General features: G+C 41.1%; 1 protein-coding gene across 1 annotated transcript; it reads right to left on the reverse strand.

Annotated features, from left to right (window-relative positions):
• Positions 1–17,082: 17,082 nt before the first annotated feature.
• Positions 17,083–83,905, reverse strand: SNX19 (sorting nexin 19). The gene is made up of 11 exons (XM_036743480.1): positions 81,613–83,905; positions 78,559–78,697; positions 76,714–76,814; positions 76,472–76,591; positions 72,551–72,678; positions 71,100–71,196; positions 70,363–70,549; positions 65,612–65,741; positions 24,259–24,443; positions 23,522–23,609; positions 17,083–21,401 (listed from the first exon to the last, which is right to left on the reverse strand). The coding sequence occupies exons 1-11, from the start codon at positions 83,284–83,286 to the stop codon at positions 21,269–21,271; spliced, it is 2,982 nt and encodes a 993-aa protein (XP_036599375.1). The 5' UTR covers positions 83,287–83,905; the 3' UTR covers positions 17,083–21,268.
• Positions 83,906–136,004: the final 52,099 nt, after the last annotated feature.

The following is a 136,004-nucleotide window of genomic DNA, read 5'->3' on the forward strand; positions in this document are numbered from 1 at the left end:
AGAATACTGGACCTCAAGTCAAGATGCATGGGATCAAAACCTGCTTCTATTTATTTGCTACATAACTTAATTCTCTGACTCTCAGCTTCCTCATCTCCTAGCTGGAGATCATAACACTTGTGCTATCTACTTGATAGCATTTTTTGGGAGGGAAGCAGTTTACTGTATAGAAATTCAAGTTACTCTTAGGCCTGGGGAAAACTATAGGTGAAGTTTGTCTTTTGGTCCTTCCACTTCCCAAATACTTTATGGTCAATTACCATATGACAGTGATGACTATTCACATCATTAAATATATGCTAGATTGACTTTGTTGTAAGTTTAATTTGATTCCAACACAAGACTGTTTATATCTGTGCTTATAGTTTACTGATTATGTCACATAACTGGTTGCTTAAACTGCTTGGTCATCTGCTTACAAATTTAAAAAAAAAGAGAAGGAATGTTGCAATTTTTTTCATACCAAGAAATGAGTTATGGGATTTGGGGCATTAGGGGCAGGCTGGTGTGGGAAATATTTATAAGCCCCACATGGGCAATCACTTCCTTGTAAGGTTGGCCCTGGTGAAGGATTGGAACAGGAAAGAGTAAGTTGTATATTTTCAGGAATTGCAAAAAACTTTAAGAGTTCTTGTCCAGTGTAACAGATGTTAATTTAGAGTTGGGCCTGAGATGGAGCTTGGACACTGAACAAACACACCCATGTCTCCAAGATTTTTGTAGCACTAGAAAAGTTGCTCCCTTCCTCTTGGGTTTTCTGTGGCTCTTTCGTGTGCCCTGGCTCTAGAACTTGGAATAAGGGGCTGAGACAGGCCAGGTGGGGATAGTGTTTGGGGCAGAATTCATAAAAGGAAGCCTGAGGCTATCAAGAAAAAGAAACACAATTGATGGTGATGGAATGGAGAAATAGTTATTAACAAGGAAGCTGCACAGGTTTATGTATTTAACTGCATTTTGCTTAGTAGAAGAGGTTATTACTGCTACTTACTGAGAGGGACATTTATAGCACCGTGGCTAGAGCACCAAACTGGGAGTTGGGAGATTTGGGTCCTAGTTCTGGGTCTCCTATCACAGCTCATATTCATCTACTACTTTAAGCTACCATGTTTCCTATCATATCCTACCACTGACTTGGGCCGTATTGCTATATGCCCTGCTACTGTGCACATAAGGCCCTCTCCAGACTCCACTCTTCCCATTACACATTTTGTTCTGGGAACAGTAATCAAATCAACTCTGCTATTGGTTCTGGAAAGAGCATGCCAATTAACTCTCCTATGGATTGATTCAACATCCCTGTAACCCTCAAGACGAAGACTCCTTTTCTTAGCCACTATGCTGTGATGTATTTAATCCCCTACTAGAATTTAAGCTCCTTGGGGATGGTGACTGCCTTATTTTAGCATTTGCAGTCCTAGTGTATAGCATGGTTCCTGGCCCATAGTAAGTGCTTAATAAGTACATTTAAATTAATTAACTAGTTAAATAATTGAAACTTTCCATTTTTGTCAAAGGTACCATCTTTCTCCCAGTTTTCCATTTTCATAAGGGTGATGTTATCCTCAACTTCTTACTCTCTCTAACCCCACATATCCAACTAGTTATCAGATCTTGATATCTCTACCCCTACAACACCTCTCTACTCACACAGCTGCCACCTTCATTCAGATTCTCTCACCTCTTGCCTTGATTATTTCAAAGACCTCCCAATAGTTCTCCTTGCCTCAAGTCTCTCCCCACTTCAGTCCATCTTCTAATCTTTTCTTAGTTGAAGATCTGACCATGCCCTACCCTTACTCAATAAATTCTAGTAGCTCCTTAATAGGACAGCTAAGTGGTGCAGTGGTTAGACAGCCAGATCGGGAATCAGGAAAGCTCTTTTTCCTGAGTTCCAGTCCAGCCTCTGACACTTACGAGCTATGTGACCATGGACAAGTCACTTAACCCTGTTTGCCTCAGTTTCCTCATCTGTAAAATGAGCTGGAGAAGGAAATGGCAAATCACTCCAGTATCTTTGCTAAGAAAACCCCAAAAGGGGTCACAAAGAGTTGGCTACAACTGAAAATGATTAAACAACAACAAACTCCCTATTGCCTCTAGGATCAAATATAATCCTTTGGGAATTTGAACATTTGGCATTGAGTAATTAGTTTAGGTAGTATTGTCATTTTTATTAGATTGGCTCCTTTATTTTTTAAAGCCCTTCACAGTCTCCAATTTATCACTCCAGCCTCATCGTACATTAGCCCTCTCGTACTCTGTGATCTAAACAGACTAACTTTCTCTCTTTTGCTCATGTAAGAGCCTCCACTTCCTGTCTCCAGGCTTTTGCACTGGCCATCCTCCAAGCCTGGAATGTACTCTTTCCTTGTCTCTCCTTCCTATAACCCTTCCTCCTTCATAACGAAGTTTAAATGCTACCTTCTACATGAAGGCCTTCTTGATCTCCTCCACTGCTAGGACTCTCCCTCTCAAATGACCTGGCATTGAACTACTTCATATTTATAGACTTATATACAATTTTGTTGTTTCCTCTGTTAGAATGTAATATTGAGAAAAGGGTTTGTTTCATTCATTGTATTTATATTCCCAATGCTTGTGACTTAGCAGGCACTTAATAAATACTTGTTTATTGGTCCATTCAAAATACAACTAAAAACAACTGTTTATAGTAAGATGAATAAAAAGTTTGAGAGATATAATTTCTGAGTAGTTAACAATTAAAAATTATGGATAGAGAACAATTAATAAAAGGATGGTCATTTGTCCATCTCTCATCAATCAAAGATGAATCTTGGGGGCCTCTTGATGCTTACGTGCCCTTGGAAGAGTGGGTGTTCTCAACAGAAGGCAATTGACTCTGACTGGCTAATAACTAATGAGAGAAAGAATAATATAATGAGAGGTGGGCTTATTCTAATAAGGGACTGGGGGACCTGACTCTGATTACTTATACAAAGAGACTTATCTCTACCCAGATCACCCCCACCTAAGGCAGTCTAGACAAAGAGGCTCCACCTCCACTCATACCTATCTGACTAGAACACTATGGGCCAGAATCCACTTAGACTAAAATTTCTTTAATTTTTTTTTTTGGTGGGAGGAAGGGAGGGCAATTGGGGTTAAGTGACTTGCCCAAGGTCACATAGCTAGTAAGTGTCTGAAGGCTGGATTTGAACTCAGATCCTGCCGATTCCAGGGCCAGTGCTCTACTCACTGAGCCACCTAGATGCCCCAATCTCTTTACTTTTTGATCAGATCTAAACTTTCCCAGTTAGGTAAGTCTCTCCCAAGATTTCATCTCATTATTAGCCCTGCCTTTCAAAGGCTGGCTGAATATCCTACAGGGCTTGATTTCTAAATGAGGAAACAGAAAGGGGGAAAACCTTAGTTCTAGTTCAATAATTGGTTATTAAGATGAGAGATATAATTATTTCTATTGAGAGAAATGACCTAATAATTGGAAAAAAGTTAATTGCTTATGGATAGAATGAACCAATATAATAAAAATGGAAATAGTACCTAAATTTATTTACTTATTCAATGCCAAACCAATCAAATTACCAAAGAATTTCTTTACAAAATGAGAAAAACAATAACATAACTCCCTGGGAATGGGGAAAAGTCAAGAACTCAAGAGAAATAGTGAAAAGAAATGGGAATGAAGGGGCCCAGTAGTGCCAGATCTCAAACTATACACAAAGCCAAAATTATTAAAATAATTTGGTAATGGTTAGAAACATGGAGAGATCTATCAGTGGAACAGATTAGCTATACAAGCAAATGTATCTAGCACTCTAGTGGTAGACAAACACAAAGAAACCAATTACTGGCATAAGGACTCAATCTCTGACAAAAATTGCTGGAGAAATTGGACAGCAATATAAAGAAATTAGATTGAGACCAACATCTCATTCTCTTATACAAAGACAAGCTTCAAATGGATATATTCAAAGCACTTGCTTTAAAATAACCCCTTCAGCTCAGGCATCACAATTTTATTATTTCCATTTCACAGATGAGAAAACAAAACAAAATGAAACTAAGGCTCAGAGAATTCCATGATTGACCTCCAGTTCTTCAGTGAGAAAATGCCAGAGCCTGGGTTTGAACCCAAGGCTTCTGCCTCTGAGTCTAATACTTTTTTCACTGTGCTACCATCCTAAAGGGCAACTAAGTGAGGCAGTGAATAGAGCTCTGGGGCCAGGAGTCAGGAAGACTCATCTTCTTGAGTTCAAATTTGACCTGGGACATGTACTAGCTGTGTGACCCTGGGCAAGTCACTTAACCCTGTTTGGCTTAGTTCCCTCATCTGTAAATGAGCTGGGGAGGACATGGCAAACCACTCCAATATTCTTACCAAGAAAACTCCAAATGGGGTCATGAAGAGTTGGACACGATTGAAACAACTGAACAACAACCATCATAAGCCCCCAGGAGAAGGAAAAGTTAAAACGCACTACAATAAAGAGAAAGGAAGGAAGACATAAGGAAGGACAATTGTTAACAACCCAAAGATAGAGCAGTAGGCTTGCCAGAACTTGATTTTAGTTTTAACAAACTCTACATACACAATGAAAGTAGTTTTTTTTTCTTTAGCAAGGGACTTTCCACACTAAACGCACACACTTGAACCGTACTTAGAAAGCAGGGTTTGAAGAGGAAAACGAGAAAGATAGAGAGATGGCATTTAATCAGCCTGTTTCATCTGGGGCTCACTCAGCCTTGAATGAAATCTTTGATCACAGCCCAGTTCTCTTCCCCAAGATGGTGGGAGTTAGTTACAGTGAGTTCTGGGCTTTGAGGACAGTGGCGGTTAGCTATGGTCCTGAGGGCAGGAACAGCACATGGAATTCTCAGGAAAGTCAATCAAGTGGCCCTTGACTAATCTTTTGACTAATCTAAAGAGAGAAGAAGAAAATATAAGAGGGAAACAAATCAAATAAGGCAGAGTTGGAAATTAAAAAAAAAACCCACAAAACCAAAAACCAAGGTTATTCAAAACATGAAAGGGATTTGGATTTGAAATTCTACCTATCTCACCAGCATCATGCTCGGTTCCTTCATTTTGCAGATAAGGAAACTGAGGGTAAGAGATGCCAAGTGACCTATTCAAGGTCACTACTAAGTTTCAATGCTGGAATCTGAAATAAATCCTCTGATTCCAGGTTGCGTGAGTTCCCTCTCACCGGATATCTTTAAGTAACAGTTGGATGATGTATTGGCAACCAAAAATGGGCTCCTTAGCACTTAGTCAACAAGTGCCCTTGATTAGTTTGGCTTTTTCCCCTGAACTGAATGCTGTTTGTATCTTGGACTGGAGTAAGCTTGTCGGCCCCTTCACCTTGCTTCCCTTGCTTAAGCTGATGGAAAGAACCTGTGCTTTCCTGGTCAACCCCTTCACCTTGCTTAAGCAGATTGAAAGAACCTGTGCTTTCCCCGGCGTACCTTACACCCCCGCAGAAGCTGGATGGTTAAAAGCAGCTCCTGTTGGAGCCAGAGGTTGCCACAGCCACAGCCACAGCTGAAGCAGGAGCTGCCAGTAGCAGAGCTGACCTACGGGAGGAAGCTGAACAAAGACTTCAGGCCAGTGGGTAATCTTTTTACCATAGAGGGGGAAGCATGATTTTGCTTTACGCAATCATGCTTCTCTGTAGCCTCCTGGTTACTCTTTCAAGGCGTACTTATTGGGCCTGGAAGCTTTTGATCAATATATCAAAATGGGGTTGCTGGTTCATGGGTTGGTTACTGTGGAGCCTAAATATATGTTTTGATTCTTCTACCTTCTACTTTGAGAGTTTCTTATATCCGGCGGTTCCGAACCTTTCAGACATGTTTATGATCCTCTTTGAGATTATAAACTCTGCCCTCCTATTACAGATGACCACTCATCAGGGATCTTGTATAGAGAGGTTATTAAGGTATGTTACACCAGGTAGCCTCCAAGCAATCTTCCAGCTCTTTGTGGTTTTTTTTTTTTTGAGGCAATTGGGGATTAAGTGACTTGCCCAGGGTCACACAGCTAGCAAGTGTCTGAGGCAGGGTTTGAACTCAGGTCCTCCTGACTTCAGGACCAGTGCTCTGTCCACTGTGCCACCTAGCTGCCACTAAATTTTCTGTGAAGGAAATTTATAAGCCATTTGTAAATCATGCAGCCTTTACTCCGGCCATCTTTCTCATCCTCTTCATTTTCTTGCCACCAGAACTCTGGGCTCTGCTTCTGCGTTGCTGGGCTCTTAGAGATGCACTTTTACCTGATTTCACCTCAACTTTATTTCCTGGACATTTTCAAATCATGCTACTGGGCATGTAGTGCATCCTTTGCTAGCTTCCATTTCTGAGTCTTCTCCCATTAGAGTGTAAGTTTCTTGAGGGCAGAAACTTTCTGGCTTGTATTTATATGCCCAGCACTTAGCACAGTGTTTGACACATAGTAGGAGCTTAATAAATGCTTTATCATGCATCATCATAATTAATAGCTATATCCATGTGTATCCATATATTCATGTCTATAAATATAGTCATATATGTACAGATGTATGCACACATACATAGATAAATATAGGTGGGCATAGGAGATAGAGTGCTGGACTTGAGATCAGGAAGACTTGAGTTCAGATCCAGTCTCCAGACAGTTGATAGTTGTGTGACCACGGGTAAGTCACTTAACCTCTTGACCTCAATTTCATTATCTATAGTATGGGGATAATAGTAGCACCTACCTTACAGAGGTATTTTGAGGATCCAACAAGGTAACACATAAAAAGTGCTTTTCAAACCTTAAATGCTATATAAATACTTTTATTATTATAAGTAGTAATGGTAGTAGAAGTAGTAGCAGCAGCAGTAGTGGTAGAAATAATGATTTTGGTGATGGTGGTGGTAGTATATACATACTCCAAGAAGTTTTGGCTGGGGCAAGTAAGCTTAGTGAGACACTCGGTAGAGGGAGAAAATGTGAAATTCATCAATTTCTTCTTCTTTTGCCCTTGGAGAGACTTCTGGTCACAAGACTAGAATGCCAAAGAAAAAAGGAGAGAGCAAGGGGAGAGTGGTGTACCAGTTAGCCATCCTGGCCCTAGAGAGTATGCCCAGGCTGATACGTTGGGTGCTGTGGCTGGTGTAGCAGCTGCCAGATCATCTACCTTCAATGACCAGCCTGCATGGGGTTTGGGACCTAGATACTGGAGCATCTGGACCAACAGCTTTGGACGACTGAGCAACTGCTGAGAATAAAGAAATTCCCTTCCCACAATGATTCTTTGGACCCAGTTGACAGAGGCTCTTGCTCCCTGAAAAGGCACTGCAGACATAAAAGTCCTCCCTGCAATTCTTTCACCAACTGGGGAAAGTGGGATAGGCAGCAGGAAAAAGTTGGAACCTGTTTTCTTATCACATTTTTGTCCTAAAATAAGATATATACAACCACGGGATGTATTCCTTATCTGATGATAATAAATATAGAGGGTCATGACACCAAAAGTGGAGATGTGGGAGCTTGAGAGCAGTCATGAGTGATTTTTCTTTTTAAATGATGTTAGAACACATTTTATATCGTGCCTGAGATTTCAGAACCTTGGCCAGTGAGGGCTTCCTCTTGCCCAGCCCTTTCAAGTTTGGGGCTTGATGGGGTTTGAACCTTAAACAGGTTCTTGTCACTTATGTAGCAGCTCAGAAGTCACCTGGGAAAACCCACCAAGTGCATAACCTGCCTGCACTAGCCTCACCTGCACACATGAATCATTATTATTACCTGACTGCTAAGTGGGCATCATGGCAGCTGCTAGTAGGCTATAAGCAACAATAAAAATAGAGTCCTTCACTACTGCTTCCTCTCTCAATTGGTGTTTCAATAATGAATTAATTATTGTGTCCACAACAGAGAACTATGACCTGGGCTACAGTTTACCCTTTCCTCCTCATCCTCCCCATGTCCCCTCCCTTCCCTTACACACACTAACTACCCAGATTGCTGAAAAAGAGAAACAGCACAGTGCCCAGCTGGAGTCAGAAAGACTTTCAGTCCTACTTCTGACACATACTGAAAGACTGACCCTGGCCAAGTCACTTAAACTCTGAGTCTCTGGAGTAACTCTCTTAGACTATAAATTGCAGAGTGGTTGCTGGACTGCTTTGGTTGAGGGAGTTAGATTATAAGCTCCTGGAGGGCAGAGACTGTCATTTGCCTCTTTTTGTATCCGCAGTGTTTAGCGCAGCGCCTGGCACGTAGTAGGTGCTTCATAAATGTTTATAAATTGATTGAGTTTTCACATTGGCAGAGAACCCGGGTTCAAATCCTGCTTCTCTTACTACCTGCATAACTGTAGACAAGCAGACAAGTCGTTGCACATCTTTTGCCTCAGTTTCCTCATCTATCAAATGGGAGGGTTGGACTAAATGTGCTCTGCGGGCCCGATGATCTCTTTTCCCCACAGACAGGTAGGTATCTGTCCCCTCAAAAGACTGAGATTTTCCCTCCAGTCCAACTGAATTTGTCTTAAGTCTGAAGTCACTTTTTGTATTATTTTCACTTCATTCATTATAAAGTTAACAGAGCCCAGGAAAGGCCCTGCTGAGAGGATTGTGATTATGATTATGACCAGTAGGTGGGTAAGAAAGGAACCAGCCCACATGCGATGAATAGAGAAGATGCTTTTTAGAGAAATATGTATCAAATCATAGGAAAACCAAGAAAAAGAGAAGACCGAATCAGGAAGAGCAGAGATGTCTCCCCTGGGCGTTTGTCTTGGGCTGTATGTGGGAGAACAGAGGCAATAGGTCAAGGGAAAAAACATTTGTGGGTGGGGGTAGACTCCAGGGAAGTTCAGGCTGTGATTTTACACGCAACAACGGTTGAAACCGCTTATGAAAATTAACATTGGCCTAAAGAAGGCGTAAGTGGCACTTACTATTTGGGTGGGGTTTGATCTAGCTGACTTCTGAGGTCGCTTCCAACTCTATCAGGAGAAAATCAGGGGGCAGACTTTGATTACAAAAGTAACGTTCTCTTGGTGGCGCAGTGGTTAGAGTAGCGGGGGTTGGAGTTTGGAACAAGCGAGTTCAGATTCTGCCTTGGACATTTGCTGTCTGTGTGACTATAGCAAGTCACTTAATATATTTTAACCTGTTTTTTCATCTGTAAACTAGGGAGATTAGTCTCTAAGGGCCCTTCCAACTTTAAATCCATGATTTTGTGCTTTTTCTTCCCCTTGACTGAATTCCTTTCTCTATATCTGGGATGGGCTGGCTCTGAGTGTGTACGCAATAGGCAGATACCCTCACATTTGTCTTGGAGAAGTTACAGAACATCATTTGTTGTTCATTTCAATTAAATTACATCCTTACAATGGGCATTCTCCCATGTCCACAAACTCACTAGGCATAACTCTAAACCTGTTGAAGTGTATGTTCCTGCCTTGTTCCTCTCCAGAGACGGCTGAAGACCCTGGGTCTGCCAAGAGAGGTTACGCAGAGTATGCCTCTTCACAAGCTACACAGTCCCCCCTGAAATCTGTCCAGACCAGCTCTTATCTTGTAAATACCATGTATTCCAGAAATGTGTACATTTGTACAGAGCACACACCTGCAAATAGGGATTAGAACCTGTTTACAAACCTTGGATTGATTCATCCCCAAATGTTCACTCTCTGCCATCTGTAAAAGGAAGGAGTTGGATTAGGAGTGCCTTCTTGTTCTAATATTCTATGACTCTGCTCGCTCTGTGTTCACAAGTGGCTCAGTTGTGCCCTGGAGCTCTGGTCAACTGCCAGGCTGCCCTCTGTCTTCCATAGTTGTTTTGAAATGCATCCAGTTACGGTTTACCTACAAGCAAGGTGCACGTGACTCTTTGGAAGGCAGTCTCCAGTTGGATCTGGGATTCATTACCCAGCATTCTACACTGGAGTAAGTGGTTAATCCCAGTGAGGTTGATGCTGGAGAGGGACCAATCTGCCCTGGGGTGTATATGGAACGGATCTTGGCTCCAGTGGCTATTCCACCTCATGTGTTGTGCAAATGTTCACTGGCTCAAGAGTAATGGATTTCATACTGGAAACCCCACAGCAGATGGGAACCTTCTTGTGCAGACATTCTGGGGGGAAAATGACCCAAGCACTTAATTGTGTAAGGATTTCTTTTTCCTTCTCTTCTCTTCCCTTTCCTTCCTTCCTTCCTTCCTTCCTTCCTTCCTTCCTTCCTTCCTTCCTCCCTTCCTTCCTTCCTTCCTTCCTTCCTTCCTTCCTTCCTTCCTTCCTTCCTTCCTTCCTTCCTTCCTTCCTTCCTTCCTTCCTTCCTTCCTTCCTTCCTTTCTCCCTCCCTCCCGCCTCCTTCTCTCCTGGCTTAAACTCTATTCTGAATGTCTTTTCATCTTCAGACCCCTCTACTTGTCACCCCATCTCTGCCTTCCTTCTGCTTTCACCACAGAGCTACTGATGGACCCAGAAACAGGCGTATTCCCCTCTGGGTGGCAGTCACCCCCACTTGTAGCTTCTCAGGATCACTGAGGTTCCCTCAATTCCATTCTTATGGCAGGTGTTCTTACTTGCTCTGCTCCATTACAGCTGCTGTGACATCAGGGAAATTAGGGAATAATATAATTATCTTTTAAAGGAAGGAATATTCACTCCCTTTCCTCAAACTAAAAAAAAAAAAAAACTTCCTGGAAGCCCTTCAAAGGATTTTCTTTGTGGCATCTCAGCAAATGGCTCTTGGAAAAGTTATGAAAATAATCTTTGGCCTTCCTAAAGGATGTCAGGAATGGATCTAGGGTGAAATCTGGTAAGAGGCTTAAGAGAGAAACGGCATCATTTCCCTTTCCTATCTCTTAGCTTTGACTGTATTCCCTGGGAGTTGGCTCAGGCTGTGGGGTAGGAGGGTTCTGTGTACACAAAGTGTGTGAGGAGGAGTCTGGTCAAGGTTAACAAAGTTAAAAGATATGGCCTTTGTTCTGACACTGGCACCTCACTGAAGAGGTGAGAACTCTTTTTCTTTTTGTCCCAACAGTAGGTAGGAAATAAATGTGTATTGGATGAAATTGAAATGGTCATAAAGAGAGCTTTTCTAACTTCAGCAGACAAAACATGAGTACGTTGAATGAAAGAATATGTGCCGATTTCCCATCTACGGGGACTACTATATTTTTAATTAAACACTAATAAATGAAAAAAAAATTTAGTTCTCCTGTGTACTTGCCATCAAACTACACAATTATAAAACAAGATTATTTTAAGCACATAGGACTCCACAACTTCAGGATGAATTTTTAAAAAATCATGTAAACTGGTCTAACTAGCTGTGTGAGGAAGCTCCAATAACTTATCCAGACATAGAGCTCTCCAAAGTTCCTTGCCTTCTCAGTCTGCCTTACCAACTCCTCATTTCATGAGGCTCATGAGAAACACATGAATGTCCCCTTTATCGAACATACGTAAGACTATGCTCAGGAGGAACCTGGTCAAGGTGTTTAATGTTACAGGATAAGCCTTTATTCTGTCACTGATGGTGCCTTTTTAATAGGGTGTGGACTGTCCATTCCTGGGGTAATCTTTGGCCCAGTGATACCACAGTAAGGGTAATTGATTGACTCATAACCAGTTTCAGAATACTGGGATTAGCACTTTAAAAGGAAAAGGCAGAGGACCTCAACTGTGAGCTAACAGACAGGCAAGAGGCTGTCTTTGGTTGTCTAGAGGGGAAGCCTATACATCCAGGTTTCAGAAGTGGTAGAAACTGTGATGGCTGCAGAGATGAGAGCAGAGCAGTGGTGAAAAGGATCTCCCAGGGAAACCCATGAGCTGATGGAACTTAAGTCAGCAGGGATGGAGCTGCATTGAAAGGGTGGAGGAGTTCCTGAGCAAGCAGAATTCCAGGACCAGGCCTACTAGACACAATGAGGAATTCTTAGAGTATATTCAGGGCTTGGCCCTTGCAAGAAGTTCAGGCTCCAAACAAGCAACAAAGTCAACCTTCTAGAGCAGATGTGGCAAACATGTGGCTGCCATGTGGCTAACAGTTCTCCCAGTGCAAGAAATCCAGTTTTAACTGTAATTAGTGAATATTTAACAAATATGAAATATTGAACAAAATGAATAAAGATAATGTATTTTAATAACAAGGTGAATATGCAGCCCACAGGGATCCTTATGAACCTTTTAGCGGTCCCCACTGAACTAGAGGAATAAGCCTAGATTTTTGTCTTCCTCAAGCATCTAGTACTAAATCCCAAGGCTGCTATTTTCCTGCCTAATATTCCAGATGTGAAGTCCCTTGATCCCTCCTGCAGCTGCCATCTTGGCTGAAGAATTCCTCACTGTTCCACTGCTGCCATCTCTGGGGTCACGTTGTCCTCTGGAGGGGGGAATCAGAGAGATGCAGGCTTCCTCTCTAGGGAAAGAAGTCCACATGTCTTTCTGTAGCCTAGCTACATTACTCCCTCTGCCAGCCTGCTTTCTTTACAGGCCTAACCTTTGAAACTGGACAAAAACCAAACAATAATCCTTAATGTGGTGTCAGTGGGCCAAGGGAAAAAAGTTGAAGACTTAGTTTCTTCTCTGAAGGCGCTTACAATTTTGATGACATAAACAACTGGGTGGTAGTGATACTATGTGAGAAAAGAGGTCCAAGGAAGGAGAGATCAGTGTGAGCTGTAATAGTCAGCTAAGGATTCACAGAAGCTAGGTCTTGAAGGATAGGTAGGATTTAGGTAGAGGTAGAAACAGGAGTGCATTCACTGCAAGACCCTTACACAATGGTTAGAGTTTCGTGATGCTTTATATTCCTTCTCATTGTGTCTGGGGTCAGATCTGAACTCAGATCTTTCTGACTCCAAGCTTGGTGCTTTGTCCACTGTGCCACGAAGCTGCTTCTCTGGCTTTCCTTGTTAATGGGAAAGATTTGAATCTTAGCTCTTCTACCTACTTTCTAGGCAACTTTGGTCAACTCTCATAGCTCAACCAACTAACCAGCAAGTATTTATTAGGTGCCTGCTATGCGCCAGGCACTCTGCTTGGAGATGAAGATACAAGTACAAAGGATGAAACAAGCCTTACTCATAATGAGTTTATTTTCCAATGGGTGGCCCTCAGTTTCCCTATCTGAAAAATGAAGGGTTGGACTAGATCAGGGGTGTGGAACCTGTAGCCTCGAGGCTGTGTTTGCTCTGTGAAGTTTGATTCAGTTAAAGGGCCACACTCAAGGACCTAGAGGCCACAGGTTCCCCACCCTTGGACTTCATGGTATCTAAGGTCTCTCAGCTCCAAATCTACGATCCTATCATCATCTCTCATCCACAGCTACCACAGTACTCTCGACAATTACCCTGCATGACCCAAAATCTGTAATTCAAACTAACTGCTTTCACACAAAAACAAGCGGTCTTGGAATTGCTCTTCACCCAGGGTCCTCAAGTATACTGCATCTCCTTGATAACAATAACATTGCTAATAATAATACTTAAGAGTATCCACGATTTCCCTGATGTGAGATACAACCAGGAACTTACCGGGATCAGCTAGTCCCTGCTCTTGAGAGCTGATTGTTAAATTTTTAGTGGGAGCATTTACACCTTGGAAATTGATAAACACTATAAATAACAGGAAAAGCAGCTAGGTGGTGCAGCGGATAGAGTGCTGGACCCGTAGTCAGGAAGAATCATCTTTGTGAGTTCGAATCTGGCCTCCGATGCTTTTACTAGCTGTGTAACCCAGGCAAGTCACTTAACCCTGTTTGCCTCAGTTTCCTCGTTTGTGAAATCAGCTGGAGAAGGAAAGAGCAAACCACTCCAGGATCTTCACAAAGAAAAACCCAGACAGGGTCATGAAGAGTCAGACTTGACTGAACAATAACTGAACATATCAGGACTTCCTTTATTGTCATGATGATTGTCTAGACATAAAAACATGGAGAAAATGTTAATAATGCAGTTTAAACTTAAAGGTGTGTCATGAATACTTTTTTTTTTCCTGGAGAGCCAGTTGTTAAACATTTAGAAGTACATCCCAGAGACACCTGTCCATCACTGAAGATCCCAACCTTTCTATTGGTTGACATCCTTCATTAAATCCTAGCTCCAAAAAAATGTAACACCTGTTGGCCAGCCTGATTCATGGGCCTCTTAGAACTTCACTGAGCTCCTTCTTGCATGACAGCTGAAGAGACCCTCACCAAAACCCAGTCAAAGCTAGTGTTCTCTGTATATGTATTATCATCATTATTATATTATATATTATTAGTCAGAGCTAGGGTTCAGGTATATATATATTAAGTTCTATTTTCATTAGATTTTATTTTTGACTAGACCTGTGTAGAGAGATCCTTGGGGATTTCTCCCTCTACTGATGCAGATAAGTTCCTGTTGTTAGATGACTGCCTTGGACTCCCAGAAGTTAAGTGACTTGCCTAGGGTCACTCAGTCAGTACATTTCAGAGGCACCTGGAGTCAGGAAGAACTGAGTTCAAATTCAACCTTAGATATCAGTTACATGATCCAAGGCAAGTCATTAGCTTCTGCCTCAGTTTCCTTATCTGTAAAATAATTACACTTATGTCTCAAAGTTGTCGTGAGAGTTAAAAGAAATAATATTTGAAAAGCACTTTGCACATCTTAAAATATGATGTAAAAGGTAGCTATTGTTAATATAATAAAACATATCATTTCAATAGAATTGTATATTTCTTGCTTAGAAACAATTTATTTGCTGGTACTATTAGTAGATTCACTGCTAAAGTATTGTGTCAATGAATAGTAGAATTATATATTGAACTAATAATCCATGGGCTTGGATCTTTGACTTTTACTAGATTTGTATCTGTACTACTGCTTTGACATTTTCCAAAATAGTTCCATGTTCTTGGCAGTTATAATTAAATTTCTATTTCTTTTTTTAAAGAAAAATATATTTTACTCTCAAGCAAAGCTGTGTCTTTTATGGGATTCAGTTTTTCAGACTTTCTTGGCCTAAGGCCTAAAGATTCCCACACCCCTAGTAAGGTTGTCTTTGGAGTAGTACTGGCAACAGCTGACAAAAGTGGAGATTTCCCCCCTTTCTAGCTGCCTGGGCTAAGTGTATGGAGCCAGATGCCTAACTCGGTTCCATGGCTATCTACAGATACTATGCTTGAGATATGCCCCTCCCCAACCAAACATAGCCCTTTAGTTTGAAAGAGAGACTTTATCTTAAAACAAAGATCAGTGGTTTATTCGTGAGTCTCTTAGAGGGAGGTGAAGCCCAAGTCAAAGCAGCCCTGACTATTATTGAGTCATTTGGAATTATAGACAATAAAAGACAAACTTTCATCACAAACCACATGAAGCTGGATGGGAACTGGCACATTTTCAGCTTTAATTGGGACTCCAGATGGGCAGGATTTGTAAAGGATATAAACTCCAAAAGAATATTTATTTTCTTAAAAGGGTCTCTCTTTACTAATGGTGAGATACAGAATAGGGCCATCTTGCTCAGTCACAAATAATCTTCATGGCTACAGGGATGAGATGAAGCTTCAAGAACAGACAAAGCAAAATGGGTGATGTGACCGACAGCTTATCAGGAAGGAATGCGGGTGATTGATTCCAGATCACCAAATCCCAGTCAATCCAAGGTAAGCCGGCTTGGCCTCATGTAAAGGACATCAGTCTTCACAACATAGAATTACAAGAAGGTACTTTGTAGTTCTCCTTGCCCGGTCATTGCCTCTGCACTTAATTTTAGGCGGCTCTTAGTTATATATCATAACGGAGGAGAACATATAGAAACATCTCCATGCACAATGCAGATATACACACACATACACTTATATACACATTGTCCCAGAAATCTTAGTGCATAATGGAGAATACATAAATATATTTGTATGTACAACACACATAAATACACAAACCTATATACATCTTGTCCCAGAAATCTTAGTGCAAAATGGAGAAGCTTATATAACTATATTTGTATATTTGTATAACTATATACACATTTATATACATGCTGTGCCAGAAATCTTAGTGCATTATGGAGGAGAGTAATATATTTGTATGTATAACACAAATCTACACACACGCAAATATGTACATACGGTATCCTGAAAAGTCTTAGTGAAGTTTTAAACTCTAATAATTTCAGAAGTATAAGTGCTATTAAGTTAGCAAAAGTCATTTGAAACTATTTATTTAAATTTATTTTGCACTTATTTTGTTTAGTGACTTTCAAATAATAATGTTTTAAGAAGATGTACTAAGGGTGCGACAGTTTCTGGATGACACTTTCAGACTCATGGATCAGTAGGGGATATCCTCTTTACTGGCTGCCTTGGTCACATGATCTATCTCCATTAGACTTTTCTTGTGGGGTCACATCAAAATGGTCATGGATACATCAAAACCTCATTATTTGATTGATCTAAGTCCTTTCAATCACTGAGCAACAGAGGAAAGCTTTTGCAAAGCTAAAAAAAATCAACCAGAATGATCTATAGTACAAGAAAGTGTTTATGTTGAATTTTAATAAGAAACATATAAGTACTTAACAATTTACATAATTAACCTTTTCAAATGTTTTTTGTAAATTTGTAGCAATTAAAGATCTGAACTTATTAAAGTTTAAAGCTGCACTAAGATTTTTGGGACACCCTATTAAGGAGAAACAGAAAACAAATGCATTTTTAAAAATTCAATTGTAGATTTGCCTTGTTAATCATATTATAGTTTGGCTAGTGTCAAAGTTAGTTTTGTATTCCATGAACAAAAACTGACTGATGGAGAGCAGTAGAACTAGCTGGGGGCATGGGGTGGGGAAAAGGGCTTGTGCCTGTGCATCTAGGTGGTACAGTGGATAGAGCACTGGCCCTGGAGTAAGGAGGATCTGAGTTCAAATGTGACCTCAGACACTTACTAGTTATGTGACCCTATTTACTAGCTGTGTGACCCTGGGCAAGTTACTTAATCCTAATTGCCTAAAAAAAAATACCCAAACTATCTGGGGATTCAAAACTAGCAACCAGTGACCCTATATGGAAAAGTGAAAGCCTTCACCAAATATGTTTCTACATTGGGAGCGCTACTTGGTTTTAAGTCACCCCCAAACACAACAAAACAAATGAAGCATTCAGATGATTTATTAAACAGAATCTCAAGTGAGTGATGTTCGAATGAAGAAATGCAAGAGATCCAATCTGGATGTGCTGATAAGGGCATGTTGGTGCCTCCTTCCCTTTTCTGCAGCCTGCCTCATGCTCGTCACCATCCCATCCAGGAAAGAGATGGGTGAGTTGGCATCATGAACTGAGGACTGAAAAAGGAGTGTATTTCAAAGTGAGGCTGCCCCCTCAGATGTCAGGATCTGCCAGGCAAGAGCAATGAATACATTTTGAACTTTACTTTGACCCCGTCATTGGGATAGAGTCGTTCCAAACCATTCTCCTGGGCATGTGGGCACTTTCTAACTGACCAATGCAGAAGTCAGGCGTTAAGGAGGGAGCATGGGCTATGGGATAACAGATCAACTCCAATGCCGATGGAATCCCTGTCATTAGTATGAACATCAACGTCCCTGCAATCTTCCCACTGGGCTCTTTACCAATCCGAAGCAATGGTTGCCAGTTACTACCATGTCCTCTGGCACCTCAGATGTAAAGAAAGCTCAGGGAATGAGACACGGCTATGCTCACATAGATAGATCATGAGCTACAAACTTAGTCCCTATTCCTTCTCCAAATACCTCTCTTCCACTAGCTCCTGATTCCTCCTGCATCCAACAGGGTTAGCTACCATTCTTACCTTTGCTTGCATGACGAAAATACACCACACTCTTTTGCACAGCAGCCCTGGGGAAACAACACAGTTTCTGAGGGGGCTGCTGAATTTCAGAATGATCAGATGACAGATTAGATGAACTTTATTTCCCTAGGGTAACACCTCTCTTGCACCTCACTGACAAAGCAACGGATCATTGGAGGAGGACTTAGTGAGGCAGAGCTTAGGAAAAGGGCCAAGGACCATGGAGACTCGGTCTCCAAGAGGTCTGAGGAGATGAAAAAATGGAATCTGGTGAAGAAGAAACAATGAAACCAAGCCAATGGATGGGGCGGCTAGTTGAGATAAGGAGATAGAGCACTGAGCTCCTGAGTTCAAATCTGGCTTCAGACACTTACTAGCTGTGTGACCCTAGGCAAGTTACTTAACCCTGTTTGCCTCAGTTTCCTCATCTGTAAAGAATGCTGGAGAAGGAGATGGCAAACCACTCCAGTATCTTTGCTAAGAATACACCAAATGGGGTCAGAAGGAGTTGACCATGACTGAAAACGATTGAACAACAACGAAAAAGTCGTTGGGTCATAGATCTGGACTAGAAGGAAACTTATGAGTTATCTCGTCCATTGCCTTCTTCCTTTTATAGATGAGGCAACTGAGGCCCAGGGAGGTGAATGACTTGTCCAAGTAAGTCGCTGAGTTAGGATTTGAACTCGGCTCCGTGGCTCTGAATTCAATCACTCTTTCTACCGTACCCCACTCTCATTAATAGCTGTGATCCATTACTGCATTGCAAGGAGAACCAGGGGTGGGAGTAGGAATAGGAGATAAGTGGTGATGGTGGTGATCCTTGGCAGCTTCTTCATCTTTGCACTTCCCACAATGCTTTGCATATTTCTAGGCCCGAGAGGGCTTCATTGAGCACCTCAGGGGCTCAATTTTTTTTTTTGATGAATTAATGAGTGGGAAATGAGACCTTGGGTCACTTGATGTCCTTGGGTCTTAGTTCCTTCCTCTGTAAAATTGGAGGATTGGACTAGATGACTACTGACACCCCTACTAGTTCTAAATCCCCGTGGTCTAGGATCAGGGTAATTTCCCTAATTCCTGCTCTTCTGCAACATAGTTCCCAGCAGTGAACAATAAAAAATACAAGGCAAGAGTTGGACTGGTCTGCTCTGCATATTTGTGGCATCTCTCCCAGGTACAAGACTTCCCATGCTGCCTGAACTTGCTCCCTGAAACCTGGCGGGTTTGTTGGGTTTGTTTGAGAAGCCCCATGGACTTTTTCCTTTGTCATTATCATTCATTTGCCTCCTGGGCAGAGAGTGGGCCCAGGGACAGTTTGTCTATGGGGGCAGGTGGGGAGGAGGAAGGCCTTTCTTATATAAGATGGAACCCAAGGAAGCCCTCCCCAGAGCTGGAAGCCACTTAAGATTCTTAGGAATTTACAACCACAGGCAATTTATGGTCTGTCCAGTTATTTATTGATTTTGTGCCACGTGTAAGCTGGAACTAGTGATTTGACATGCACCCAGCCTGTGGCTGGCTGCCCAGAGAAGCATGGTAAGACAGGTGGCCAAGAGCATGTGTCAAAGGGAAAAGCAGAAGATGGGACATCTCCAACTTTCCAAAGCAGTAATACTGGCCTCAGGGTGAAAGAGCTGTAGGAGGATGAGTGCCCCGGCACATCCCATACCCCTAAAGACACTTACCAAGGAATCTGTCATAGCTGCCTCTTGAGGAGATAGCTTTGGGTAGGAGAGGTCTTGGGGAGACTGAGAAAGCCTAGTGGTCACAGTACACTTAAACTGGAAAGGACCTTAATTCAATGACACTCAACAAGCCTTTATTAAGTGTCCACTATGTGAAGGGCACTGAAGCTATCTCATCTAGCCTCCTAGACTTCAGGCATAATTTCATCTGCAAACAATGCCAGCCAGCTCAAAAATCCAAGGAGTGGTTTGAAACTTCCACCAGAAGAGATTCCATAGCCTCCCACCTCTCTGGGCAATGCATCCTACCTAATAACTTTGATATGCTTTCATGTGCTTTCATGTCCTTCTCAGTCTAAGCTCCCAAGACTTAACCAAGTTGGATGCCAGTGGGCACAGCCCCAGTTATAGGGGCAGAGCAATGTTTTCCCACTGCTTTTGCTTTATCTCTCACTCTTCCCTCCATTGTTTGCTTAATCTTTATTCTACCACTGCCTCTTCCTACCTGGGTGACCTTGGATAGATCACTTCCATTTCCTCATCTATATAATCAGGGGGTTGGGACAGATGACCGATGAATATCCTTCTAAATTCTAGAGCCATAATCCTTCCTTTGTGACTTTTCCCTTTGCCTCTTTTATCTTCTACATTTTTTCACTCATTTATTCTCTTTAACATATTGCAGCTTGTAATAGTGCCTTCTATTTAATCAAAGGAAATAGATCTTACCTCATATGTCAGATCTATTTACACATCTGTGAACAAGAAGCAAAAAAGTTTTTGTGGTGTAATAAAATAGATTCCTAATGCCTTGTGCCCTGAAACATAACCTTTAGAAGTGGGTGAAGATACAGCCCCATGGACTCTTGGTTCCATTCCTTAAATGTCTCAGGATAAGGAAGACCTACATTTCCTTGACTCTGTGCAAGACTTTTCTTTCTCCTTCCTAGGTGCTGGCCAAGGAAGTTGAAGCTGTAGATTCCTTTCTTCCCATGTCAGGAAAATGGAACTCGAGAGTCCTCCCAAATTTTGAGGAGGCAGAAATGAACAAAAATTCCCTAAAGGGTAGGTCTTACCAGGAAAGATGTGGGAGGAGAGGGAGGATTCCTCAGGGGATTCACCAGAAGTTGAGGACGGGAAGAATGTTGCTGTCCAAGGAGGCAATCTAGTGTCTTCTGTCATCAGGCTTTTGCATGAGGGCATGGTCAATTTGCCAATAGCAGTGAATCAAAAGACTTTCCCTCTCTCCTCTCCTTAGGTGAGAGAAGAAACCAAGTGGGACAGCTGAATTCACTTTCCCTGCTACTTGATGGCATTGCCTGGAATTTCATTTCCTTTCAGGAGGAGGGAAAGTCCCAGGGACAGGCAGTCTCTTTCCTAAGAGGGCCGGCAGTGGTTTTCTTCTGCTTTGCCCAGAACCCATGCAGCAAAGGAGTTGCATAGGGCCAAGTGATAGTCAAGTGTTGACGTCGCATGGTAGAGATTGGCAAAGAAAGGGATGGGATAGGATGTCTAACTCTACCACTTCTTCAGCTCCCAGTATTTTTTCAGGCCCCACCCACTACTAGTGACCCAACTGGGATTAAGAAACCATGGAAATGGATGGGCATGCAGAGGACACATTCGTCCCTAATTTGCAAACTTGGGTGATCATTTGCCAATAATAGAATTGGTTGCTGGGGACAGCAGCTATGGCACAAGGGAGCATAGGCTTCTCATCCTGCTTCCCGCATTGCTGAGATATCTTAAACGTTACCACTTGGAAATTCATTTTCTTTCTCTAGTCCTATCCAGAATATTTGTGAGGAATGCTCAGCAGTCAAGGGGAGATCCCCATCCTCCTGGGATTACTTGGTGTGTCTGGAGCAGGGGTGGTCGTGGCAGACTCCTCAGCAGAGGCACTGAGATCCAGGAACTCCAGGATGATATCCCAGAGGCAATAAATTAAGTGCCTGAAATGAACCAACAAATAGTAGGGTTTTAGTAGATTACAAGATAAGTGAGTCAGTGGTGCAATATGGTGGCCAACAACAACAAACTTGTGATCTTGAGTTGCATTAATAAAGGCGCAGTGTTCAGAATGAGAGTTGACAGTCCTGTTCTGTACTTCTCTGCTCAGTACACAAATGCAGTATTGTGTTTGCTTCTGGGAGCCAAAATTCTGGAAGGATATTGACAAACAAGAAAGAGTCCAGAGGATTGTGAGGGGATTTTAAGTCATACTATATGAAAATGAACTGGTTGAAGGTACTGTGGATATTTTACCTGAAGAAGAAACTTAGAAAGGGCCATTAGTGTTTAGCACAGAATAATGTTGGACTTAGGAGGCATAGGTTTGAATGCTGCTTTGGATACTTACTAGCTATAAGATCATCAGCAAGTAATTAATATTTTGGAACCTCAGTTTCCTCATCTGTAAATGGGGGTTATAATTACACTACTCATTTGACTGGGTTCATGGGAGTGAATAGCTCTACAAACTTTATAGTGCCATAAAAACTGGAGTTGTAAGTACTCAAAAGGCAGGTATATGGAGGAGAGATTAGACTTATTTTGATTGCCCTTAGCGGACAAAACTAGAAGCAGTGGATGGCAGTTGTAGAGAGGAAAGTTTCAATTCAATGTAAGGGGAAAAAGTTTCAATAATTAAAAATGTGATGGCCTGATTCATGGGCTACAATTTCTCATCACTCAAAGCCCTCAAGGTGAGATTGGATGAAGAATCTCCTCTTCAGTGAGAGAAATGATTATGAATAACCAGTTTTGGGAGATTCAGTTTTCTCCCTTTTTTATCCTCATTTCAAGGCTTCAGTCTCTGAAGGTTGAGCTAGCCTTCTCCTCTATCCAGACCCCACCCAAGTGGTGACACCATTGTGTTCTACTTAGTTTTAAAAGGCCGAGGTCTTCCATTGCTTCTAGGGCCGTCTCCAGTCTTCCTGATGTGTATCTGGTCATTAGACCCAGATGGCTGCAGAGGAGAAAGTGAGGCTGGTGACTTTGCACAGCCCTCCCTCACTTAAATCCAATTCACTTTCATGTCATGGCATCAACTTTGTGATGTCATGGTCTTCAAGAGCGAAGGATAAACAACAATCATTTTATAGATGAAGGAACTGAGGCCCAGAGAAGGAAAATTATTTATAGGATTATAGATTTAGCTCTTAGAGGTCATTGATTTCAGTCTCTTCATTTTATAGACGAGGAAACCAAGACCCTGAGTCATTAAGTGATTTTTGCTCAAGTCACTCTGCTAGTGAGTGTTGGAAGTGGGATATGAACCCAGGTGTTTCTGATTGCAAATATAACGCTCTTCCCACTTTATTAGTGGTTTTTAACCTTTTTGTGTCATGGACACTTTTGGCTGTCTGGTGAAACCTATGGAACCCTTTCTCAAAAAAAAATAATGGAAGGAAATGCTATATTTCAATTGGAGTTTAGTGAAAATAAAGATGTTATTTTTTCCCATCCAAGTTCACAGACCCCCTGAAATCTATCCATTTGTTCCTAAGGAATCTGTTGGCCCTAGGTTAAGAATGTTGTCCAAAGCTTACCTAAGTTTCCCTAGCTAGTAAGATGTAAATACATCTTCCCACCATTCTTCCCCAATAAGAATTTCTCTCCAGAGGGATCTTGTCACACCACTCATGCAGAAACATATTAAATATGAACTAATTAGCATCTCTTTCCATATCAGTATTCTCCCCGAATTCCCCTCTTCTCCCCCAAGAATAAGCAGAAGATGAGATATGCCTAGTACTCCAGGGCCAGATTGAACTCCCCCAGGCAGCAAGTGTCTGTTTGCCCAGTGGTCTGCAGGATAACATGCCTGAGGCTGGCCTAGGTGCAGATTGATCATGGTAGGATGTGGATAGCAACACTTTGTCCAGAAGTCTAAGATTTGGGGATTTTTCCCAGTTGACTTCTTGAAGACTGTCTGCTCTTGCTCTTAGGGGGCTAGAATCAGGAGGAAGTATCACTCAAACTCTTTGAACTAGACCTCTTGACCTCCCAAGTCTTGGGCAGTTGCTACCATTGGCTGAGTAGACATTCAGGATACACTTTTCATCTCTACCTGTTGATGAGGGGCTGCTGTAGAGACTCCAGGACCAAACTCCAGCTCAGGCGGCACTTGCTTGCTCCAAGGATTTCCACTACCAAGTCTAAGGAAAAAACAGAGAAATATTCGTGAACTTTCCCAACGGTGCTCAGCCCTGTACCCTGCAGCTTCTGCTCTGCACTTAGGACATCATCTTAGCTTAGTCTTGGTGAAAAAGACATGGAAACCTAGCCCTGATTCTCTCCCTTCCTAGTTAAAGGGAATGGAGGATCAGTAGGTCAATAGGTCATAGGATTTACTTATATAAAGAACTTTAGAATTTACCTAATCTGGCCCCCTCATTTTACACATGAGGAAACAGGCTCAGAGAATTTAAAAGTTATTTGTCCAAGGTCACACAGGTAGCAGAGTTGGATCTCTAAGCCAGATCACAGGTTTAGATCTAGAAGGGACCATAAGACCATCTAGTCCAATTCTTCTTTCCCCATCCTGCCCCAATTTTAGGTGAGGAAACAGACCCAGAGAGGCAGACTGGGTTTCCCAAGGTCACACAAGTAGTAACTCACAGAGCTGGAATTTGAATATAGGTCTTTTGACTAGGGCTCTTAATTACTCCATATCATTTTATTTTAGTCTGCAGTCAGAGCAACTTCGAGGGCTCTCAGAACTAGACTATAAAGAAGGGGTGTAGCCTGTGGGAGAGGGGTCAGTATTGTCTGTGTGGTTAGCTGATTGTATGATGGCTGGTTCACCTGGCAGGACTCCCATCAGACTTTGCAGAGCTTGCTCCTCAGTAGCCTCCTTCTGTTTCTGCGTTCTCAGTGGCTTCGGCAGCACTGGCAGAGTGCCCCCCGGCCAGATGGACTCCTGCAGGAGCCGGAGATACTGGACCCAGCGCTGAGGGCACGTCAGATTAGCTACCTGTACCTCGAGCCACCTGCCAGGGGAGGGGAGGAAAGGGAGGGAGACAAGAGTTGAGATGGATGACCCAGATGGGCTGAAAGTATTTCCCTGTAAAAATATTCATTTGAATGTGCAGACATTTCACATGACTGCCTCGATTATGCAAATTGCTGTTTTGTTTTGTTTTCCTTTTCTCAGGTTTTGTGAATGTAGAAGTTAATCAGTGCCGCTTTTCCCAACTAGTTCAGCCCATAGTGATCTCTCCCTCAGAACTCAACAGCGGTTAGTGTCTGCATCACTCCTCTTGGCACCTGGTTCTATGTCGTTTTATGCCTACTTGTTTCACATGGGTAGGTTAATCTCTTCAACCAGGTGGTAAGCTCCTTGAACACAAGGACCAGGTATTTACAGCCAGTCCTCAGCTTAGGTAAAGGGTTCCCAGCCCGGGCCACTCAGATCCCTAAAGGGTACAAGAAGCTTGTTAAGGGGATATGGGGAATATTTGATAAACAATGATAATTATTCCATTGCAACATTCCATTTATTATAGCTTATGTCTGTGAAATCACGATTCTCAACCTTGTGCATAATAAAATAGCTGACATTTATCACATGCTCACTATCTCGTTTGATCCTCACAACCCTGGAAGGTAGGTGCTATTATTATCCCCACTTTACATATGAGGAAATTGAGGCAAAGAGAGGTTAAGTGACTTGAGGCTGCATTTGAACTCAGGTCTTCCTTCCTCTTGACTCTATCCTCTGTGCTACCCAGAAACAAATTGAAGGCTGAACATGACCATATGGGTATTGCTTTCAAAAACTATGCCGAAAATAAACCTATTTGTGAGCAAGAAATGGAACCAAGGTTTCTCTGATTTATTTGGCTGTATTCTGATAAACACTGAATAACTTTGTGATGCTAAAATGTTTTGTACCAAATAGAGTTGTTGTCATGAAAAATTAGTCTATGTTATTTCTCGTGTGCATAAGCATGGCAAACTCTAGAATTGTATTTCCTTTCATGTTGAGTAAGGGGCACAGGAAGGTTTACTGAAGGCCGAGGGTTACAGGGACTGAAAAAGGTCAGGGAACCCTGGCTTATTCCAGTATTTAGCACACAAATAGTTATGCAGAGACCGAGTGGAAATGGGTCCTCAAAGTTGAACTCGGCAGAAAGAAAAATTTGCTCTCTAACCCTTAAGCTTGCTACAGAAACATTTATGAGGAGCAAAAGGGCAGCCAAGCAAACATCTCTGGTTCCTTGACTCAAAAAGTCACCAAGTGACCCTAAGTTTCCTCAAAAGCCTTCTTAAGAATGCTTGTTAAAATCTCCTTAGAGAAGCCTTCTTGAATTTTAATGAAGGCTTTGTTGTAGGAGATGAGGAAAGCATGTCAGCATGGCATGAAAAACCTCTGGTTTGTGGCTCTTTCTGAGCTGAGGGAGCTGATTCTTGCTATCATGGCGGGTAGCAGGAGGGCTGTGTAGTCAAGGGGGGCAGCATATAAATTAATCTAGGTATTTCAAGGATGAGGCATGGTGGTAATGGAAGTGAGGTTACTCTTAACAGAGATGTCCCTGGGCACAGGGTGAGGTACATCAGGGTAGGGATTATGTCTTATATTTCATTGAATATGTTACCTCCACCCAGCACAACATTATACACATATCGATTCTAAATAATCACCGATTTGATTGACAGGCCAAAGACTAGAGCAAGATACATGAGCTGAGTGATAGCTGAGGAACAAAGAAACTATATCTAAGCAAGGACAGACTAAAATGAAGTCAGCTTTCTTTCCTGGCTTAGAAATAAGCCAGTTCTTTAAAATGAGGTTATGGGGGAAGCTAGGTGGCACAGTGGATAGAGTGCCACCCTCCCTGGAATCAGGAGGACCCAAGTTCAAACCTAGCCTCAGACACTTACTAGCTATGTGACCCTGGGCAAGTCACTTAACCCCCCAATTACCTCCAATATAAAAATAAGACAAGGTTATCAAATTTTAGACCCAGCACCTTAAGATGACAGTTAATGTTATGCTCCTGCCTTTGGGCAATCTCCAAAAAAAGAGATTCATATCCTCTCTTGGTACTGTTTCATGAATTTACAAACCTTGAGTCAGAAGTTATTTGTAATATTTACCTAAATCCCTCTTCCTTGTACCCTTCTTCCTTCAGTCCAGTCATCAAATATTGTTGATTCTTTCTTCACTGCCCCTCTCAACTCCTTCCCTTTCCTTTGTCCCCATCTGCTACCTCAACAAACTCAGACTCTTAAGAGTTAGAAAGGACCTCAGAGGTTGTTGGGCCTAACTACTACCTAAAACACGACTCCTTCTTGTAACTTACTCAAGTGATCATTCATCCTTCTAGTCCCTATCACCATACAGAAGGCACTTGAGAAATGCTTGGTGGATTGAATCTTCCAATCAAAACCACCAGTGACTTTTGGAAAAGTTGAATTATTAGGAACCTTCTCATGGAATACTTCTATAATCCCTGCTATTGGGAAAGTGGAGGCTGGTGGATTGCTTGAGTCTGGGAATTCTAAACTGAAGTAGGGCTAAAGCTGATTGGCTCTCTGTCCTCCCATCAATATGGGAGCCTTTGGGAGTGGAGGGCCACCAAACTACTTAAGGAGGTCCAGATCGGAAAAATGGAGCAGGTTAAAGCTTCTGTGATGGTTAGTATTGGGATCAGGCCTGTGAATGGTCACTACACTTCCAGCTTAAACAAAATAGGGAGAGATCCAGTTTTTAAAAAAAGTTCCATGGTATAATGAGATGAAATCTATTGAACAAGGTAGTCAGATGATTTCCAACTTCTACCATGAAACTCTGAAAGCAAGACATTGGAAAATGCTTCCCTAAAAAGACACCTAGGAAACACCAATTACGATAGACTTTTAGTGGGGAGTTGAAATGAGGTCTGGGAAAGACCTTAGCTTAAAAAGGCCGAGGTCTTCCCCTGCATCCAGGGCCATCTCCAGTCATCCTGATCTATATCTTGCCACTGGACCCAGATGCTTCCAGAGGAGAAAGTGACTTTGGTGACTTCTGGTGACTTTGCACAGCCCTCCCTCCCTTAAATCCAATTCACTTGCATGTCATGGCATCACCTCCTTGATGTCATGGTCCTCTTCAAGAAAGAAGGACAAAGAACAAGAACCATTATGTAACTTTCATCCACCGGTTCTACTTCTGCACCAAGCAGAAGTCTAATCTTTCATTAAGCGCTTAATAAGTGCTTTTTCATTTCTTTCACATATTAATCAGAGGGGCTTTATTAGAAATATTTTCCCTGTGAAGACATATAATGTTTATTTCCTGTTGGGCCACCTTCCAGGAGGCAGTGTAGTGATGACCACTGCGAGTTTCTCCTTTAAAGTAGTATCGTATGAGTGATTTAGTTTTCCTGATGACTGGGACTTCATCCATGTTACACAGTCACAGAATTTTAGGGCTTGAAGGGATCTCACTGGATATCTAAATCAACCCATAAGGTAGCCAAACAATGGTCATCCAGCTTAAAGACCTTCAAGAAAGGAGAATTTGCCACCTACTGAGACAGGATTCCACTTTGGGATAGCTCCAATTGTTAGGAAGTTTTTCCTGATAGTTATCCTAAATTTACCTCTTTGCAATGTTGTAGTAGCAATTTAGATTTGAAGATCTTTCCCATCCATCAATAGACCATGTGACCTGCTTATATCACAGGGAGCCTAGGTCATGTGTGGTGGGAGGAGGTTTCTGACAGGTAAAGGAAGTTATGTCACAGGAAATGGGGGGAGAAGGGAGAGAGAGGGAGGGAGGGAGAGAAGGAGAGAGAAGGAGAGAGAAGGAGAGAGAAGGAGAGAGAAGGAGAGAGAAGGAGAGAGAAGGAGAGAGAAGGAGAAGAAGAAGAAGAAGAAGAAGAAGAAGAAGAAGAAGAAGAAGAAGAAGAAGAAGAAGAAGAAGAAGAAGAAGAAGAAGAAGAAGAAGAAGAAGAAGAAGAAGAAGAAGAGAGAAAGAGAGAGAGGGCGAGCAAGCGCAGTTATGGCTGCTAATGGCCACTGTCATGATAGAGCTGAACAGGCTGACTTAGCTGTACTGTGAATTTGTTTCCCAGCATGGGGTCAGAGAGGTTTTGGGATGGCGAAGCTCCATGTTTTGATATTGTGCATTGAATGTTTTACTGCTCTGATAGATTGGATAAGTGGCTTGTGGGATATGGTTCTCTGGTGTCTGAATGAATGGTTTGCCTTTTCTACCTTTCTACCTATACTTTGTGATACAGAACCACATAGGCACTTTCACAATTATCTACACTGTTATTATTACCTTACTGATACAAATGTCCACCGATTGTTCCTGAAAACCAGATCCCGTGGAATGAAACAGGACAACTATAAACCCATTTACACTTGATAGTCATTCAAATACTTGGAGATAATTGTCTCCCCTTTGAGTTTTCTCTTCTACAGCTCCAGTAACCCCAAATCTTTCAATCTGTCTTCATATGACATAGAATCAAGGCCATTGACTCCTGGTTGCTTTCTACATGTTACTCCCCCTCTCCCCCATATGCCCTCCTCCCAGTCCCATCCCTGCTCAATGAACATCAATACTTCCTCTTTTCTTTAGGATCAAACGTAGGCCACTCTTTTGGACATTTTAAGCTCTCCATTCTCTGGCCTCTTCCTACCTTTCCATTCTCCTTATGCTTTACTCCCCTCCATAAACTCTCTGGTCCAAGTGAACTGACCTACCTCGGTAATTTAAATTTTGTCCGCCAATAGAATCCAAGCTCCATGAAGCCAGGGGCTGTTTTTGCATTTCTTTGTATACCTAGTGCTTGGCACATAGTACATACTTAATAAATACCTGTTGATGACTAACAAAATAGTCTCTGACTGCAAAGAATTCATATTCTAACAACATGTAAATAATAACACATGTAAAAAGTAGATGGAAGGTAACCTGAAAGGAAAAGGCACTAGTAGCTGGAGGACCTGGAAAGGACCAGGGAAACCAGGAGGTGAATTGAGGGGGCGGAAAATTCTAAAAAATGGCAGACAGCCCTGCAAAGCATGACGATATGAGGTGGTGTGTCGTGTTTGAAGAACTACAAGTAGGTCAGTGTAGATGGATTAGAGGGTTTGTGGAGGGGGATGAGGAAAGGAAGGAAGGGACCAGGTTATAAAGAGTTTTAAATGCCAAAAATAGGAATTTAAATTTGAGCCTGAAGGAAATCAGAAGCCACTGGAACTCCCTGTGTGTGTGTGTGTGTGTGTGTGTGTGTGTGTGTGTGTGTGTGTGTGTGTGATGATCAGACCTATCCTTTAGAAAAATCACAACTTTGCACAGCTCTGCCTCACTTAATTCCAATTCACATGCAAGTCAAGACACCACCCTCTGGATGTCATTGGTCCTTTGAGAACAGAACAAAGGACAAACAATAAACAAACAAATGGAAAACGGGTTGGAGTGGGGAGACACTTGAAATAAGGAGACCGGTTTCTGTGACCTTTCTTATGTCATGAATAAAGATATGTTTGCTTCTCGCAATTTTGTAAGTACAAGTGCCATCCTTTGGGAAATGCAATGAAGGCACACTGCTTTCTGGAAATATATGCGTTCAAACATAGCTATATTAATAACAGGGGCTTTTCCCCCATGTTAAGCTCTTTGTGTATTTTCTATATATTTTCTATAGACTCTAAGTTAGCATGCATATATTGAATTCCAAGGGGAAGTGCCAGCCATCATTGTCTTCATTAGAGGGCCTCACTTGAAAGAATAACTCAAAGTCATTTGTTCTCTTGGCCCTGGCCAGATAATTTAGAAGAAGTCTCAGGAAGACTTATGAACATATAAACTTGTTACTGTTCTGTATGCTAATATAATTGTAATTGCTTTTCAATTTTCTCTTGCTTTCACCCATAAAAACAACCTAAACATTTTCGTCTTCACAGATAAGAGTGGCGATAATGGGAGTGTGCTGAACTTGGAATCAGAAAGACCTGTATTCAAATCTTGCCACAGACACTCAGCAGCTGTGTGACCTCGAGCAAGGTATGTAACATAGACCTCTCAGCCTCCATTTCCTCATTCATAAAATGAATGTGTTGATTTCAATGGCCTCTGAAATTTCTTCCATCTCCAAATCTATGATCCTCTAAGTCTGCTTGGGCTTAAAAAGCCCAATAGCACCTAGCAATCATAGAGGAGGTCATCTACCTCTCTCTCCTGTGTTAGCCAAACTCAAGTACGTTGGTCAACATTCCAATCCCATATTCTTGTAAAGCTCACAGAGTTGCTGTGCCTGAAGATCTCAAAGGTGGCTCAGTAGGTAGAGTGCTGCGCCTGGAGTCAGGAAGACCTGAGTTCAAATCCAGCCTCAGACACTTACTATCTGTGTGACCCTGGGCAAGTCACAACTCCTACTTGGTATGGGTTTGCCAGGAAATGCCATCCTCATAGGCTAACGCTCTCTAAACTTTATTTGGAGCAGCTAGGTGGCACAGGAGATAGAGTGCCAGGCTTGGAGTCAGCAAGACTCATCTCCCTGAGTCCAAATTCGGCCTCAGATACTAAATAGCTGCGTGACCCTGGGCAAGTCAGTTAACCCTGCTTGCCTCAGTTTCCTCATCTGTAAAGTGAGCTAGAGAAGGAAGTGGCAAACCACTTTAGTATCTCTGCCAGGAAAACCCCAAATAGGGGCACAAAGAGTCCAACATAACTGAACATGGCTCAACAACAACAACAAAGATTTCAAAGCTTAGATTTGTAATATAAAAATGATGTATAGCTTCTACCTATGGGGAAATCATAGAATTTGAGAATTAGAAGGGAATCAATCTTTGTTTATCTGGTCTACTTTAGCCTCCTATCTGTCCAATCTTCCCAGTATAAATTGAGGCAAAACCTGGCTCAGGGATCCATCATAGGGGAGCTATCTTGTTCCTTCTGCCCATGCCTAGGAGGGGGAAGGGGTTGTGATGAAGCATTTATATAGGGCCTACTATATGCCAGGCTAGAAGAGCCTCATAGGTGGTGACTTACAGGTCCATAGGCCCTGGTAGTTTATGCCATCACCCTTGTACCCGAGTGACTTGTCACCTGTCCAATAGCAGAGAGGAGTTGCCAAGGCAAACTTTATTTAACCTCCACCATGCCAGACAGTCTACATTCCTCTCAAGCAAGGCATTCCAGTCCTGAGGCTCCGTTCTCTCAAGCCCACAGCCCAAGAATAGTGCTCAGAATAGGAAGCCTGAAAGGTAATGGCAGGGCAAGAATGGCAAACATCAATGGAGATCAAGAGCGGCATCAAAGGCACAAAGCCATCCAGTCCCCGAAATAGCCACCACGATCCGATTTGTTATTCTTAGGGCTGCTCAGTCTTTTTATAGGGCTTTTCATTCAGCAAGTCTAAGATGCCTTACCAAAGGGATCTGGTAGCACAGATTGCTATCCCTGTTTATGAAGAAGGGTGGCTGAAGGGAGACAGCTTAAGTGACCTGCAAATCGCTCCAGAGATCTAAAGGGCCCATATGCAAGAAGAACCTAGGGACATAGGACCTCCCAACTTCTCCCCTCTAAAACAGGGGTTCTTGACCTTAAACGTGTTTTGTTTTTTAAACTTGATCATTGTATCTCAAAATAATCGGTTTCATTTTTAATCCTATGTGTTTTATTTTATGCATTTACAAAATTGCTCTGAGAAAGGGTCTGTGGACTTCATCAGACTGCCAATGGGGTCCATTATTTATTGTGAGAACAAATGAATTATTGGGAACTGATTTTAGTAATTACTGGAGGAAGGTGAGGTTTATCAGATCAAAGTCTGGGTCTTCAATAAAAATGAAACAAACTTAGAACAAAAGATACCGATTTTCTTTTTCACATACGTTCATGGGGCATGGGACAGGCCAATTTTTTTCTGTGTCCCTCTATTGCTATTTGGTGGAACTAATCATACTAATAACTTTCCCTCTTCAAAGGTGACCAAAAGGAAGACTTCTCAGATTATGCCCAAAGTAAGCATATATTTTAACTCAAGCCTGAAATGAACAATGAATGGTTTTCTCTTCAACATGATACTTTGTTCATGTTCTATACACATTTCTGTGCATTTATAAGAATCTTAATTGAATATTAAACTATCTCCCCAATCCAACAAAAAGGCAGAACGGGGTGTTAGAAAGAGTACATGCAGTACAAGAACTAGCTTTGTTACTTGTATACCATATGTCTGATTTTAGGTAACTCACTTGTTCTCTTTGGGCCTCAGGTATTTATTTATAAAGTGTGAAATATTACCAGATATCCTTATTTATAAAGTTTGCAATATTTCTAGATAACCTCATGTCAATTAATCGATCAACACGCATTTGCTAAGCACCAGGCCCATGAAGCACTTGAGATATGAAGACAAAATTACAACAGCCCTTGTCTTCAAGGAGCCTACTAAGGATTTATACAAGACCCTCTGAGTTTCTAAGGGACGCTCTCTCTAAAATTAATTTTTACAATAGCCCAATATTTGCTCAGTATTTTAGTATTAAAACTTGACCCTCATAACAACCCTGTCTGGAAGATGCCGTAGGTATAACTCAGTCACATTTCCTCCCTCACTGACTGGCAAAAACAGCTACTTAACAAATGCTTGTTAATGAATAGTAAGATTTTACAGAGAGGGAAACTGAAGGTCAGAGAAGAGGAACAAGTTCAATTAGATTCAACAGATATTTGTACACCTACTATGTGCAAGTCACTATGTTTGCTTCTGGGAATTTTTAAAAACTTGAACTTTGTGATTTCGTTGGAATAAGGAACTCCTAGCTGGGAAACATCCTCTCTCAATGCGGACCAACTCCTGCACTGCTAGTTAAAAGTATTAGAAAGTTGACTGGAGGTATTCAGGGATAAGTGACTTATCCAGGGTCGCATAGTCAGTCTGTCAGAGGCAGGACTTAAGCTCAGGTCTTCCCATCTCTGAAACTCGTTCTCTTTCCACTACGCCCTCCTACTACTTTTTACTGGGGATACACCACCACTCCCCCCTGCAATCTGTAAAACGGCTCCTCAAGGAGCTCAAACTCAACAGTCATAAGCTAGTAAGTGTTAGAAGTGGAATTTAACCTTGTCTTTCCTGACTGCAAAGTCATGATTTTTCTGACTACATCATATTGCCTTGAACACAAAATTGGAATATTGTATAGAAGAAAAATATATTTAAAGGTGACAGCAGCAACAATAATAAAGGCTAGCACTTACACAGTGCTTTAAGTTTTGCAAAGCACTTTACAGATATTATTTCACTGGATCCTCACAGCCCCGAGAAGAAGGTGCTACTACTATTCCCAATTTACAGATGAGGATACTGAGGCTGAGGGAGGTTAAGTGACTTGCCCAGGGTCGCACAGCTCATAAGCGTCTGAAGCTAAATTTGAACTCAGGTTTTCCTGACTCCAGGTCCAGCACTCTATGCTCTATCCACTGCATAGATTAGATGGATAAAACAAAAATGTTGAGAAACCAGTAACCAGAGGCCTAGAGAGGGCTAGACTCTCCCAGTCAAACACCAGCTGCTGACAAAGATAAGGCCTCGGTCATCCACTACAGACCCCTTGGCACAGAATTGGTCAACCAAGGGTTTCTGTAAGAGTCACTTCCAGGAACATCAGCAGACACATGCAAACTAGAAAAAAATGAAACATTCAAAGACTGAAAAGAAAAGAGTCTGGAGAGCAGACAAAATATTCTATGCTCCCATTTTTCATACCCTATTTCAAAGATGAGAAGCACCTGAGAAAGAAAAATAAAATCAATTTTTAAAGAATTTACCCCCTGGCCACCTCCTTCCTACTAACCCCACTCCCTCCCCGCTTTCCTTCCAGAATACACACTTTAAAAGGATTTCGCTGGGACATTTGGGATGGGTCAGTTTTTACTTCTTAGCCCCAGGAAACCTGGGGGGAACATGACAGGCTGCAAAGCTTTCCTGTTTACAGAGATCTGTGGTAGGGTATGTGGTCTTAAAAGATGAATGTTTGAGCTGCCCTGGGCAGTAACAGTCTGGAAGAGAAAAACAGCCCTCTGGGATTTGTGAGAGGTAATTTAGTTTCTAAAACAGGTTGCTCTCTCTCTCTGTCTTTGTCTCTGTCTGTCTTTTAGTCTCTCTATTTCTGAGTCTGTCTCCTGTGTCTCTGCTGTATCTCTTTGTCTCTTTCACAAACACATATCCAAGCACGTACGGCCATTCTCAGAATTCTAAAGGGCATCTTGAGTGGTTCCCCTTCCCCCAATTATGTGGACATATCTTCATCTGTAAAATGGGTTACCTCAGAGGTGGTTTTAAGAAAAACACTTAACGAGCCTTAAAGCACCCTACTAACGTGAGCTACCATTGTTTCTCCCCAATCAGAGAGTGTCTAATTTGCTTGGTACAGCATCTAACCCTATATTATATGCAGATAGTGTTTCCATGACAATGCCAGAGTTCTCTCAGAGTTATTTTCTCATTTTATTCAATCGTTTAACAATATTTATTAAGCACCTATTACATACAAAGCACCGTGCTAGGCACCAAGGGGCAAAAAGGCAAAGATGAAAACTGTCCCTGCTCTTAAGGAGCTCGCTGTTGCTCTATCGTGTCTGACTCTTCATGACCCCTTTGGAGGTCTTCTCGGCAAAGATACTAGAATGGTTTACCATTTCCTACTCCAGCTCATTTTACAGATGAGGAACTGGGGTAAACAGGGTTAAGTGACTTGCCCAGGATCACACAGCTTGACAGTGTCTGAGACCAGGTCTGAACTCAGGAAGAGGAGTCTTCCTGACTCCAGGCCCCCTATTCACCGTACCATCTAGCTGTCCCTAGTGGAAGAAGCTTATTTTCTCTATTTCTAAGCTGTACCAAAAAAGCCTCATAATTCATCCCTTTTTGACCTAGCTTTGCAGCTTCTTTAGCTGGCCCTGAAATGAAAATAAGGTAGGAAAGAAATAAGGGGGAAAATAGGAAAAAAACCCCAAACCAAACAAACCTGTCTCCTTGGTGTTTATTTTTTTTTTCATTACATATATGTGTGTTATCCTCCTCTATTTGCCAATAGAATATAAGCTCCTTGAGAGCAGGGACTATTTTATTTAGGTCTTTTTAGTCCCAACAGTGCCAGTTGCATAGCAGACACCGAAGAAATGCTTGTTGATTGATTTCTTGCATGATAGCTTTGTAACTGTGAGGGATATTAGACATCGCCTACTAAGCCCCTCATTTTAAAAATGGAAAAACCGAGTCTGAAGGAGGTTGAGTGACCTGGCCAAGGCCTCATAGTAAGCATAAGACTTGACATTTGAGACTAGGTCCTCTGGATATAGAGCCTATACTCTTCCCTTTATTTTACCTTAATCTAAAATGAAATGATGTACATAAAAAAGATTATAAACCCCAAAGTGCTATAGAAATACCGATTACTGTTGTTACTCATATCTAAGCCAAGAAGGAATATAAGGAGACGTGTTTTCTTGGGTTGAAGATAATAGAATTTACTTGTCTCAAAGTCTTTCCTCTCTCCGACTTCTGAAAATTCACTGTTGTTAGGATACCACCCAAGACAGACAAGGAAATGGAAAACTCCAAGGGAGCTATACCTGCATCTTGCAGTAATGCTGATTCTATCATTCCTTTACTAAAAGCAGCCATTATTATTTAGGTCACTCAAAACAGATACAAGGTAAATGGGCTAAAAAAAAAAGTTGGAAAAGAATTCCAAATGGAATTGGTTTTATTTTCTGATGACTGACAAGTTACTATTCTAATCTCGGCATTTGATACAAGGATAACCACCCCTCTCCCCACCTCCCTCCCCCAAAGAAAAGGGAAAAACAAACAAACCCTGCTCTGGAGGACCATCTCCGAATGATTTAGTACACATGACAGTCTTATTAGGGGGGCCACAAATAGCCAATAAAATGAGGAAAAGCAACAATGGATTAACACTCAGATACTTGAGAGCTCTGTGGCTGCCCGGCATGGAACGAGGCAGGGATTGAGAAGGGATTGGGGCTTGCCATTACACTAGGGGTACATACCTAGCCCATGCTGTAAGGGGCCCCTATTTGAAATAGCTGAAGATAGAGGAATGAAGTGGTGGCTAAAAAGGAGCTAATTTAATACCAGGGCTTAAGATGGCACTTCAAGGTCAGCCGAAGGTCAGCTTCCATCAAAATAGCAGAAACAAGAAAACTTAAGAGTAAGGAGAGAGGGCTTTAGGGACCATGCCTAATCCAATTAGCAAAATTCTGCCTCATCTCCCTTTTTTCCCAGATAGCCGTTGTGGCTGAGAGAGGGAAGGCTCAGAACCTACCCGGCTTGAGAGATTTGGGGGATGGGTACATGACTCTTCTTTGCCCTTCGAGTTCACTAACCTGTGGTCCAAGGACATTTATGGTCCTGGCAAAGGATTCTGGGTCCCCTCCTCCCCTTTCCTTTGGCTCTGTGCATCTCTCTCCTTGTCATTGCACTGTTATTATTGGAAATAAGGCTCATTGATGGGGAACCAAAGATGAGGGGATTGAGAGATGAAGCAGCAGCCTTCAGGGAAGCAGTAAAAACAATGTAACCTAAAAATTGCCTAGTAGGTCTATCAGGTTAGTCAATCAACCAATTAACAAGCATTTATGAAGTACCTCCTCTTGTAAGACATTACAAGTGTGGGAGAAAGAGGAATGAGAGGTGGTAGCAAAATCCCTGCACTAAAGAAGCTTACGTTCCATTCAAGATTCATTTTATGCAAATGCAGTTGTAATTTTCCTGTTTACATGTAAGAGGGCCCGGATCAACCAACAATTTAAGGACGGACAATTCAAAAAGTGGAAACAGTATGAAAAATTAACTTGTTACATTTCCTACTGACTCTGAACACTTTTTACTGGGGACAGGAGATGGCAAACTAGCATAATTTGGCTTTAGTGGAAAGATCAAAGATTCAATAGACCTGACTTTGAGGCCTGGCAACGTGTTCTTGGGCAAATTGCTTCACAGCTCTGAGCCTCAGTTTCCCTTATTTATAAAATGAATGTAGCAGACTGGGTCATCACTGAAGCACCTTCCATTGCTGACATTCTGCAGTTCTCTGAATTTAGATAGCAGAGATGGGCAAGATCTAGCTTCACAACATCACAACCATCTGCTTCTCCAGTACTAGGGGCTACTAAAGCAACCAAGTCATAAGCTTGAATCAGCGCAGATACCTATGGATACCCGCTCCCTGCCCTCATTCCATCCCTTCTCACAGGCCCCAGGAAGGAGACTCAAGACTAAATAATTGCATTTGGCACCTTTCAATCTCCCCTGCAAGAACTTGTGCTCTTACCAATTGACTTCCTTATATCATTCACCCACCCACCTACTCAGTGCCACCAAGTATCACCTTCTCTGAATCCACCAAACTCCCATACCAGCAGCCTTCTACTCCCTAGTATCCATCCATAATCACCTCGTGGGAAATGCTGCCATATATCAACTCCTCTCCTTCACCGCTTCCCTTGTAGCTGAAGATGAAAGTCTCTGCTGTTAGCATTTTCAGGTCCAACAGCACCCTCAATCTCAAAACTCTTGCATTCTGAATGTGACCCCAGTAGGATACAGGAAGTGACTTTTATTATTTCATTGGTAGTTAGGGCCTCTGGAATCCAATACACAAATATAGTCCCTGAATATGCAAATTAAATCACTTAGAGATTGACTAAAACAAAACCTGGTAGTCATCTAAGCATGAAGAATTGGGAGTCCTATCCAAGACTGGGGGAAAAAAATGTTGAAGCTCCATCTTTAACTTCCTGGAAACAATCCCCTTTCCAGCACCCTGTAAAACCTTTACAATGGCATTAAACCATGAACACTGTGTTCTCTCCCCCCAGACCTAGCACATTATTATGAAGTGTTTGTTCATCTAATCAGTAACCCCCACCTTCAGGACAGGAGGGAAAGGGGGACCAGGGAATTGCTGGTAGGGATACAGGGCATTTCCCGGTGAACAAACTATTTTTGCCAGCTCCACACCTGATAAAAGTAACACATCTCTGTTTCCCGGGCCCTTTCCCAGGGCTCTGCCTTCCTGCCTGCTGGCCCTGTACCATCTTTCTCTCCCCTCCATGTTTATACATATTTCCTCCCTGCAAGTTTCCAGCTCCTAACTTCTGAGGGCTATGACCAGCCAGGCCCAAGTCACACAGCTAAAGTTCAGCCTTGCTGCCCTCTCACTGGTAGATCCAAGGCAGGAGTCATCTTCTTCTGCCTTGGGTAAAGAATGCTTTCAAGGACCGAGGATAACAATCTCCATTCTATCTACCCAGCAAAAAGCTGGTGATAGCAGTGGAAGCTTGGAGAGACTGTGAATTTTTTTTTCTTTCTTTATTCTTGTTCTTATTATTCACTCAAGAAATATTTGTTGAATGAATGCTGAATGCAGTTTAAAATGTGCCCTTATTTTCTGATGTACAGTACGTGCTTGAGGGGAAAACAAAACTCACACACACACGCACACAAACACAGACTCCAAGACATGGTGATTTGAGTTATAGACTGTTATTTTTAGCCATGAAGAGATTCTGGGGGAGGTGTTGGTTGTAGAGCTGAAATGAAGTAGCAGGGATTTCATAGAGTCTGAATTGGGGGAGTAATCTGGGTATTAGCCCCCAATCTCTAAGAGTTCAATCTGGTCTTTGTTATTCTTGTTCTATCATCTCATGTACTTGGCTCAACACTCCAAAAGATTTATGATTTTATAATCACAGACACTCCTTCCACTGATGCACATGGCAATACCTTCTGCCTTAGTAAAGGGTCTTCATGAGTTTTTGTTGGGGTTATTGTTTGTTTCTTTTTTTCCTCAAAGCACTGGAAGACAACTTTGCAGTGACACACCTTTCTGAATTTAATTAGATTGATTTTTGAAAGACAAGAAAGGTAGGCCATTAAGCCCATACTCTTAGCTTTCTGGACCTGCAAAGGCCTGAGCTAAGCTGGCAAAGCCTTCCAGAACTACCGTTTCTAAGCTTTGATGAGTTATCAGAGTAGAACTTTGGTGGAGAACCATAATGTATACTTAAAAAAAAAAAGCTGAGTTATGAAAAAGCACACAACCAAGGCAATTTGGCATAGTGGGTAGGGTCTTGGCCTTGGACTCATAGGTAAGTTATTTCTCATTTCCTGATTGGACATTAAGCTCCTTGAGGGCAGGAATTGTTTCAATTTGGTCTTTATATCGCCAGGGCTTACCACAATGCCTGGCACTTAATAAATGCTTGTTTATTGAGCACAGTGAAACAGAGACTTAACCCGGTCAGGTGGAGCACTACGCTGACCTGTCCTATACCACTCCTAGACAACAAAAAGGGATCTTTAAGGACCAGACTATGGGCTTTAGTAGGAGAAACAGGTTGAGTCCTACTTTGTCCTGAAAGTAAGAATGGGTTCTTCTCTTTCACTGAGAAAGAAGTGGGTGGTGATGCAACAGTAAGGTGTAGCATTTGCATACTCGGCAAAAGCATTTAAATCGAATTGTTATAGACCAAATGAAAAAAGGAGACTTGTAGTGGCAGCTGGCAGAAACATTTGCCCCTTTTCATTTTAATCTTAAGGAAAGACATTGTCTTCTCGATGGTCATCAACTTCCCCTCCTGGAATAAAGTCTCTCCTTGGAATGGTGGCAAATCTCTCTGTATCAATGAGGGCCTTCTAAACTGGTGTTAGCCAGGATTCAAGAAGCCCTCCAAGTGTTATCTCTTTGTCTGACTCTCATAAAATACTGTGGACGCAGAATGAGTGAGAAGTCAAAAACTCTCTGAATCTTTCTATAAAATATCCTATAATATCAAGCAATTTACAAAACCACAAACAAAAGGAGGAATGGGGGTGGGGGAGGAATGAAGACTGGAAACATTTCAGTACAACTTACTATTTATGTTTAGCCCTGAAGACTTAATTAGGAACCAATTTAATTACCACGGAGAGAACAATACTTAAAAGGATAAGTTGTTAAACACAGGGTGGGGTAATAAGACAGAGGAAAGGGAATATGGAGGTGACGTTACCCTATCCAGGTAATGATGAGCTCTTTACAAAATGAATTATCAGTTACAGGTATTCTTCATTCTAAGTAAACTCTATATCCATAATCTCTTATTTGAAATTTCTAAATGAAGGAATTTGTTTTATATAGGCTTGAATGTAGGGCAGTTTCAAGATGGAGGACATCACTTGCTAAAAAAATCACAGTGACTGACAAAAATGTTATATTGCAGCCCAACTTTTTCATGGAAGTAAAAGACCTCTGAAATCGGAGGGGACCTCAGAGGTCAATCAGTCTAACCCCAAACGGGCAGGAACTCAAGCGCTAACATCCCTAACAAGGAGTCTTCCAAGCTTCACAGATCTGCAGACACTACAAATCCTAGGAGCTTGGAGTACGGTCTATGGTTTCTAAGCACAAAGGATATTATTGTAGCCTGGGTGTTGCAGAGTCACACTGTGGATCCCTAAGGCAGGAAAATAACATGAAAAGTGTGACCACTGAAAAGTCACCTATAGTTGGGGGGGGTGAGGGTAGGATTAAAGATCAGCAAGCTTCAAGTTCAATTCAACTCAGACATTTATCAAGTAACTCCTACATTCAAGACACTGCTGCTAATATACCATCATGTCCAGGGGGTCCATCAAATTGACCATCATATTAATCCCTTTTTCACTAAAAGTTTTCAATGCAGTCTAATGGAAAATTTATTCTGTGCAAAAACAACTATCCTTTTACAGTGAAAACAAGACCTATTTCTTGGAAATGTATCAATATTGCACTAATACATCTCTTCTATAAAGGCATGCCCCAAAGAAAAGGTTGGGAAAGCGGCACTTTATTTGTCTAATGATGAAAATAAAAGTAGCTAGCATTTACATAGCACTTTAAGGTTTAGAAAGCACTTTACAAACGAATATTATCCCTTTTTATCCTCACAACAACCCTGAGAGGTAAGTGTTATTATTTTCCCCATCTTACATATAAATAAACTGAGGCAGACAGCGGTAATATCATTGAGCCCAGTAGCTCAGTACCAAGAGGTGGTATCACAATTTTTGTTGTTAAAACACAACAAGATTAAACATTTTAGCAGTAATATCCTAAAAAGCTCACAAAATGGCGCTTTTAACCCATGGACAATTTTGGCCATGTCTCATCCTCCATTTAAGTTGCTATATAGGTGTCTTATTTTGTTTTTTCTTTCCCTTTTTCTTTTTTTAAATTAATTTATCTATTTTTAGTTTTCAACATGCATTTCCACAAGATTTTAAGTTCCAAATTATCTCCCCATCTCTCCCTTCCCACCCCATTTCCCTTTCTCTTGGTATCCATCTCCATCTATCTCCCTTTCCTCATCTCTTTTTTTTTTCCTTTTTATCCAATCTCTTGTTTGAAAAGCCACAAAGGGGTCATATATATAACCTTTCTGGATAGGATAATTAGGGGGAAATCATATACACTTTGCAAAACTGAAAGTGCTAAGTCAATACTATTATTATATCTTGATTTCATAAGTTATTTGACAAGATCTTTTACAATGTTCTTATGTATAAGATGGTTAAATGCAAGTAGAGTTAGTGTGATTTATAGTTGGTAGGATAACTATATTCAAGATAGTAAAAGATCAGTGTCAACTTGAAGGACTGTCCATATAGGCTGCCATATAGGAGGTAGTGTAATATGTCATATTTAAATAGAAACTGATCCCTGGAGGCTGCATATTGACTTAGAAAACCACAAGTTAACATTATCTACATTGCATTGTATGTTTAAATCTAGTTTAACCTAGCTGCAAGCCTGCAGGTCACAAGTCTTACACAAGTCACAAGTCTCTGGTGTAGTGAATCGAATTCTGGGCTTAGAGCTGGGAAAACCTGGGTTTGATTCCTCTCTTTGACCCTTAACCAACTGTATAACCTTGGGGTGAATCATTTTATCTTTCTGAGCCTCAGTTAATTTGTTTGGGCACTAGGTGGTGCCATAGTGCACAGAACACTGGGCCTAGCCAGGAAGACTCATCTTCCTCAGTTCGAATGTAGCATCAGACTCTTACTAGCTGTGTTACCCTGGACAAGTCATTTAACCCTGTTTGCCTCAGTTTCCTTAACTGTAAAATGAGCTGGGGAGGGAAATGGCAAACCACTCCAGTGGTTTTTTGCCAAGAAAACTCCAAATGGGGTCAGAGAGTCAGATATGACCAAAACGACTAACAGCGATAATGGCAAAACAGTAGTACCTTATTATGTAGGGTTGTTTTGGGGTTCAGATGAGATAATGCATACCAGTGTCCTGCCAACTTTAAAGCATTACAAAAACACCAATGAGTGTTGTTCTATTATAAAGTTACCTCCTTAGACCCATCCTTTGCCACATGTTTATACTGACTTGCTATAAAGATTACATCGGTGAGCAAATTACTTGGGACAAGCAATACGTTTGATATAGTTTCATTTTGTGACAGCAATGGTCATGCCTGTGTGTCTCTACCAATATCATCCTGATTTAGAACAGTTAACCTTGACCAAATGAAAATGGACTGAGTCAATTTTTATACCTTTTGTTAGCTTTCTGCTAACTGAGGGCTAAATTTCATGTTACACATGTTCCATCGTTCTTTTTGCTGTTTCTAATTCTGTGGGTTTTAAGAATGGATAGTATTACTCCAAGGAAAACTTTAAAAGGTTAGGCCATAAGAGCATACTTCAATGACTGTTAGAGATACTGTAATGACTTTTAGTGTGGGGATATCAAATGTTTCAGGGATCATGGAAGTCCACAATGATAAAGAATTATTTGTGCTAAAATGTGAAACAAAGTGAAGATATAGATAGAAAAAAAGAAACACACTTTCAAGTAATGATGCATTGTTGCTGAACAATATCCTAATTAATCTCTAGAAAACAAGCCATGGTCTTCAGACAGATTATTGTTGACTCTTCTATTGTGTATCATGGACTTATTGAAGTTAAAAGTACAAGGAGATGAATAATAATATAAAAACAAAAGTTGCTAATCACCGCTAGGAAGAAGAAAAAAATGTTTGATGGATAAGGTACTAACGAAAGGCTGAAGTACTGAAGATTAGAAAAAGGAATTTTTATGTATGAGACTCACTTTTCATACCAAAACCATTGTCGAAAGAAGTCCGAGTGATCAGGCAAGATCTGGTATTCTTCATCAGGTTGTAAAACATCTATCTACCCAAACAAATTTTCTTTTCAGAACTTTTTTTTTTTTTACTTCCACTAGGTCTAGTAGTCTTGTCTCCATCGAGGGAATGATGAATTCTAATAAACATACTGAAATACTGACGTAAGAGATAAGGTTCCACCTTCCAAACCCAAATCTCAATCAATCAACAGATATGATTAAGTTTTGAAAATGTATAAACAAGATTTTCTATATATACTCTGTGATCTTTTTTTTTTTTAAATCAGGAGTGAACTTCTCTTTAATTGGTCAAAGATTTGCTGAACAAACTAATTATGCCACTGGGGACTTTAAATAGTGAGACTATTTCATTGGTTGTTTAGAAAAGTGGTAATAGAGTTCCAGTTTGGTCGATTCCGGTTCAAGACAAAGTAGGGGGAGGAAGTTGCCTCGTGTTTGTCTCTTTCTGGATGTCTGTCTGTGTGCCTCTTTATCTGTCTCACTTTCTTTCTCTTTCTCTCTCTGTCTGTGTCACTTTCTCTATCTCCCTTTCTGTCTCACCCACCCCTTTTCTTTCTCTCCCATTAATCATGCCATATATTGAGAGTGAGGGGTAAGTTGTTAATATCTGAGTTCTACAGCAATGTCTATGAAATATTATATGACTTGGAGGTAGGCTTCTGGTGTATTGGGTGGATTGTTTACGTAGGATTGATAGAAAGATGTAGACAAGAATCTTACAGGATGAGAAAGCAGAGATGAATCATTTAATGAGATTGCGGATACTTTGAAGTATTAAAGTACATGGATGTGAAGTTTGTTTTCCTAATTATATTTTGTGTAGCCTAGTAAACATTAAATTAAACCATGTAAATATATACCAGTGAAAGTATAGCATAGTAGGATGAAGTCCTGGCCTTGGAGTCAGAATGACCTGGGTTCAAATCCCATCTCAGATAATCCCTAGTTGCTTCACCACTGAGTATCTCAAGAACTCCCTAGGACACATCTGCTAAGTCATAGGTGTGTTTTCCCCACTGGGAATTCCTATTCTGACTAAAGCACAGGTCCTTTTCATGACTAGCCTGAGGGTATTCCAGTAGCTGGAGGAGGTAGGATAGAGTGTTCTGATTGGAGGCTAATCCTGAATTTAAAAACAGTGGATAATCCACAAAACATACAATCCACACATGTTGATGGGCTTGGATCATGCTTTGGAAGAGAATAGACGGGCTGGGCTATGCTTCCTATCTGGGGCACATTATAAATCCTGGGTAAGAGGGTAGTTGCCAGCAGCCAATGTTTTTGCCAGCTGCCAAGAAAGACCATGGCACCGAAAAGAACAAAAGTCAAACAATAACAGAGGACTCATGAGTGAGTCATACTTGTATTTCAGGAGGTGCTTCTGACAGATGGAGTACTGTCACATCAACTCCAGTCTTTTCCCCAAAACTTGAGGGATAAGGGGAGGGGAAATGGTTGGGTAACAGAAATAACCAAAAACAATGCCAAGAGTTGGAACCACCTTTCTGCCAAACTGGCAAATGTGTGTGTGCAGGAAGAATTGGGGGCTCGGAGTGATGGAGCACTGAACCTGGAGTCAGGAAGATCTGAGTTTGAAGCTGGCTGTGGACATTTACTAGCTATGTGACCCTAGGAAGGTCATTTAACCTCTGTTTCTCAGTTTCCTCATCTATAAAATTGAGATAATAATAGCACCTATCCCCCAGGTTGCTGTGAGGGTAAAATAAGATAGTATTTGTCAAGGGCTTTATGACCCTTAAAGCACTGTAAATGCTAGTTATCGTCATTAAGGAAGCATGGGAGTAAACATAAGGAATGGTTGTTCTTCAGGCTCTTCAGAGAAGGACCAATTGGGGTTGCACTTTCAGGATTCTACTATGAGTGACTTTCTATACAACCTTGGAATACTGCCCTATAAGCAAAGCACTTTGAAAACCTTCAGACTGCCTCTCTTTGCTCCTTATCATGTACCTGCTTGTACCTGTATCATCTAGCACCTTCCATAATGACTGAGAAACATTCGATGCACAATAAATAATAATAAGTCACATTTATACAGCACTTTAGTTTTTACAAAATGAACCTTCATCAGAACTCAGTGGGTAAGATGAGTATTAGCAGTCTAATCTGACAGGTAAAGAAACTGAAATTTTCAGAGGTTAAGTGACATATTCAAGGTCCCTCAGATAAGAAGTATCAGAGCTGGGGCTGAAACTCAGGCGCTCTTGGTTCCAAGCTGTGTTCCACAGGTGCAGCTTCTCAAAAGAATGTGTGAACTTCCCCTCCCCACCAAGATGGCAGAGTAAGAGGAAGCAGAGCAGCCCAGTTCTCTTACAGCTACCCCAGCAATGTTAAAAAGCAACAGATCAAGAAATGAGCAAGAAATCTAAAGAGAAACTAGAGTAAATTCATTTTGCTAGCCCTTGTCAGCATGAAAAAGAGTTAGAAGACTATAGGCTTTGGGAAGGGATCCAACCAGAAAAATCTGGCCTGGAAGTGTAACTGATGGAAGCCTTCCAACGAAGGGACAGGGGGCAAGCTGGGGAAGGCTGTAATCTGCAGTTGTGTGCTGGGGACAGGGTGATGGGAGCCTGACCAAGGGTCTAGCCAAGGATGCCTGCGGTCTGCAGCTATGTCCCTCTAAACCCAAACTTGTATCCAAAGTGTCTGGGTCTAGGAACCTGAAGGTAATAAACAGGGCACATCCTGACCATAATACCCTGATGCAGATTTCCTCTGCTTGATTTTTTTCCCTGCATCTCTCTGGGTAGATCTCCCTGTGTTAGGGTGTTGCCTGGAGCCACTCTTGAAGCCTTTAAAAACAAACTGCTCAATAACCAGATCTTATATAAAGTATCAAAGAAGGCCTCAGCATTTCTTCCAAAAAATGCCCAGAGCCTGACCCCAGCACAGCATAGCAATTCAAGGAGCAAGGCTAGAAAAAAATAAAGAAAAAAACGCAACTTTTTTTAGATCATCAATTAAATACACACACATGCACACACACACACACACACACACACATGCACATACACACACACACACCCCCCGCTATGGAGCCACATATACCCAAGATACACACCCAGAAGAGAATAACTTCATAATATATACAAACAAAGATGAAAATAAAATAATGCATTTGCCACAAGTTCACCTGGAATTCCTGGGAGATATGAAGCAAGAGTTTAAAAACAATCATATAAATTAAATTAGAGCTCTAGAGGAAAGGTTCGAGAAAATGAAGAGTTTAGCAAAGGAGGTGCAAAACCTTGTTCAAATAACAGATTCCGTGAAATTAGATTGGACTACACAGAGATCAATGACTACATGAGACAAGAAATATCAGGGAAAAAAATCAAAAGACTGTAAAAAATAAGAAAATATAAGGTATCTCTTATATAAGAACAACTGACCTGGAAAACAAGTCAAGGAAAGATAAAATGAAAATCACCAGACTGCCTGAAAACTTCAACCATAAAAAAATCCAGATATCACATTTAAAGAAATCATGAATTTAAACTGTCTAGACCTATTAGAAACAGAGGGCAAAGTCAAAAAAGAAAGATTCCATCAGTCAGTTCCTGAAAGAAACTTCAAAAATGAAAATTCAGAAAATTCATAGCTAAAATACAAAACTTTCATAACAAAGACAAAATACTGCAAATAGTCCAAAATAAAGGGTTCAAGTACTAAAGAGCTGTAGTCAGCATCACACAAGACATAGCAACTGCATTATGAAGGAGAGGAAATCTTGGAATGACATTTCAGAAGACAAAAGAGAAAGGCTTATAACCAAGGACAGTCTGCCCAACAAAGCCAAATCTTATGGGCATAAGGGAATGGAACTTTAATGAAATAGGAGACTTCCATATATTCCTAATAAAGAGATCTGAACTGAGCGTATACTTTGGATTGCAGACATAGAGGTAAAGCGATATATAGAAAGATAAATACATTTGAGTAGCGGAAAAGGATTTTATAATGATAGAGTGTTTATATTCTAACAGAGGGAGAAAAAAGAATTGTTGCTGTAGAACCCTAACATCTTCAAAGGTCATAAAGAAAATAGATAAGATAGAAGACTTGGGAAGAAAGAGAAAAATATTTTACTGATCTTAAGAGAAAAAAAGGAAAAGAGAAAGAAAAATATAACTAGACAAGAAAGAGCAAGGAGGGAGTAGAGCTTACCATTTCATGTAAATGGAACTTGTGATAACAATATACAAACATGGAGAAAATGGTAGAATTGGTGGGCTGCAATCATGATGTAAGAAAAGGCACCAATGAAAATAGGCTTGATTAAGAGATATAAGGGAGAAACTGCATTGCTTTTAAAGGCACCATAGACAATGAATTAATATCAATACTTAATATATGTGCATAGAATGACATAGCATCTAAATCAGGCCAGCACAACCTGTGGTCTGCCAAAGGATTTCAGATAGCCCATGAAAAATGTAGAGGAAGATTGTGCAGGTCTGATACAAATACCTAGAGAAAAAGTTAATTGAGTTTCAGGGAGAAATAGTTAGTCAAATTCTGATAGTAGGGGAATGGGCATACCTTTCTGAGCCTGGCAAATGTAACAAAAAAAAAGAAAGATGCCAAGGACCAGAATAAGCCTATAGAAAATTTAGATATGATAGATCTATTACTAAATAGGAAGAGAAAGCATTATGTCTTTCTTATAAAAATTTACCGTGTACTAGGGCATAAAAACCTCATAAATAAGTGCACAAAAACAGAAATACTAAACATGTCCTTTACTTATCACAAAGCCATACAAATTATACTCAAAAAAGGGCTTTTGAAGAAAGGATTAAAAATTAATTGCATTAAATAATTTAATCCTAAAGAATTCCAGGATCAAAGAACAAATCCTACAAATAACAGAAAACTGATGAAAGAAAATGATAAAAATGAGACAATATGATAAAACTTTTGGGAGGCAGCCAAAGTGGTTATAAGGGGAAAATTTATATCTTTAAATACTTTTATGAACAAATCAATCAATCTGTCAATTAATATATAATTAAACGAGATGCTGTGTTTTATAATGAAAGAAGTATGGAATTAAAATCTTGAATCTACTTGTATGATCTTGCTCATCACCTAGTTGCTTTGTGCCTCTGTTTTCTTACCTGTGAAATGGAGAGTTGGGCAAGATAACCCTTATTTCCTTTTAGATTTAAATCTATGACCCAATGAATTAAAAAAAAAATCCTGTTCAGAAGATAGTCAAGTACCCCCTCATGACCTAAGGAAGAAACAAGACTATTACTCCTCCCACATGCTACTTGAGTGAGCTTGGGCAAGTTTCTTAACTTTTCTGGGCCTTGGTTTTCTTATCAGTCAAATAATATTTTTGATGCTCTCTAAGGTCTCTTCCATCTCAAAAATCCTATGACCCCAGAATCCTATGTGTATTTCTGGACAAAGAAACAGATCGTTACACTGGAAACAATCAATTCCTTCTATCTCCGAAACTAGCTTTACATTTCTTTTCCAAGTTATAATTTTGGCAGGCCGCTGCTAGGAATAACTGTGAGGATCCCCAAATCATCCTAGTATTGAGTGTGAGGACTGATTGGTATAATTTATTGGGGAGGGGGATGGGGGGTTGGGGAGAAGAGAGGGAAAGAGGGAGCCAAAAGAGCCCTAAGGATCTGCTATTTCATAATAGTCCTAGATAAAGGATATCCTCCTTAGGCCCCCAACTCTATCTTATTAAGCTTAATCTTCAAAGGGAAGTCAAATAAAACATTAATGCAGGACTGGTGTATGTAGAACGAGATTTGTATTCCATGCCTTAATTTCTCCCTTCTTCCTCCCTAGCATAAACAAGGGAATTAATGTGGGGAGAGTTGTGATTTAGGGATTAAAATATCAGCGTAGACTGAGTAGGAAGCTCCTGGAGTAGGGGAGCACCTTTGGGAATGTATTTCAGAAGCATGTCTGCCTTCCTGGCCCTGAGTTACCTGACTTCCATCCCTTCAGAGGCCCCAGGGCTGTCTACAATCCCAACTCCATCACTTAGCTTCCTTTCCCCCAGGCTAGCTCTCAGCTCCGTGTGAACAGCCAGCTCTGCTTATTCTCAATCGCCAGGTAGCCATCCGGCCCCTCTCCTTTCCCAGCACCTTGGGGGTGGAGAAGGCAGTGGGGAGAGAGCTAATTAAAGAGGCCACCCAGTCAGGAGAAAATTGAGTCCAGTTGAGGGGAAAGGGCAAGGAGAGGGGGAGCAGCCCTCAAGAGAAGGAACAGTGGGAGGAGGTGGAAGAGACAAGGGAGGGGCAGTGGCAGCAATTTAGCGGTCGCCTTGGCAACCAGGGGCCTCATTGTTCATAGTGACTTTACCTCGCTGGGAGACCTCCATGCTCTGCCCTGGGCACAGAGTTACCATCTCAGGGTGGATGGAAGGGAATAAGCAGGCTGGGGGCGGGGGTTGAGGGGGAGAGGAAAGAGAAGGAATGATCCATGTGTATGTGGGCCCTATCCCACGGTCTCATCCCATTTTGACAAATGAGCATAATCTAGGGGAAACTTTTTACAGTTGCTCCAAGAAGGGAAAAATAGGGGTTAAATGTCAATAAGTAGGGGGGGCCAGGAAGGTTCTAAGTACTTGTCTTGAAAAAGGCTGATAAGTCTGAACACATTGGCACCAAGGAGACAGCAAGATCACATCTGAGGAGATCCGGACCTGGAAGGTGTCTCAGAGGCCATTTGGTTCAGCCCCTCCCCCAATTTTATAGTTAGGAGGAGTGTGGTGGTTGTTGTTGTCGTCCTCAATCTTGTTGAGTTGGTTCAACTGTGTCCGACTCTTCATGATCCCATTTGTGGTTTTCATGGTGAAGACTCTGGAGCGGTTTGCCATTTCCTACCTCAGCTCAGTTTACGGATGAGGAAACTGAGGCAAACAGGGTTAAGTGACTTGCCCAGGTAGAGAGATTCAAAGGGCCTTTAAGTCCAACCCCCTGCCTCCAAGCAGAATTCCATATATAGAACCCCACTCTCTTTTTAGGATGTGAACTGTTCTAAACAAAGCCACACTTACCCCACCTTTCCCCCACCAAACAGACATATATATAGCCCTCCATAATAGCATTTGACTCAGCCCCTATACTTACAACTGAGGCAACGTGATATATTGTAGAAAGAAGAGGAGGTAGGGATCAGGATATGGGTTACTGGCCTTACCTCACAGGATTGTGGGAAAAAGGCCCTGCAAACCTAAGGTATATGAAAGTGGGTAGTTATTTTTGCCATCAATTAACCCTGCTTTGCCACTACCTCCCTGTATGACTTTAGGTAAGCCACGTCACTTCTTTGGGATCGTGATTTACTCATTTATAAAATAAGGACGTGGTAACATCTATATCTCTTGTGGTTTAATATTCTCTGTTTCTCTAGGTATCAGCCTCAATTTGGTAAGCTTTAAAATAGTGGCACCGAGATGAAGATATTTCCATAAGATCACCTTGGTTCTGGGACCCCAGATCACAGCACTAAATAGCAAATGGCATCTCTGTCTCTTATCACTTTTAGGACAAGTCATCCCTTTAGGATCACAAGGACCGAGAAGGAGCCACAGGCCTAAGTGGTCTCTGTAAAAAGGATGAATTAATTCACAGGCAGCACAGAGGAAGTTCCGGCATCTTCGCTCTGTCCAGCTGGGATGACATCCTCACACCTCACTTCTGGATGTCAACCAAATTGTCCCAGCTCTGAGTTCTTAGGTCAAAAACAGTTCAGAATGAATCAGCTGCAGAGCTGAGTACTAGGAGGGAGGTCACAGGGGCAACCAATTGCTGGCTGTACACTCTGCTCGCTGAGGGGAATGCCGGCTGAGGCTGAAGCGTGACCGGGAGGGTGTTGTGAAGGCTGACCCTACTTAGCCTGTAAGTTGTTGAAGTTGCAAGGGAGGGGGGTGAAGGATACAGGATGCTTGAGTCATAGGGAAACGGCATCACTCAACAGCACTGGCAGCAGTTGCCTGCCAACACCAAGTTTAAATGCTTGTTCATCTAACAATTATTTGGGATGGGACCTCTCTTTGTTAATTACAAAATAAGTGAGTTTCCAGCTCCTATCTCTCTTCAACAGCAGCTATCTGGAATGTTGAAAACTAGGCAACCACAGCTTATCCTGTACTGCCACCTGGTGGCCATAGACAGAAATGAAACACTAACTCCCCATGTTTGCTTCAGGGGATAGTGGGGCCTGGAGTCAGGAAGACTCATCTTCTTGAGTTGAAATCTGGCCTCAGACACTTATTAGCTGTGCGACCCTGGGCAAGTCACTTAACTCTGTTTGCCTCAGTTTTCTCATCTGTAAAATGAGTTGGAGAAGGAAATGGCAAACCACTCTAGTATCTTTGCCAAGAAAATCCCAAAGGGGGTCACAAAGAGTTGGACATGACCAAAAAACAACCCAACAGCATCCAATTAGGAGTGAATGAAATACAAGCCATCATAACAACCATCAGTACGGAGGTGGATAAATAGGATCATAGATCTAGAGATGGAGGAGGCCTCAGAGCCCAGCTAGTCCAGTTGTCTCATTTTATTCACAAGGACAGTGAGTCCAAGGCTAAATGATTCCCTAAGGTCACACAGTGAGTCCAAGGCTAAATGATTCCCTAAGGTCACACAGGTAATAAATATCAGAGGCAGGATTTGAACCAGACTCTCTGTTTCCAGAATCAGTCAGTGCACTTCCCACGGGACCACATTGCCTCCTACACATGACTGACTACAAAATATTCAAAAGCTTTAACCAAGGTCTTTGTATCTTAACATCACAATAAGTATTTTCTTTTGGATACTTTGGTACCTGGAATGTTTCCCTTCCTTCTACCTAGCTAAATTCTACCCATCCTTTCACATTCTGTTTACTGTGTCCAATTTCCTCCTTCCCAACTTTTCAGATCCTTAGGAATCTGTCCTGACTTAAATTCCTAAGGTGCTTAGAGCAGGGGTGGAGAACCTGTGGCCTTGAGGCCACATGTGACCTTCTAGGTCCTTGGTTGCAGCCTTTTGACTGAGTCCAAGTTTCACAGCACAAATCCTTTTATTAAGGGGATTTGCTCTGTGAAGTTTGCATTCCGTCAAAGGGCTGCACTTGAGGACCTAGAGGGCCACATGTGTGGGGCCTCAGGGCTGCAGGTTCCCCACCCCTGGCTTAGAATCTGTAAGGTAGCCCTTAATGCTTGATTGTCCTTAATTGTTCTTAATTGCTTATTGTTTCATGTATTATCCATGAGGTTTAGTAAAAAGAACACGGGGCTTTGCCACTTGTTAGCTGTGTGACCCTGGGCAAGTCATTATCTCTCCTAACTAGTCTCCTCATTTATGAAGTGCAGATAATAATACTTGTACTACTTAACTCATGAGGTTGTTGTAAATAAAAACCCTAGCAACTGGAGACTGTGATAATAAAAAGTGATAACGTTTATAATAACAGCTAGCATTCCTATAGTGCTTCAAGATTTGCAAGGTATTTCACGAATACTCTCATTTTATCCTTACGTCAGTCCCGAGAGGGGGGTTATTATTGTCTCCATTTTATAAATAAGGAAACTGAGGAAGACCGAAGTTAAATAACTTGCCCAGCTAGTAAGTGTCTCAGGCAGGATTTGAATTTAGTTCTTCTTAACTCCAAGTCCAGTGTATCACTGTGACACCTAGCTACCTCCCGACTGTCAATGGCATGCAAGCATGAGCTATCATCTCCCCAGCAAAGACAGTGAGTACCCTGAGGTCAGACTTTGCAAGCACCCCACTCCCACATCACAACCTTCTATGGTCCAAGGTAAGCAGCGCTCAATAATGCTGATTTGTTAATTAGCTAACCGACGGAATTCTCCAGCCCTTATGAGACCAAGTACTGATAGAAAATCATCTGAAAATTTACTGCACAGAAGTCATTGAAAAACACCCTCCTGAACACCTGACAACCGAGTTCTAGAAAGTCAAGGAAAGAGGATCCAGAGACCGTAAGTCCACTTTTAGTCTCTTTGGATCCTGAAAGCGGCCCAAGTGCAAACATTTTCAGAGCTGCTCAAGCAGGCTGTGGAAAAACCAGTCAGGGACAACTGAGTTTGAATACTACACCAAACACTTATCTGTGTGATGCTGGGAAAAACACTTAACCCCTCTGAACCTTTGTTCATCATTTATAAAATGGGGGTAATTATAGCACCCTCCTCAGAGTTGTTACGAGGATCAAGTAAGATAATGTTTGTAAAACCTACAAATGGGAGTTACTATTATTAACTCGGCCAGGCCTGTGCGTAAGCAAGATAGGCATCCTCCTACATGGTATGATATAAAGGGCACTGAAAGGTCATCTCCCTCCCAAAATATCTCCCCCAATAATTTTCCACAATGACTAAATTTCCCATCATTAAGGATATTCTCTGGGAAGTGCCTATTAAAACCTGAAATCTAACCTGGAAAGGAACTCGTATTTTCTCATCAGTTTCCTAGCAAAGAAAGCGGCCCTAAGACAATGGGGCATGGGGTACCTAAGTGTTGGGAAGCAGGGGTGAGGGAAGATGAGGAGGGTCAGAAGCACAGGCTGCTGATGGACAGGACAGGTTTGTTTAGTTGAGAGGACTCTGGCTGCCTTTGGGAAGGGCAGTAGTACCAAAGAGGTAGGTGGGAAAATAGAGCATTGTAGAAAATCTCCTTCATTTGAACCTCATAGCTCGGGGACATAAGTAGTGCAAGACTAATTATCTCCAGTTATAGGTGACCAAGCTGAGGCTTTGAGAGAGTAAATGATTTGCTTTAGGCCTGTGGTAGAGAAAGGATCTGAACACAGAACTTTAGACTAAATCCACTGATTTTTTTTCCATTTCAGTTCTCTCCCAACTCTTATCTTTTTTTTTTTGGAGGGGGGAAAGGCAGGGCAATTGGGGTTAAGTGACTTACCCAAGGTCACACAGTTAGTAAGCGTGTCAAGTATCTGATGCCGGATTTGAACTCAGGTCTTCCTGACTCCAAGGTCGGTGCTCTGCTTACTAACTCTTCTTATCTTGAGCACTGACCAGCCCCATTTGAAGAGCTTATCAAGTCTCCAGTATTCAGATAGAGGGAGGATTAATGGAGTCAAGTGATATGGGCTCTAATTCATCCTTGATACTAAGCAGGTAGGTGGCTCAGTGGATAAAGCACTGGGAATACAGTTAGGAAGACTGGAGTTTGAATCCAGCTTCAGATGCTTACTAGCTGTATGACCCTTGACAAGTCACTCACCCGCCATCTGCTTCAGTTTCCCCATCTGTGAAATGGGGACAATAAATAGCATCTACATCCCAGGATTGTTGTGAGAATAAAATGAGATAATATGTTAAACCCTTATATACTTGCTCACTGATATTATTAGCTCCATGCCCCTGGGCAAGTTACTTCCCTCTGAGTCTCAGTTTCCTTATTTATAAAATGGACGAAATGATACTTGCAATGCCTACTTCACAGGCTATTGTGAGTAAAAGAGTTATACGTGTTAGTAATTATAATCATGCTTATGGTTATTATAATCACAATCAATAATATGTGGTAGCAATTAGCATCATGGTAGAATGGTGTTAAGTCAGAAAAGAGCTGGGTTCAAGTCCTTCCTCTTTTACATTCTAATTATGACCAAGTCAATAACTTCTCAGAATCTCAGAAAACTCTTCAAGACTGTACGCTACAGTTTTTATCTGGGTACTTCACTACACTGATGAAATCCTAGGTCTAGACTTCCCTGCAATTCAAAAAAAAATACGAAATTATGAGTATTTTGATACAGTGAGGAATAGTTCTCATGTGTTGGCTTTGTGGCTACCTTACAGGACTTGAGAATCTCCGATTCAGGGCTGCCTCTATGCGTGGGTGTGTACAAACACACACACACACACACACATACACACACACACACACGTTCTATATATACACCATCCACCCCACCTATTTCAAACCTGCTGCTGGAATCCTGATCGGGTATCCAAGTGTAGACAGCCAGAATGTGACAAGACAGACAGACAGGATCTCTTTATCCTGGGATAATATGTGACAGCCAGGAAGGGGGAGGGAGAGGTCAGGCGGGGCTGCTGCTTGGACACTAGGGGAAGCTAGTAGGACCCAACCTGAGTATGACTATAGAAGGCAAGATCCTTCCTGTGCAAAGACCAGCCAGGGCAGGCACAGTGTCAAGTAGGATTCTTTCCCCCCCCCAAAGAAGCAACACACAACCTGAGTAAAGCCTCAAGGATGGCGAGAAGCATCATACCAGTCCCTCCCAAAGGCAGCCGAAGCCAATGTAACTTGACAGGCATAGTGAAATAGTACCTTGAGAAACTTCTAGGCCTGAGATCCCTTAGGAAAATGCCCCCAGGGTTACAGGGTAGAATGGACTGAAACTAGCACAGATCTGGGGCAGGAGACAAGGCAGGCCACTGATGCTGTACCTCAGCCACTGGGGAGAGGATCTTATGAAAGGAAGGGGGACATGGCTATGTCCGTGTTTTCAGTGGGAACAGGTCAGGGATGCTGGAGATTAATCTCGATACTTTTTGCCAAGGGTTCAGAACCTGGGATCCACAAACTCCGAGGAGTTTGTAAATAGATTTCAGGAAGCCTAGAAATATGGATGGGGAAAAATCATTACATCTATTTTCACTAACTTCTCACTGAAATTTATCATCTTCTTCAGTTAAGAATGTAGGCAGTGAACATTATTCTGAGAAAGGGTCCATGGACTGGCAGAGGGGTCTACCACACACATTCAAAGTTAAAAAACCTTTATTCTATACAGCAGTTAAAAAGTTGGAACACAGTGCTGCTGAAAAAGGTTATAAATTTATATAAAATGCTAGATTTAAAGTCAGGAGGGATCTTACAGACTATCTAGTTCAATGCCATTAGCTTATAGGTAAGGAAACAGACTCAGGGCAGTTAAGAAATTTGCCCCAGTCCCATAAGTAGTAATAGATAGCCTTTGTATTGTGCTTTAAGATTTTTGCAAATATTATCTCATTTGATTCTCACAACAGCCCAGAAAAATGGGTGCTGTTTTTATCCCCATTTTTCAGTTAAGGATATAGGCTAAGTGACTTGCCCAGAGTCTTGCAGCTACTAAGTGTTTGAATCTGGATTTGAACTCAGGGCTTCCTGACTTCCAGGCCTAGGGCTTGATTCACTGCACCACCTACTTGTTGCAACTAGTAAATCACAAGGCTGGGTTTTGAACCTAGGTCCTCTCACTCCTGAAGCCAGCAGTCTTTCTGCTGAACCAAACCATCTCTTTAGGCTCTCAGGCCAGAAGAGCTTTAAGAAGAGAACTAATAATTAGCTTTCGTGCCTGTTTTGGGTACAGTCCTATCTGTAGGCAGAGCCCTGGAGGTCCTCAATGATCTTCAGACTCCATAACCAGACAACAATCCTGATGTTGGAATGATGGAGGTACACAAGGGCTTTGGAAATGACCTGCAGCCCATGGCTACGCAACATTATTGTTCTCCTTCTTAAGGCCTTTCCATGCCATAGAACTAAAGGTTATAGGGTTCTTTGAGGTTACCAAGTATAGCCTTCCCACTTAAAAGAGGAGGAAAACTGAGGCCCGGAGACAGAAAGGGATGCATTCAATTTACAAGAAGTTGCATCACCAATCCAATCCACGTCTTCAGCACTCATTCAAATATACTAGTGTCTTGTTTTGCCACACAGGCCCAGGGTCTGGGAGAATTGGACTGGGGAGGGCAGTCAGGTTGGTGGGGAGAGAGGTCTGATGAAAATTAGGAATCCTGGACCAAAAAAAACCCAAAGGAATATGCTGAGTTTCCCTTTGCCTTTTTCAGAGGACATTTGGTGGGTTTGTGTAAGACGGAGAGCCTGAGTGTGTCCCGCTGCAGGTAGACATTCAGGGAGATAGGAGCCAGGTGGTGGCTCAGATAGGGATAGAGAGATCGATAGGGAGGCTCAAGGAAGGTCAATATAAATGACACATGCTAAAGACATCTAGGAAAGGAAAGGGAAAGAAAGGAACAAGCATTTATATGGTACCGATTGTGTGCCAGACACTATGCTAGGTGCTTTGCAAATATCATCTCATTTGATTATTACAAGGGTCCTGGGAGGTAGCTGCTGTTATTATCCCCACTTCACAGTTGAGGAAACTGAGGCAAACAGAAGGTAAGTGATTTGTCCTGGGTTACACAGCTAGCAAGAGTCTTAGGTTGGATTTGAACTCAGGTCTTCTTGATCCTGTATCATCTGCATCATCTAGCTGTTTCTTGGTGGCTAGATGGCTTTTGGAAGCTGTGACCTGATATCTCTTGCCATCTCCCCTCCTGGGTAGCCTGTGATATCCCTGGGCAGTATCAAAGCCAGAAAAAAAGGGCTTTGCTTGACCGTCTAACCCTCTGTCTCTTCTACAAACTCCTAAAGAAAGGAACAATGTGAATGGAGTTACCTCCAAGGCCATCTATGATTCTAAAAAAAGGATGAAGAAAGTGGAAGAAGCATTGTCAGTATAGGTCAGGGGGTCTTAACTTTTCCTGTGTTAAATTCCCCTTGGGCAGTCCAGTGAAGCCTGTGGACCCATGCTCAGAATAATATTTGTGGCCAGCCTTCATTCATAATGGAAGGAAATACTAAAATTCAATTAGAGCTTAGTGAAAGTCAAGATGTAATTATTTTTTTCCTATCTAAGTTCACGTACTCCCCCTTCCCCAATTCCCCTACTATACAGTATGCTAGAGTTGTTTTCAAGGCTGATGGAAACAGAACATGCCCACTAAGCCCAGACTCTCTGCCCATATACCCCAACCTCTCTTCCTTGCCTCCCACCCCATACCTTCTCCCTGGATTTCATGGGAGACGGCTCAAAGGGAGAGGTCATTTCTAAGAAGACTATTCCGAGACCTCTTGGGTCTGGTTTAAGCCCCTGGGCTTGCTATTTAATCCCTTCCTCCTGGCTTTGAGGTCTAGCTGGCTCCTCTAAGCCTGCCTCATTCTTCCCTATCTGCTTTCCTTCTGGACATGTCCCTGTTTTTCTTTTACTACTCCCTTCTGTCCATAAACCCTAGAGCCTCCTTGCTTCTGTCATCTCCTCCCCCCTCCCCCAAACTCCCTTCCTTTCCTTTTTCTAAGAAACCCTGATGCAGACTTGTGGAATGTGTCCGCTGCCCTTTTGACACAGGGACTGATGCCACCCTTGGGGCCATGGGGAGGGCAGAGCCAAGAGACACGACTCACATGTATTCTCTTGGCCTGGCCCATATTTGTAATGTTGCGTAGTCCTGGAAGTCTAGAAAAGGATTCAATCCAACTACTTCTCATTCCTTCATTCTCTACATCAGCACCCATAATAACCTCCCACTGACTTTTTGCTTACTGACCATACCCTCATACTATCGACAAATAGCCACAATTTGAAAAAAACACACGAAAAGAAAGTTTTCTCTTTTCTTCCACCCTGCACACCTATTCTGTCCCTGAGCATCTTGTCCAGGCCCCCAAGTTGGGTTTCATTTCAGGTGGGGACAGAGGAGAATTTCTCAACAACCTTGGCCCGATCTGTTCTCAGACACCAATAAAGTCTGCCCAAGCTGGCCTAACTCCCTGGCTTAGATCTGCCGCCCCTTCTCCCCTTTCCTTCTCCTCATCTCTGGCTCCAAGGAAGGAATGCTGCTTGTTACATAATTGGATGTTCCCAGCACAGAAGCTGACATAGGAGGTCATGCGCGCACGTGTGCAAAGCCTCCCTTTTACTTAACAATACCTTTTTCGGGCATCGAACTTTCCTTCTTCTGCTCTAGCCCCCACTCCCTCTACACCATCAACAATCAAGGGAGATTTATAGAGCTTGGCTCAGCTCAGAGCCATTCCAACCTCAGTCTGGAAGGAGGGGTCATGGGGTTGAGTTTACTCTGCCTTTTATTTTTCCCCTTGTAGAACAGGGAAAGAAGTTACTATTTGGCAGCGGTCTCTGGTGCCCAAGGCAGCTGTGTGCGTATGGATCTTTCAAGTAGAATGGGTCAGAGAAAGTGAAAGGAGCTGGGCACAATAGAAATAAGTCTATTTTTTGGGGGAGGGGGCAGCATTAACAAGGCCTGATGAAAAGCAGCAAAGTCCAGGGCTTTATCCTAAGGAAGAAAAATGGGCATCAGAGCAGGCAGGGGCAGTGTCACCCCAGAGACCCAAATCACAATGTTCTAGATAGGGAGAGGAGGGTGTGGTGGCAGCAAGCTTTGGTGCTGGTTAGTTCTGCATAACACCAGCTGACCCAGACCCTTAACATTTAGAACCCCAAAGGAATGACTATGAATTTGATTACCCTGCAAAAGAAAACAGGACAGAGGGCCCCAGTCCTAGGGTGGAGAGGACCACAGTGCCTCTGGTGTGCTATGCAGCTGTCTTGGGGAACACAGAGTCTCAGTGAGTTCAACATTGAACAGAGCTGGGAGGACCTGATGTGACAGCTCTTGGGAGGGGCTGGGGGCCTGCAAGAGCAGGGGTGGGGTAATGGAGTGGTAGTGGTGGCTAAGGCTTCAGAGAGAGCTCGGATTTCCAGATGGTTTTCTTACCTCTTAAAGCTTGGTTGGGAGAAAGTCAGCTAGTGTTGCATCTACTTTTTTTTTTTTGATATGAAAGGCACAAACCTTACAAGAGTTTATAATGTAGGCTAATCTTGCAAGGAAAGAAGGGGAAGGGGTGTGTGAGTGTGTGTGTGTGTGTGTGTGTGTGTGTGTGTGTGTGTGTCCGTCCCCGGAAATGCTTCCCAATACACACTATCAGGGTTATAAATGCCTTAAGTATTGGAATATGGGATGAAGGAAGGTCCAAGTCTGGATAGAAGAAATGCATCTTATGAGGAAGACAGGATAGCTTCTAAAAATCCAACAAAGCCCAACGCTTTCAGGCCACTAGAGACTTTCTCTTCCAAGAGATCTGCCCCTTCTAAGATGATGCAGCCCTACTTGGAAGCTTCACAGAGTGTGGCTCCCTTGTCTTCATCTCCATCTCTGTGTCAGGCCTCTCATCTCTAAGACCCATCTGAAACATTACCCAGATCTTGACTGTTTTTCTTCTCATTCCCCACACAAAGTGCTCTTCTCTTTATCTGGAATTGGCTTAAACCCTTCAGAGTTTATGGCTTACCGAGACCTCAGAAGAAACCTCAGAATTACACATTTGCTAGGAATTTCGGGTTGCCTCGTCCAGCTCTTAACTTGCCTGAGAATCCCCTCCATGGCATCTCTGACTGAGGGAGCCAATTTGAAGGCTTCACATAAGAGGGGGTGGGGAGTCAGGGAGGATCTCACCATCTCCTGAGGCAACCTATTCCATTTTTGGAGAGTTCTAATTGGTACGAGGTTTTTCCTTTCATCAAACCTAAATCGGTCTCTCTTGAAACTTCCACCCATTCAGCATTATCCCTTTCCATGTGACAGCCCTTAAAATACATGAAGAAAGCTATCATGATCTACCCTTCTCCCCTAGTTTACTCTTCTTCAGGACAAACATCCCTAATTCCATTGAATAATTCTCATATGAGAAGCAGTGTGGAATGAATGCTAGACTTGAAGTCAGGAATGCCTGTAATCAGATCTAAGCTTCATCTCTGACTAAACTGTGTGACCAGCCTCGGTTTCCCTTTCTGTCAACTCTTATTTATGGAATGACCTCATGGGGTTGGTATGGCTTGACGTTCAAATGAGATAATGTCTATAAATCATTCTAAACTAAGACACGTTAGTTATTATTGCATATGGCATGATCTTGAGGCCCTTTACCAGCCTGGCTCCCTCTCTGTAGGTGCTTGGCTCTAACTTATCAATATCTTTCCCAAAATATAACTACCAGAACTGAGCACAATACTCCAAATGGAGTCTGATGATTAGGGAAGAATTCAGAAGGACCATAATCTCTCAGTGCACCCTAAAATCTTGGTCTTTCTTACAATGATACGGTAAAGGGAGTTTTAGGTAAATCATGGAGATTATCCTTTCTGTACTGGTTTATCGTTCCCCTCTGAATTCCCCCTCAACCTTCCACGTGTTTCTAAAGATGATAGATTCAGAGCTGGAAGGTCGTCTTAGCCAACTGCTTCATTTTTCAGATGTGGAAACTGAGGCCCACAGAGATCACGACTTGCCCAAGGTCAGCTACATTGGCAGGGCTGGGACTTGAACCAACATCCTCTGACTCTAAACCCAGTGTTCTTTCCACTGTACCATCCCTTGTCTTCCTCTTGCTATGCTTTGAAATGTGTTCTCCTTGTCATGGCCCAGAAAGCAGAAGAGGAGACTGCTTCCCAATAAACTATCATTGACTAGCTACAATGCCCCTTTGAAGCTTTTGAATCTCCCACCTGTTACTAACATTACGGAAGAATCAACAGAGAGAAATCCAAAATAGATACAAGGCGTAGAAATAGTAAGTCAAAGGGTTGGTGAAACTCTCAAATGAGTGGATGGAGTACATTATATCTCTACTCTTGAGCAGAAGACACAGGTGAGCAACGGTAAAAGTTTAGAGAAGAGAGAATTACCTGGCATGTGCTTTGAATTCTGCAAAGACATTGCTGTTTGCTTTTTCTGCTTTCCATGTAATACTTCCATGTAATACTAAGGTCCTAGAGAAGACGCAGTGATTCAAAAGAGAAATTTTTCCCACTATCTGCTGATAGCTAATGCATAGCTACATACTAGTGTTCTATCCTGCTGTTTTATCATGCAAGGCATGGAAGTGATCCTAGAATTCCAAAGGTTATGTTGGTAATGGGCAGGATCTCACAGGTCCCACCAAGCTAGAAAGGCCTTCAATAGATGGACAATAAGCCTAATTAAGAGATAAACAGCTTAGGTAGGATCATCCTCAGAAGGTTGGCCATTGGGTTGGCCATTATTTTTGGTCAGAGCAATTCATGAAAACTGTCTACTAAGACATGGAGGAGGCTGCAATTTTTATCAGTTGTGGGAATACCCACACTGATGAAATTATCATTCCTTTGAAGTCCTGGAGAACTAAAAAGAGGCATGTGGCTAACATTTGACCAAGGGAATAGAAAGGACTGGCAGATGTGATTACTGAATCAGTATCAACGGTCTCTGAAAGATCATGGAAAAGACAAGCATCAAAGCAACACGGAAGGGCAAATGTCCCAATTTTCAAAGAAAAGGAGAGAATAGAAGGGGTGGGGAACCTGCGACCTTGAGGCCACATGTGGCCCTCTAGGTCCTCAAGTGTGGCCCTTTGACAGAATCCAGATGTCAAGGCTTCACTTGAGCACCTAGAGGGCCACATGTGGCCTCAAGGCCACAGGTTCCCCACGCCTGGCATATTCTCTGCAAACTATACTCTGGTGTGCTGGGCTTTTAGTCCTGGAAAATTGTAGAATTTATTACCAAAAGAATGGTTAGTAAGCACGTTGAAAGGGAAGAGATAATCACACAGGGCCAAGATGGTCTTATTATGAATAGGTCATGCTAGACTAACCTCATTGGTTTATGTTTGTTGTTGGGGCTACTAGATTGGTGGATGAGGGAGATGATATAGATAGACTACAGATATTTAGATTTTAGCAAAGCATTTAACTGTCATCTCTTGGACGAGAGATGTGAGGTATGCGATAGCACAGTAACTAGATAGTTTTGGACCTGATTGAATGAGTGGGTCTAAAGAGTAATCGCAAATAGCTCAATGTCGATCAGGAGGGAGGTCTTTAGTAGAGGCCTCCAGGGATCTGTTCTTGGCCCCATTCTTAGCATTTTTACCGATCATTTGATCAAAGGTATAGATGCTTGAGACCATACTGCATTAGAATCAGCTAATACAAATAGGGATGTTTAGCATGGAAAAATGAGAAAACACAGAGGGAACATGATAATTGCTTTCAAGGATTTGACAGTCTGACATGTAGAAGAGAGATTATATTTCTTTTCCTTGGTCCTAGACAACAGAATTATGATTGGACATTGCAGAGAAAAGCTTGTTTTATTCCATAAGTTAAAAATAAAATAAATTTTAGAAAAAGGGTAGTGAGATGGCACAGTGGATAGCAAGTACAGCTTATTAGTCTGATTTCATATCCAGCCCCAGACACTAGCAGTATAACCTTGAACAAGTCACATACCCTCTATCTGCCTCAGTTTCTTTATCTTAAGGGGATAATAATAGTGTCCAACTCCCAGGGTTGTTACAAGGATCAAATGAGATAATATATACAGAACAGTTTGTCGGCATCAAAACGGGGACTAGCGGTCTGACAGCCAGACCAGAGCTATCTACCAACCACCTGACGCCATCTGACTTCAATGTCAAACACATGTTGTTAAATGAAGTCAGGATTTGGCCCCTTCTTACTCTGGGATCAGAACAGACTGCTGCTTCTGCTCAGTCTACACCAAACCATCTCTTAAGAAGACAGAGATCAGAACAAGAGAAGATGAGGCCAAACCACAGAATCACAGAATGAGAAACCACATGTGTATCTCAGGTTGAGTGAATGTCTTTCCCCAGACCACACTCCTCAGCTTCCTTTAGTTCAGCACGGCATGAGTTGGTTCTCTGGCTCTTCAGAAGGCAGACTGCTAGAAACATTCTTACTCTCTATAAGCTTTCCTTATCTTTATGAGCAGCTCTTGGCATAGTTCTGAGAGGCTGGAGGGGTGCTGGGTATGGGAAGCTGTGGTCACAAAGTCCCAAGTTGCGAATCCAAGTGCCCTTTCATTCATTACTAGTCTCAGCATGTCCTTCCTCGTTGCTAAGTGTACACACACACACCCGGAGGAGAGTTCTGTGAAATCCACAACCCTGAGCCTTTACCTTTATGAATGCCTTTGCTGAGTGAAAGGTTTCCTAGTCACACAGGCAGGAAAAGGGTACAGGGTATGGGGGTGGAATGAGAAGAAGAACATACTGCCACATAGGAGAAATGTCAATGATTCAGTAGGGGAAATGACCAAGGAGGGGTTGGTGACAAGCATATTTCAGCAGAAGGAGAATGCTACTCCTAAGGGCTACAAAGCACAAAGCAAAGGCAATCATATGGGATTCTGAAAGTGCCAGAGAGCTGACCAAATCCCACATCAAAGTTTTTGATTTAAGCTATTGGAAATTTTTTCCCCCAGTGGGAACATGCTTCCTTTTAAAAATATGGGCTATTAACAGGAAAAGATTTGATTTACAGAAATTTTAAAAAAAAATTTCTATGGAAAAAAATTATAATTTTTCTGGAGGACAGCTCTTTTTTAAAGTAAGACATTGGTGAGGTGCTTAAAGATCAATATATTTTGATTCTATTATCTGTATGCAACATTTCAATACATTTAGTTTTATTGGGAAAAATGATTAGGTTTATTATTAGGAATATGTTTATCTTGACATAATTGTCCATTTTAGATTATGTCTTTATTCTTTTTTGTTCAGCACCTGAAACAGTACCATGGAGAACTGGGTGATGAATCTCTTACTACTATTATTTTATTATTATTTATATGAATGATTGTGATAAAGATGATGGATAGTCATCTTTCTATAGCATTTTATACATCCCTCTATTTGAGCCTCATAAAAACCTTATGCTCTAGTTAGGGCCGTATAATACACTATTATTCTCCTTTGCTAGAAGAAGCAACTGGCTCCCTGGGGATAAGGAACTTGCCCAAGATCACCCAGCTGATAAGTACCTCAGCCAGGAATGGGACTCAGGCATCCTGATACCAACTCCAGCACTCTTTCCATGAGTTTTTCATGGCAGTCATTATCCTTAGGTAGGCTCTGCCACGATGCCAGGGGCTACTGATCTCTCCTGGACACAATGGTTCCTAGACTGTACTTAACCTTCCACAGCCCAGAGTTCAGCCAAGGATCTCCAGAGTTAACCTCTATCTCTAGTAGAGTTAACTTTGGGCTTAGTGGGACCCTTAAGAGGTCCCACCAGGGTCTCTTAAAGGTCAGGAAGAAGCCAATGGTCTTACCTCTGTATCAGGGTCCCAAAGAGAAGATGAAGGGCTTTCTGCATGTTCTCGGTACATAGCCATCTCCATTGTTCCATCATCAGCAAGAGGAGGAGGTCCAGGGCTGTGTCAGCCAACACCGTCTCTGACTCTGGAGACATGAAAGGGCTAGGAGTAACTTACAGAAAGGGCCTTATGCTCGGAGAGTTCACTAAGCAAAATAGAACCATGGATCTCCTCCATTTTCAAATCAGCCCCTCCATATTTATAGAATTCCTCTAATTCAAAGTAAGATGGCAAATACTGAGTGACCACTACGTGCAAGACAGAATGTATATTTATGCTTTATATACTCCACATCATTTTGTAAATAGAGGTGGTTAGGTAGTGCAGTGGATCTGGAGCACTGGACTTGGAATAAGGAAGACCAGAGTTCAAATTCTACCTTAGACACTTATTAGCTTCGTGATCCTAGACAAGTTACTTAACTTTTATCTGCCTCAGTTTCCTTCTCTATCAAAATAGAGACAATAATAATGCCTCCTTCCTGGGGTTTTCATGAGGATAAATGCTATAAGGTATTTTGTGCTCTCTGTCTCTCTCTGTCCCTGTCTCTGTCTCTCTGTCACTCCTTCTCTCTCTCTCTGTCTGTGTGTCTCTCTCTCCACATACACACATACATGTATGGTCACAAAACTTGGACACAACTGAAATGACTCAACAACCTCACCTTCATACGTAAAGATATCTGTGGGTTCCATATTTACTTTTTTTTTTGAGGCAATCAAGGTTGAGTAACTTGCCCAGAGTCACAAAGCTACTAAGTAGCTAAGACTAGATTTGAACTCAAATCCTTCTGACTCCAGGGCCAGTGCTCTATCCATTGACTCAGTTTTAAAATGTAATCTTATCTATGTTTTATTGTATTTTAATTTATTTTGTTATGTAGTTCTCAATTATAATATATAGTGCTATAAATCATATATATATATATAGCTTTTTGTATATTTAATAATAGGCAATAATATATTATATATTACACGTGATAGGATGCATCTAAAGCTGGAAGGGGCTTCAGAGGCCATTCAGTCCACACCCCTCATTTTACAGAAAAAAAAAACAACTGGAGGTTTAAGCCACTTGTATAAGTTCACAGTTAGTAGGTGGCAGAGACAGGATTTGAATCCAGGCCTCTGACTCTAGTGCTCTTTCCACTAGAGTCCATGGCACCTTTGGAGGAAGACCCAACTGGAGAGACCTGCTTTGAAAATATAATAGCAGAGAAACCACCGGTTCGTAGATCTACAGGCTTGGGATTCAGGATTTCAAGGTACCCTCTATCATTTGGAAGGGCTCATTCTGATACCTTCTTTTTCTCCCCTTTCCCTAGAGTTTCCTGGCCTATGGATGATTCTGCTATTGGTTGGACATAACTAGAACTAGAACCATAGAGTTTTAGATCTGGAAAAGATTACAAGATCATAGATCTATAGTTGGAAGGCACCCTAGAGGTTATCTAGGTCAGGGGTGGCAAACTCAGATAGAAACGGTGGACAGTATCCCATACATGGGCAGCTGAGTGGTCCAGTGGATAGAGTGCCAGGCCTGGAATCAGGAAGACCTGAGTTTAAGTCCGGCCCCATATGCTGAATAGGTGTGTGACCTTGGGCAAATCACTTAACCCTGTTTGCCTCAGTTTCCTCATCTGTAAAATGAGGTGGAGAAGGAAATGGCAAACCACTCCAGTATCTTTGCCAGGAAAACACCAAATGGGGTCATGAAAACTACTAAAACAACTAAATGACTCCATAAATAAAGATATTGGTGGGCTGCATATTTATTGTTTCAAAATGTATTGTTATCTATGTTCTATTGCATTTTTATTTATTTTGTTATATAATTTTCAAATACATTTTAATCCAGTCCGTTTGGGCACTCGGGTGTTTGTAGGTGGGCTGTGTATTTGATAGCTCTGATCCGGGTCAATGTCCTCACTTCACAAATGAGGAATTTGGAGCCCAGAAAGGTGCAGTGATTCTCAGGTCACAAAGGTAGGCAGTAGCAGAGCTGGGATTAGTTTTTTCCTGTACCACTCCCATCTAGTATTTCTTCCACTGTTCAGTAGAACTTAGACCTGGATATACCTGCCCCAACCTGCCCAGGTCTAGACTTCTTGGTTTTAGGCTGGATTCCAAGGAAGGGTGGGGACTAATTAGATAACTGGCATCTAGTCATTTGTAAGACATTAAGTTCCAAGATAGGCAGTGGCTTTCTGAGCCTCATTCATCTTTCGCAGCGTAATTCAATGTAGGCAGCTTTTAAAGCTGATGTCTGGAGCTGCCACCTTGTGGCCCAAACTGCTTACTGCTTCTAGGAGTCAAAAGCGGAAAGGGAGAAGGTACCTTATAAAGAAAAATAGGACTCTTACTCCCCTCTTCCCCTAGATTTTTGACTCTATCAAGGCATAGATGGGGTGGCAGGAAATGAGCATTTATACAGCACCTACTGTGTGCCAGGCACTGTGCTAAGTGCTTTCTTTACAAATAGCTCAGCTGATGTTCCCAATGACAGGCTCACACACAACATACTAACATAAGGGACTAATGGCCCACGTTTACATGCTAGTATTTGTGGGAGGAATTCATTACTATATCCCCTATCAGGTTGAGAGTCTCTTCTCTTACTACAACATTTCATCTCCTTGCTGTCACTGTTACCCAGTGAGGTAAGAATGTGCAGAAGTTACAAACCATTTCCCAGACCACAAAACTGAAGCCTCAAAATTTAGTCCCAATGAGTCAGTGGTAGAAACACCACCAGGTCTCTTCTGCCCCGCCCTGCCCCTTTCTAATCTCAGAAGATTATGCTACTGTTACTGTTTCCAGTTAAGAGTAGCACACCCTCTTTGAAGATACTAGGGAGAGAATAAAGTTCATGTGATAAGCTCAGAAATGCCCTGTCTCAGAGGATCTCAGGACCCAAGATTACTTTTTTCTGCCACAGTGGTATTCATACTCAGGTCTCCTGGTGGTATGGACATGCTGTGAGTTTCCATGGTTTTGCTGTGGCTGTTTAGCCGTGTCTGACTCTTCATGACCCTACTTGGGGTTTTCTCGGCAAAGATCCTGGAGTGGTTTGCCATTTTCTTCTCCAGCTCATTTTACAAATGAGGAAACTGAGGCAAAGAGGGTTCAGTGAAGTTGTCCAGGGTTATATAGCATTCTATCCATAGAGCCACCTAGCTGCTTCTGTATTTTGTGTATGTGTGTATGTGTGTGTGTGTGTGTATGTATGTGTATAAAAACTAAAGAAATACAGAAAACACTTAACTATCTCCAAAAGAATTATAGGATTAGAGGGAGTAAGGATATCTGTGAATGCCCAATAAAATTTTAGTTTTTTCTCGTTTGTTTTGGTCTGGGCTTATGATTTTATCCATGTAGAGGACCCCTAGGAAAGACCTTCCACTGTTGGACATTAAGAACTCATTGAAACTTCTAGTCTCAGAGGGTTTCGGGGTAGGAGGTAAGAAGAGGGGCCTGAGAAGTTAACCTGACCACACAGCTAGCATGTATCAGAGGCAAAGTCACAGGATTCTGCCTCTAAAATTGGGAGAGACTGTCAAGGTCATGGAGGCTAACCCTTTCATTTTAAGGTGAGGAACTTTAGTCTTAGAGAGGCTGGGTAAGTAGCCCGATGTCACACGGATGGAAAGCCAGGATGAAAGATTCTCCTACTCCAGATCCACAGCTCTTTCCCCTGGCACCATGAGGCATCATACCTTCTGGGTAAATGTCAGTACTTCCTTCACCCCAAGGAGAATGTGAGATTTGGGGACTGTACCATCTTTTGTCCTGATATCGCTAGTGCCTAGCACAGTGTAGCAGATATAATATTAAATAATATTTTTGTAATGTTTTAAGGTTTGCAAAGTACTTCGCATACATTGTCTCATTTGAGCCTCATAACTACCCTTTCAGGTAGGTGCTGGCATTATCCCCATTTATGAGGAAACCTAGGCTAAGAGAAGTTAAATGACTTGGCCAAGGTCACACAATTAGTAAGTGAGGCACGATTTCAACTCAGGTCTAGTCCAAAATGTTGTCCACTATACCTGAGGTGTCAAACTTGTGGCCCAAGCTGAACCAGAGTACGGTGTAAAGGGGAAATGCTTAACAAAATACATTAAACTGCCATACATATAGATAATGTTAATTTGTGGTTTTCTAAGTCAATACATGGCCTGCAAGGATCCATTTCTATTTCAGTTTGATACCAATGCCCCACCCCACCTGGCTGCCTCAGTGGCTAAAACTCTTATAAGACATAACCTAAGATTTTCACAGGTGGCTCTGTAAACCTCTGCACCTGCTAAAACCCATGCCTGGGTTTTAGAAATCTGTTTTTCCTACCAACTTTTTCCAGGGCTCATAGTATCACCAAGATTTAAAGCTGTTCTTGTACCAGGCAGGACTCTTGGTGTGAAGTTGGCATGCATGAATGAGCCTGGGTCATTTTGTACAAGGGAAATTGAGTTCTGATGAACCCATTCTGCCTTAGGAAGTTGAAGCATTCAAGTGGTCCAAAAAGGGAAGGTGGAGCAGATGTCCCTTCCACTCTCAGTCTGTGATGCTAGTCCGGTGGGTACCTCTCCTCTGAGCTTCAGACACTCTGGAGAAGCCTTGAGACCACCAAGTCCAACTCTAGTGACCCACAGATGAGACAGGATTTTGACTCCTACTTCTCTCTGAGGCAGGGGCATGGTGACTTACCGTGGTCACTGTTGCTCTCATCTGGAGGTGAAGCAGCATTATCCGAGGGGCTCTTGCTGCAGTCATCTGTACATTCTTTGGGCATCTGCTCAGAATCCTTTTCCAAGGCTTCTTCTGCCTGTTCCATTAACCTGCTCTGCTTTTCAATGAATGACTCCATTCCAGAGATTGACAGGATGTCCGACTCCTGGAGAAATTAATTGGCATGGATGAGTGGAGAAAATCATAGCAGCAAGAGAAGGCCCAGAGATCAAATGCAGCTATATCAATCCCTCCCTTGGTGTTTACTTACACTGGAAGTCATCGTGTGTCCTGATAACATTCTACCCTCATCCTGAAGAAGAAAACTTCTATTTTCTAGTTAACTTGCAACTGAAATGGTATGTCTCAATTAATACTCACTATACACTTAGGCCGCAGGTATTTTATCTTAGGGTAGTCGGTTGCTTCCTAGGATTTATTTCCCTCCTTCTTTCTTTCTTTTTTTCTATCATAAACCTATGCCTCTTATAAAAGTCGACCAACCAAGTTGGAATAACAGAAGGAAAAGAAACACTCTAAATGCTCAGAACAACAACTTTTATCAAGACAATAGTTTCTGATGTTAGATATGCTCAGCTTCAGAGACTCAGTCCCAATATGGCTTTTAGGAATTTCCCAATCACTTATAATACCATACATAATACCAAACATAATGGTTATTGACCCTTGAAGCTCCCTAGGAGTTCTGTTCTTACCACATTACTTTCCCGGAGGCAATATAAGACCTTCTCATGTGATTCAGCCACATTTAATACAGGAGCAATTTTGCTAGATGGGAACCTTAGCCTAGACCTGTGAGAAGAAGGAACACAGAACAGGGCATGATATGGATCTTAGTCCCTAACAATCATATGATTTGTTCATAGATCTCAACACAGCAAAACTTCAGCACTTCCCTACTGGTCCCATCACAGCTAGGCACTACATGCTAAGATTCTGAAAAGGTTTTGCACTCTGGGAGATAAATGGAGCATTTGAACTGAGCTGTGGTTTTCCCCATGCCTTTGAATTTGACAGCGGTATTTGACATTGGACAGGTGACACAGGATAAAGATGTGAAAACAACTGTCCCATTTCTGAAACTGTGTTATCCTTGATTCAGAGATTCTGCCCCAAAATCACCAGGGAGGGAGCTGGTATTCTGATACTATGCAACGTGGAATACTCATTGGTCCAGGCATCACCAGGGATCCATAAAATATAAGCGTAGGTAATAACAAGGCAAGAACATTGATCCCTTTATGGTGACAAAGGTATATGTTGAATGAATGACTGAATACATTGAGGTTATTAAAGATAGCATGCCTATAGAGAACCCTTGCATGGTCCCTGAAGCAAACAAGAGTCCTGGGAAGGGGAAGTTCCTGTGTTTCTGCTGATGCTGACTTCAAATACTTTTAGGGAAATGCCTTGGGCTGGCAAGAAGAATTGTTCTCAGTCTGAAACCCAATGATTAAAATAGGCTCTGCAGACTTTTATTTTGGCCTTCTAATGAAGCCTTGATTACTAATATATAGCCCTCTTGAGATTTGCAGTTGTTCAACAGTGTCTGACTCTTTGTGACCCCATTTGAGGTTTTCTTGGCAAAGATACTGAAATAGTTTGTCATTTCCTTTCCCAGCTCATTTTACAGATGAGGAAACTGAGGCAAACAGGGTTAAATTTCTTGCCTGGGGTCACACAACTAGTAGATATCTGAGGCCAAACTTGAACTCAGATCTTTCTGACTCCAGGCCTGGCACTCCATTGTGTCACCTAGCTGCCCAAAGATTTGCCAAAAAGATAGCAAATAAACATAGGTTTTTAGTTAAGGCTTTATTTTTTAGAGCAAGGAAATCATCTCACTCTCCTAGGAAAATGCAACAGGGGAAAATCTCTAGATTCTAGAATTTTCATTCTTGCCAAGAATCCCAAACTACCATAGGTTTCTGTGGCTGCCCACCCACCACCTTTTGAGGTCCCAACGGGTGGCCGCTGACATCGCTTAAGAGTTTCAGGATGAACTTTACAGAGATTGGTGTGTGATTCTTCCTCCCGTCTTGGCCTCGAGGATGAGGGAGGTTCTCTGAGTCAGGATCAAGGGGGTAGCCCAACTGCAAGGCTAGTATCCTAAGACAGAGTTCCAAGGAACCAAGAGATGTCTTACTTGGCCTTCTTGCCCTCTGTCTGAGGCTTGCCCTCTGTCTCTGCTTCACTCAGATCTTCTGTAGGGCTCTGGGGTTCTGAGCGAGGAAATGCAGTCTTTAAGGTATCTACTATGGCACTCACTACCATCTGTATAGGATGAAGGAGCTGAAGTTAGTATCATCATCATTCATGCACATTCTTAGAACTCCTAGTCTCCTCGAAAACTCAGCTATAACAGTATCTCCTACCCAAAGCCTTTCCTAATCTTCCCAGGGGTTAGTTCTGCAAAATAATACCTTGTCTCTGTTTTGTATATGGAGGCAACTTGGTGGTGCAGTAGATGGACAGCTGGGCCTGAAATCAGGAAGACCTCATTTGAAATGTGACTTAGCTGCGTGCCTCAGTTTCCTCGATTGTAAAATGGAGATAATAAAAGTATCTACCTCCCAGGGTTACTGTGAGGATCAAAAGACACATATGTAAAGTATTTACCTAGCACAGTGCCTGGTACTTAGAGTTACTTAATAATTCCTTATTCTCTTTCCTTCCTATATATTGTTACTTTCCCTTTATCACAGAGGTTCTTAACCTTCTCTGGGTCATGGACCCCTTTGGCGGTCTAGTGAAGCCTATAGACTTCAGAATAATATTTTTTTTAAAAATCACCATTGAAGGAAATATTAAATTTCAGTTAGATCAGGTGGTTCTTAACCTAGGTCCAGGAACTTTTTTTTTTTTTGAGATAGCTGCAGTTCAATTTCTTTAGTGATACTATGTATTTTATCTTACACATTTAAAAGCATTATTTTGAGAAGGAATCCCATAGGTATCACCAGACTGCCAAAGAAATCTGTGATAAAGAAACGATTAAATATTAGGGGTTAGTGAAAATTAAGATGTGATTTTTTCCTCCCTCCAAGTTCATAGACCCCTTAGAGATTAATCTCTGCTCTATAAACCCCTTAAGGACAGAGACTGCTCCATCTTTGTCTTTGTATACCCAGGTCTAAGAAAATGCTAGCCACAAAAAGGTCGTTAATTCGTGGCTGCTGATTGACCAGCTGATACATAGAGAGAAGCATTTGAAGGTGCAGTCTTCATGCAATCCATGACGCATAAAACTTAACACAAATAGGGACAGAGGATCTATGTTAGAGCTTCTGAAAAGTCAACAGTGGGCAAGGCATGAAGACCGAGGAGAATGACCTCCCAGAAAAGCTTTCTGTATGTGTGTATGTGTGTGTGTGTGTGTGTGTGTGTGTGTGTATGTACATACGTATACATTCATGCATGCATATACACATAATACATACATACATGCATATATATGTATATACACACATGTTATGATTTATATATAAATTGATGTATATATCATATACATAAACTTATATGTATATGATTTATATATAAATTTATAAATATGATTTATATATCTAAAGTGATGTATAACAGTTTATATAATATATTAATATATAATGATATATTAACACCTCAATTATTACCCTTACCAATAATGATATATATCAATTATTATTTTTATTATTAATGATATTTTGTTATTGTTCAGCTGTTTCAGTGGTGTTTGACTTTTTGTGACACCATTTGGGGTTTTCTGAGTGGTTTGCTATTTCCATCTCCAGCTTATTTTTCAGATGAGGAAACTGAGGCAAACAGGGTTAAGTGACCTGCCCAGAGTCACACATCTAGTAAGTGTCTGAGGCCAAATTTGAACTCAGGAAGATGAGTCTTTTTGACTCCAGGGCCTGGCTCTATCTGCTATACCAGCTAGCTGTTACATTAGTGATATGTATATAGATATAAATATATATGTATAAGTTATTACTCTTATTACTAATGAGAAAGCTTTCTTTGGGGGCTGCCCTCCCCAGCTTTTATTCCCTATCACTTGCCCACTGACATATATATATATATATATATATATATATATATATATATATATATATATATATATGTGTGTGTATATATATATATACACACACACATATACATACACATATCTATATATCTCTACATACACACACACACATATACAGGTTACTTTAAAGTTTACAAAGTACCTAACTCACATTACCTTGTTTGACCTTTGAAACTACTGTGTAATATAAGCATTGCAGGTGCCAAAGCTCTCATTTTATAGATGAACAGAGATTCCAAGAGATGAATGGATTTGTCCATCTATGATCACATGGCAGGTGTTTGAGGCAAGATTTGAATGTAGGTATTCCTGACTGGAAGTCCAGCCTCCCACCCACTAGGTTTTTATTTCTTTTTTTCTTTCATTTTTTTTTAATGAAAAAAAAGTTTTTTGACAATACCTTACTGAGTTTAGAATGGTAAGACCACTATGTCAGTGAAAGCGTCTGAAAAGAGGAAATGATTCAGGAATATGGGAAATAGTCCAGATGAGAGAGGTTTCTAAATACTTCTAAATACTCTTAAAGTGAAACACAATCACAATTTGCACAATCAGGTCTTCCTGGTTGGAAAGCCACATTCATATCATTTCTATGAAACAGTTTGCTTTTTCCTATAGCACAATAATGATTAAAATTCCTTTGGCCACAAGGAAGGCCTCTGGAATGGGATAGCATGGCTCTCTGTATAAGGCAAAACCTGAATATAGGGTCACGGGATCATGGATCCAGATCGAAGGAGCTTAGAAGTCTTCTTGCTCAATCGCTCCCCCCCCCCCTACAGATGAGAAAAACTGAGGCAAAGGAAGATAAAGTGACTTGCTCCAAGGTCACATAGGTGTCAAAGACAGGATTTGATCCCCATAGGCTTTCCTTGTACCACCGTGAATGTAGCACCCCATTCTAACTCATATTGTCTACATAAATGGACAAGAGTTATGGTCCCCATGCTTGGTTCGATGAACAGCGTGCTAGTTTTGAAATCAGAAGAAGCTCTTGTTTCTATCATGGCTCTCCCATTTACCACCTGTTGTGACCCTGGATGAGCTGCCTAACCTATGTGATCTTCGTTTTCTTTACCTCTAGAATGAGGGGATTAGACAACATGAGTGGTGTCAAACTCACATAGAAATGGGAGCCAGGAAACCATATATAAAGATCCTTGTGAGCCACATATTGACTTAGAAAACCTCATATTAATATTCATATTATTAATATTATTAATCATAATAATATCAATTAATATTTTGTTGTTGTTCAGTTGTGTCCAACTATTTGTGACCCCATTTGAAATTTTTTTGACAAAGATATTGGGGTGGTTTGCCATTTCCTTCTCTAGCTCATTTTACAGATAAGGAAACTAAGGCAAACAGGGTTAAAAGACTTGCTCAGGATCACATGACTAGTAAATACCTGAAGCCAAATTTGAACTCAGGAAGATGAGCCTTCCTGACTCCAGGCCTGGTGCTCCATCCACTGCACTACGTAGCTGCCCCTATATTATCTATGTTTTATTGCATTTTTATTCATTTCATTAGATATTTCCCAATTACATTTTAATCTGGTTTGGGCAACATTCAGGAATGATGTGGGCCACATGTTGGATACCTCTGGAATAGCTGACCCTGAGATCTCTTCTATGTCAAAATCTAGAATGCTGAGATCCTTTGAAGAATGGTGACTCATTCACAAAACAACGCAGGTGATGATATAACCAAACTCAAAGGATCATAGTTCTAGACCTAGAAGAAGAACGGCTATCATGATCAACACCCTCATTTTACAAATGAGGAAACTGAGGCACAGAGCTGTTAAGTGACTTGCCCAGAGTCACACCAGTAAGTGTATGAGGAAGGATTTGAATCTAGGTCTTCCTCATTTCAAGCCCAGTACTCCACTCCACCAAAGCAGTGAGGACCCAGGTCCCCACTGTTCTCTTGACCACTGGCTCTCCAGGCTCTATATTGACAGACTGAGACTGAGAACATTCACCCCATTGGTACCTTGTCTATTCTTGAGACCATGAAAGGTTTCTTGACAAAGGCAATTCGAGCATCTGTGTTGAGAGCCAGGAACTCTTGTACTTCTTCACTGTTGGCAATCTCAGGGATGGCACATAGTTGCTGCAAAAGCAAGAGGAGACAGGGGTTAGACTTCTCCTCTCATTATTGCTAATCTTGGGAGAACAGCTGTGATTTGCTTGCTTTCTCCACTAACTTAGGGTTAGCGGAATAAGGTTACCAACCTTTAGGAATGACTCCAGAAGACTCTTGCGGGCTTCTACCCTGTCACTGTCCATGTTTCCAAATGGAAGATCGGGGAAGAGCTTCTTGGGACCCTTCACATCTAAGAAAACAATAATAATTTGTGTCATATATTTATTAAAGCGAATATTTATTAAGAGCTCCCTTTGTTCATAAATGTTATATATATATATATGTATATATGTGTATATATATATATGTGTATATATATGTATATATATATGTGTATATATATGTATATGTATATATATATTGCCACAATCTCAGAAGAAAAAAGAGTATTTCTCCCCTGGGACTTTTACACACATAGTAGAGAAGAATAAGGAAATTTGGATACAGTATTGAGCATAGCTCCGGTATTTATGGGTGAAGACAATCATACATAACTGAAATTTAGAGACAAATCTAAAACTCATTTAAGCACTATTTTAGCCTTGTTCCTCAGAGATTAGGGACTGATTTCATCGGTAAAAGGAACTCCGAGGGGATAGAACTTCCTCTGTCAATGTGGATCTGCTACTTAGAACAGAGATTCTTTACCTTTTTGAAGGCCTGTGAAGCCTATGGACCCCTTCTCAGAATAATGTTTTTAAATGCATAAAGTAAAATACATAGAATTAAAAGAAAACCAATTATACTAACAAGGTTAAAATAATTTTTTTAAAAAAATCGCAGGACCTAGGTTAAGAACCCTTGTCTCAGAAAGTTGTACAGAGCACTCAAAAGTTCAGTGTTCTGACCAGGGTCAGACAAGGTAAGATTAGAGGCTGGCCTCAAACTCTGGTCTCCCTAACTTCAAGGCTGGCTCTCTACCCACTATACCATCCTGCCTATGAGGTGGAATCTTCGTTACCTACCACTTCTTTAGCTGCACTTGGGCTTTGGGCTCTGGGTCACAGAAACAGCCAGTTTATTTTCACTACTCCCTCTTACCCTCCATCTAGTAGCAATATAACAGCTGAAAGGGAGGTTGAGGAAAAAGAGACTAATAACTAATCCAGAATCCTGGATTTAGAGGCAGAAAGGACCTTGGAGATCATCCAGTCTGACCCTTTCTTTTTGCAGATGAGGAAATTCACCCCAGGAAGAAGTGACTTGCCCAGGGTCATATAGGTTATGAGTAAGGGTCAGAGTCAGGATTCCAGCTTCTTACCACAAATCCAGCATTCTTTCCACAGGGCCATGGGGCTAATGGAGTGCTTTTCTGTTTGCTCAGTGCTTTAGAGATATTATCTCAGTTGAGCCTTGGTACAGTCCTCTAAGACAGGTATTGCATTTATAGACAAGGAAGCTTGGACAAACTAAGTGATTTGCCCATGGCCAGAGAAAGCTAACAAAGTGTCCAAAGAAACTGATGATACCTGGATAATATACTGACTAGATACTCAGCCCCCAAATTAGTAAAAGTTGGGGTAGTCTTCTCCTCATGCTGCCCCCCCCCACCACCCCAGCTCTACTTAACTTTCTGAGCTTGGGTATAAATTTGAAAGTTCTTAAATTTCTTGTGTGGTTTGTCCTTTGTTTTCAAAGAAGACCATGACATCAGGAAGTAAACTTAGTGGGACCTCTGGATGAGAAAATTAGCGAATGAGAACTCAGTCAAGAGTAAAAGTTATTCCTTTTTTTCTGGGGAAAATTCCAAATCTCCTGAAGCCCACTCAGGGACTCTGGGAAATGGAATGTGAACATCCTTGGCAATGCAACCCACAGGTCCTAGCAATTAGTTATGGGGTGTTTTCTGTCTCCAGGTCATCACGGTGGATATGGCAGAGATTATACAGGAAATATGAGGGTGGGAAATATGGAAGGGGGTTGGGGCTCCTGACTTTTGATGAACTTCCGTAGGTCTGGCTTCTCCTCCAGTCTGGTCTGCAGATTCAGGAACTCCCTGTAGCGACGGTTCACTGTATGGTAGGCCACCTGCTGAAGGCCGCTGCTGTTTTCACTGTCAAGGGCTGTTTCATACTGTTGAAATGAGTGACTTGAATTAGTGAAATGTGTGGAAAATATTATACTATTTTATATCATTTTTGTAATTTCAATAAGACTCAGGGCCTGAACTACTTAACCAGAAGAAAAGCCTGATCCTAACAGTATCTTTGCTCTCTGAGTAAGCTCAGAGATATCTCTATCTTATGTCAACAAATCCAGATAGAGCATTCCTTGCTCTGTCCATGGCCATTAAGGGTGAAAACCTTGACCCCAGACACTATCTTGAATTATGTGACTTTTCCTTATCTTAATATTTTATGGGCATATACTATGTTGTGGAATGTTAATGGCAAATTAAACACAGAGATCCTAGGTTGTAATTCCAATTGATACTTTGTCAACTATCTAATTTGTTGTATTTACAACTCCATTCCATTAAGGAAAATCCTCTTAAAGTGTCATGGTTAAACATACACGGGGGTCATAAAAAATGAGGTAATACAGGCTTGCTAGCTCTGCTAAAATAATGTATATAAGTTTTCTCATTGCTTTGTTCAGGCAGCCAGAGCTTATGCTCTGACTCCTTGTACGTACAAGTAAGCTAGCTCCGCTATGCTTTAAGGGAAAATAATAAACAACATGGATTTTTCTATCACCTAGCTCTGTTGTTTCCTTCAACCAAATTTTCAGGTTTAACAAATGAGTATTCCTAAACAGCTACTCCATGTGGTTTTGGCCTTATCAGTTACTGAGTTCTTGGACACACGGTACTGGAATTGTGGGTGGGGTGGCAAAAGGTTGATTTGCTCTGTCCATGGTCTTTAATTAAATTAAATTTAACAAGCATTAGTAAGGACCTACTATGTGCAAAGCACTGGGAAAAGGGAAAAGGACTGGATCTGTGATTTTCTTAGTAGAGAGAATTCCCAGATAAAGGACATTTCCTCCACCAATACAGGTCAGCATCTTTTCTGAATGGTGCCTAGAATACAGAGAGATCAAGTGATTTGCTAAGACTTGAACCCATCTCTTCACGGCTCCAGGTGAGCTCCTGATTCACTGGACACTGGGGATGCAGAGGCAAAAACAAAAGTTTTGGCCTCCAAAGAGCTTACATTCCACTGGGAGAGACAACACGTGTGGAGATAAGGGAATACAAAGTAATAGCTGGGAAAAATCAGGGAAGGCCTTGTGTGGGAGGTAGCTTAGGTATTGAGCTTTGAAGGGCACTAGGGTTTCTAGAAATAGGGGTAGAACATTACAGACATGGATATTTCCCATAGAAGTAAACTGAGGTGGAGGATGGAGCACTGTGTGCAGAGAACAGCAAGTTGGCCACTTTGGCCATAATATAGAGTGCATGAGTAAGAGTACAAACTGTCTGAAAAGATAGTCTAGAGCCAGGTTGTGGGGATCTTTAAGTGGCAGGAAGTTTGTATTTTATCTTAAAAACAACAGGGAGCCATTGAAGCTTTCTGAGAAGGGAGTAACATAGCTTGACCCGTATTTTTAGATTATTTTGGCAGCTTTGTGAAGGCTGGATTGGAGAAGGTTGAACCTGGAAATGAGGAGATCAGTTAGGAGGCAATTTCAGCAGTTTAAACAGGCGAAAATGGAAAAAAAAATGAACTAGACTGGTAGTTTTGAGAGGGGGGAAAAGATTGAGAGATATGGAGATAGAATCAATGAAACTTGGCAAGTGATTTAACATGGGATTGAGGGAGAGTACAGGGTCAGAAGGGACCCTGTGACTGGACAATGAGTTCTGTTTTAGTATCTAAACTTTGAACTGCCTGTGGGACATCTAGGTGGATACATCCAACATGCAGTTGGTGATGCCTTTCTAGTCTTCCTCTCTTTTCAGTTTTCTTATACCTTCCTCTCCACTTCCTACTCTAAGATGCAGAGACATTGGCCTCAAACAACTCCATCTCCTAATGGGAGGCATTTTCAATGGCTGTCCTTTATGATTGAAATGCTCTCTCTCCTTACCTTTGCCTCCTGGCTAGGAAGCCAGGATTGAGCTCAAAGATTTAGGTCAAATCCTGCTTTCTACAGGGAGCCTCCCCGCCTCCTCTGCACCTTCTTTTTAAATTATTTGATTGTTATCTTCCAGATTAGAATGTAAACTTCTTGAGGGCAGAGACTGTGTTTTTGCCTTTCTTTATATTCCTAGCCCTTAGCACAAAACAATTTATGACAGGTTTTGTCATAAATTAAGGGCTTGATAAGTGCTTGTTGAGGATGAAGGACTGCTCAGGAGAGAGGTGAGAGCTGGATGTGTAGCTCTGGGAGTCAATTACATAGACATGGTATTTCAACCCAAGGGAGCAGAAGTATCACCATGTAATTACTGCATTGGGTTGCAGACTATACTTGTAGCAGGTACACACATTCCCTAAGTCAAGATAATTTGTATTTAGACACAGCACAAATGTATTGAATTCATGCCCAGTTTTCCAATTCATAATATATAGTGTGACCAAAATGAGAAGCATTTCATCTGTGCAAAATTATAATTATCTCTTCCTCTTCAAAGTGTGGAGTGGTTTTTAGAGCAGAGTGTAACGCTGTTTTGTAATTATAGTCAATCCTTGATTATCTATACTAACAGAATGGGGAAGATATAATTCTAAAAGAATAGCTAAATTTTTAAAAATTTTGCTTTACAATGTATTATATGAATTTGGTGGGGGTGGCAGATGTGCCTTCTTAATTCTATTTTTTTAGATTAATATGAAAATCTGCCAGAGTAATGAGAAGTGTGTCAGACACTTGCCCTGGACTAAAAGTCGACTTCAAACCATTTATCTATTGGGTTGAATATGAATAATTGAATGTTAACCAGATTGTCTTTGGAATTTACCATGCAAGAATATTAACTTTTCCCTACTATTCCTCAAAGTTCATGGTGAATAAGCCACAGCCACAACCCACGACCCCATTACCTTCACTGTGTAGAGAGTGTAGGGGTGGAAACTAGTTCCGCTATGTTCCCGAGCTGTGATGGTTCCAGTGATCCGTAGGTTTTGAATGACAACCGGGCCATCAGGGCTGCTGAGGGGTTCAAAGCTGAAGGTGGCTGAGCTTAGGGGACCTGTTGGGGAGGAAGAGAGCAACACCTGGGGCAGGCTGGGGTCCAGGGGACTAACACCATTGGTTAGATCCTTCTCTAGGCATGAAGGCCGAGGAAGACAGGTTCTCTCTGGCCCTTCCAGCAAAGTTTTTAGGGAGGTGATGTCTTCTTGTTCCTCTTCTTTCTCTGCTGAGTTGATCTGGATTTCTGGGCAGGGCTTGAGCATGGAGGCCAACAAGCCTGTGTCTGCCTCTGGACCTTCCTCAGTTTCTGTACTTTCAGGTCCTTCTACTTCCTCTGGCTCCAGAGCCTCTGTGCCACCCTCCAGGGCTGTTAGGGCATCCTGAAGCCTGTCAGTGAGGAAGTCACTGGGAGTCATGAGCATGATAGAATCTGCATCTTTGCCCAGGTCAGAAAGAGGTGAGTCCAGTTCTGAGTCCTCACACAAGAACAGGGGGCCTCGGGTATCTGGCTGCAGAAAGTGGGATGCACTATTTCCTGACTTTTTACCCTCTGACTCCATACTCAGGTCCCCTTCTAGAGCCTCTCGGCCTTCTTCCACCTCTGGGGAATGTACTCCTGGCCCATCTGGTCCACTATAGTTTGGGAGTGTCAAAGCTCCTGCTGGAGAAGGACTTCTCACCTCAGGCAGCTTTTCCACTGGAATAGTAAGTGGCAAAGACCTGGGCACCACGGGCTGGATGGGTTGCTTTGCTGGGCAGGCTAACTCAGCCTCTTCAGTTGTGCCCACTTTAGCCTTAGAAAAGATGCCAACTAGTACCAGGTGGATCCAATCTGGATCTGACATCTTGCTAATCAGTGGTAGAAGCACATTGCATGTGATGAGCTCCACCACCACATAGCGCCCTGTCCTGGTCTGCAGATGGGGCTTGGGTGTCAGCCCCTGGAGCATCAGATCCACAATGCCCCGGGCGTAGTTCACTTCTGCATTGGGGCTCTGAACAGCAGGGTGGGAGGCAGTGGCTTGACAGTATGCTTCCCAAAGTTGAGATGGCTCAGCTTGGACACCTAGCCTCCCTGTGGCCTCCTTTGCCTTCATGTAGCTCTGCAGGTGGCAGCCACAGAGTGTCAGAACCCTTTGGGTTAGAGCTTGCCTGTCCACCATTCTCATCCTTCTCCTGAGCTCCTGGGCCATCCCTATCATTGCCGCCCTCACCTCCTCCTCAAAGGCGGGCTCATTGCTTACTGTGCAGTACCATGAAGACACAAAGTCCCGGATAATCTTCTGAATGGTGTGGTCGATTTCTTGGTCCAACTGGCTCTCAGCCTCAGGGCTGGCAGGGCAGCTTGACAGTGTGATGAAGCGCTCTAAATGCAGTCGGCCAGTGACCCCCATCATAGCCTGTGAGCCCACCCAGCCCCCCAGAGTCACCAGCAATACCGAGAGGAGACACAGCAGCCACACGTTGACCAGTAGGTGGACCATCAGCAGCCATCCCAGCATAGCTCCCATGGCCATCAGCTTCCGGTTCCCCAACAGGTAATTCAGGCTTGACCCAGCCTGGGTCCCACGGGAAGGGTGCATCTTCTCTGTTTTTATTGTTTAATGGACACAGCCGCCCTTTCTTCCTCTGTCTGCTTCCCTGAAGCTACCAGGTTGTCCTAGGGGCTCATAAGTCCTGGAGATGTTACCACAGGTAGCAGTTAGGGCTTTAAGAAGGAAAGTGAATTCAGCATCTTAATTGGGGGAAGGTTCTGAACTAGGGAGGGAGGCAGAGGAACTAAGCTCTCACAGCCTTAAGTGGGTCCAGATCGATGCAAAGGGCCAGGGGGCTGGCCTTTGATTTCTCCTCCTTTGCTGAAATCATTACTCAAGAAACCTCCTAAAGGGGATCCCCAGAGCAGTGAGACTCCATCAGGGAAAGCCTCTGCCCTATTCATTTCCAGGAAGACTTACCAATCAGGGGAGCTAGAAAGCAGGGCGATGACCCAACCATCTCCCAGATCCAAATCCCCACTGGCTCACCCCTGATCAGGATGGGCTCAGGCATCGGCAAGGGGAAAGACAGGGGATGACCAGGAGATAGAGCGCTAGCTCAGTGGTCAGGGCCCTTTTCCCTGGGGTCTCTCCCAGAAACATCTCACGCAGTCAGCTCCCAAGGCAGCTCACTCTCGGCTTCCTGGACAACATCAGCTGTGGCGGCGAGAGGTGCAGGCTGGGAGAGGAAGGTACGCCAGCAGACAGCAGAGAGCGGAGCAGAGCAGAGCAGAGAGGCCTCTCCTCTTTCCAGTGCCATCTAGTGTTAAAGCTGCAGCCTCAGCAGCAGCAGCATTGACCTCGGCTTCTCCAGCCCGCCCCTGGACACGCCCCATGCCTGCCCAGAAGCGGGAGCTCGGGGAGGGAGCTGAAAAGCCTCAGGCCCTGGGGGAAAACCTCTCAGCCCACCTGAGCTCATCTGAGTCTCTCCAAAAGCAGGGGTCTGCTTTGTCTTAGCCACAGAGGTGAGGGGATCACAGACCACAGAATTTTCAGGCTGGAGGAGAACTTAGAAACTGTCTCCTCAAACTTGCTCATTTTGACAGTTTCAAACAATGAGGGCTGGAAAGAGGAAGTTATTTACCAAAGCACTTTGCTTTCATCCGTCCTTCACAGGAACTTCCCTGAAACAGAAGGAACTGTTCCATACTTTGCCTTCGAATTCCCAGAGCCCGGTCCAGTAATGGCATTAAAGTCTAGGCCCTTGACAAATGCTTGTGATCGCTTAATTTATTCAACCAACATTTTTAAAGTGCCCACTATTTACAGTAATAATAGTCAATATTTGACTGTGTTTTAGATTTATATAAAGTCTTTCTCCCAAATATTATTAGTCCCATTTTTTTCTTTCCAGGAGTGGTTCAGGCCCATGATTTTAGTGATGTAGAGTCCTCTCAGTGAGGAAATTCTCTACCAGTGCAGACTAGCAGCCACTCTTCAATCAGTCTGAGGGAGTAGTCATTGCACAGATGAGAAAATAGACTCAGAGCCATTTTCCAATCTATAAGTGGTCAAAAAGTATATGAGCAGAAAAGAAAAAAATGTTGTAAATACTAACAATTAGAGAAATGCAAAAAAAAAAGGAACCCAATTCTGAGGTTCCACATATGACTATTACTCAGTTGTATCTCTTTCTTTGTGACCTTGTGGATCATATCGTACCAATACTGTCCACGGGGTTTTCTTGGCAAAGATATTGGGATGGTTTGCCATTTCCTTCTTCAGAGGATTAAGGCAAACAGAGGTTAAGTGATTTGCCCAGAATAGCACAGCTAGTAAGTGTCTGAGGCTGGATTCGAACCCAGGTCTTCTTGACTCCAGGCCCAGTGTTCCATCCGCTGAGCCAACTAGCTGCCTTCAAAGTTCTACCTTCTAACCATCATATTGGTAAAATTGATGAAAAAGGAAAATAACAAATGTTGGATAGCCTGTGAGAAAACAGACACATTAACTTGCATGAAATAATAAAGAGAGAAATGAGTAGAACCAAGAGAACATTGTATACAGTAACAATAATATTGTTTTAAGAACAACTTTGAGTGACCAAGTCATTTTGACTATTATAATACTCAAATTACCTACAAAAGACATATGAAGGAAGACACTATCTGCATCTAGAGAAAGATCTAATAAATAGAAACATGCATAGAATGGTTTTACACACACACATATACAGATTTGTGTCTAATGGTAGTCATCTGTAGGATGGGGAGGAAAGGAAGACAAAAGAGGGGAAAAGGAAAAAAAAAGAAAGTTACATGATAACTTTATCATATATTTAAAAGGAACAGCAAGTTGTACATAATCAATTTGCAGTTTCATGTGCAATCATCTTTTTTTCTGTTCTACTACATTATGGAAATGCTTGTTCCATTTCTTAAGTTCAGAATAAAATAAATAAAAATTTTTAAAAAAGGAGGAGCTGTGAATTGGTCTAGCCTTTCTGGAAAGCAATTTGGAACTATATGCTCCAAAAGCTATTAATCTATGCATACCTTTTGACCTCGCAATTCTATTACTTGATTTATATAAGAAAGAGATCAAGAATGATAAAAAAGATCAAGAAAAGGAACCATATATAAAAAAATATGTTGCAGCTTTGTTTGTGGTGGCAAAGAACTGGAAACCAGGAAACCAATCAATTGGGGAATGGCTGAACCAGTTATGGTATGTGAATATGATGAAGAATACTATTGTACAATGATGAAGATGATGATTTCAGAGAAAGCTGGTAAGACTTGTATGAACTGATGCAGAGTGAAGTGAGCAGAACCAGGAAAACAATTTATACAATAACAACAATATCATAAAGTCAATCTACTTTGAAAGATAGAAATATTAAACCACACAATGACCAATCGCAATTCTAGAGTACTCATGATGAAACAGACTACCCATATCCTGAGAGAGAGTTTCTGGATTCAGAGTTCAGATTTAGACCTATCTATCTATCTATCTACCTATCTATCTATCTATAAAAAGATATCTATAGATATATCTATATATTTATATATGTGGATATATATATATATATATAGCCAGATCTATATCTGTATATCTATATTTATGTGACACGGACACGGCAGTAATTTAACTATACATGTTCGCCTGGGTGGTTTTATTTTTGTTTTCCTAATGGGAAGTGGGAGGGAGGGAAGGCAGATCTTCATTTAGAAAAAAATAATTAAAAAAGAAAAGATGCTCAGAGAGGTGTTTGGTACTGAGAATTAAAAAAAAATGGTCTGGGTTTGTCTGGTTGTAATTTCATTTGGGTAGGAAAACTCCCCATATGTACATTTTCTTCCCCTGTGCAAATTAGCAACTTGTCTTTAACTTACAGACTCCAAGAGTTGCTGAGGCACTGGGAGTTAAAATGATTTGCCGTGGCTGCAAAGCTAATATGTGGCAGAATGCACATCAAGCTACCTGGTGTTCTAACCAGGACAACTCAATAATTCTCACAGGTCACTCTCCTTTAGGAGAAAGAAAACAGGGATGCAAATAATTATAACACAAACCAGAATTCATTAAGTGCAGACTAGAGATACAAATCATTCTTCTTCTTATTATTATTGCTATTCAGTCATATTCATATCTTCTTGACCCCATTTGGGGTTTTTTTTGGCAAAGATACTGGAGTGGTTTGCCATTTCCTTCTACAGCTCATTTTACAGATGAGGAAACTGAGGCAAATAGAGTTAAGTGACTTGCCCATAACACACTTAGTGTCTGAGGTCAGATTTGAACTCAGGAAGATGAGTCTTTCCTGACTCCAGGCCTGGAACTCTATCCACTGGGCTACTTAGCTGCCTAAAGATGCAAGTGGGAAGTAATAATCCTGACAGAGAGAATAGGGGAAGGATTCAATGGAAGAGATGGTATCTGAGGAAGGGGAGGATTTCATTGGAGTTTCAAAATATCTTCTACTTTATAAGGACATTCAACTTGCAATGATGTGTGAATTATCTTCTTTATGACCCTGCTAATTTTTAATCCCATGCTCAAACTCCCAAACTACCTCTTCTTCTGTTTACCTAGTTTATTAGAAAATGAAAAATAATTTGAATACTAGCCTAAGCAAAATATAATTAGGAAGGTAAATCTTCCATTTAAAATAATATAATGTATCATAAACCAATTACATACCATGGTTTGGAACTATCCATTCACTTGTGAAATCAACAAAAATTTTTTTTATCACTTTCCATGTGGTAGGCACGGGGTGGGGGTTGAATAAGCTATATAATCTTTATGAAGAGAAAAAGCATATATTCCAGAAAAGAGAATATTGAACAATTCAAGCAAGTAGAATGTAGATAGCCAATGAATATTATTACATAAGAGTTTTATGATTGGGGCGGGGTGGGGATGGGAGGAAGCACACTATGGGCTGGTACGATTGAACCAGAGAAGGGGGACAAAAAGGAATCAAAGTCCTATGTATTCTTCCTCTGATGTCCAACCCTTCCTTACTATTCTCACTGCCAACTACCCCCCAGATCAGGCTGTCTTCATCTCTTTGCCTAGACTGTTGCAAGAAGCTGCTGACTGTTCTCTCCTCCTCCAGTTTTCTCCTCCCTGCCAATCTATCCCATTTTTTCACTGCCAGGTGAAGCTTCCTAATGTGTAGCTCTAATCACATCGTTCTTCTGATCAAAAACTTCCAATAACTTCCCACTGATTATTAATAACGTTCAAACTTCCTTGCAAGGCATCTGTCAATAAATGATTGTTATATTTAATGGAACTGAATTTAAGGTCTCCTATAATCTAACTCCAATCTGCCTTTCCAGTGCTATCCCACATGCCTCTAAGGATGCTATGCCCTGACCACATTGTTCTATTTACTGATCTTTGAACGTATCTCATACTTCCTTTCTCCATGCAGGGAGACAAATTTGGGTTTTATTTATGGAAAGATTTCTTAATAATTAAAGACATCTACAGTGGAATGTGGAGCCTCGGGCTGTAGGGAGGTCTCTCACTGAAAGTCTTCCACAAAGACTGGGAGACCACTTGTCATGTATACTGTAGAGGGGAGGATTTTTCAAGTATGAGATGCACTAGATGGTATTTGAAGTCTCTTCCAAGTAAGTTTTATAATTTTGTCATGCAACTTACATCATTCAACAACCATTTCAAATGTTTTTTTTTTGCTTTTTAAAAAATCTTTTTTTTCTTGTGAACTTAATATCAACAAACATTTCAATGTAGAAACAAGAACAAGAACAAGGCTTATGAGAAACTGAACTTTTTTATTTGCTTTAAAACATTATATATTAAATTTAATGAAGCAGTAATATGGTTGATCAATTGGTTTCTATATAATTCTGTTTTCTGTGCCCTAAAAAAGTTTTATTGATATTCTCTTTCTTTCTGTTTGTATCTATCACTACTCAGTAACCTATCACTTTCTCTTCCTCTACCCAAAAAGAAGCCCTCCTTTGTAGCTATATATGTATATATGTATATATATATATATATATCCATTGTGTATGAGTACCTACTGTATGCAAGGTAATGTGCTAGACACTTCCTCTGTGAACTTTCCTTGATTCCTCTACCTTTAAAACTCATTTGAAAACATTTCTTCTTTATTTAATCTTGTAGTATTTTGGGTTCCTCTTATCTTTTTTTGGAGGGGTGTAGGCAGGGCAATTAGGGTTAAGTGATTTGCCCAAGGTCACACAGCTAATAAGTGTGTCAAGTGTCTGAAACCAGATTTGAACTCAGGTCCTCCTGACTACAGGGCAGGCACTCTACTCACTGCACCACTTAGCTGCCCCATTATGTTCCTCTTATCCGCATGGCTATTTCTGTGCGTGTCTTATCAACCCCTTATAAGCACCTCAAAGAGAGGGCTCATGTGTTAACCCCTCTTAACACACAGTAGAGTATCCAATATATGTTTGTTGGTTTCTTTGTCTCTATTCTTTTTCTCCTTGTTTCTGGACTAATCTGTATCTGTCTATTTATGTATCTCTGTGTATCTATATATCTGTCTTTCATCTCTCTTCTCTCTCTCTCTCTCTCTCTCTCTCTCTCTCTCTCTCTCTACCCATCATTTATCTATCTGTTTACCTATGGGGGGGGTTAATAGAATGGATAGTTCCAAATAACAGCTGATCATATCTTTTCCTATTTCTCTCTAGGATGTTTTCTTCAATAGCTTATTTTGGAAAATTTGTTTTCTGCTTGGTAGTGTCAATATCATAGAGGGAGTGCGGAATGGGGCACTGTGTGGGACATAGGGGTAGTAGAGGTGGCACCTTGATCTGTGTTTGGGAGATTCCTCTGAAACACTTCCAGTGGACAGGGCTTGCCCTGAACAGTTGGAGCCAGTGCCAACCTACTGCATTAGCACTTTCAAAGAGGGTATTGCTGAGAACCAGATAATGGGAAAGAAGCTGATACATCTGGAATAGAACTGGCCTATAGTGATTAAGAATGGAGACAAGAGGAAGAAATATGAGTATAAGAGAGGGACAGCTACAGGCTTTGGATCCACAGTGTAGCTTCCATGCCTGTGATCTTGGGACCTGGGTTTCTCCTCTCATGTCATTGATAAGATTCATGGGGCTATTCACAGGCATCTATGTTGTCCCGGGGTCCTGGCTTCTGACCATGCTATTCCAATGTACAAACATGGTGCATACAAGAGAATTAGCACAAATGCTAATGTTATTGAGGTTGTGACCAGATCCATCCTACAGCTTCCTGTTTGAACTAAAGGAAGGTCTTATTTGGTATCAGGCATCAGATACATAATAAATAGACCAATATTAGGATGGAGGTGTTCATCTCTTCATTCTCTGTCTTGTTGACAGTTAGTAGGGACTGTGCAATGCATGGGGTAGTGGGTATAGCAAGTATGTAAGACCTAAAGTCCAGGGCAGACACAACTGATAATCCCATTCATGCAGTCTGTGACCATGGATCTCTAGAATCCCTTAGTTGTATCTCCATGCATTTTTCAAGGATGGTGGGAAGATCCATTAGCCTTTCTCAAAAGATGTGAGCTGATTTGCAAGACCTAACCCTATACCTTTGCTGTTGATCAGGCAGCCTTGTTTTTGAAAAATTGGAAAGAAAGAACTACATTTTTTTTTTAGCCAATGTCCTTCATGTAGGAGAGGAGCAGGGATGTGCTGGTAAATGTCTAACAACAGACTCTCTAGGGGAAAATGTACTCATGGCATACTTTTAAATTCAATATTCATTATCAATATTTTCTCCATCACTTTGTTACATCTAGAAAATCAAGAATAAGCCAAACTCTGATTTGTAGTGTTTGCTTATTTCTAAGATATAAACGCTTACACTGAAAATGTAATAATCCAGTCTCTCAATTCTGGTAGGAATTGGTTCCAGCAAACCCTTGGAAAGTCACAGAATCATAGAATTAAAGCCTTGAAAGAGACTCTTATCTGTGCCTCTCATCTGTACAGGAGTCCTGTCTGTAACAGCTCCAAAAAGGATCACCTAACTTTCACTTCAAGCCCTTCAGTGAGAGGGCAATCACTACCTCCTGAGTCATTCTATGTTGCCTTGGGAAAACTCTGATAGTTGGGAAGATTTTCCTTATGTGGACTCTAAACTTGCCTCCCTGCAGTTTCTACTCATTATTCCTTTATGTGGCAGTCCTTAAAAAAACTTAAAAACCATTCTCCTTTCTCCTTTAAGTCTCCTCCACTCTAGGCTAGACATCATCAGATCCTTCAACCAGGCTTCAAATGTTATAGTTTTGAGGCTTTTTGTCATTCCTCTTGTTCTCTTCTGGGTGTGCTCCAGCACACACACAATGTCCTTCCTAACACGTGGTGCACAGAACTGAAGATGTTTCTCTGACCAGGGCAGAATTCAGCAGGAGTAGCACCATCTGCTTCTGGATATTATGCCTCTCAAGATTATATTGACTATTTTTGGTTGTCATATTCACACCGTTGATGCAGAATGAGTATATAGTCTGCTAAAACCAATTGGTTTCGTAAGAACTATAGTCTTCTTCATTTTATGCTTATAAGCATAAATTTATAATTTAATAATAATTTATAAATTTGATTTTTTTAGCTGAACTATAAGAGTTTACATTTATCCCTATTAAATTTCATCTTATTAAATTGGGTTTATCATTCCTGAATGACAAAATCTTTTTGGATTGGGACTGTCATTTGGTTTGGGACTGTCATCCCTCCTAGTTGTATGTCATATGCATTTTTGATAACCATTTCATCTATGTCTGTATCTATATATAATTGACAAAAATGTTAAATAGCATGAGCTAAACATGGATTCCTGAGATACTCCACTAGAGAGTAACTAGAAGTCAACACCGTCTTATTACTTGACAGATCATTCAACTGGCTGCAATCTCCCTAACATATCTGCTTCCAATTTCTCTATTTGTACACAAGATAAGAATCAGAGACTGCTAAAGTCAAGTATATTTTGTTTCTAACATTCCTCTAATCTATTAGTCTAATTACTAACATTGTGTAAAAGAGAAAAAAAGTCTAGTCATACAAGATTTATTATTGAGAAAACTGTGCTGTTTTTTTTTTTGTTATCACTCCCTCCTTTCCTAAATGAATTTTGTTATTATTTTGTCCAGCTCAGTAAAAAAATTTTTTGGTAGTTCGATTGGTATGGCACTGAATAGATAGATTAATTTAGGTAGAATTGTCATTTTTATTATATTAGCTCGGCCTAACCATGAGCAACTGATATTTCTCCATTTATTTAGATCTGATTTTATTCGCGTGAAAAGTGTTTCATAGTTATGTTCATGTAGGCCCTGGGTTTGTCTTGGCAGATAGACTCCCAAATATTTTATAGTGCCTTCAGTAACTTTGAATGGAATTTCTCTTTCTATCTCTTGCTGTTGGGCTTTGTCAGTAATGTATAGGAATGCTGAGGATTTATGTGGGTTTATTTTATATCCTGCAACTTTGCTAAAGTTGTCTATTATTTCAAGTAGCTTTTTACTTGATTCTCTAGGATTCTCTAGATAAATCATCATATCATCTGCAAAAAGTGATAATTTAGTTTCTTCTTTTCCTATTCTAATTCCTTCAATTTCTTTTTCTTCTCTTATTGCTACAGCTAATGTTTCTAGTACCAAATTGAATAATAGGGGTGATAATGGACATCCTTGTTTCACCCCTGATCTTATTGGGAATGCATCTAGTTTATCCCCATTACAAATAATGCTTGTTGATGGTTTTAGGTAGATGCTATTTATAATTTTGAGGAAGGTTCCACTTATTCCTATGCTTTCTAGTGTTTTTTAATAGGAATGGGTGTTGTACTTTGTCAAAGGCTTTTTCTGCATCTATTGAGATGATCATATGGTTTCTGCTAGTTTTGTTGTTGATATGGTCAATTATGCTAATAGTTTTCCTAATATTGAACCAGCCTTGCATTCCTGGAATAAATCCTACCTGGTCATAGTGTATTATTCTCGTAATGAGTTGCTGCAATCTTTTTGCTAATATTTTATTTAAAATTTTTGCATCAATATTCATTAGAGAAATTGGTCTATAATTTTCTTTCTCTGTTTTAACTCTACCTGGTTTGGGTATTAGTACCATATTTGTGTCATAAAAAGAATTTGGTAGGACTCTTTCTTCACCTATTTTCCCAAATAGTCTACAAAGTATTGGAATTAGTTGTTCTTTAAATGTTTGATAGAATTCACATGTAAAACCATCTGGCACTGGAGATTTTTTCCTAGGGAGTTCGTTGATGGCCTGCTCAATTTCTTTTTCTGATATGGGGTCATTAAGAAATTTCACTTCCTTCTCTGTTAGTCTGGGCAGTTTATGTTTTTGTAGATATTCATCCATATCTCTAAGGTTGTCAAATTTATGGGCATACAGTTGGGCAAAATAATTCCTAATTATTGTTTTGATTTCCTCTTCATTAGAGGTGACCTCACCCTTTTCATTTTTTATACTGGTAATTTGATTTTCTTCTTTCTTTTTTTTAATCAAATTGGCCAAAGGTTTATCAATTTTATTGGTTTTTTCATAAAACCAGCTCTTTGTTTTATTTATTAATTCAATAGTTTTCTTGGTTTCAATTTTATTAATCTCTCCTTTGATTTTCAGTATTTCTAATTTGGTATTTAATTGGGGGTTTTCAATTTGCTCTTTTTCTAGCTTTTTCAGCTGTATGCCCAGATCATTGATCTCCTTTTTCCCTATTTTATTCATGTAGGCATTTAGAGATATAAAACTTCCCCTAAGAACTGCTTTTGCTGCATCCCATAAGTTTTGGTATGTTGTTTCATTATTGTCATTCTCTTGAATGAAATTATTAATTGTTTCTCTGATTTGTTCTTTGGCCCACTCACTCTTTAGAATTAAATTATTTAGTTTCCAATTAGTTTTTAGCTTATTTTTCCATGGTACTTTATTAAGAATGATTCTTATTGCACCATGATCTCCCTCCTTTCCTATCAGCTATCGCTTTAAAAATATGATTTTGAAGTTTGCCAGGAATTGAACTCAAGTCCACTTGGTTTTAGGTTACAGATTCTACTTTCTCCCCCCACCCTTTTTTTTGAAAATTGAAATATTTGTTGCCTTCTCCAATCCTATAGCACTTTCTCTAATTCTTTAGTCTTTCAAAAGTCAATGACAATGGCTCAGTAATTATAACTTCCAGGTTTGTTTGTTTTTGAGTACCCTGGTATATGGGGTAGCTAGGTGGTGCGGTGGATTGAATGTCAGGCCTGGAGTCAGGAAGACTCATCTTCCTGAGTTCAAATCTGGCTTCAGACACTTACTAGCTGTGTGACCCTGGGCAAGTCACTTAACCCTGTTTGCTTCAGTTTCCTCATCCGGAAAATGAACTGGAGAAGAAAATGGCAAACCATTCCAGTATCTTTGCCAAGAAAACTCCAAATGGGGTCACAAAGACTCAGACACAACTGAAAAATGACTGAACAACAAAAAAATCTTGATATGGTCACTTGAATATATTCAGGGAAGGTAGATGTTCTCTTTCTATCTCTCTATTTATGTATGGGGAGCTTCAGCTCCCCATCAACCATTGTTTTAGCCCAGACTCAGGCAGATTCAGAATTCCAATAGTCTAGTACAAGGAAACATCATGCTTACAATACAGTAAAGTAAGCCAGCTTTATTGAAAGGAGATGCTCACAAAATGAAGGGCAGTCAGGGAGAATGATGGACACAAATCTCCTGGGTCCTTGGACAGAACTGGGCACTCTTTGGGACCCTAGAGGGAATGGGCCACATTCTTCCCAAACAGGTAAAATCTGGTAGGTTTTTACAGGGTTCTTATATAGATCTAGCAGTGCCAGATATTGGGAGAAGGGAGCAAGTGGCTTGCACTTGGGGACTGGTACTGATTCAGGCTAGACAGGGAACAGAGGACTGCTTGGAAACTGACAGTAGTTGATATTCAAACATCCTAACAGTGGAGCAAAGGACTTTGGGTCATTAATGCTGGTCTTACTCTGACAGGGTAACTCAACTTTTCTGTCAGATTTTTTTGAGCTTCCCTGGGGCTTCTTTGTTTTTTGCAAAGAAGGGTCAGGAGGCTACTTTATCCCTTTTTTAATAACCATTTTTGTTCTATTTTTTTCCTCAGTCCAATGATTATTTTTCTTGGTAGAGAAGAAAGAAATAAAGTAAGAGTTGAGTAGTTCTGCCTTCTCTCTGTCATCCATTATGGTCTTTCTCTCCACTCTAAATGGTGTTTGATCCTATTTCATTTTTGACCTTTCTCTTTGCCAAACAGAGCTAAAACATCTTTTCTCCCCATTTTGCTCATTCTAACATGTTCTGAGTCCTTTTCTGACAGTTCCTACATTTTAAGGAATATAAAAAGCATTCTGAATTGCTTATGAAACCAGATGTTGCCACATAGATGTGAAGTATGTCAGGGAAAGAGGATGTTGTTTACATACACAAGTGAATTCTGTCTGCTGGGAGCTAGTCTGGACTAGGAGAAATCAGTGGTAATATGTGCCTTCAAAAAAGGTTTAAATGGGAAACTTCAGAACTGTTTAGCAAGATACCTCTCTCCAAACAACCTGGTAAATCTGATGGGCATCCTTGTATGTGGAGAATATAAATAGTTTTGCAAAAGCTCATGCATATAAGGCTGGCTGAGAATTATAGACTTCTCCAGTGTTGATCCTAGGCATGCCATGATGTCTCTCAGATACAGATGTCTGGCTTATTGGAGCAGAGCATGGCTTATCCCTAGGTCAGGAAAGGAAATAGAATCCTTCAGGCAAGAAAGACTGGAGCTAGGTCAGGTAGGATGAGATAATGGCATCTATGTTTTTATTATGTTAGTCTTAGTCATCCATCATGTCCTATTAGAATGTAAGTTCTTTGAGAAGATGGACTTTTTTTCTTGCTTTGATTTTACGCCATCTTTTTTGTGTTAACAAATGCTTGATGAATTAAATTAAACTTGATTTGGTCCATGATGCAAGCAGCACTGTATTTTCCTTCAGGGCGACTGGGCAATGCACCTTCTCCAGGTAATGCTGAGAGGTATATCCATTGTTGCACTAGAAGGAAAACTCTAAGGTCAGCTGAAGAAGGAACCATGAAATGCCAAGACCATGAGAAGGTTCTGATTTGAGATAGAGCTGACTAGTGTTCACTTGGCTCTGAGTGTGTTGGACCTTGAGGCCAACTAAGAGCTAAGAGCTGCCTCTTCTTGCCCCTTTCTCATCTTACATCCCTCAGATGCCTTCCTCTACAATCTCCTCCTTCATTCCTGTCTCACATGAAGAGATCTCCCTCCTCTTTGTCAAGGCAAGCCTTTTTTATAGGCACAAGTAACCCCATTCCATCTCATCTTCTCTAACAGATTGCTTCCTCTGTCATCCACACACTCACCTTAATCTTCAATCTTTTCCCTGTCTGCTGACTGCAAGTCTGAGTACAAATCCAGCCTCATACAATTACCAGCTCTATGACACTGAGCAACTCACATTTTGCCTGCTTTGGTTTTCTCACAAAATGTGGATAATTAAAACACCTTTCTCCCAGGGTTGTTGTGAGCATAAAATGAGATAATATTTGTAAAGTGTTTTGCAAACCTTAAAGCACTATATAAATGCTAGCTATCATTATTATGTATTATTGTTTTTATTATTACTATTATTCCTACTAACTACAAACATACTCATGTCTCCCCATGCTCAGAAAATACTTACTTGATCCATCCATCCATGCTAATTATTATCCCATGTTTGTTCTACTTTTTGTTGCTAACCTCCTTGAGAAGGCTGTCTACAATAGGTGCCATCACTTACTCTACTCACTCTCATTTCTTAACTCTCTATTCAGTCTGGCTTCTGACTTAATCAGTCAACCAAAACATCTCTCTTCCAAACCAGTAATGATCTCTTAATTGCCACATCTAATGTCCTTTCCTCAATCCTCATTCTTCTTGACCTCTCTGCAGCCTTTGACAATGTCTGTAACTCTCTTCTCTTTAACACTCTTTTCTTTCCAGGTTTTCATGACACTACTCTCTTCTGGTTCTCTTCCTAAATATCTACCCACTCCTTTGAGAGGTCCTCATCTAAGATGAGACTGCAAACCCCACTGGGTATCCCATGAAGCTCTCCCTTAGGCTTTCTTCTCTTCTCCATCTATACTATATCACTTGGGTGATCTCATTAGCTTCCATGGATTCAATGATCATTTCTATGAAGATGATTCTCAGATTTCTTTACCCAGCCCTAACTGCTTATTGGACATTTACAACTTGATGTCATGTAGACATCTTAAATTCAACATTGTCCAGAATTATCTTTTTCCCCTCTTTCTCCCCCTCTTCTTAACTTCCTTGTCACCATTGAGGGTACCACCATCCTCCTGGTCACCCAGTTCCACACCCTAGGTATTGCTATCATCCCTTACCACCTCACCCAATATCCAATTTGTTGCCAAGGTCTGTTGAGTCTAACTTCAAAACATCTCTGATGTATACGTCTTTCTTTCCTCTGCAGTGTCACCACCCTGGTACATGCCTTTATCAGCTCATACTGTTGCATTAGCCTTGGTAGATTTCTCTGCCTCAAGTTTCTCCCCACTTCAGTCTATCTTCCACTCATCTGTCAAACTAAGTTTCTTAAAGTACAGATAAGACCATGTCACACCCACACTCACACCGACCCCATTCAGTAACTCCAGTGGATCCCTATCAACTCCAAGATCAAATATAATATCCTTTCTTTGGCATTCAAAGCCTTTCACAATGACTCCCTCCTTCCTATCTAGTTAGAAGTTAGTTTAGAAATAATAGAGAAGCCCAGTCTAATCATGGTTAATCTGTGAATTGGGTATAACCCATTTGCAGCCAGTCAACTAGCATTTATTAAGTACTCTAGAATATACTAAATTCTGAGATTGCAAATGCAAGTAGAAAGACAGTCCCTGCCCTCGAGAAGCTTATCTTATAATGGGATAAGACTGGACATAAAAGGGCTGGAGGAGGGACACAGTAGAAAGAGGAGGTGATAATGGCAGTGGCACTGACTTACTTGCTGTTCCTTGCACAAGACATTCTGTCTCCCCACTCTAGGTATTTTTATTAGCTTTCTCCATTACTGGAACTCTCTCTCTCCTTATCCTTGCCTCCTGGCTTCCCTAGCTTCCATCAGGTCCCAGCTAATATGTCACCTTCTGCAAGAATCATTTTCTGATACCCTTTAATCCCAATGCGTTCTTTCTAAGATTATTTTCCAACTTATCCTACATAGATCTTATTTGTGAATGTTTTTCTATGTTTTTGTGTTTTTTTCCTCATTAGACAGTAAGCTCCTTGAGAGTAGGAACAATTTTTTGCCTTTTCTTGTATCCTCAGAGTTTAGCAGTATCTTATGTATAGTAAGAGCTTAATAAATGCTTTCTGACTTTACTTGCATATGCAAGCTGAATAAAATACTCTCAATGGACAGGACCTTATTTCAATTCATTTAGAAATTAAAAAGGGCTATACAGAAGAATTATACTAGCATTTCCATGTTGGGAGCAAGAGGCCTTTAGTGGGCGCATTTAAGGGAAGGCTATGTGTCTAGGAACATGGAGGAAAGGCAGAAGCAACAAGGGAAGGGCACTGCCTGAACTGGGGCAGCTGCTAATACTGCCAAAATGGTCACACAACCCAACATAATAACAGAGTCTTGGACTGAGAAGACAGGCTTTTAAGCCAAAGCAAGAGAAGGAGAATCTATGGTAGTCTTATGAGAGGCTGCCCCTCTGGACATGGTACATCATCAACAACACCAACCTTTCCTTCCTTCCTTCCTTCCTTCCTTCTGCAAGATAGCTTTAATTAAACAGGCTAAGCGAATCCCTTCCTTCCTTCTTTCCTTCCCTCCCTCCTTCCTTCCTTCCTTCCTTCCTTCCTTCCTTCCTTCCTTCCTTCCTTCCTTCCTTCCTTCCTTCTTTCCTTCCTTCCCTCCTTCCCTCCTTCCTTCTGCAAGATACCTTTGCTAAACAGGCTAAGCTAATCCCTATGACATCAGGATTCACAGCAGTATTTCCTATGACCCAGGCCATTCACTGTGGCTTCTCTCCCTGTCCTAGAAAAGTTTAAGAACAGTAGGTTACTCCCAGGCCACCCAGAAAATACCCAAGATGTTCTCTGTCTTCCATTCCCCTGCTCTGAAAACAGAGGCCACATACAGCCTGCCATTTCCCTCCCAGTTAGAGGAATAAGAATACTGGTGTGATTGAGCTTCAAGACCTCCCAGGACCTGTGCATAGAAAAAAGTCTACTCTGTACCATTTTGTGACATGCCCAGGACTGTAAGTAATTGACCTTGTACATGGGCACTGTGCCACCTTACCAGATGGGCTAGATCATGGAGGTAGCCAAGAGCTCCTGCATGAGCATTAAGTGGGTTTGGTGAGGGCAGGATTCCCAGCTGGACATGCCAGTGCACCTGTCCTTTTGGCTAGTATTGGCTTCTGGCTAAGGGACTGGGACTGGCATCGACCCCTCTAAAGAGAGAATTTCAAACAGATGGAATGGATAAGATGTCTGGAGACAATTCCAGAAGGGAGCAGAGTCCTTGAGGTTATAGCGGCTGCTAGGGGCAGCAGGTAGGGGAGAAAAAGTATTTTGAAACGTTCCTGTCTTCTTGCTGGAACAGGCTAAGTGATCATCCCCCTGCCTGCATTTCAATTCTTCACTATTTATGCCACTGGAGGAAAAGAGATGCCAGTAATACAAAACACCAAATAATCCCCCAAAATATTTTGGCAGCATGATGTAGGGGAAAGACCATTGGACTAATAGTCAGAAGACCAAGAATTAAATACTAGTTATTAAAAATAATTAAAATATTAAATAATAATTAGCATTTCATATAGCATTTCATGGTTTGCAAAGTGCTTTTATCTCTGTTGATCCTCACAACGACTCGGTGTGGCAGATGCTATAAAGAAGTTAAAGTGACTTGCACAGGGTAGCAAGCAAATGTCTGAGTCAGGATTTGAATTCAGGTCTTCCAGACTACATACAAGCCTAGGGCTCTATTTACTGCACCATTACCTCTGAGGTCTTTATAATTTCATTTCTTTTTTACCTGGCCCATCCCCCTGCTCTCTGGTTTCTATTGTTTGTGAATTAGAAGTTAGTTAAGAAATAATAGAGAAGCCCAGTCTAATCATGGTTAATCTGTAAATTGGGTATAACCCATTTGCAGCCAGTCAACTAGCATTTATTAAGTACTCTAGAATATACTAAATTCTGAGATTGCAAATGCAAGTAGAAAGACAGTCCCTGCCTTCGAGAAGCTTATCTTATAATGGGATAAGACTGGACATAAAAGGGCTGGAGGAGGGACACAGTAGAAAGAGGAGGTGATAATGGCAGAGGGCAATAGAATGATAAGAGATATGGAAGAGAGGAGAAGAGGGAGCTCTCAATGAATGGTCTCATTATTTTTTTTCAGTAAAATATGAGGCAGAGCTCTTAGCTGAGAGGATGGGGAAGGAGGATCCATGGAAATTTGAGCATGGGCAAAAAAATTTGGAAGACATACTGTGGAGATTGGGATTATGTGTTGATAGGGAGGTATAGAAGGATTGCCTAGTAGCAATGAGGGCTGAGCTGAGGTTGCATAAGATAAATTTGTAGTGGACCCAGTCAGAATAGTGACACAATTTGTCTCTGCCTTTGTTCAGTAGCATGTGTGTAGAAGCGAAGGCAGCGGATGGTGAGAGTGATCCCAGCCTGAGTGTTGGTAGTGTGTAATTGTTGATGTAAGTGGGCCAGGGACTTAAGAGAAGAGGACAATGTAGGACAATGTAGCTCACCAAGGAGTCAAGATAAGGAAAAGAAGAGAGACTGACCAGCGCATGGGGTGATGACTTAAGAGAGAAATGAAGGGTAGAGAGATTAGAGGTCATGATGTGGACAAAGAGTAGAATTTGGTATGGGAAAGCAGAAGGAGAGGTAGAGTATTAAGAGATTATGGTCAGACAAGGGGATTTCAGAGTTCTTCAACATGGTGGTGGTACATGTGAGTGATGGCAAGATCAAAGGTATTACCATCTCTGTAAACTGAGGTAAGGTGAAAGAGTAGTTCTTGGGAGCAAAGTCGTACTGCATCTGAGGCATAAAGGGCATGAGTGGTTAGGGCATTTGAAAGAATATCAATATGTATGTTGAAGCCTGTATTGGCAATCAAGATGGGCTCTTAGCACTTATTCAACCAAGTGCCCTTGAAGAGTTTGGCCTTTCCTTCCTTCATTAAATTAGGAGTCCTTGATGACCTCCTTGCCTCAAGGGAACGCCTAGTTTACATGGGTTTGAGTGACATGTTTGTGACATCAGAGGCTTTTAGACCACGTGGGTTTAAGTCACATTTTTGTGATGCTTTTAGGTCATGTGGGTGAGTTGCATGTGTGACTCACCTTTGACCCTGAACAAGATATACAAACCCAGAGGTTGGCTTTCTCCCTTGGTGCTCTGAGCCACAGCAGGAGTAGCTTGTGACTCTGGACCAGCTGTTGTCATGAGCTCCCCGGCTTTGGAGAAAACTCAGGTGTTGATGCTTCTCTGGTAACTGTATATTGTGATTTTGTCAGACTGTTGATCTGTCTGTTGATTCATGTTTATTTGCTCTGTTTGTATTTGTTCTGAAGCTCTGGGTGCTGGCTTTTCCCCCTAAGCTGAGCGAATGATATTTGTATGTTAGATTAAAGTAAGATTGTTAACCCCTTAACGTTGCTTTCCTTAGTAAAGCAGATCAAAAGAATCTGTGCTTGCAGCATTCTTGTTGTTGGGCTTGTGTTAGTTTTTCACCCTCACAGAAGCTGTTAGCTGAATTGTTGAAACAAAGTCTCTTATTATGAGGGCAGAAATTGGGGATGAGAGAAAGACTGTAAACCAGGATAATATGACAGAAAAGGAAGACAAAAATATTGGAGGAGATATGGAAAAAATTGGGACACTAATGCATTCTTGGTGGAGTTGTGAATTGATCTAATCATTCTGGAGAACAATTTGGAAACTTGCCCGCAAGGGTATAAAACTGTGCCTACCTTTTGACCCAGTCTGTATCTTAAAGAGAACAAAGAAAAGGAAGAAGGACCTACATATACAAAAACATTTATAGCAGCTATTTTTATGGCGGCATAGAATTGAAAATTGAAGGGATACTTATCAATTGAGGAATGGCTGAACACGTTGTCATATATGATTGTGATGGAATGCTATTGTGCTATAAGAAATGATGAGTAGAATGCTCTCAGAAGAATCTGGGAAGACTTATATGAACTGCTGTAAAGTGAAGTGAGCAGAACCAAGAGAACATTGTACACAGTAACAGCAATATTGTATAATGATTGATTGTTAATGATCTAACTATTCTCAGCAATGCAGTAATCCAAGACAATTTCTAAGGACTTATGATGAAAAATGCTATCCACCGCCAGAGAAATAACTAATGGAGTCTGAATGCAGAAGAATACTTTACTGTCTTTATTTCTCTTTTTTTGTTGTTGTAGTTGGTTTTTGGTCTTAAATGACAGCCCATGTATAATCTGTATTAAATTGCTTGCCTTCTCAAGGAGGGAGGAGGGAAAGGGAGAGGGAAGGAATTTGGAACTCAAAATTAAAAAAATGTCTTAAAAATTTATTTTATATGTAATTGAGGGGGAAAAAGAAGATTGTGAGCCAGATACTGAACTCTCTGAGGAAGGAAGGGGAATGTCCTAGAGGTTTACAGACAATAGCTACCAGAATTTTGATTGATTAGAAGATGTGTATTGTATAGATCTCAAAGGAGGAGTACTGAGTGATGGATATAGGGGGAGAACTCGAGAATGGTGCATTTTGAACAATGAGTAACAATGAGTATTTATATTCCCTCAACCCAACAAGTGAGCTAAGAATGAGTGAAAGTACAACTGGTACTGGAAAGAGTGTCCAGGGTGGGGAGCCAAGTCTCAGTGATTGTCAGAAGATGAAAGAAATAAAAGAGGAAAAGATTTAAGATAAAGGCAAGTTTGTTGCCTATGGAACAGGTATTCTAGAAGTCACAGTGGGAGAGGTGGGTAATGTTTGGTTGGGACTTTGGTATGGAAGGGTTGAGGGGGATAGAAATGAGTAATTGGGTGGTGAGGGCGGGGGAATGGGATTTGAATGATGACCTACAGGGGTTCAGTATCACTGGTATACTTAGGGTTTGAGTATAAGCATGTTCATCATTAAGCTGAAGATTAGGCAAAAGACATGGACAGTATGACACAGAAGAGGCACAGTCAGATGGAAAGCCCCCATTTTTCTTCTCTTTCTCTGAAGGGTAGAAATTAGTCAGGAGAAGAAAGTCTTCCTTCCTGGAAATCTTCCTCTTCTTCTTCCTTCAGGGCAGTGGTCAGATGGAAGGTCGTGCCCCATCTCCCCTCTTCATACTAGAGTCTGGAGATCAAGTGAGCACAGCAGCAGGTAAAAGTTGAGTTGGGAGAGATGGAAGTCATACTGCTCAGTCAATAAACAAAGAATTAATCTGTATGTTAATAAAACTCATTAAATTGAAAGTAGGTTCTGGGCAAGAAAAATTAATCATTTGGCTTAGAGATGAGTAGAACTCAAACATGGCATCTTCATGTCCCTTTCCACTAAAGTACTCATGTACAAAGTTCCTGCCAGGATTCCTCACTTGAACTTCCTCTCTTTAATTATCGTTCCCCTTTGGCAGCTACCACCAACATCCATTGGGAGATTGCTCTCAAGATGATACTTCTTTCTCTTACCTTTCCACACCAATAGATTGTCACCATTTTATGCAGAAATTTAAATCAATGTAAATCAATTGCTATAATGAGACCAAAAGTGCCTAGAAACCAGAACATAGTTGATCTCTTTGCAAGTGGAAAGTATGGTAGCTGAGAGCAGCAATAGTCTATAATATAAAATCATTTGTAAAACCTTTTGAAAGAAGATGGTAGAAGAGTACGAACACCATAAAACAGGAAAAAACTATGGAGGAAAAAAGTATACAGAAAGCTTGACAAGGGACACAATTAAGCTCTCAAATTATTCTGAGAGCAATTTGTGGTTTGTTTATTAATCAGAAAAATGATGAAAGATGCCTTTTGTTTCAAGTAGCAATAACCTATTGCTATGTATTGGGGTCATAACTTGATGGATCCTTAAAGACTGGGGGCAATTAGGAGGTACAGATGGGATTGCTTTAGATGCCCTGAAGGCAATAGCTTTTGCCATTGACTTCATTTAGCATCTAGTGGCAAAGTTGATAGAGCACTGGGTTTAGAATCAGGAAGACTTATCTTTATAAGTTCAAATCCAATCTCAGACCCTTACTAGCTATATGACCCTGGGTAAGTCACTTAATCCTGTTCACTTCAATTCCTCATCTGTAAAATGATCTGGAGAAGGAAATGGTAAGCCACTGTGGTATCTCTACCAAGAAAACCCCAAATAGGGTCATGAAGAGTAGAATATGACTGAAACAACTAAACAACAAAAAAATGGAAGAACTGAAGAGAATACCTATGAGAAGATTTTTTTTAATGAGCAATCCTGGGCTTTAGGATTGGGACTAACAAGTTCCTGGGAACAGAAGAAAAGTCTTAAAGAGAGGAGGGAATGGGTTTCTGGGAGGTTATTTTTAGAATACTGGGTAAATGAAGCTAAATAAAATTTTATACCTGTGCTCCTCTCTGCCCTTCATTCATAATTGGGACCTAACTTTGCATTTTCCCAGCAGCCTTATCTCCTCCTAGGCCTCTGCTTCATTCTAAGTGGCCTTCTTATTATCTCAAAGAAAAAAACAGAGGAAGAAAACATTCTTTAGAACTGAATGTAAGGGAGTAATAGGAAATGAGCCTAGAAAGATAGACTGGAGCCAGATTGTAAATGACAGATAGAAGAGTCTATATTTTTATCATAGAAGAAATAGAGAGCTACTGAAGCTTCTTGAGGGAGGCGTATGACATGGCCATGATGGTGCTATAGGAATACCAATTTTGCAGCTTTGTGGAGGACAGATTGGAAAGAGGGAGAGACAAGGCAGGGATACCAATTAGAAGGCTATTTTTAATACTTGAGTGAGCAATGATGAGAGTATGAACTAGGGTAGTGGCTATGTTGGTGAAGAGAGAGGAACACAATCATGAGAGGTTTTGAAGGTAGAACTGACAAGTGGTTAGGGTTAGAGTTAAAGGTTAGGGTTAGCAAGTGGGTGAATGTACCGGGTGAGGAAATATATAGATGACTCCAAGATGAGTTTTAGAGATCAGAAGGATAGTGATTCCTCTACAAAAATGGGGAAGGAAAGAAGAGTAACTTTTCAGGGGAAAGATAGTGACTTCTATTTTGGATATGTTCAGTGCAGTGATTCATGTCTTTGATTCTTCAGGTATTGAGTATGGTATTTTATGATCAGCAGCTGCACAGTAACCCCATAATAATACTGATGTTAAAAAGATGTTTGTTTCAGGGAGAAATTTAAAAGTCTTGAAAAACACTGTAAAATTTCCAAAGGAAATCCTACCTGTTCTACAGTTTAATTCTGTTTATTTTCTCTGCTCAGTGTGTACAGATAAATGTATTGATAGAGCGATGACTTCTATAGGTTGTCCATTGTACCATTGAACATAATCTGAACAATGAGCATCCTTCCACCAGTCTTAAAACAGAGTTCTGTATATACCAGAGTTGATGGGTGGTTGTTGTCTTTTGTGCTTGAAGAGGACTAAAATGACATCACTATCTTGGGATCAAAGTAGTGTGTCCCACTGTGGACAAACAGATCAATATGAGCTTGTAAGGCTCTATCACAGATTGGGTACAAATAGTCCATATGAACATTTGGAGTGGAGATGTCTCTAAATTTGCACATCTCACATATCTTTTGAACTACATTCTGCTTTGCCCGTAGAGCACAATGCCTTCTTTGATGAGGGTATGTCATGTTGGATGGTCCTGTGCCAGTGTCTTCCATGTCTCACAATTGATTCTAAAGTTCTTCAGAGAAACCTTGAGAGTGTACTTCTTCTGACTTCTGTGTCAGTGTTTGCCTTGTGTGAGTTCTTTCTAAAATAGTCTTTTAGATAAACATACGTTTGGCCTTCAAACAACATGGCCAGTGCATTGACCAGGTGGTACACAGGATAGAGCACTGGGTTTAGAATCAGAAAGACTCATCTTCATGAGTTCAAATCTGACCTCAGACACTCACTAGCTGTGTGACCCTGGGGAAGTCACTTAACCCTGTTTGCCTCAGTTTCCTCATTTGTAAAATAAACTGAAAAAGGAAATCACTCCAGTATCTTTGTCAAGAAAACCTTAAAAATGGGGACATGGAGAATCAAACACAGCAACAACAAAGGAAAAAGCACTTAGAATGTATTTCATTTGATACCTGGACCTAGGTGATCCTAAAAGCAAAACACTTTTAGGCTGGAGTCCATTCCTTTCTCTCTCATTTCTTAGCCACCACGTGGAATCACGGGCTAACCTGGAAGTCTTATAACAGCACCTCCCATCTTGGCAAAACAGGTGCTGGATACAGAGTAATTAATAATTAACTCATAATCCATTGTTCATGAGAAGATTGAAGAGTCCTGTGGAAGTTTTCAGGTGATTCACCTAGTTGCAGTGTCATGGGCTAAAAGGAGCACTGCTTGTTACAGCTGCAGACCTTCTGCAAACCCTTCCACCTCTACACTTGTTGCTACCTGAGTTGACTAACCACTTGGCTCATCTTTCTGCATTTCCTTCACTACCCATATCTGAATCTTGCTGACTCAAAGGGCACTTCAGGTCAGTTCTATCATTTTTTAATCATGTCCAATTCTTCATGACCCCATTTTCTTGATACTGGAGTTGTTTGCTATTTCCTTCTCCACCTCATTTTACAGATGAGAAAACTGAGGCAAACAGAGTTAAGTGACTTGCCCGGGGTTGCACAGCTGTGGCCAGATTTGAACTCAGGGAGATTAGTCTTTCTGACTCCAGGTCCAACACTCTATCCACTCCACCACCTAGTTTCCCCAAAGGGTACTTACTAGCTTTTAAAGTCCTAGCACAAATAAATGGGTTGGTTTCAACACTATTGCCATGCTTCTCTTTTCTGTAATTTACCTTTTAAAAGTCCCTTTGCTCTCTTGTCTTCTGTTCCCTCTTTTTGTGTGCTAAATACCTTTGACTATGAATCAGGCAAGTAAAATTAGCGTGAAGTTATCAAGAGTGCTGGTAGGGCAACATTATATTTGTGGAAAAAAATTATTTTTACATGCCTTGGTATCTTCAAGCTCCAAGAGGCCTTGAGAAAGAATTCAGTCTAGACCTGTGCTTCTAAGTGGCCCTTTACTTAGATCATACCAGAAAGATGTTACCAAAAATTCCTTGAGATGACAGTTCTAGAGTGACTTCCCATCAGACATTTTTGTGCAAAGCAAAAAGACCCATTGGGAAAGTACTCTCTGCTGTCATTTTTCTGTTTTGACCCCCAACATTCAGAGATCTTCCTTGTGTTGTAGGACAGAGGAATGTTGCCTTTATCCACAAAGAAAAGAATAGTTAACTATGCAGGTTGGATATTCAATTTATGAAACAAAGGTAATGACTGAGCCTCAAAAGTCCTTTATTACTATCAGGGAGTTTCCCCCAGTGCCCTCTGTTGCCCAGCTACAGACTGCTGCACAGATTTGTTGTCTTCAGGTATCTCCAGCCTGGATTTGAATTTTTCAGTGACTGAAATGAAAACTTTTGGCTATCATTCCTATGGGTTCTTTTTGATATCTCAGTCAGTGAAGGATCCAAATTCTAGGCCATTTGGGTGTCGTCGAATTTTCAGGTTTAAAGAGGAAAGATGATGAATCATCAATGTTTATGAGGACATGGTAGTAATTATGATGATGATAATGAATAGAGAAATGGAGAGGATGTTTCCATTGGGATGAGTCTTCCAGAAACTCGGAGGACAGAGGAGAGTACTCAAATGGACTTGGGCTTTGTGACAGCCCCAAAGATGGATGAAGCTTCTTAGCCAACATCCCCTCCAGATTCATTATTTTTTAGAAATATGCCTTGTGGAGCAAGGTTTCCAAGTTTTACATTGAGTGAACAGCCATTTCTTATGTTAAGTTATTTCAGCTGTAGAAGGGAGAATTGTTGAAATAAATGGCAGGAGAGTTAGGATTGCATTCAATCTTGACATCGAAACTGACAAATAGCTTCATTCCCCACTGAAATGGAAAGTTTATCACTCTGAGACACAGGCGGGTTCAGAGCGAGGGAGGTGGTTGCATATTATTTTACTGTAACTCTTCTAGCTGATATGGTAAAGTAAAATAAAATGCTTTTTCGAAATTCTTCTGGGAGCCATCCCTTGCTCCATTCTCCACATTTGACTAGAAATAAGGCCAATTAAAATAGATTAATTTATAACCAGTACAAAACCCAAATCTGACAGCTGGTTATTAATGCATGAACATGGAGTCTGCCGGTGGAGCTGAGCCGGAGAACAAAGCATGCAAAGAGCCTAGTGCCCTGTTGGGCTAAGCTGGAGGGTCTGTTGAGATGAACAATCTGCCCATTAGGTCCCTGGCACCTCCAAATGAGGAATGATTGATGCTGGTGACTGGCTTATTGAATCCAGATGACAGCTTCTCCTGAGCTCTGGGATTGTCCATATGAAAATTACAGATTTCTCCTTGACATTTCTTCAGTGTTGGATGCCCCTCATCCTCTCATCCTCCCTCGCCAGCAGGAAAGACAGAAAAGTGAGAATCAATGCACTCGAAGATCAATGAAGCCATAAACTCTGGGAGACGTGTGGAAACTGGGATTTAGGTCGAGGTTACTGGACTAGACTCATCAAGTAGCTTCTGCCACAAATTGAGCCTGGGCCTTCTGATGCTTCCCCTTATGGAAATGAGCAACATCTGTTTAGCAACCCAACATGGTCCCTTCATCTTCTTGAAGGTCATTATTAAATCACCCAAATTCCTCATTTCCCCTCCTCAAATGTACCCCACAACTTCCAACCCATACACTTCCGTAATGGTGGACACCTACCCAACCTAATTTGAATGAGTATCCAACAATTTCTCATTGATCTTACAGTCATGATGTAAGCTTGTTGAATTTAGTCAATTTAATTCAGCAAATGTTCATTAAGTGCCTGTTAGGTAGAGACTAATATGAAGGGATAGAGGAAGAAATAAAAAAAAATAAGACAAAGTCTCTTCTTTTGTGGAGCAAGCTATCTAGTAGGGGAAAACGATATGTAAACATCTATAGTGTGAAAATTGAACATAAGAGCAAAGATGAAGCTGCCGGTATGCTAGTTAAGTCTGAGATTTTTAAGGAATAGAGAGATACAGCCACATTCACCTTGCTCTAGCAACTACATGGATTGTTGCTACCATGCAAAACTGCAATGGAATCCTCGTGGGGCATGTGGAAGCAGAGGGTTCAGCAGGGTACAAGGGAAAAGTCAGATCAGGCTGCTAACTGTGGAGGTCTAGCATCTAACAATTATACTAGTTCTCATTTATGTAGCACCATGAGGTTTGCAAAGATATTTCTTCAAAACAATCATGTGAGGTCCATAGGGAATGCAGTCTCAGAGAGGTTAATAAAATGACTTGCTTAAAAATAGTAAGTTTCTGAGTCAACCCAAACTCAAGTCTTTTCGATGCTGTAGAGGGATTTTTCTTCTCATTATAAATATATTGCTTCTCAGTAGGAAGAGGAGGACTAGAGTGTGGAGGATGAAATCAGGGCTAGAGCCTGAGACTCAGAAACTGGCTGTTATAGAAATCTATCACCCAGTCAAAGAGCACGTATTAAATGCCTACTCTGTATGAGGTACAGTTATCTCTTCCACATCATGGGGGTTAGGGTCACAGTGCCCCCACAATCTAGAAAATCTGTGTAAAATTTTTGACCCTCTCTTCATACCAGAGGAGAAGTCTGAGTTATTATGGTATTAAAAGATAAAATATGTTGATATTTTATAACACTATACATATATTTTATGCCTTTCTGAATTTCTAAACTTTTTCTGTGTCATCTGCTGACCTTCATTTGTCATCTGCAGCTTCTGTGAAACTTCCCCAAAATTCCCACTTAATTTCCTTTTTTAAATTAACTTTTTAATTAATTTATTTTTAGTTTCCAACATTCATTTCCGTAAGATTTTGAGTTCCAGATTTTCTCCCCATCTGTCCCCTCCCCCACCCCAAGATGGTGTGTATTCTGATTTCCCCATTCCCCCAGTCTGCTCTCCCTTCTATCACCATACCCCCCTTATCCCCTTCCCCCCTACTTTCTTGTAGGGCAAGATAGATTTCTATACCCTATTTCCTGCATATCTTATTTCCCAGTTGCGTGTAAAAACAATTTTTTAACATTTGTTTTTAAAACTTTGAGTTCCAAATTCCCTCCCTTCTTTCCTCCCCTCCTCACCTCATTGAGAAAGTAAGCAATTCGATATAGGTTATACATGTATAGTTATGCAAAACACCTCCATAAGAGTCATTTTGTGAAAAACTAACTATATTTCTCTCCATCCTAACTCATCTCCCATCCCATTTAATTTCTTATGCCAGCTTGTTATATATTGAAACTGTGATGGGGACAGTCACAATGTGGAAGGGATATAATCTAATCTAGTAGGTGCTGGAGTACAAAGACAAAAAAACCTGAACATCCCTGACATCAAGGTACTTACATTCTATTCAGGGAGACAAAATATACACATCCATATAAGTACATCCAAGATACATAGTAAATAAATGCAAAGAATGTGTGTCTGTGCATGTGTGCATATGCTCACAGTGTGTGCACATGTGTGTATGGGGAGGAGAAGACCCCAAGAGTGTTGATTAATGGGCAAATACTAATTGAGAGAGAGGTCTGTAGTGGAATGGCCTTGGACTTTCTACTTGGCCCTTCTCTGTTCAACATTTTTATCACTAAGTTGGCATGATTGCAAAGCTGGAAAATGTATCATACAAAGTCCAGGGCTTCAGGGACCTCCGTGGTATCAGAACTCAAGGGATTGTGCATGTGTACAATTTGTATAGCAGAAAGCAGCTCCTGACTTCAGCTTCAACCCAATGCCTTAGATGGATACTGGGTCCCTATGGACAGATTGACTTGGGAGTTTAAAATGTGTTTCTTGCCTCTTGTCTTCCTCTCTCTCCCCAACTATATCTTTATTTCTCCTATAGACACAGAGAGTCTTCTCAGGCTGTCAGGTTCATCCCTAGGTAAAATTATAAAGTAGACAAGTTAGTCTCCAAGGCCCTTCCCATCTCTCATGCTCTCCCATCTCTCTGCCCAAGTTTTCTCTGCTCCCTCCAGGGGCCTATCTTGAATCCATTCCCACAGTTATTTGTCAGCTAATCCTTGCTAAAGTGGTAGCTGAAAAGACTTAAAGTGGTATCCCTCCTCTCAGAGGCATATATTTCATAGGAAACTCCAGAAGGTCAAAAAGCCTCAAGACCCAAAGGAATGAATCTCTAATGGTAGAATTGTTTCAGGTACTCCGATAGGCAGTTGGAGAATTATTTTTTGCATAGTGAAGTCAGTCTAGTGCTTGCAAATAGTGACATATGAGGCACCCACCAAGTAGCAAGTCTGGCCCTGCAGGCTGGATTAGCAATAGTTTCTTGCAGAAACATTGAAATTTGTATTATAGAATTACAGCATTATTGAATGGTGGTACAGTACGGTGTTTGGAGTGCTGAACTTGGAGTCAGGAAAAACCCAAGTTCAAAATCTACCTCTGATATTTACTACCTATGTGACCATGGGTAAGTCATTTAACTTCTTGGAACCTCAATTTTCTCGTATTTAAAATAAGGATAATGTTAGCAATGGGCAGTTAGATGGCATAGTGGAGAGAGTGCCAGGACTGGAGCAGGGAAGACTCCTCTTCCTGAGTTCAAATCTGGCCTCAGATACTTACTAGCTGTGTGACCCTGCATAAGTCATTTCACCCTGTTTGCCTCAGTTTCCTAAGTTGTAAAATGAGCTGGAGATGGAAATGGCAAACCACTCCCGTATCTTTGCCAACAAAACCCCATATGGGGTCACAAAGAGCCAGACACCACTGAAAATGACTGAATGATAACAATAGTAACGAAGGACAATTGCAGTATTCTTAGTTTCTATTTCACAAAGTTGTTTCAAGGATCAAATTTAAGTTTGATATATGGAAAAATTTCCTATCAATTAGATCTATCTTGAAGTAGAATGAGCTACTTGGAGTAGTATGTTTTCCCTCCTTGGAGGACTTCAGACAGAGGTTGGATAACCACTTATAGTGGGATACATCATAGCAGAGAATCTATATCAGATGTGCATTAGACTAGATCAGGGGTGGGGAACCTGTGGCCTGGAGGCTACATGTGGCTTTCTAGGTCCTCAGGTGTGGCCCTTTGATTAAATCCAAACTTCACAGAACAAATTCTCTTAATAAAAGGATTTGTTCTGTAAAACTTGGATTCAGTCAAAAGCCGCCCCCAAGCACCTAGAAGGCTACATGTGGCCTCAAGGATGCAGGTTCCCCAACCCCTGGACTAGCTGGTCCATGAGGTCTTTTCCAACTCTCAAATGCTATGATTCCATGAAATGTGATAATATATCCAAGATGCAAAACTTGAGGTGATGTAATATTAATATAGAATGCCAGAGCTGGAAGGGATCCAGGTCCAACCCATGCCGGATACCTGTCCTCTCTACAACACCTCTAGCAAGTGGCCATTCAGTCTTTGCTTGAAAAAGCTCCTGGCTGAGGATTCACTACCTCCTGCAGCAGTCTATTCCACTATTGGGCAGTTCTGATTGTTAATTAAAAAAATCAATCTATGAGTATTAAGTACTACAATACGGCAGACACTGTGTATCTAGTGAAGGAATCCCTGTCCTCATGGAGCTGACATTGTAACAGTGGAGAGAGCATGTAAATATACAAGTATACACAGGATACATAAAAAATGAATTCAAGATAGTTTGAGGAGGGAGTGCCCTGGCAGCCAGGGGGAATCAGGAAAGGCTTCAAGGAGAAGGTCACTCTTGAACTGAGATTTGAAGGAAAGCCAAGATTCTAAGAGGCAGAGGTGAGGGGTGTGTGTGTATATGTATACGTACACACACACACACACACACACATATATATATATATATATATATATATACAGAGAGAGAGAGAGAGAGAGAGAGAGAGAGAGAGAGAGATATGATGGGGGGACAGAGAGAGTAGGGGGGAAGAGAGACAGAGACAGAGAGAAAGAGAGAGAGAGAGAGAGAGAAGTAACTGTCATGGGCCAGTTGGGAGATGGTTCACCTTTGTGACTATGTGACTATGGGAATGGAGTCTGGGTATTTTTTTGAGGGAGCAAAGAAGATAATTTTCCCCATGTCACCTACATAGCTACTACTAAGGGTCCCCCAGTAACAGTTAAGTTATAACAGTCCTGAGGGCAGAAACAGCTGGTGCAGAAAAGGGGGATGGTTGGGAACTTGTGCAGTGGAGGGATAGGGCAGAGTGGAGGAATGTTAGAGGGTAAGAATATGCATAGTTTTGTTGGAGACAAATCCCACCCTGTGATTAGTTGATCATATATCCCTTGCAGGTTGAGTTCAGTCCCAAGAGGTAGCCTTATCACTCCAAGGAGAAAGCAAGCATTTTAAGAGGCGGGAGGGACAGAGAGAGTCAGTCTCTCATTTGATTTTTATAACATCGTGTTAATATTGTCCCCATTTTGTAGTTGAGGAAACTGAGGAATACAGAGTTTAAGTGACTTGCCCAGGGGGTTACACAGCTAGTAAGTGTCTGAGGCTGGATTTGAACCTAGTACTCCTGGACTCCAGACCCAGTGCTCTATTCACCATTCCATCTAGCTGTCTCCATAATGCAAGTTTCTGATTTCCTCCTCCTCTGCACCATCTTCTGCGTGAAGCCTTTCCTTATCCATCATAAATCCTAGTCTTTCCCTCCCAAACTTCTTTATATTTAACTATATTATATATTTGCATTTGTTCACTTCATATTTGATATATATATATATATATATATATATATATATATATATCAGATTCTTAACTTGAAGTACATAGACCTCCAAAGAATCCATACTTGAGTTTCAAGGGGTCTATGAATTTGAATGGGAAAAATATTTACATCTTTATTTTCACTAATCTCTTTGTAAAATTTAGCATTTCCTTCAACATGACTTAAAGGAAAATTATGCTGAAAAGGGGCCCATTGGCTCCATCAGACTGACAAAGAGAATCATGATACAAACAAGGCTAAGAACCCCTGCTGTATATATTTTCATATGTACTTGTCTTCACAATTAGAATGAAAGGTTTATGTGTACGTGTTGTCTCCTGCATTAGAATGAGCTCTTTGCAGTAGGGATTGCTTCATTCTTTGTCTTCGTAGCCCTCATACCTGGCGCAGTGCCAAACATGTAATAGGCACTTAATAAATACTTGTGGGCTGATTGATTGATAGATGGAGTTTGTATGTCTTCTGCATATTTGTTAAGACAGTACTGCTAAGAGCTGATTGAGTCAGGGTTTCTGATCCAATAAGGTTCTGAAGTTCTGTAGTTTTTTTTCTTTTTCCCTTATGAAGAAATAGCTTTACATATCTCTTTTTAAGACCTTTTATGTACAGTTTACAACATAAAGCCTTGGATTTGTAACAGGAAAAAGGAGCACAGGCCCTCTAAAAATGGCTAGGTTGTGAAAGTTGCCTGGGAACATTCAAACTTAATTTGGAAGCTGGAAGTCTCTCTCCTTTGAGAGAAAAAAAGGTCTCCCTTCTTACTGGAAAGAAAAAACAAAACAGCTCCACATGGCATCTCAGTGCTGTATGGTGACTCTCTCCTTTGGGTTTTGCTTAGCTACTACGTTAAGACAGTAAGCCACTAGCTAATGGAGGAAAGTCTTAGGCCATTACAGACTTCTATGCTTAGAAGAAGACTAAAGATTTTGATAATTGGTGAAACGGTTGAAGGCTAAGGCTGTGTATTTGCCCCAAAATGACTTTTAACTCAAAGTATAAAAAAGCAGGGTGAATTGAAGGAAGCATTCTACTCAAGTAATGCAGTGTGTGTGTGTGTGTGTGTGTGTGTGTGTGTGTGTATGTCTACATGTGTATAAAATTGAAAATAAATTAAGCAAGTGTTGATAAGGTGAGGACTAGTGAGCAAGATACCTAATTATACCTAGGTGCCTGTAGTTCTAACACTTATTGTAACTGAGTAGCCTATTTAAATAGATACAGATATTTAAGTAGAACAGTAATACTAGTCACTTTTTAGACTTAGCTGTTTTTATAGCAGCCTTTTTTTCAGGGAAATCAACATAATTAGAAGCATGCTATATTTTCTTTCTCAGTATACCAGATAATATATCCTTGGCAGATTATTGTCATCTCAGTTAAAGAACTAAGGAAAAGAAAATGACCTCCTGAGTATTGGCCATATAAAGCCAAACCTACAAAATTCTCCAAGCTGACTTGGGAAGTTAATAAAGGCCTCAAGTCTGAATAAGGGCAACGAGTAAGGGCCAGATAAGGCTTGAATTCTGCAATGTCAGTCAACAATTCAGTTAATCAACAAGCATTTATTGAATACCGAAGGCTGAACATTGGAACACTTTACTAGAGGAATGGGTAAAATTAGCTTTAATTAAAAAAGTTGATCGATTACCTACATTGTGCCAAGCTCTATGTCAAATACTGCAAGAGACATGAAGACTAAATAAGATCTAGTTCCTGCCCTCATAGAGCTTATAGTCAATTAGGGAATAATATACAAATATACAAATATAATACAAAATAAGACATAATAAATGACTAAGGGAAGTCTAAACTAAGTGCTTTTCAAGGCCAGAGGAGGAGAATTGAAACTAGGTAGATAAAAAAGGCTTCTTGGGGGAGGGAGAGTTTGAGTTGGGCCACAGCAGATACTGAGGCTATCAATAGGTTGAGGTTGGGGAAGAAAGTGAGTAGGAGGGCAGGGACAGCGTTCTAGGTAAGGAGGTAGAACAGGGAGGGATGTGCTCAGAGGACTGAAAATAATCCAGTTTGGTTGTAGTCTAGAGTACATGCAGGGGACGGGGAAGGGTTGACATCAGACTGACAAGGAGGTTTGGACTTTACTAGGTGAGCAATAGTGTCATAATAGTAGATTTGGAGGTAGAATGGACCTTAGAGGTCACATGATTCAGTCCCTTCGTTCCATGGTTGAAGAAGCTGAGTCCCAGAGAGGCAAAGTGACTCTTCCAAAGTAATACAACAAGGAAGTAGCAGAGTCAGGATCTGAGCCCTGGTCCTCAGCTAGGTGGCACAGTGGATAGAGCACTAGGCTTGGAATGTTCAAATCCAGCCCCAGACATTTACTTGCTGTGTACTTCCTGGGAAAGCTACTTAACTCTGTTTGCCTATTTCTTAATCTGTAAAAATGGCAAACTACTCCAATATCTTTGCCAAGAAAACCCCAAAATGGAGTGATGAAGAATTGGACATGACTGAACAAAAATCTCTGACTCTAGGTCCAGAACATGACCTACATCACCCCCTAAAGAGCCCTGGGCTCGGATGGCCTTGCTATCCAACATTTAACTGCACTTTTAGGACAATCAAACCTTCCATAGGCTTTGCATCTGAATCTTCTTCTCTGTATTGTCTCTTATTAAGAATGCGGGCTTATTGAGAGGTGGATTTTCTGAATTTTTTGTTTGTATCCCCAACACTTAGCACAAAGTTTGGAGCATAGGGGGTACTTAATAATCTAAGAACATGTTTATATTCATTCATTCATTCTTCCAGGGGTTGTTTAGTATTACTCTATTCCCAGTCCCTGGCTCAATGTAGATGCTTAATAAATGAGTATTTAACTGAGTTAAAAATAACAGATTGTGTTTTAGACGTGCTTATGAATTCCTTTGGGCTATTCATATGGAGATGTCTTGTGGACATTTGGAAATATGAGTCTAGAACTTTGGGGAAAGGTTAGGGCTGAAAACATAGGGTGTCCCAGTAGCCTTAGTGCAGTTTTAAGTCAATGAAACTAAAGTAATAAAGCTTAAAAGTGCACTAAGACTTTTGGGACACTCACGGATTTGGGAGTCATCTGCATATAGGCAATAGTTGGAGCTATGTAAGTGAATGAGACTTCCAAAGGCTAAACTGTATGGAAGGAGCCAAGGATAGAACCTTGGATGAACACTATATACCAACATATTTAAAATAATGATATAGCTAGCAAGAGACATGATTGATGGAGATATCAGAGAACTCGGTGAGAGCAGTGTCAGAAAGAGAAGAGTAAAGAGAATATCAACAGCTTCAGTGGTACCCAAAGTCATGAATTTCAAGAGAAATGAGAACTGATGAAAGATTATTGGTGTTGTAAGTATGTAGCTTCTTGGGGACTCTTGAGAGAACAGCTTCATTATTATGGGGGTGTGTATTGCAAGAGACTGAGTAGTCAGTGTGGAAGTGGAAGTAAAAAATAGACAATTCTTTCAAGATGTATGGTTGTGATGGGACAGTAGCTTAAAGATTCTAAGAAAAGCTTTTTTTAGGACTGTGGAGACTGTACATGTAGGCAGATGGAAAGGAATCAGTAGAGTAAGAGAGACTGAAGATGAATGAGAAAAATGTGGTGATAAAAGAATGATTGAGATAACTTCCTTTCTGACTATTTCTTGGTCCTCTATCATTCTTTCTTTCTCTTCTGTTGTAACCTGCACCTCAAAGCCCTTCAGCATCTAACTCTCCTGATTGGTGGAGACTGGTTACTTAAAGCTCCACAGCTGGAAAAAGAGCAGTGTTGGTGAGAGCTTGAGAGAAGAGAAGTCTTAGTCTTTTGAGTTCTGGCTTTGAGAAGAAAGACAATGTGGTTCCAAACTCAAGACTCTGAGAAGGCAACATGTAGAGGAACCAGCACCTTGATCATGTCCCTATCCCCAGCTTATTACACTAGAGAAGTTTCTCCTTGGGTAAAATTTTGGACCTTCTCTTGGTTGAACTGAGATTCTTTTTTTCCCCTTTAAATTAATTTATTTAATTTTGGTTTTCAACATTGACTTCCATAAGCTTTTGAGTTTTAAATTTTCTCTGCCTTACTCCCCAAGATGGCATGCAATTGGATAAAGGCTCTACATATACATTCTTATTAAATGTATTTTCACATTAGTCATGTTGTAAAAGAAGAATTAGAATGAATGGGAGAAACCACAAGAAAGAAAAAACAAAACAAAAAAGAGAGAGCAGATAGTATGCTTTGTTCTGATTTTACACTCCATAGTTCTTTCTCTGGATGTGGATAGCATTTTCCATCATGAGTCTTTTGGAGTTATCTTATATCCTTGCATTTCTGAGAAGAGCTAAGTCTATCAAAGTCAGTCGTTGTACAATGTAGCTGTTACTGTGTACTGTGTTCTCTTGTTTCTGCTCATTTAACTCAGCATCAGTTCATATAAGTCTTTCCAAGTTTTTCTGGTCTGTCTGCTCATTGTTTCTTATAGCATAATACTATTCTATTACATTCGTATACCACAACTTGTTCAGCCATTCCCCACTTAATGGGGATCCCCTCAATTTCCAGTTCTTAGCCACCACAAAAAGAGCTACTATAAATATTTTTGTACATGTGGGTCCTCTTCCCATTTGTATGATCTCTTTGGGATACAGCCCTAGAAGTGGTATTGCTGGGTCAAAGGGTATGCACATTTTTATAGCCCTTTGGGCATAGTTCCAAATTGCTCTTCAGAATGATTGAATCATTGAATTGAGATTCTTGCTTCTGTTGGGAGAGCCCCTTCACTCTGTATATTGTCTGGTGCATATTGTCATCTGCTTACTTTCTCTGATTTGTTTTCTATTGTCTTGGATGAATGGGTTTATTTGCTGTTTGTATTTGTGGAAATTGGCATTTGTGCAAAATAAATAGTAATCATCATCATCATAATAATTATTATAATCACCTACCTCCTTTTTATGTGAGGATTCAATGAGATAATACTTAAAAGTACTTAGCACAATACCTGGCACATAGAAAGTGCTATATAAATGTTAGCTATGATTATGATTATGTGTTCATCGTGGAACTGGCATTTGGTATGAAAGTAGTCAAACTTTCACTATATAGTTTGGGTCATGCCTTCCCCATTAAGGGCAGCTAGGTGAAGCAATGGATAGAGCACTGGGCTTGGAATCAAGAAGACTTATCTTCATGAGCTCAAATCCAGCCTAGATACTTACTAACTGTGTGCCTCTGGGCAAGTCACTTAACCTTGTTTGTCTTAATTCCTCATCTGTAAAATGAACTGGAGAAGGTACCAAGAAGATCCCCAAAATGGGGTCTAGAAGAGTCAGACACAACTGAACAACAATAAAATTCCCCATTAAAGGACAGAAATCAGGAAATTATCCTCTCTAAACTAAAAATATTTAGGGGAGCAGATAGGTATAGTTTCATTTTCTCTGAGCACAGTGGCAAGCCATGGGTTCCAACCTCCTATTTTCTCTCCTTCTAGAGAACAGAGTCTCTTTTGGAGAAGAGTAGGTGGAAAAGATTCCAGAACAGGAGTGAGGAACCTGCCATACGACTTTGAAGCCACAGTTCCCCACTCCTGTCCTAGAGATGTCTTCATGCCTCCCTTCAAGCCATATTTAGATAGATCCATGTGGACATACATAAACAATGTCAGCAAAACACAGCACACCTTTTTGTACTTTTAAGGCATAAACTAGAAGCAGGGTTAAACAGCAGACGACATGTAGGACCAGTCTTACAACAACACATCTAGTTGGGGTAATTTGAGGGCCACTTGGAAGGACTTCCCTGCTCCCTCCAACCAAAGAATTAAAATTCATTGAATTGATATTTATTTCTCTCAGTCTTAAAGTACTTTGTACTTTTTAAGAATGTCTTAAGAAAATAGGATTCAGCTACACAAAGACAGAATGGGGGAAGAAATAGTTCAGTCACAATTGAAGTGTAAAAGAGCTGGAAGTTTTAATGGACTTCAGAGCCAATGTAAATCAACAGTGTGATACAGTAGATAAGGAAGCTAAAGAAATCTTAGGCTTTCTCTTCAGAGAGACATAGTGTGCAGAATGTGGGAGGTGATACTGTTTTACTCTACCTCGGTCAGGTTGAAACTGGAATATGATGTTCAATTCTGGGAACTACACTTTATGAAGGACATTGGCAAACTAGAGTTTGTTCTGAGGCCTCCACAAAAGCCAAGGGTGACCAGCATGGTAAGAAGTTTAGATATAATTCCATAGGAGAATTAGTTGAAGGAATTGAGAATTGTTAGGCAGGAGAATGGAAGACTTGGGGGTTAGGGTATGATAGCTCTCTTCAAGTATTTGAAAGGTTTTTATGTGAAAGAACACTTCAATTTTTGCTTCTTGGGCCCAGGAGGCAGATCTAGGAATAGTAGCTGAAGGTCACAAAGAGCCAGATATAGGCTCGATATTAGGAAAATCTTCCCAACCATGAAAGTTGCCCAGAAATGGAATGTGCTAATTAAGGAGGTGGTAGTTTCCTATCTTTGGAGGTCTGTAAGGGGAGTGTTACTAAGGGTAATGTTGGGGAACTCTTCAACCCAGAGGTCTTAAGACCCTCTCAGAAAATAATTTCTCTCACCTTGGTCCATTTGGTCAATAAATCAGGAGACTAGAAGATAATAGTTTGGGTTCAGAAGATTAAAAAAAAAGTTCAATTAGTACCAGCTGATGGGTAGTTGCCAAGCGGATAGCAATAGCCCTGAACAAAGGGAGATACACATATATCTAGGGTTTTACACAACTTGGGGAGATGTTATATGGCAAAGAAGAAAGTTCAATGCCCCTATCAGGAGAGACTGCAAACCACTTTCCTAATTTGGGAGGTCGAGTAGTAGGGACAGGATGCCAGGCAGTTTTGGAGAGAATGTGTTAACCCTGAAGTTTTAGGAGTTGCCCAAGACCTGGTCTGTTCCACTAAGATAAGGCTTTCTCTTTTATTAGTCTTAGTAGCATGTCCTGTTTAGGTAGTGAATCTCCAAGCTAGGGAGGGCCTCCTTTCTAGATAGGATCAGTCAGGCTCATCTTGACCTTGTCAGCCTGAGAGTTTCTACTTACATAACCCTGTAGCTCTGTTTCTCTGACTTTAAGATTATTATTTTTTCTTGGGGAGATGTCTTCCCAAAACTATACATATACATACATACATATGTATATATACAGAGAGAGAGAGAGAGAGAGAGAGAGAGATTGAGAGAGAGAGATTCTTTTTCTTCTGCTTCTTCCATATCAGTAACCTATTAGTTTAGGTTTGATGCAGGAACAAAATGAGACCAGGTCATTCAATTGTTTACAAAAGGAAGTTTTCTTATCCATAGAATTGAGAGGCTTTTCAACAAGGATACTCCAAAGCACTTAGCTTGAATAGAAGTGGTCCCCTTCCTCTCTCTATGGAAATGCAATCTGCAATCTGTTCAGTAGGGTAGGGTGTAGTAATCTGTGGTTTGGGAATATCTGCCAAGTCTAAAGTGCTCTGACTTCACTTGGGTGGGTCTTTCCTATGCCCTTAGGTGATTAGGAAGCCGAGTATATAGAGCAAAAGGCTACAGGGAAGCTAGGTGCAGACTGAGCCTTAATTTCTGGGACAGTTAAGTTCCCGGGACAACTTGAAAGAAAAAACTGGCTTTGCTCACTGTGTAGAGGGAAACTCTGAGAGTCTTCTGCTTCCCGACTAATTCTTTTGTGAAGTCAAACTAAGCCATCTTTTGCCTCAATTATTACCTGGCCTTTAATTGCTGAATGGGTGTTGCCTCAGACAAACTGAGACCTGGGAAAGATTTCAGTTTAAAAAGGCCAGAACCCCCCACTGCATCCCGGGCCATCTCCAGTAGTCCTGAGCTATGTCTAGCCACTGAACCAGACGGCTCTGGACTTGCAAGTCAAGACATCACCCTCCTGACGTCATCGGTCCCCTTCTAGAACAAAGGACGAGCAGCAACAACAATCCGCAGGGGATGTTGTAGAAGGGATTCTTGTTCAAGTACTGATCGGACAAGGTGATGTCTGAGATTCCTTCCATCTCTGAGATTCTCTGATTTTCCTAGGGTAGTGACACTTTGGTATCAGGTCCTATCACAATGGGACACGAACACATAACAGAGGAGCCTGAGGAGTGCTTCAAAGGGAGTGAGATCATCAAAAAGAAATTATACCTTAATCACAGTTTTGACCTCCAGCGGCCCCAGTGCCATTACAGCGCACTACTGCAAAACTTTGGAAGACGGACAGCAGAGGGAAAACTGCTTCACTTGCCATTAGCTCGGCACCTTTACCGGCTGGAGCACTGCCTCAGCTAACAATCCACTCTATATTATGCTGATGTGGACAGAGAAGTTGCCCCCATCCCCTGTGACCTGCAGGTGCCTGCTTCCGTAAGATATGCCTGCCTCTAAAGGCAAGAATGAAAACCTGCTAAGTCAAGGCACAAGTTATTAAGGTTGTGATTGCCCTGCTTTGCAGTAGGAACACTTCCCAGACAGGAGAATGTGAAGTTCCCTGGAGGGACATCTCTGTTATTTGCTTTATTACATCTTTTTGCTAGTTTTCCTGTTCAAACAAAAAGGAGAAAGTTTTTTTGCTGTGTCTGTATCGCTGACCAACTGGACTCCTGTTTATATGCTATGCTCTGGATAGAAGGGGCTGGGCCCCGGTTAAGCATTAGGCCTTAAGGTTTCCACTTTTGCTAAGACTCAACAATGTGGGAAATCTAGTGTGCTTTCCTCCAGTCCCCTCACCCCTTACCCTTTAGAAACTAAGAGTCAATAGCAGACCAGTTTGATCTGCTTTCCTGAGGCCAACATAGACAATAGCTCACATTTATATAGACAAAGCACATCACACATGATCCTCGAGTCATTGGTAAGGCAGGCAGTGTTATACCCAATTTATGGATAATGTTCACAGAGGTGAAGGCTTGCCCAAGGTTAGATAATAAGTGGCAGAGCTGGGACCTGCAGGAGGTGTTTGGGCTTCCAATCTAGTGCTCTTCTCTCTTCCTTATAGCTGCTTATGATAATACAGTGCCACCTGACCCAGCCTTACTGGTCGTTAGGCTGGTGCCCTCTAAATCTGTACCCACTCAGAAGCGGGTGGCTGCAACTCTACTGTAGAGTGTTATTCCTTTTGTGTAAGGTTTAGTTCTTATTTAAAATACAAAGAAACTACCTCTCTCTCCTCGCTTCCCACCAAAAAACCCTTCTGGAAAGCCTATATCTTTAAGCTATCATACCATTCATCTCATATATCCTATCAGTTATGTGTACCTCAGTATAGATAATGGAAAATTTTTGAGAGAAGAGAGAAAATATGAGGACTTGGGTCATGTTGGGGGATGGGGTGAGAGGATATCACTGCTAGGATAAAGGGAGAGGGGAGAAGTTGGGGCCTATTGAGTACCTGGAGGATGAGTACAGAAGGATCTACCCAGTAGTTACTGACTGTGACCTTGGGGATTAGGAAAGGATAGGGATGGAGAGTACCATGATTACATCAAAATTCTCCTCTAGAGAGACATCAGAACTTTACCCCATGTTCTGGGGTGACTGAAATGAGGTAGGAAGCAATGATTTTCTTCCTCCAGAAAGTTTCTCTACTGGCTGGCCACTGTAAAGTTTTTCCCAACACCTGAGTGGAAATATTGGTGAAGAGGTATACTTTGCACCAGGGGTGGGGAGCCTGAGTCCTCGAGGCCACATGTGACCCTCTAAGTCCTCAAACGTCTGTGAAATTTGGATTCAGTCAAAGGGCCACACTTGAGGACCTAGAGGGCCACATGTGGCCCACCCCTGCTCTGCACCAAGTTTGTCAAGTGGGAGCTCTTCCCCTACACTGTGAATCTGTGTACCTGCTCTGTAGATAAAGAGAGACTGCCAGGTCTCTGTAACAGCCAAGCTGGCACCAGCACAGAAAAGAATTAGGGGAAAAATATTTTAACATTTCCATAAATGTATGTTTTAAACCTCACAGGCTGAGTGCAGCCAACTAGAACCTAGAACACAACAAAACTGTGTTGTGATATTTATTTATAGTATAATAATTAACTCAAATGAGCATAAATGTTGATGTTTTACTAACTGAGCTTCTGCTGAGATGCCTCCCTGCACTCAGTTGGTGGTTCATAGATCTGCCCCAGTGGCATATGTAGTTAAATAAAAATACCACTGAATCCCAAAGGCCATTTGGGAGCTCGATCCTCACTTGCCTTGGTTCCCTGCAGCTCACATCTGGTTTGGCTTTCTTCTCCCTACCTCTCCACTCTGTGAGCTGACTGAAAGATTGTCATCAAACACTGATACAATCTGATTTTGTCTAGGGGACTGTGAATGAGACTGAAAATGCATTCAATCCTTGGTTATTATGTACCTGTATTTGGCTCATGAAAGACAGCCTGGAGGAGAAGGGGTAGAAGGATGAGCTAGGAGATAGGAAGAGCTAGGTTCAAATCCTCTGGAAGACACGAAGAAGCTACGTGGCCACAGGAGAATCAAACAATCTCTCTCGTCCTCAGGGAAACCCTAAGATCCCTATGAAAAGTTAGAGAAAAGTTGCGGTCTACATTGGTGAATTTGGTCTCTGACTCTCAGCAAGCATTTCTCAGCAAGCTTTTGCTATGTGCCAGGTACTGTGGGAAGTGCTGGGGATAGAAAGAAAGCAGAAACTTTTCCCTTACAAGAATAATGTGTCCAAGGTTGGCACGCCATAGCATTTGGAAGCATATCTTTTTGTCTTCCCTGTTTATTATACTCCCTACCCAACTTTTAATCCTATGCCATGCCAGGAAGCATTGGTTTATCAGGATTCCCCTTGGCATCACAGACCTCATAGCCCTTATGGTTAATTCTCTCAGCACTGAACAGAATCCTTTTTCTCTGTCTTTGACAAAATTTTCCTGTCCATTGTATCCACGTAATAGATAAAACCATCTAAAAAAGAAAAGGTTGAAGGATTGTGCTTCCTAGGTATTTGCATTTTAATGAGATTTTGGTGATATAATGCCTAAAGCATTAACCCTAATAGTGTGAATTTTAGGTTCTGGGGCACAGTTGACATACTAAAAATCCACAAAAATTCCCAGGTTTTTTTCCCCTCCTCCATCCACACAAAGAGCTTTATAATTATGTCTCCACTATCCTGTGCTTGCTTGCACAGTTTTTTTTAAATGTAGCACGTACTCTGAAGCTATTCTAACTCTCAGTCACACTGACAAGCTGGGCTCCTAAAACTCAGCTATTCTTCTCCCCTAAGCTTCTAGAGCTTGCCCTGAGGGATTAGCAGGTGTTTTTCTAATGCTATAACATGCAACACCCACCAGTGTACCCCCCACCATTATTATCACTAGATAACACTTAGCCAGATTCTGTAAGGTTTTGGAAATGAGAGTTTGCTATGGCAGTTGTATTTACTATAGTTGGTGCAAACATCCCCCCCAAAGTCTGATCTATTACCTCATTAGTATGCACAAAATCTAGGGGGTAGTGGGCTCAGCCTTAGAGCACATGGGTCAAAGTAGGAGTAACTCAAACCTTCTGGAAATCCTTTGGCTGGAGTACTCCCGATGATTCCCCTTAGGGATGCTGCAGCTTTTCTGCTGGGCTTCTGGTAGAGCCTTGGATCTGCCTTCCTAGTCATTTCCAGGCTATCCTCCGCTCTTCAGGTAGATGCTGCCATTGGGATAGCTGCTGCTACCCCAGGGATACTGCTAGTCCACATCATCCGACCCCATAAAGTTCATTAAAAATTACATATTTTATCTCATTGGATCCTCGTAACAACTCTAGGAGGTAGGGGCTATTATTATCCCCATTTTACAGACGAGAGAGCTGAGCTTAAGTGACTTGCCCAGAGGTCACAGTAAGCCTCGGAGACCAGATCTGGGTTAGGGCTGGGGTTGGGGGAGAGGAAATTGAGGCTGAGCTAAATTACTCTCTATCTCCCACCCTCTTTCAGCCCAGTCCCATAGCAATTCTTTCTCAAGGCTGTGGATGATAGATTCCATTATTTAACTTGGAGATGCTAAAATAACTAGTTAGTTATTTTATAAAGGACCCACAGGACATGACCAACTTTCCTCAACAATCAGCCTAAACACTCTTCTTGTACAATGTCCCTCCAGTGGCTTTCAAAGACATCTAAATTATTCAGGTACTTTTTTCCACACTAAGTCTACAGACCATAATTGATTGTTTCAATAGAAAATTGTTCTAGCCTGGTTCAAGGTATCAGAGCACAGCATCTTATCACTTACTTTAGGTGGCGTAGAGGTAATTCATCCATTGGCTTAATCATCCCCACACACACATACAGAACATTGGTACGAGATTTTATCTTTATCCCCATTTAAATGCAGTCTTGTTAGATTCAATCCATCCTTCTACTTCTGAGATCTTTTTAGATCCTGATTGTGTCCTACAATGAATTAAGGCATCCCTTTCATCTTCTTGTCATCCACAAATTTGTTAAACATGCCATCTGTGCCTTTAATAAAGTCATTTATAAAAAAAAGGTTGAACAGAAAAAGTATTATAGTTTGAAGGATCCAGATTCTTTACCTTTTGGAAAATTAAGATAACGTTTGCCCTTCTTAAGTTCAAGGATACCTCTTTAATTCTCTATGATTTCTTAAAAATCACTATCAGTGAGTGATTCAGCAATCATATTTGCAAGTCCTTCGGTTGCCCTGGGATATAGTTTGACTGGACCAGGTAATGAGCTTACTTAAGACAGTGAGATGAATCAATTCTATCTGACCTGAGAAAAGAATTTGAAAACAGATAATACAATTTTCATTTTTAAAAATCTGTGTGTCTGTGTATGAACACTTCTAAAAAATCAAGGACATAAAGGACTTTGGAGGATATTCTAAGCATTCCATGTATCATTCTATATTAATACAGTGAAGGAGAGATGGGTCAAAGATTAGCTAGGAGGTCACTCTCAGCAGAGTCTCAGAAAGAGAAGTGTAATTCATGTAGACTCTGGGGGTTCTTATCTCATCTCCCATGGACACTGACAGGTCAAGTCTCAAGATCAAGGCTGACTACATTTACCCTCAGGGGTCTAGGGACTGCTTAACAGAGTTTTTCAGGGGGAGGGGAAGGGGGGGGTGTCTTTCTAATGTTATAGTTCACAAACCCCCACCAGTGTGCCTCCTCTCATGATTATCAGTTGATATAAATTAGTCAGCCAGACTTCATTAGCTTTTAGAAATGGGTCATTACTGAGTTGGTAGAGTTAATTTAAAAAAAAACTTTGCCCCAAAAGTTTGAAATGCTTCTGATCAGGGCCTACCAATCTGGGGGAAAGTGCTGAGGCTTAGAAGCCACATATGGAATCAAATTAACTAAAAACTGTTAGTTATCAGAAGTCCTTTGTTATATGGTTAGGAAGTTGGTTTTTTTTTCATTTTTTTAGACATGGTATTGGTTGGTTGGTTGTTGTCTTTCATTCTCAGAGGACCAAAATGACATCCCTTTGCTAGAGTCAAGATACAGTGTGTTCAACTGTGGCTGCTCAGACCAGTATGAACTTGGAAGGCGCCACCACAGGTTGGGGTGGAGATGTCTCTAAATTTGCGCAGCTCATGTTCCTTTTGAATTACTGTAATTCTGCTTTGCTCATAGAGCCCAGCACCTTCTTTGATGTGGAAACGCTATACTGGGCAGTTTTTTTTTGCCAGTGTCTCCCATGTCATGCAATCAATTCCAAAGTTCTGCAGAGAAACCTTATGAGTGTCCTTGTATTGTTTATTCCACATGTGGATGATGTGGTGCTGGCTAGCGGAGAACCTGCGCTTTCTTGGTGTTAATTATTAGACCAAAAATTAGCACAGGCAGCAGAGAATCAATCCGTACTTTGTTCCATCTCAGCTTTTAGAGGCTACATTGAGTGCACAATCATCTGCAAACAAAAAAATCATTCACCAACTCTTCTACATTAGTCTTAGCTTGTAGCCTTTTCAAAATTAAATCATTCACCACCAGTGTGGTAGCTGACCTTTACGCCACGTTCATCTTCAACTGGTGATGACATTGCTGAAAACGTCTGATGACACTGCTGAAAATATCATGTTAAAAAGCATGGGAACAAATGCTTAGCTTTACTTTACTCCATTGGTGACTGGGAAAGCACAAGAACATCTTCTATTATCCAGAACCTGGGCAAGTATGCCATCATGAAATTGACGCACAATACTGATGAACTTGTCTGGGCAACCTAATACTGGCATGATTTTCCATAAGCCCTTGTGACTCACAGTATCAAAGGCCTTGGTCAGATTGATGAATGTTGTGTACAGACCTCTATGCTGCTCCTGGCATTTCTCCTGGAGTTGTCATGCAGCAAACACCATATCGTTCCTTGGCCCTTTCTGAAGCCACGGTGGCTCTTGGGTGGATGACCATCTTCTAGGTAAAGGATCAGTGTATTAAGGAGGACTCTGCCAATAATCTTGCCAGCAATGAGTAGGAGAGATACCCCCTCCTCTCCTTACCCCCGTCCCATGATTGTCACGGGAAGATCTATTTCCTTTACCTTCAGAAAGATGGATAATGGAGGCATCCTCGAACTCCTGGGAGACAACTTTGTCTGGCCGCATAATCTGGGAAATTTCAGTCAGCTTTTGTATAACCAATGGATTTCCCTCCCCCCCCCCAACTTGTAAATCTCATGGTGTAGCTTTTTAGTGGAGTTCCTTAAAGAACCCTGAACATATCTTTGCTCATAACCTTCAATCTCTTCTCATCCTTGATGTAAATACTGTGCCCCCAACCACTGCTGTCCTGGACCCTCTGAAGTTAATAAGGTCCTCTTCTGCTCAGAGAAGTGGAAGGGTGAACAAAGGCAAGGCTGAGGCACTCTGCCCCCTAAGCAGCTCTTTCTCAGGATCTTGGATAGAATTGCTGACTCCTGACTGGCCATTCTTTCAAATCTCTGATTCCAATTAACTTGGTGGTTTCATATAAACCCCAGAGGGCATGACCACGTCTTTCAAGCCATATGAACAGAATTCCTGTCACTTCTAAGCAGATGTCCAGGCATTATTCACACTTAGTGAACAATCACATGTGTTCTCCCCCTGGTGAATGTACCAGGGAGAAATGGACTGGGGGTGATTTTGACTTTGCCCTTACAACAGTATATCGGGGTCAAATTGCCTAGTTAAAGAAAGTTTTGTTATTAACCACTTTGTGTTACAAATTAACTACTTCTAAAGGGATATCTTTGCGTTTAATGACTAGTCAGTTAGCAAAAGGGATAGTGCACCAAGTAATATGAAAAGCCATGTCCCCTATGCTTTGAGGAGATAGTGGAGAAGTACCCTAGAGAAGTTATGATTTAATGGAGGCAGCCCAGTATTTTAAATTTAAATTCTGTACTCCTAGGTAACATATTGCCCAGTGATTTACCATGCTTTAATCTACTTTACCCTGAACAGGGTCCATTACCCTTCTTGGGTCCATAAAACCACAGAGGCTACTTTGATGTTAGGTATCACTATAGGGGTGTGAGGAAATGACTCTCCTCTTTAGCCAAAATTGTGTCATATACTGTAACTTACTGTAGCCTAGTGGTATAATACTAACTGATCTACATGCATGCTTCTTGTATGACGTTTGTCCATAAGCTCCATTTATTTTTCCACAAGGGACTGACCCAATATGTTAGAAACCTTTGTGTGGGTACCAACGGCTGCACATTAATTATTCATTGATTTCACTATCTGAATGGCTCATCTCTCCCTCCTATAATGCAAGTTCACAATAATATCCTTCTTGCCACTTTTTGGAATGCAATCATTTAATTGGTAATATGTCACAGCCCACTTACACCCATCATGAGATTTCTCTGTTGCCCTTTGGGTGACTCATCCAAAGGGATGCTATTCCATTATTTGCAACCATGTAGCATCACCAAAAATATTTGTGTTGAAAAGATGAGCTTTTGTTTCAAATAGATGCTTTAGCCATTAAAAACCATGACACAGTTTTGAAACCATAATCCACTCTTCTCTTTCTTTTATTAACTTCTGACTCAAGTCTTGGTCCTTCCGCTTTGTCTGTCCAAGATATAGCCTGTCATGGATGTCCATCCAGCTGCAGACCAAAGTCTGTCCAATAGGACAGCTCTTCATCCTTCTGTATGACTAGTTAAGTTCAATTGTTTTAATTGATTATGAAATTTATTTTGGAGAATCTGAAATAGTCTCAGAGCTTGATATAATCAGCACAATGCTAGATGATGTACTGTACCATGTGACATGGGAGACATTGGCACAGGACCGCTCAGCATGGTGTTCCTACATTAGAGAAGGTGCTGTGCTCTATGAACAAAGCAGAATTGAAACAGCTCAAAGGAAACGCAGGTTGTGCAAGTTTGGAGTATTCATCCCAAATGTTTGCATGGACTATTTGTGCCTGACCTGTGGTGGAGCATTCTGATCTCGTATTGTCCTGATCAGCCACAGTCTGACACATGAATCTTGACTCAAGCACAGTGATGTCGTTTTGGTCCTCTTCGAGAATGAAGACAACAACCAACGAACCAACAGTGCTAGAGCCCCTTGAAATTCCAAACTCCCTCCAAGATTTTTAGCTCAGTTGCTGTCTTGTACACAAGACTTTTCCTGATAGTTGCAATTATTATTGACCTTTAGATCCCAAAATTACTTCGTGTGTGTGTGTGTGTGTGTGTGTGTATGTGTATATGTGTATATATATACACACACACATATATATATAATACATATATACCTCTATGCATCTATATGTGTGTGTATTTTTTCATTTAGCCATGGTTTAATTTTATATAGCTTATTTTCAAATTGCTTTTTTGCAAAATGTTTGAATTTTCTCATTTTTCTCGAGTATCTAGTGATGTGTGTGTTGTTAGGTGACACATAGATTTACTATCTTGTCAATAGAACATAAACTTCTTGAGGACAGAGATTATATGATTTTTGCCTCTGTATTCCTAGTACTTAATATAGTGCCTTACATATAGTAGGTACTTGATAATGCTTGCTTGCTTGAATTGAATTGGAGAACTTTTATAGTAGAACTCTATGGTAAATATCCTTCCATGTGGACTCTTACCACTATCATATGTTTACAACATTTTTCTTGGTTGAGGCTGTGGAGTACTGATGAATGAGTTATGAAAGATAATCTGGGGGTAGTGCTCAAAATTGCCCATCTGAGCTAAGGTGTGAACAAGCACTGCTCCCAATTATGAATTGAGTGAGGCATTTCATATCATCTCTGCTTTCTAAATTAGCTAAGAGTTCAAGGAATCCCTCAAGCAAAAAAAATGTGGGTGGCTTCCAAAAGGGAGCTCAGGTTTTGAAATGGGAAGCAGGAGAGTCTGTTAACTGGACATTAGGAGAAGCTGGTGTGATTCAGACAGATTCCAGGTAAGGAGACTGCCATCCAGCTCAAATAGCTACTATTGAGATCCAGCCCAGATTGTAGCTTAGAGTCATAAATAAAGAAGTAGACCTTCAGCAAAGGGTAGATTCCATGGTCTAGTTGGTAAATGTTTAACAACTGGATCTCTGACATACTTTTAAGTTTAAACTGTATTGTTAACATTTTTCCATCACTTCTTTACATCTAGACAATCAGTAAAACAATAAACCAACTTCCTATTTGTAGCATTAGACTCTCTAGAGCCTGTCTGATATGTCTTCAGCACACCTCTGGAAGACTCACCAAAAGAGAGAATCAGCCTTGTCTTGGGCAAACTGGACAAGCTGAAATGAAATCTGCCAAAAGGCAAAGGCAAGAAGATAACTTTATGATCTCACCACTGGAAGAAGGGAAAGGAAGGAACTGGTAAGGTCACATAATATAGAGTGATCAAACTGGAAAGGACCTTGAGAATAATTTAGAGAAGGATATCCTGAAAAATTGAAGGGAGGAATCTTTAGGAGCTAGGAAACAAATACCTTTCTCAGCTAGGATGTAGAGAAGGTAAATATATCTATCATTAGACTCAGAGTTACGCAATTGGATTCAAATCCAGTTTCCAACACTTACTAGATGTCTGGCCATGAAGAAGTCAAATAATCTCTATAATGGGGTCTTATGGACCTTTTTGTCAGTGTGAAAAAGTATATGGACCCATGTGCCTAACTCAAATCCAATTCATGCACCAGTCAACCTTCATGATCCTCTTCAAGAATGAAGGATGAACAGCAACGATGTTTTAAAATGCATAAAATACAGAGGATTACAAAGACAGCTATATTGTAATATGATTATAAAATTTTTTTTATAAAAGCTAAATTCAGAAGCCCCAGATTGAGGATCGTTTCTCTATGAGCTTCGTTTTCCATCACCGTCTTTCCAGTTACCAAGGTTTGCAAACTTGACGTCCTTGATTCCTCTCTCACTCGCCCTACAATATCTCATCAATTGCCGCATCTTGTCATTGCTTTCTCTATGTCTCCCACATACATCCCTTTCTTTCTACGCATGCAGGCATCACCCTCACTAGCTCTCGTCTTCAGTAACCTTCTAATTGGTCTTCAAGCTTCAAGCCTCCGCTTCAATCCATCCTCCACTCAGCTGCCAGTGTGATTTTCCTAGAATACAGGTCTGACCGTGTCACTCATTGCTCAATAAAGTCCATTGGCTCCCTGTTACAACCAGGATCAAATAAAAAATTCTTTGCTTGGCATTTAAAGTTCTTCACTAACTGAATTTTTCTTACCTCCTCAGTCTTCTTACACTCTACTCCCCTCCAAACATTTTGTGACCAGCTCTTCCCTCATCAATGTGTCTTTGTGCTGGCCATTATCCATGATGGGAATGTCTCCCTCCCAATCTCAAACTTTTGGAATTCCTGGCTTCATTCAAGATTCATCTTAAGTGAGTGGAGGCAGCTAGGTGACTCAAGGGTTAGAAGCACTGGAGTCAAGAAGATGTGTTCAAATCCAGTGTCAGACATTTACTAGCTGGGTGACTCTGGGCAGCTCATTTCTCATCTGTAAAATGGAGATAATCATGCCACCTGTCTTCCAGGGTTATTTTGAGGATCCAATAAGATAATATTTGTAAAGCACTTTGCAAACCTTAAAGTGCCATATAAATGCTCACTGGTATTGTCCTTGATGTTACTATCTGAAGCACCACATCCTCCCAGAGGTCTTTCTTGGTCTTCCTTTCTCATCATAATCTCTGCCCCATCCTCTCATCTCCCACCTCCAGCTGCTTGTGCTATCTCCTCTAAGGCAAAGGTTCTTAACTTCGGGTCTACAAACTTGTTTGATTTTTACTATTTTGATAACTGTGTTTCAATATATTGGTTTAGTTTATATTTCTATATATTTTATCTTTCCTATATTTCCAAAAGTAATAATGACTAGAAAAAGGTTAAAGACTTCTACTGTAAAGTTATTTTCTATCTACTCTGTATCTGGTATGTTCTGACAAACAAACAAACAAATAAATAAATATTTTATATATATATATATATATATATATATATATATATATATATATATATAAAACACATACATAAATAAACATACAAATTTGGATGTATGTGTGCATGTATATATTATATAGTTGAGTCATTTTAGTTGTGTCTGACTCTGTGTGACCCCATATGAGGTTTTCTTGTCAAAGATACTGGTGTGATTTACCATTTGCTTCTCCAGGTCATTTTACAGATGAGGAAACTGAAGCAAATAGGGTTCAGTGACTTGCCAGGATCAAATAAATAGTAAGTGGCTGAGGCCAGATTTGAATTCATAAAGATTTGTCTTCCAGATTCCAAATCCAGTACTCTATCCACTGTACCACCTAGCTGATACACACACACACACACACACACACACACACACACACACACACACACGAAGTAATTTTGGGATCTAAAGGTCTGCTCCAACAGTTGACCTCCTTGGCTTCTTTTAAGTCTCAATTAAAATTAATCATTAATTTTATTATGTGTATATATACATACATGTATATATACATTGAATAAATGTTTGCTGAGCAATTTATTTGACTCTATTGAATGAAGATGGTAATTCTTACAATACCTACTTTACAGGTGAGAAAAGTGCCTGCCTGCAACCTCAAAGTCCCTTGCAAATGTGAATTGTTCTCCTCTTCCTCCTCATCCTGTTCTCATTTTTTTGCCCATGGGGTTCAAATAGAAACAGTCCCGGGTCAAGTCACCATCTTGCTATTATTTTTTGCTTAATACACTGTGGACGATTGCACTGACGGGTAAAGTAACTGCTTTTTTGCAGTTGAATAAAAGTATTAAGCTGTGAGTTCATCATAGGCTCACTGAAAATATCCTCTATACCCTTTAGAAGCAGACAGGACAACAGGGATGGTATATACTTCCCCCTGTTCTCACACGATCATAATCTTCTCTTCCAGGTATCTGTATTTTGAAAGTTTTTTGTTCTGTATAGCTTGGAGATAATAATGGGGGAAGGGAATAAACAATTATTAAGTGCCTACTATATGCCACTGTGCATTTGATCCTCACAACAGCTGTGGGCGGTAGGTGTTATTGTTATTCCCATTTTAGGGAAACTGAGGCAGACAAGTTATTTGTCCAGGGTTACACAGCTGTTAAGTATCTGAGATTGGATTTGAACTCAGGTCTTTCTGACTCCTTGCCAGATGCACTATGAGCTGCGCCCCCCGATGAGTGTTTGGTGGCATGGAAATAGTGTTTAAAACACTCAAGTTTTTATGTGTCAGTGTCATAATTGGTCAATTGTTGGCAATGGTGATAGTATTCTGGTTCTGGTGTAGTTTACTAGCTTAAGTGACTTAGGCTAGTAAGTGTGTCAAGTGTCTATGGTCGGATTTGAACTCAGATCCTCCTGACTCCAGGGCTGGTGCTCTACTCTCTGCGCCACCTAGCTGCCCCAAATTAGAGCATTCTCATTGGCTGACCCCCATAACTGGAATGCTCTTCCTCCTCTGCTCCAACAGTTGACCTCCTTGGCTTCTTTTAAGTCTCAATTAAAATCCCACCTTCTACAGGAAGCCTTCCCCGATCCCTCTAATTCCATCCCCTTCCCTCTGTTAGTTATCTCCTATTTATCCTGCATACAACCTGCTTTGTATATATTTGTTTGCATGTTGTCTCCCTTCAGTAGATTGTAAGCTCCTCGAGGGCAGGGACTGTCTCTTGCCTCTTTTGGTATCTCCAGCACTTAGCACAGCGCCTGGCGCATAGTAGGTATTTAATAAATGTTTTATTGATTGAGTATTACTTAGGGGCCACTGTTTCTATTTGACCTCACTAACATGGGCCATGTCAGCAAAGTAAGTCTGTAGTTAGATTTTTAAGTTACCTTAGGATAAGAAACTGTACTTTCTAAACTTGGCTTTTTTTCTGTTGTATAACACACAGAAAGGATTAATAATTTCTAGCTGGAAGAAGCCTTATATAACATTCTCACTTTCCAAATGAGCAAGGTAAGGCCCAGAGACCTTAATACTAAAAAGGATAATGTATGTAAAATTCTTTGCAAACCTTAAATGTTAGCTATTATTACGATGTGACTTGCCCAAGGTCATGGAGCCAGTTCCAAACTGAATCCTCTGGCTCCAAATTTAAGCATGCTGTCAACTGTATGAAGCTGCATTTCTGGGGAAGGTCTCAGCTAAAAAGAATGCGCAAAGGAGCTTAGCACTAGAAGTCTCCCTTGAGTGCAGACATATTCCTTCCTTGTCATTTGAAGGTTTTTTTTGAGGGAAAAAAAATGAGCATATGCCTAGAGGCCTAGTATGGTGTGCATAGTGGCTGGCTCAGCATGAGATTCCAGGAAAAGCTGGTCAATCTGGGGCAGGTCAAGAAGTGAAAATGCATAAAAGGAAGGGTCGGAGAATTTCAGAAGTTGGAAGGAATCTCTAAAGTCAACTAGTATAACCTGTACACAAGTCTTGGACAGGCTCTCTACTGAATTCCCGATACATGAGTCTCGAGGCCTCCTTCACTTTCTCTCTTCTCACTCAGTTTCCCACCCCTTGCAATCTGACATCTGACCTCATCACTTTACTATAAGTGCTCTCTCCAAGTTACCATTGACCTTTTATTTTAAATTGTTTATTTTATTTTTAGTTCCAAAGTCTCTCCCTCCCCACCCATTGAGAAGGCAAGGTAAAAAATGCATTAGAAATACGTATAGTCAAACAAG

This window comes from Trichosurus vulpecula, chromosome 2 (assembly GCF_011100635.1).
Source record: "Trichosurus vulpecula isolate mTriVul1 chromosome 2, mTriVul1.pri, whole genome shotgun sequence".
NCBI classification, from domain to species: Eukaryota; Metazoa; Chordata; class Mammalia; order Diprotodontia; family Phalangeridae; genus Trichosurus; species Trichosurus vulpecula.

Excerpts from the sequence above, each read along its gene's own strand:
- SNX19 (XM_036743480.1), bottom strand. The coding sequence starts at position 83,286 with ATGCACCCTTCCCGTGGGACCCAGGCTGGGTCAAGCCTGAATTACCTG. Across the intron at positions 76,815-78,558 it reads CCTACGGAAGTTCATCAAAA|ATGTGAAGGGTCCCAAGAAG; the intron begins GTCAGGAGCCCC and ends TTGTTTTCTTAG. Across the intron at positions 71,197-72,550 it reads ACAGAGGGCAAGAAGGCCAA|GTCTAGGCTAAGGTTCCCAT; the intron begins GTAAGACATCTC and ends TTCTTCTCACAG.